The 143603-nt window shown below is 46.0% G+C and overlaps 3 protein-coding genes and 1 non-coding gene across 5 annotated transcripts in view; 2 read left to right on the top strand and 2 right to left on the bottom strand.

Annotated features, from left to right (window-relative positions):
* CIT (citron rho-interacting serine/threonine kinase) overlaps window positions 1-13113 on the bottom strand; it is a 136661-nt gene extending 123548 nt beyond the window's left edge. Inside the window, 6 exon segments of the mRNA XM_087705637.1 lie at window positions 434-527; window positions 1984-2126; window positions 8335-8433; window positions 10320-10495; window positions 11234-11375; window positions 13018-13113. Coding sequence (XP_087561763.1) covers window positions 434-527; window positions 1984-2126; window positions 8335-8433; window positions 10320-10495; window positions 11234-11375; window positions 13018-13113 — 750 coding nt within the window.
* A 23167-nt stretch (window positions 13114-36280) lies between these two features.
* On the top strand, window positions 36281-79311 carry BICDL1 (BICD family like cargo adaptor 1). The gene is made up of 10 exons (XM_087705638.1): window positions 36281-37064; window positions 45158-45373; window positions 54956-55072; window positions 63729-63875; window positions 66895-67074; window positions 68702-68920; window positions 69231-69374; window positions 70778-70908; window positions 73831-73951; window positions 79105-79311. Exons 1-10 carry the CDS (start codon window positions 36564-36566, stop codon window positions 79303-79305), a joined length of 1977 nt encoding a protein of 658 aa, XP_087561764.1. The 5' UTR covers window positions 36281-36563; the 3' UTR covers window positions 79306-79311.
* Window positions 79312-89843: 10532 nt separating this feature from the next.
* Window positions 89844-113872, bottom strand: RAB35 (RAB35, member RAS oncogene family). 2 transcript variants are annotated; one of them, XM_087705640.1, is made up of 6 exons: window positions 113663-113872; window positions 103753-103803; window positions 101681-101804; window positions 94480-94604; window positions 92710-92834; window positions 89844-91966 (listed from the first exon to the last, which is right to left on the bottom strand). In XM_087705640.1, exons 1-6 carry the CDS (start codon window positions 113712-113714, stop codon window positions 91838-91840), a joined length of 606 nt encoding a protein of 201 aa, XP_087561766.1. In that variant the 5' UTR covers window positions 113715-113872; the 3' UTR covers window positions 89844-91837. The 2 variants fall into 2 exon arrangements, with proteins under 2 accessions (XP_087561766.1, XP_087561767.1); XM_087705641.1 differs by lacking the exon at window positions 92710-92834.
* A 5019-nt stretch (window positions 113873-118891) lies between these two features.
* On the top strand, window positions 118892-119032 carry LOC148048843 (U4 spliceosomal RNA). The gene has a single exon (XR_015695747.1). It is a non-coding gene; the product is annotated as a U4 spliceosomal RNA (small nuclear RNA).
* The last annotated feature ends 24571 nt before the right edge of the window (window positions 119033-143603 follow it).

Consider the following 143603-nt stretch of genomic DNA (forward strand, 5'->3'; position numbering starts at 1 on the left):
AATGCCGAAGGCGCGCGGAACGCTGTTCCCTTCCCACCAAAGGTGGTCCCTATTTTTCTACTTGCATTTTTTTACCTGCTTTCGAACTGTTCGGTTGGCAGAAGCTGGGACAAGTCACGGGAGCTCCCTCCGTTACGCGGCGCTAGGGATTCCAATCGCCAAGCTGCCAACCTTTCTAATCGACAAGCTCAGCCCCTTAGCCCCTGAGCCACTGCGTCCTTACAGTTTGGTTGTAGCTACGGCTTAAGCAGAGTATCAGGTAGGTGCTAATTTCAAAAACTTGGCCCTCAATTTAATTTGGCCCCGTTGATTTTCCGAGATCCTCACCCATCATCTGCGTAACTCTTTGTGATACGATTGCAACGGAGGGCACTACCCGAGATTAAATGTCAATCTTTAATTTCCCCATTTCAAAAAAATATATATTTATTACCTTTTTATCCACCGTCATTTTGGCAGCCGAACCAAAATCCACCAACTTGATGTGCCCTGTTCTGTCAATGAGGATATTCTCTGGCTTAACATCTCTGTAAGGCATAAAGAGGGTAGAAAGGAGGAATCAATAAAACTCTCTTTCTGAAATTAAAATTGCTCGCTCCCATCACACTGCTGAAACCATTACAAGGATAAGTAATTTTTTTTTTAAAAAAAAATAGACCTTGCAATTTTCAGAACAAGTTCCTACTATATTTCATCAGAAGCAAGCTGGGTTCATATAACCGTAACCATATTAAAACCTTACCCGTATTTTTCGGACTATAAGACGCACCGGAGTATAAGACGCACCAAGATTTCGAAGAGGTAAACAAGAAAAAAACAGTTTTTGCAAAAAACCGAGGCCTGTTTTTCGCCTCCCAACCCCCCAACACATCATGTTTTTGCCTTCCCCAGCCCCCTAGGAGGACTCTGAAGGCCTCCCAAACTGTCTGCGCCCCCTTTTTGGGTGGAGAACAAGTCTATTTTTGGTGAAAATGAGACATGTGGGGCGGGGTTTCCAGAGGCCAAAAATGGCTGTATTCGGTGTATAAGATGCACCAACGTTTCCACCCTCTTTTAGGGGGGTGAAAAAGTGCATCTTATACTCCAAGAAGTAGGGAAGTTGTATGTGTAAACTACGTCAAAAGTATTTTTACTCTGCCCAGAACCGTTCAACCCGACCTGAAAATTGTAAATAAGGCTCAGAGGGAACCATATCGTCTTCAATAGCTTTTGCATTGCTCATACTTTTCACTCCAACTTTATGCTACATTCTGGGTCTTCCAAAATGAAGGAATGTGTTCTTTTATTGATTTCATATCCCGCCTTATTTTTACAAATAACTCAAGCCGGTGAATGTATCCAACATGCCTTCTTTCATGCCTAACGTGAGACTAGAACTCCCAGACTCCTGGTGATTGGCCTAAAGTCACCAATTGGCTTTCATGCCTAAGGCGGGACTAGAATCCACCATCTCCTGGTGATTGGCCCAAAGACACCAGCTGGCTTTCATGTATAAGGCGGGACTAGAATTCACCATCCCCTGGTGATTGGCCCAAAGTTACCAGCTGGCTTTCATGTATAAGGCGGGACTAGAATCCACCATCTCCTGGTGATTGGCCCAAAGACACCAGCTGGCTTTCATGTATAAGGCGGGACTAGAATTCACCATCTCCTGATGATTGGTCCAAAGACACCAGCTGGCTTTCATGTATAAGGCGGGACTAGAATTCACCATCTCCTGGTGATTGGCCCAACGTCACCAGCTGGCTTTCATGTATAAGGCGGGACTGGAATTCACCATCTCCTGGTGATTGGCCCAAAGTTACCAGCTGGCTTTCATGTATAAGGCGGGACTAGAATTCACCATCTCCTGGTGATTGGCCCAAAGTTACCAGCCGGCTTTCATGTATAAGGCGGGGCTAGAATTCACAGTCTCCCACTTTTTAGCCAAACTGCCCCTTTTACGTTTGATTAGGTATAGAGATGTTGAACTAAAAAACTCACCGATGGACGTAACCCATTTGATGGACGCTGTGAATGGCCAAAACTAATTCTGCCAGATAAAACTCTATAGTGCTTTCATCCAGTTGATCTTCGTATCTGTTTAAGAACGAGAGCAGATCTCCTCCCGGCTCATAATCCATAACCTTCATGTCGTTTTGGAAGTAATCAGGCGCCCATACAGAGGGAAGTAAAATTTTGTGAAGTAGTTGTATTAGAGATGATGCAGCCTCTTGAAAATTAAAAAGTACTTTCTAGTGCTAATATACAAGTATATCTTCAAGAGGGAGATATAAAGGGGAAAAGCATAGTTAGGACAGATCAGCAAAGGAAAGGGAATAAGAAATGAAATGAAATTATATTTGGGTTTGCGGAAATACCATCCCAAGAGAATATAAATTGAGAGCTCAAAGCGACACCTACAACAACAGGGGGAAAAAAGCAAGAGAGGAGGAAAGGAGTTGAGAGGAAGAGGAGGGAAGGAAGAAAGAGGTAAGGAGAGGAAGATTGAAGGGAGAGAAAGAGAAGGAGAGAGGTAGGAAGGGGAAGAGTAGGAGTAGGAGAAAGATAAGGGAAGAAGGAAGGGGAAGGATAGGAGGAAGGAAAAAAGTAGAGAAGGGAGGGAGGGAGAAAAGAAAGGGAAAGGAGAGGAGGATGGAAGGGAGAGAAAGAGAAGGAGAGAAGGTAGGAAGGGGAAGAGGGAGAGCAGGAGAAAGGTCAGGGAAGGAGGAAGGGGAAGGAGAGGAGGAAGGAAGGAAGTAGAGAAGGGAGGGAAGAAGGAAAGGGAAGGAGAGGAGGAAGAAAGTAGAGGAGGGAGGGGAAAAGGAAAGGGAAAGGAGAGGATGATGGAAGGGAGAGAAAGAGAAGGAGAGAAGGTAGGAAGGGGAAGAGGAAGAGCAGGAATAGGAGAAAGGTCGGGGAAGGAGGAAAGGGAAGGAGAGGAGGAAGGAAGAAAGTAGAGGAGGGAGGGGAAAAGGAAAGGGAAAGGAGAGGATGATGGAAGGGAGAGAAAGAGAAGGAGAGAAGGTAGGAAGGGGAAGAGGAAGAGCAGGAGTAGGAGAAAGGTTAGGGAAGGAGGAAGGATAGGAGGAAGGAAGAAAGTAGAGAAGGGAGGGAAAAAGGAAAGGGAAAGGGGAGGAGGATGGAAGGGAGAGAAAGAGAAGGAGAGAGGGTAGGAAGGGGAAGAGGAAGAGGAGGAGAAAGGTAAGGGAAGAAGGAAGAGGAAGGATAGGAGGAAGGAAAAAAGTAGAGAAGGGAGGGAGGGAGAAAAGAAAGGGGAAGGAGAGGAGGATGGAAGGGAGAGAAAGAGAAGGAGAGAGGTAGGAAGGGGAAGAGTAGGAGAAAGATAAGGGAAGAAGGGGAAGGATAGGAGGAATGAAGGAAGTAGAGAAGGGGGAGGGAAGGAAAAAGGAAAGAGAAAGGAGAGGAGGTTGGAAGGGAGGGAAAGAGGAGAGAGGGGTAGGAAGGAGAAGAGGAAGAGTAGGAATAGGGGAGAGGTAAGGGAAGAAGGAAGGGAAAGGAGAGGAGGATGGAAGGGAGAGAAAGAGGAGAGAGGGGAAGAAGGGGAAGAGGAAGAGAGGAATAGGGGAGAGGTAAGGGAAGAAGGAAGGAAAAAGTAGAGAAGGGAGGGAGGGAGAAAAGAAAGGGAAAATAAGGTGGTGTTATGGGATGGTCAACAAAGCAACCCAAACTGTATAGTATAACTTTTTCAATGGAATAATAAATGCACAAGAATGACAAATGTAAAGGAGAAGAAGAACCATGTGAACATATACCTATAATTGTATGTAAGAGAATAAGAGAATATAAACTTTTTCTTTTTTTAAAAAGAAAATTAAAAAAAGTACTTTCTGCATTTTTATTACAATACTCCTCATTTGCCTGCAGTTAAAAAGATCCGGTCAACATCTCTACTTTTTGAAGAACGCCGGCAAACCGAGAGATTTCACATCGGCACGAAGCCTTACGGAAACTACGGCAGGGAGAACCGTGGGCTGGTTGGTCCTCGCTGAGCAACTGCCTTTGGACAACAGACAGTCTGCCGTTACGACGGCGACGGGAAACGTCACTTTGCAAGCCATCCTCGCCTTTGTGACCTTTGCAGGCTTGCAAAGGGAAGGAAAGGTGTGTTTCCTTTGAAAATAGTAGGCAGCCGGACGGTGCTTCCTTTTAACCCTGCCTGTTTTAAGGTTGCAACCGAAGGGAGGAGGAATATGCACACAAATGCACATTTTTTTATGCTTTTGAGGCAGCCTTGGCTCTTAGCAGCTGCCTGGACAGGTCCCTGCAGTTTCCTTGGCAACGTTTTCGGAAATGGTTTGCCCTTGCCGGCTTCCTCCTACGCGGAAAGAGAGAGCCCGAAGTCACGCAGCTGGCTTTGTGCTCAAGGCAGGACTAGAACTCACAGCCTCCTGATTTCCAGCCTTAATCGCTCTATCACCCTTCCTTAAGTTAGGTAGATCGGTGGGTAAGATGAGGTGGACACACATAGGCCTCCATTTTTCCTTCTAACACACTTAAAAGGTTTTCTCCGTTACAGGTAGTCCTTGAGTGGTGGGGTGGCCTAGAGGCGGAGCTCCCGCCTCACACTCAAGAGGCTGTGAGTTCCATCCTAGGTAGAGGCAGATATTTCTCTCTCTGGGCACGATGAGAATATATCTGCTGGGGGGGAAAACTCCGCATTGGCGACAGGGACGGCATCTGGCCAGTAAACACTCCGCTGCACTCAGTTGTCCAGACTCTTCCCCACAAGGGATTTGGGGGGTCATTAAAAGATCATGATGATTACAAGTAGCCCTTGACTTACAACGGTTCATTCAGTGACCGTTCGTGACTTATGACAGCCCCGAAAACAGGGACTTGTGACCCTTTTTCACACGGACAATTGTGGTGGCATCCCCATGGTCTGGGTGATCAACATTCGGAATTAAGAGGAGGAGAGAGGGGAAGGAAGAGGAGAAGGGAAGAGGAGAGGGGAAAGAGAGGGGAAGAAGAAAGGAGGGAGGATGAGGAGGGAAAGGAAGAAAGGGTAAAGGAGAGGGAGTAAGGGAGAGGAAGTAAGAGGAGGAGAGAGGGGAAGGAAGAGGAGAAGGGAGGAAGAGAGGGGAAAAAGAAAGGAGGGAGGATGAGGAGGGAAAGGAAGAAAGAGTAAAGGAGAGGGAGTAAGGGAGGGGAAGGGAGAGGGAGTAAGGGAGGGGAAGGAAGAGGAGGAGAGAGGGGAAGGAAGAGGAGGAGAGGAGTGGGGAAAGAGACGGGAAGAAGAAAAGAGGAAGGAGAGGAGGAAAGAAGAAGGCAGAGAAGGGAAGTTGAGAAGATGGAAGGAGCAAGGTTGTTGCAAAATAAGATTTCTTGCACGGGGTGGCAAGAAAGTGACCCAAACTATATTCTATATATGTGTGTAAAAATGAGCATAAAGACTAATGATGAACAGACAAATGTTAAATAGCAATTATAAGAATGTAAATCTATGAATTAATTCGAAAGGAAAGAATAAAAAAACTTAAAAAAAAAAAACATTAGGACACTTTGGCAACTGGTTCATATTTATGACGGTGGCAGCGCCCCAGAGTCATTTTCCCAATCTTCCGACAAGCCCAGTCAAGAGGGAAGCCTGATTCACTCCCCAACCCTGTGACTCACTTAACAACCACTGGGACACACTTAACAACCGTGAAAGTCGTAAAATGAGGCAAACTCGCTTAACCAACGCCCCCCCTTAGCAACACGAATTGGGGACGAGCGTTACACCTGGTCCTTTTAAAGTGCTGTTTGACTCAATGCTATCGGGATGTCGTCGTTAAATCTAAACAAGGCCCTTCATTGGGCACAGGAGAAACGCTGCAGGTATCACCAACACAGGCCTGAAAGGTTTCAAATAGCCCCTTTTTCCAAAAAAATATAAAATAAAACTAGCACGTAAAAAGATTTAAAGGTGGACACATTTGAAATATGCAGATGATCTGTTCTTCATGCTCCGTAAACTCTCACCTTCCGTTTTAATAGCTATCCTAATTTCCCCTGTTAAAAACTGCAGCACAAAACTGAACTCGGTTTAACATGCTGTGAGGACCAAGAAATATAGCCTATTGATCTATTGGATTCAATCAATCCTAAGGATAAGAGAAGGGTCTAGAATAAAGAGATATAAACCAAGAGTTTTCAGCTAGGATGACTTCAAAATTTACCAGGAATATTTGTAATCCTGCTGAACCGTTGCTAACTGCGAAATAAGAGATAGCTAGATAGCTAGATAGCTAGATAGCTAGATAGCTAGATAGCTAGATAGATAGACAGACAGATATAGATAGATAGATAAATAGATGGATGACATAGATAGATAGATAGATAGATAGATAGATAGATAGATAGATAGATAGATAGATAGATAGATAAATAGATAGACAGATAGATAGATAAATAGATAGATAGATAGGATGGATAGATAGATAGATAGATAGATAGATAGATAGATAGATAGATAGATAGACAGACAGACAGATATAGATAGATAGATAAATAGATGGATGACATAGATAGATAGATAGATAGATAGATAGATAGATAGATAGATAGATAGATAGATAAATAGATAGATAGATAAATAGATAGATAGGATGGATGGATAGATAGATAGATAGATAGATAGATAGATAGATAGATAGATAGATAGATAGATAGATAGATAGATAGATAGATAGATAGATGACATAGATAGATGGATAACATAGATAGATGGATAACATAGAGATAGATAGATAGATAGATAGATGATAGATTTTATATATATATAAATATGTTGTATTTGTGCTGATAAATAAATAAAGGGAGACTAGTATAGATCTATTTCAAGCTATTTAGCTCTCATCAGCTAGCCATACCCTTATTGGGAATCGAACCTGTGCTGTACTGCATCTTAGGCAGATGTGTTAACCACTAAGCCACAGTGTTCGACTCCTTATCAGCCAAGCCAGGGTGAAAGGTATCTATTTAGAGTTATATGTATATATATACATACATACATACATGTATATGTATATATATATATTAGATTTTTACAACCCCTGGTAAGCCCCAATTATGGGAGGAACCTAACTGCTTCCATCATCTGTCAATCGGCTCGTCAGAAGAGTATGTATGTATATGTATGTATGTATGTGTATGTATGTATGTGTGTATATATATATATATATATATATATATATATATATATATATATATATATATATATATATATATATATACACACACATATACACACACACACACAGATACATACATATACATACATACATACATACATACATACATACATACATAGAGATAGATAGATGATATAGATAGAAACATACACACACACACACACATATATTGCAAAATAGCACTTGTAGGGATTTGTTTAAAACAGGAAGAGTGAAACTGTTGGAAATGAGGAATTGAAAGTAAGGTACACAGGTGTTCAGCGATAGTGACAGTTAGTGAAGTTGTGAATCATGTATGTGGTTAGAGGAACAGTATAAAGGATAGGACTCAAGATCAGCTCGGGGCACTTTGATTTATAGCAGTTCCTTGTAGGACTTGCTATATCTCATTGGCCCATTGCAATATTATTATTTCTTTTACATCTATTCATTTCTAAGGGTCTAAATTATTAGAAACAATAAGCCTCCGATCTTAAAAGTAAGAAAGATTGCTTGTGTTTTTGTTGCCTTTGTGGCCCGGCAAGAGCCATTGGAGCTGCCACCAGACTCCGACAGTGAGGGGCCTTATGAGTCGGCCCTGGAGGATGTGGGGGACCCTGGACAGGGTTTCGACTCCAAGCAGAGCGCAGAGACTGGTTGGCCACCGACTCTGAGCAAGGCGCCTGAGCCTTGGATCAGTGGGGAGGAGACAAGGGAGAGTGATCCAGAAACCACCTGTGAGTTGTTCCGGGATGCACGCCGTCGTGTCAAGAACAATTACGTAATTACAGGAGGTAATTACACTCAGCTGATGCTCATTAAGATCCTCTCCAGATTATAAAAGAGACTGCTTGTGCCACGCCCTTCTTGCAGAAGTCAACGTTAGGGCCTAACGAGAAACGAACTTGGCAGGCTGGATTGCTGCCAGAGTTTGCTTGCATTGCTGCCAAGGTTTGTAGGACTTGCTGCCAGAGTGCTTATCTCTTTGTTGATTTGGCTTCCAGCCAACGAGAGTCTGGACTTATTAAAAAACATTCTCATTTACGTTTGTCTCGGCTTTTGTTCCTGGACGGAGGAGGGGGGTGAGAACAGTTTCCTATTGGAATTTTCTTACCAACGACAGACCTAAATCCTACAAAGCGAAAAAATGAATTTGCAAACCCTACATAACACTTACCAAGTAGAGATTCTTTTTATCCTGGAACGCATAGTGAAGGCGTGGAATCCAGGGGCTGCCATTCTGGCATAGTATATTTCTCTCTTCCTCAAAGGATACCTTTTAAAAAAGGGGGATTTTTTTTAAAAAAAATAACAAAATCATTAAATTCATGAAAGGGACCGGGGGAGGGTGGGTGGGGACATGGATATAATTTTGAATTTTGCCGCTGCAAAAGAAATGTGTTGTGGCCCTCCAGACTCAGATAGTGAAAAGGTTGTGGGGGAACCTGGGCCAGTCCTGGAGTCCGGGGAAGGCCCTGATGAGGGCTCTGTGTCGGAGGCAGAGAGGAGGACAGGGCTGTCTGACAGTTATCAGCTGCCTTCAGAGTCAGACATCAGTGAGGCAGAAGAACAGCTGGAGCCTGTTCCCAGTGTGTGCAAGAGCAGAGCTGCCAGGAGAAGGGAATAGCTAAGCAACAAGGTTGACCTGGGAATAAAGCCACAGGTGGATGGTGAATGTCCCCTCCCAGAGGAAATAAAAGAGGAGAGAAAGGAGAGTGGAGTTTGCAGGAGACAATTAGTCCATTCCTGCATTCTTGCCAAGTATTGTGGCATCTGAAAGATCTCGGCCTCTGCAAGCCTGATAAAGGTTGGTAATTGTGAACTCTCTTGAAAGACTCTGGGAGAGGAAAGACGAACAGTTGGAGCCTGTCCCCTAAACAGGAGGGGTCAACTTGGGAGTAAGACCACAGATGGACGGTGAATGGCCCCTCCCAGAGGAAAGAAAAGACGAGCGAAAGGGGAGTGGAGTTTGCAGGAGACAATTAATTAATTAATTAATTAGTATGAAGATTGATGTTCATGACTCCCAGAAACCCCTTGCCAAATATTCCCTTGTACAGCGTGGCATTTGGAAGATATCGGCCTGGCAGCTCTCCAAGCCTGATAAGGTCTGTGGCTGTCAATTCACCCTTGAAAGACTGTTTGCCAGGACTTTGCTGGATGTGAATGTGAGGAATTCCCGTGAGCTTAATAAAAAAGGGGTTTTGTCGGGACAAGGAGTCTGCTTCGTGACTTGGGGAAGCCTCGGTCAGAACAAGTCATGCAGAAAATCCAAGCTATTTTTTTTTAATCTAAAGCTAATATTCCATTTAAGGAACTGTCAATTTTCCAACTTTTTAAAAAACAGGTTTTTAGGCCCCTGCGAAAACAAGAGGTAAACATTTGAGAGTTTGCGACTAACATGGCCAGATATACACTCCTTGGTCTTAACGTAAGGGGTTTGTCCCTTTTGGAAGGGTTTGGTACATCAAGACACATAACAGAGGAGGCTTGGGCTGCAATGACACAACACAACTTTTCCTAGAGTGTCGCAGCTTATCCCGCCCCCCCTCTATCCCCCCTTCTGTCCTAGAAGGACAGAATAGAAGATTTTATATCGAGCCCGTCTGTATTTCTAACAGGTACCCTAAGACAGGAGTCAGCAACTCCGGAGCCGCATGTGGCTTTTTCCTCCCTCTGCTGCGGCTCCCTGTCGCCGATCGGCTCCACAGTTGATAGGGCTTTCGGTTAGGACAGGGAGAGGAAAAAGGATGCCGTGCTAAGAGGAGACTCTATGGTGGGGGGAACTGGAATTCCAGTAGGGAGAGGAAAAAGGACGCCGTGCTAGGAAGAGACTCTATGGTGGGGGAACTGGAATTCAGGCAGGAGAGGAAAAAGGATGCCGCGTTAGGAGCAGACTCTATGGTGGGGAACTGGAATTCCAGTAGGGAGAGGAAAAGGACGCCATGCTAGGAGGAGACTCTATGGTGGGGGGAACCAGAATTCCAGTGGGCTCCAGAATTGAACGGGGGGCTTCCGGTTAGGACCTTTGTGGCTTTTTGGAATGTTTAAGGTTGCAGACCCCTGCCCTAGGGAGAGGCCAAGAGTCGGATTTGCAAATTTCCTGCAAACTGCCGTTAAACCTCTGTGGTTAATAAATCCTCCCACCGAACGGCGGCGTACCTGCTCTTTTGCCAAGAGTGCCTCCTTGCTCATCACCTTCATGGCGAAAATGTCGCCGGTTGCCTTTTCTTTCACCACCTGGACTTCGGCAAAACGACCACATCCTATCCGATTCCGGATTTCAAAATCTTTCAGGCTGGGTTGAAGTTCCCGGAACTCTGTTATTGATTCTGAATCTGCAGAAGATCGGAAAGGCAGGGGAATGGAGGGGAGGGAGGGGAGGAGGAGAGCAAGCTGTCACATAAGTTGTTTCTCGGCTTTTGACAGATGTGTCATTCTGTCATTCCCAGAATTCCCCAGCCAGCAGAGGCTGAGAAAGACTGCAATCGGTGCCTGGCTTGAATTTTACCGAATCAATTCTGTTTTCATCCATAATATCCTGCTTTTATATCCTCTATGTCAGGGGTCCCAGAACTTGGCAAGAAGTCTCAGAGAGTCATGAACCAATTAAGCGAACTAATTGTCTCCTGCAGACTCCACTCCCCTTTCGCTCCAATTTTATTTCCCCTGGGAGGGGGCCATTCATCATCCATCTTTGGCCTTACTCCCAAGTCGACCCCTGTTCCTTAGCTCTTCCCTTCCTCTGGCAGCTCTGCGCATGCACACACTGGGAACAGGCTCCAGCTGTTCTTCTGCCTCACTGATGTCTGACTCTGAAGGCAGCTGATAACTGGGCATATGTCTCTGGCCCCCTCTCTGCCTCCGACATCCTCATCAGAGCCTTCCCCAGACTCCAGGACTGGCCCATGTTCCTCCCCAACCCTCCCCACTGGCCGCTGGAAGGCCACAAGAAAACCAGATGTGAATAGATGGTTATTAGGCCGATGTTTCTGTCTTGGAGAACGAAGCCCGCTCAAAATTTCTTAAGAGAAAAATTGCGTTTGGAAGCCCTAAGAGGAAGTGAGCAAACATACGTTTTTTTAAAAATATGCCCGCGTGTTTGGTTTCCATCCGCAGAGGGCTTCTGCCTTCCTCGTACAGCACCATAAGGGAGTCCAGAATGCCTTCTCTTGAGAATGGAGACATCTGCTGTTGTGCCAGAGACGGGAACTTCCCCTGAAAACAAAGACAGCTCTCAGTGAAACAAGAACAGAAGACTCATATTTATACACAATTCATCAGCGGTCCTATTTTAGGAACCTGTTATAGAAGAGAAGAGAATAGAGAACAGAACCGAATAGAGAATAGAACAGAACAGAATAGAATACAGCAGAGAATAGAATAGAACAGAATAGAGAATAGAATAGAGAATAGAATAGAGAATAGAATAGAGAATAGAATAGAACAGAATAGAGAATAGAATAGAATAGAATGGAGAATAGAAAAGAGAATAGAGAATAGAATAGAATAGAGAATAGAATAGAATGGAGAATGGAGAATAGAGAATAGAAAATAGAATAGGATAGAGAATAGAATAGAATAGAATGGAGAATAGAAAAGAGAATAGAGAATAGAATAGAATAGAGAATAGAATGGAGAATAGAAAATAGAATAGGATAGAGAATAGAATGGAGAATAGAAAAGAGAACAGAATAGGATAGAGAATAGAATAGCGAATAGAAAAGAGAATAGAATATAATAGGGAATAGAAAATAGAAAATAGAATAGGATAGAGAATAGAATAGAATAGAGAATAGAAAAGAGAATAGGAGAGAATAGAATAGAGAATAGAATAGGACAGAGAATAGAATAAGACAGAGAATAGAATAGAATAAGAATGAATAGGGTAGGGTAGGGTAGGTAGAGTAGAGTAGAGTAGAATAGAATAGAACAGAATTCTTTACTGACGGAATTTATCTTTGGTGCATAGGCTCTCAGTATACATAAGGAGAATAAAATACATTCATCAAGAATTAAAAATATACATTCATCAATATTAGAAAGATTAATGATAGTCAAAGTTACTAATAAGCTACCAAATTGTATTAGGAAACAAATTAAAACAATATAGATTGAAAGATAGAAGCAACATGGTTACAGTCATAAGTGGGGAGAGAGAGATACTAGGAAGGAAGAGAAGAAGAATAGTAATACATTCTTTGTAAATTATTGACAACGTTGTGGGAATTAGTTGTTTAGCAGAGTGATGGCATTCAGTAAAAACTGTCCTTGTGTCTAGTTGTTCTGGTGTGCAGTGCTCTATAGCCTCGTTTTGAGGGTAGGAGTTGAAACAATTGATGTCCAGGATGCGAGGGGTCTGTAGATACTTTCACAGCCCTCTTTTTGACTCGTGCAGAGCGCAGGTCCTCAATGGAAGGCAGGTTGGCAGCCATTGTTTCTTTCTGCCGTTCTGATTCTCCTCCGAAGTCTCCGTCTGTCTTGTTGGGTTGCAGAGCCAAAACCAGGCAGTGATGGAGGTGCAGATGAGGGACTCAATCCTTCCTCTGTAGAACAGAATCAGCAGCTCCTTGGGAAGTTTGAGCTTCCTGAGTTGGCGCAGAAAGAACATTCTCGGTTGTGTTTTTCTCATGACGTTTTTGTTGTTAGGTATCCATACCAGTGATACATACCAGTGATCATAGGTCAAAATCCATAGGTTAAAAAAAAAAAAAAGGAACTGTGTTCAGCCTAGAAGTTGGAAAGATGTTCCTGACCGTGTTAACTTGTCAGCCAACGGAACAGCCCGCCACATGAATGCGGTGCGTTGGGCTCAAACAGGGCAGATCGAATGGGGAAACAAATTCACAAGCTAAGTTACCTGGAGAAGAAGGTTAAGTCGAGAAGCCCGGCTGGCGATAGAGTCCATTGTGCCCAGTTCTGCTGGATGGGGGGTTGCGTATTTAAATTTTAGCATCCTTATCAGCACAAAAAAACAGCTCCACTGAGATAGAACCTGTAGTAAAAAAATTTCTATTAGAAGGATTAACAACACACAAAAAAAGATGTTAAGATGTTTGGCTCTTTTAGTTCTGGAAATCTTATTATGTTCTGCTTTTCATCATATTTTTTTAAAGTAATCTTTATTGGTTATACATATTTTTTAAGAGTAAAACATACAAATACAAATACAATTTTAAACATACAAACCACCACCACCACCCCCGCGGTGACAGTCATTCACAGCCCAACTTTTTTTCCCCCTTCCTCATTGTTTAGTCTCTAAGCAGCATCTTCTTGTTTACAAAGTTCAGGGATCTATTACAATACCCATGTTCACTTTTAGTTCCCCTTGTTAACAACTGCTACTAAACTTCCCCGTTTTAAGCCCCTGCTTGTTCTCCTTGTCGCCCACATATACCATAGGTTCCAGCTAAGATAATGTTCCGTTTCTCCTTTGTCTCTCAGCCAACCTGTCATTCTGTCCATTTCTGCACATTCATAGATCTTTTTAATTATGGCATCTTCCGACGGTATGGTAGTAGATTTCCAAAATGGTGCATAAGTTATTCTTGCGGCCACAATTATATGTAGGCTCAAATGCCATATAGATTTACTCATGTTTTCTGGTTTTATGCTTAGTAAAAAATTCTCGGGTTTCCATTCATTAAAAAATTCGGGTTTCCATAAGAGCCAAGGTGGCGCAGTGGTTAAATGCAGCACTGCAGGCTACTGCTAGATCAGCAGGTCAGCGGTTCAAATCTCACCGGCTCAGGGTTGACTCAGCCTTCCATCCTTCCGAGGTGGGTAAAATGAGGACCCAGATTGTTGGGGGCAATATGCTGACTCTCTGTAAACCGCTTAGAGAGGCCTGAAAGGCCTATGAAGCGGTATATAAGTCTACTGCTATTCCATGCTTGCCCCAGTAACCTCTTTTAGCCATTTTTGAATCCTTCTCCAGTATTTCGTGGCCTCAGTACAGGACCACCAAATACGGTAGAATGTGCCATCCCTTCTTCCACGTTTCCAACACAGTGGAAATAACCCAGGAAACATTTTGGCTAACCTCGTTGGGGGGGAAGTGCCATCTATAAACCATCTTGTATATGTTTTCTTTAAATGCTGTAGATATTGTAAGTTTAATAGTCTTACTCCACAGATCCCACCATTTGCCCATTTCAATCTCATAGCCAAAGTTTCTCTCCCATGCTATTAGAAGACTTTTTTTAAAAGCAGTTTGGTCGAATAGTTAAGGACCTAAGAGTACAGACTTAGGAGAGTTCCACCTTAGGCATCGAAGGGGCTAAGTCACTTTGAGCCAGCCATTCCTAGGCACCCCACAGGCTGGTTGTTTTGGGGGGAAACAGTGGAGGAAATTATTGCATGTATTCACCTTGAGTTATTTATAAAAATATCTAGGCGATAACCCGGCCTTGCCCGGGTATATATGTATAGGAGGAAAATGTAACATCATTTCTAATGCTGGATTTTACCCCCTTACCAGAGGGAGCCCCCTTGTGGAGTACTGTGAAGCCGTTACCATGGCAACTCCACTGGGCTGTGCAGTAGAAGCCATTTTACGGCAGTACGGTAGAAGCCATTTTAAGGCACAACCGGCTGTATCCTAACAGAAGACACACCTCGAGGGTTGTTAGGGGTGTCTTACCCCCCCACAGTATTTGTCACCAGAGAGTACGTAATCTGCGTACCTAGTTTGGTTGAAATTGCTTGAGGCGTTCCAGAGTTATGCTGGTACACGCACACAGATTTTTATTTTTTTTAAACAAAACCGAAAAGCAACTCAGCCAGCGTACACTGAAAATTAAAGATTTCATAAACGATATTGTTTGATTGACAAACAAAGAACTCCAAGGAATCTTATCGTGGAATATATCTGTTTATAATCGCTCTTCGCAGGCCCATAAGGAAACCAACAATCCAACAGTAACGCACAACCGCTTAAGGGGGGGGGGGGAAGGATCGCTAAAAAAATAATTTTCCTCCCAGCTATAAAGAGCTCGGTTGAAGAAAAGACATCGCTCGGTTGTCGGGGATGAAGGCAGATTCCTGCTTCCATGGTTTGACGATCCAGAAGGGACCTAAAATGTATTCAACCCTGACTTTAAACCACAAATGGGTTTCCTGGCCCAATTCTTTTTTTTCCCTCCGGTCTGACGGATCAGCCATTAGCAAGATGTCAGAGAGATGGGAGGGAATGATTCTTTTGAAGCGGCTGTTAGCAACGCTGGGACAGTCATTGCCATGAGAATCGGCCTCCCCAGGTTTCTCCCTGCTGGGATGAAGATGGTGCCTTTCTCGTTGCCCAAAGGAGAGGGGGAAGTTATGGGCCTCCTGCCCCATCCCCAAAAAATGGGAATAGAAATAGAAATAAATAGAAATAGGAGGAGTAGAATAGGAGAAGGGAAGGAAGAGGAGAGGAGAGTAGAACAGAGGAGAAGGAGAAGGGAAAGAAGAGTGGGAATGAAATGGAATAGAATAGAACAGAAATAGGAATTAGAATAGAATATACAGGGCGGGGCATAACCTTTTCCTAGGGGGTCACAGCAACACTTGTAATAACAACACAAATAATTCATACACCTGTTTTGTTCCAATTATCAGTAACCCAATCCGGATGACGTTTCAATTTGTTTGCAATCCATTTTCGATTGATAAACGTCGCTCCAGCATCGCGAGCCTCTCGAAAGGCAATGCATTTTATTCTGTCAATGATCCTTTGTTCTTCCGAATCAAATTTTCCAGCCATTCTTAAAGCAAATTTAACATTTAATAGCTCATTCAATTCAGTTTTTTATGGGCTTTAAAATGAGGTGTCGCGGAAGTTGTAAACTGCTGTCGATCTTGCTGTGGCCCCGCCCTGTAGAAAATGAATAGAACAGAACAGGAATAGGAATTAGAATATAGAAAATGAATAGAATAGAATGGAAGAGAATAGAATAAGAATTTAGAATAGAATAAGAATTTAGGGTAGGGAATAAAAGAGGAATTTAGAATAGAATCAGAATAAGACTAGAATAAGAATTTAGGGTAGGGAAGAAAAGAGGAATTTGGAATAGAATAAGAATTTAGGGTAGGGATGAAAAGAGGAATTTAGAAAAGAATAAGAATTTAGAATAAGAATTTAGGGTAGGGAAGAAAAGAGGAATTTAGAATAGAATAAGAATTTAGAATAGAATAAGAATTTAGGGTAGGGAAGAAAAGAGGAATTTAGAATAGAATAAGAATAAGACTAGAATAAGAATTTAGGGTAGGGAAGAAAAGAGGAATTTGGAATAGAATAAGAATTTAGGGTAGGGATGAAAAGAGGAATTTAGAAAAGAATAAGAATTTAGAATAAGAATTTAGGGTAGGGAAGAAAAGAGGAATTTAGAATAGAATAAGAATTTAGAATAGAATAAGAATTTAGGGTAGGGAAGAAAAGAGGAATTTAGAATAGAATAAGAATCTAGAATAGAATAAGAATTTAGGGTAGGTAGGGAAGAGAACAGAAGTCTTCATGGCCAAATGTGATTGGACACATAAGGGATTTGTCTCCCGTGCACAAACTCTCAGTGTACACACTTATAACAGCAAAGGCATTTCATAAATCCTCAGGCAGCATGAATCTGTAATGCAGAGTTATCAGCTGACGCTATCAAAACAGGTTTTTTACTTCCCAATAGGGACCCAACCGTTTATACGGTGTACAACGCTAACACGGATTTATGCAAGTCGTCCTCAACTTACGACCACAAACAGGACCCAATTTAGGTTGCTAAGCGAGACATCCCGTTCAGCGCCCCCATTTCAAAACTTTTCTCGCCACCCTTAAGGGAATCCTTGCCATGGTTTAAGGCAGTATTTCTCAACCTTGGCAACTTGAAGATGTCTGGACTTCAACTCCCAGAATTCCCCAGCCAGCATTCGCTGGCTGGGGAATTCTGGGACTTGAAGTCTAGGCATCTTCAAGTTGCCAAGGTTGAGAAACACTGGTTTAAGGTGAAGAAGAGACTGGGCCCAGCCACTCCTCTGACATCATACAGGGTCTCCTGCTCGAGCAGGGGGGCTGGACTAGATGACCTCTAAGGCCCCTTCCAAACTCTGCTCTTCTGTCCTCGGTTTTGCCTGTTCTGTTGGCTCCTGAACGTCCAAACCCTGGAAACTCGGGTTTTGCATTCTATTGCATTCCAGGTTCGCTTATTCCATTCAGGAGAAGCGGAGAGCAGCACCCCTGAGCATGTGCAGAGAGCCCCTCGGGCTGGGCAGCCCCCCCCGCGCCTCCCGCGCTTTTCTCCCTGGAGGCTTACTCGCTCCCAGCGCCCAGTTCCCAGCGCCCAGCGTCCGCCGCCTCCTGGGAAGCGAGAACGGCGAGCTTCTTCAGCGACCGTCCCTCGCAACGACCCGCCGCGTCGCTCCCGCCATCGGCGTTTGAACGGAGCCAGCCGGGAAGCCACGCCCCCATCTACGCCCAGCCCCTCCCACCCGCCCTTGGCGTCATCCGCGCTCTCCGCCAATCCCCGCCGGGGATGACGTCACTGGGGGAATATGGGCGGGTCCGCCTGCGTGCGTGGGCCGCGCGCTGCCGACGCGTCTCGGGGGCGTGGCCAAGCGAGCCCAACGGTCGTGATCCTCGAAGGGGAGGGGCGGGGGAGGTCACGTGTCCCGCGATGGGAGCTGCGTTCGCACGACGCGTGTTACGTGTTCGGCTGCTCGCTCGTTCTCTCTCCCTTCCCCCCCCCCTTTTCTGAGCTGGTGCCGCCCTTTGGCTGATCCGTGAGCTCACCAAACCCATAGCGGGCAACCACGACGATGGTTTTCCCGCAGGGAGGATAGGGCAGGAGGGGACCTCGAAGGTCATCTAGTCCAACCCCCTGCCTCAAGCAGGAGTGGAAGCGTGCACGCGTTAAGGAAACCGAAGCCAGGCAGTGCAGAGCTGGGCTCCTGCGAAAATGGATCCTGAATGTTGTATCATTATTATTTAGAACTAATGAATGTTATGAACAAATAATATTTATTATTATTATTAAGTGCCTGTCTCACCACGAGGTGACTTTGGCTGCCTTGTAATGTTAAAAAGAGTAAATACATACATACATACATGGATACATTATATATATATACATACACATACACATACACACACACACACACACACACACACACACACACACATACGGTAGGTAGGTAGGTAGGTAGGTAGGTAGGTAGGTAGGTAGGTAGATAGATAGATAGATAGATAGATAGATAGATAGATAGATAGATAGATGATAGATAGATAGATAGATAGATAGATAGATAGAAAGAATAAAGAGGGAGAGAATAGGGAGAGAGAATAGAGACAGAATAGAGAGAGGGAGAGAATAGAGAGAGGTAGGTAGGTAGAGAATAGATAGATAGATAGATAGATAGATAGATAGATAGATAGATAGATAGATAGATGATAGATAGAAAGAGAAAGAATAGAGAGGGAGAGAATAGAGGTAGGTAGAGAATACAGACTAGATAGGTAGGTAGGTAGGTAGATAGAATAGAGAGAGGGAGAGAATAGAGGTTGGTAGACAGACAGACAGACAGACAGAGATAGAATAAAGGGAGAGAATAGAGATAGGGAGAGAGAATAGAGACAGACAGATAGAATAGAGAGAGGGAGAGAATAGAGGTAGGTAGAGAATACAGACTAGGTAGGTAGGTAGAAAGAAAGAATAGAGAGAGGGAGAGAATAGAGGTAGGTAGACAGACAGACAGATAGAATAAAGAGGGAGAGAATAGAGATAGGGAGAGAGAATAGAGACAGACAGATAGAATAGAGAGAGGGAGAGAATAGAGAGAGGTAGGTAGGTAGAGAATACAGACATAGAGAGAGAGAGAGAATAAAGCGAGGGAGAGAATAGAGATAGGGAGAGAGAATAGAGACAAACAGATAGAATAGAGAGAGGGAGAGAATACAGACTAGATAGATAGGTAGGTAGATAGAAAGAATAGAGAGAGGGAGAGAATAGAGGTTGGTAGGTAGACAGACAGACAGACAGAATAAAGAGGGAGAGAATAGAGATAGGGAGAGAGAATAGAGACAGACAGATAGAATAGAGAGAGGTAGGTAGATAGAGAATAGATAGATAGATAGATAGATAGATAGACAGACAGACAGACAGACAGATAATATATATAATAGATAAGAGAGAGGGAGGGAATAGAGATAGGTAGATAGAGAATAGAGAGAGAGAATAGAGACAGAGAGAGAGAGAGAGAGATAAAGAATATAATTTGAATTGTTTTATTCTTAACATTGTAAGTTGCCCAGTCATCTCATGGTGAGACAGGCAGCTAATAATACTAAAAACACACACACACACACACACACACACACAGCAATATGAATTAGCCCGTTTTTAAGCTTTGTATATTGCCTCCCATCCTACTAATCAAACCTGGGTTCCTGCAACACGTTTATTAAGTAAGTTAATGCATTAATATATTTTGATTCATGCCATTTATTGATATTAATGCTTACAGCAGTTCGCTTAATGACCATTCGAAGTTACCACAACATTGAAAAAAGTGACTTACGACTGTTCCTGTTTATGACCAGCAGTCTGCAAAGAATATAAACCCACCCATTCCCCACCATCTGGTCAGAGGTGAAGAAGCTTCTGGGATGAGAAGCGAAACATCTTCAAAGAAAAAGGAAAGAAAGTCACTGGCCCTCCAGTGGAGCTGGCAGCAGAGTCGGACAGTGAGGAGGTTGGGGAGGAACATGGGCCAGTCCTGGAGTCTGGGGAAGGCTCGGACAAGGGCTCTGTGTCGGAGGCAGAGAGGGGGTCGAGGCCGTCTGGCAGTTCTCAGCTGACTTCGGAGCTAAGACAGCAGTGAGGCAGAGGAACAGCTGGAGCCTGTTCCCAGTGTGCCCATGCGCAGAACTGTCAGACGAAGGGAACAGCTAAAGAACAGGGGTCGACTTGGGAATAAGGCCACAGGGGGACGGTGAATGGCCCCTCCCAGAGGGAATAAAAGAGGAGTGAAAGGGGAGGGGGCTTTTGCAAGAAACAATTGGTTCATTCGTTTGTTTCAGGAGTGTGAAGATCTTGTTTGTTTGTTTGTTTATTATATTTATATGCCGCCCTTTTCCCCCAAAGGGGACTCAGGGCGGCTCACAACTCAAACCAGGGAAGGGGGATACAGACAAAAAATTAAAAACGACACATAACAATGCATAATTTAAAAACACACAACAGTCATAGCATTCGAGACGGGGGCAACAGCTCTTTAGCCCCAGGCCTGTCGGAACAGCCAGGTTTTAAGGGCTTTGCGGAAGGCCTGGAGGGTGGTGAGGGTTCGAATCTCCACGGGGAGTTCATTCCAGAGGGTCGGAGCAGCCACAGAGAAGGCCCTCCTCCGGGTAGTCGCCAGTTGATACTGGCCGGCAGATGGAATTCGGAGGAGGCCTAATCTGTGGGATCTGATCGGTCTAGTGGAGGTGATTGGCAGCAGGCGGTCTCTCAAGTACCCAGGTCCAATACCATGAAGGGCTTTATAAGTGACGACTAGCGCCTTGAAGCTTATCCGGAGACCAATAGGCAGCCAGTGCAGCTCGCGGAGGATAGGTGTTACGTGGGTGAACCGAGGTGCACCCACAATCGCTCGCGCGGCTGCATTCTGGACAAGCTGAAGTCTCCGAATGCTCTTCAAGGGCTGCCCCATGTAGAGCACGATTCACCTCTGTCTGTGAATCTCGGAGACTCTGTGCCCAGAGTCTTTCCTTGCACAGCCCTGCGTTTGGAAAAGATTGACATGGCAGCTTTCCAAGATAGATAAGGTCTGTGGTCATAAATACTCCTTTGAAAGGCTGTTTGCTAGGCCTCTTGCTGAATGTGAATGAGAGGAATTCACGTGTGTTTAATAAAAGGGGTTTTGCCAGGACCAGGAATCCACTTTTTGGGGGAGCCTCAGTCAGAACAAATAGCACATTGAACCCCTCCCTCCCTCCATCTCTGCCTGCTCTTCTCCTACAAGCTGTCACCTGTGTATCTCACCTGCTTTATGATGTCACAACACCTGGACCCCTCCTTGCCCTAGCCCAGGGCCCCTTGGCAGCAGAAGAGCATGGGAAGGTGAAGAGGCTGGCACACCAATCTTTCAGTCTTGCAGAATCATGGCCAACCTTCCACACAAAGAATGCCCCAACGCCGAATACATGGTCCCAGTCACCATGATGACGCCGGACATCGACTGGATGAATTGCCCAGCCGGGCTCTGCAAAGTCAGCCTGTTCGATGACAAAGTTCAAACCGACAAGCAAAGGAAGCTGGTTTGTTTCGTCGACGTCTCCAGCCTGAACGCCAAGGATCAAAACCAGGACGCCCTGTCCATCTCCGGGGAGTTTGGCGAGGCCGAGGCCCCCGAGGGAATCGATCTGGGGGAGAGGGAGATCGTGGTCATCCGAGACGAGAAGAAGAGTTTGTCCAACACCGAAGGCTCGGTGTGCTTCTTCAAGCAAAGCTCCTGCGAGAAAGGGAACGTCACCGGCTGGCTCAGCCGAGACCTGCAGAAGTACGCCGTTGGTTTCCAGCATGCCCTCAACCCCACGAAAGGAGCCAGCCCCGGGAAAAGCCAGCCTTGCGAGGCGGAACAGAGGTCGGTCCAGAACGGGCCGGCTCCTTTCGGCTGTTCTGGCGCCTAAAAAGAAGACTCCGGGGACTCATTCCCCTTCCACGAGGAGTTGCATCTTTGGACCTTCAGAAGACATGCAAAGAGATCAAAGAAGATGGTCAATACATTTTTTTTGTAAATGAATGCTGGAGTCAGGCCGTCATTACTGTCCCGTGTTAGGAGAGCCGTTGGTGGCGCAGTGGTCAGAATGCGGTACTGCAGGGTAATTCTGCCGGCTGTCAGCAGTTCGATCCTGACCAGCTCAAGGTTGAATCAGTCTGCCTTCCTTCCTTCCTCTCCTTCCTTCCTTCCTTCCTTCCTTCCTAGTGGTTAAAATGCAGTACTGCAGCTAACTCACTGCCACCAGTTCGATCCTGACTGCAAGATCCTGTCAAGTGAGTGTCTCACTTGACTCAATCTGCCCTTCCTTCCTTCCTTCCTTCCTTCCTTCCTTCCTTCCTTCCTTCCTTCCTTCCTTCTTTCCCTCCCTCCTTCCTTCCTTCCTTCCTTCCTGCAGTACTGCAGCTAACTCACTGCCAGCAGTTCGATCCCGACCGGCTCAAAGTTGACTCAATCTTTCTTTCCTTCCTTCCTTCCTTCCTTCTTTCCTTCCTTCCTTCCTTCCTTCCTTCCCTCCTTCCCTCCCTCCCTCCCTCCCTCCCTCCTTCCCAGCAGTTAGAATGCAGTACTGCAGCTAACTCATTGCCGGCAGTTCGATCCTGACTGGCTCAAGGTTGACTCAGCCTATTCTTTCTTTCTTTCTTTCTTTCTTTCTTTCTTTCTTTCTTTCTTTCTTTCTTTCTTTCTTCCTTCCTTCCTTCCTTCCTTCCTTCCTTCCTTCCTTCCTTCCTTCCTTCCTTCCCTCCCTCCCTCCCTCCCTCCCAGCAGTTAGAATGCAGTACTGCAGCTCATTGCCAGCAGTTCAATCCTGACTGGCTCCAGGTTGACTCAGCCTATTCTTCCTTCCTTCCTTCCTTCCTTCCCTCCCTCCTTCCTTCCTTCCCAGTGGTTAAAATGCAGTATTGCAGGCTAATTCTGCCATCTGTCAGCAGTTCAATCCTGACCAGCTCAAGGCTGATGAGCCTTTCATCCTTACGGGGTCGCTAAAATGACCCATATTAGTGACATATGACCGTTTTTCACACGATCACTGCCACACACCCCTAGTCACGGGATTAAAATTCAGATGCTTGACAATTTGACTCATATTTACGACAGTCGCAGTGTCTCGGGGTCACGTGATCCCCTTTTGCGACCTCCTGCCCGGCGAAGTCCGCGGGGGGAGCTGGGCTCGCTTAACAACCCTCCTACTAGCAGAAGAGGCGCAGGGATTCCACTTCACAGCTGTAGCAAAGAGAGGTCGTACAATGGGAGCAAAATTCATTTGAGCATCTCACTCAGCAGTAGCAATTTTGGGCTCAGTTATCGTCGTAAGCCAAGGATTTAGTTCCGGAGCCAATGCTCCATTGTTAAAAAACCCCGAGCAAAACCAGAGGCCCAAATTTCTTGTGTTTTATTCTGAATTTAAGCGGAATTCAAGGTTTTTGGCTCTGTGCGTCTGTGTGTGTTGCCGCACTTATTTCTATCTTTGGAAAGACTTGGCAATTTCCCTCCTACGCCTTATTTTATTTTCCTTCCCCAAATTAGTAATTGCCTTTGTCTGACTTGGCCCTGAAATCTTTTTCTTTTTTTTAATTGTTTCTGCAAAAATAAATTCTCGGTCTGCGCGTCTCTCTCTCTCTCGTTTCATCCATTGTTCATCTGCTGACACTTGTTTTAAGCTCTCTTCGCAAGAGGGTATATCTGGGGGATGTTTGAAGAGTAATTAATGCCTGGCATGGAATCGAAGCGACGAGAGAGACATGCCATAACGAAACTGCCTTTATATTTGGTCAACGTTGAATGGTTGGGTACTTGGCGCGGACCGAAGCACGCAATGCCGTCAGCGATTAATTTGCTTTTTGGCTTCGTTGATGGTGGGGTTTACGAAACCACAATTGCTCGAGCATCTGAGATTGGGGCCAGCTATAAACTCTGATTTACAAGCCTTTTTTTGGAGGATGCCTTCCCATCGGCCATTGAACTTCAACTCCCAGAATTCTCAGCGACCGAACTGGAAGGCATCATGTGACACCTTCAGAGATTAACAAGAAGCAACGGGTGGAAACTATTAATCAAGGAGAGAAGCAACTTAGAACTAAGGAGAAATTTCCTGACAGTGAGGACAATTAATCAGTGGAACAGAAGTTGCCTCCTGAGGTTATGAATGCTCCAACACTGGAAGATGTTTTGGATAACCATTTGTCTGAAGTGGTGTAGGGTTTCCTGTCTAGGCAGGGGGTTGGACTAGAAGACCTCCAAGGTCCCTTCCAACTCTATTATTCTATTCTATCATTGGCTCCTTTGACAGGTTTTGCAACAGCCTCTGTAGACTATAGACAACGGGAACAATTCCCATTGCTACGCCAAGTGGTCATTAAGCAAATCTCACCCCACTTCATGATCCTTTTTGCCATGGCAGTGACATCAATTGCTGCCCGTTGTTAAGCGAATTGCACAGTCTTTAAGCAAGTCTGCCTCCCCCCCCCTCGACTTTGCTTGCCCAAATCCAGCTTGGGAACCAGATCAAGCGTTTGAATTTTCACCACATGACCATTGAGATGCTGCAATGGTCGTAACTGTGAGGATCAGTCATCAGTCGCTTTTCTTTTCAGGGCCGTTGTGACTTTGAACAATCTTCAAACAGAACATCTCTCCCCTAGTCCTTCTTTTCATTCGGCTAGACATACCCAATTCCTGCCACCGTTTCAAGAAAAGATTGGGCAGCTCTTTCTTCGGAATGGCATCGGGTCTCCTGCTTGAGCAGGGGGGTGGACTAGAAGACCTCCAAGGTCCCTTCCAGCTCTATTCTGATTGAAATGGTATAGGGCCTCCTGCTTGAGCTGGGGGGTGGACTGGAAGACCTCCAAGGTCCCTTCCATGTCTATTCTGATTGAAATGGTATAGGGCCTCCTGCTTGAGCAGGGGGGTGGACTAGAAGACCTCCAAGGTCTCTTCCATCTCTATTCTGATTGAAATGGTATAGGGCCTCCTGCTTGAGTAGAGGGTTGGACTAGAAGACCTCCAAGGTCCCTTCCAGCTCTATTCTGATTGAAATGGTATAGGGCCTCCTGCTTGAGTAGGGGGTTGGACTAGAAGACCTCCAAGGTCCCTTCCAGCTCTACTCTCATTGAAATGGTATAGGGCCTCCTGCTTGAGTAGGGGGTTGGACTAGAAGACCTCCAAGGTCCCTTCCAGCTCTACTCTGATTGAAATGGTATAGGGCCTCCTGCTTGAGTAGGGGGTTGGACTAGAAGACCTCCAAGGTCCCTTCCAGCTCTACTCTCATTGAAATGGTATAGGGCCTCCTGCTTGAGTAGGGGGTTGGACTAGAAGACCTCCAAGGTCCCTTCCAGCTCTACTCTGATTGAAATGGTATAGGGCCTCCTGCTTGAGTAGGGGGTTGGACTAGAAGACCTCCAAGGTCCCTTCCAGCTCTACTCTCATTGAAATGGTATAGGGCCTCCTGCTTGAGTAGGGGGTTGGACTAGAAGACCTCCAAGGTCCCTTCCAGCTCTACTCTGATTGAAATGGTATAGGGTCTCCTGCTTGAGCAGGGGGGTGGACTAGAAGACCTCCAAGGTCCCTTCCAGCTCTACTCTCATTGAAATGGTATAGGGCCTCCTGCTTGAGTAGGGGGTTGACTAGAAGACCTCCAAGGTCCCTTCCAGCTCTATTCTGATTGAAATGGTATAGGGTCTCCTGCTTGAGCAGGGGGTGGACTAGAAGACCTCCAAGGTCCCTTCCAGCTCTATTCTGATTGAAATGGTATAGGGCCTCCTGCTTGAGCTGGGGGGTGGACTAGAAGACCTCCAAGGTCCCTTCCATGTCTATTCTGATTGAAATGGTATAGGGCCTCCTGCTTGAGTAGGGGGCTGGACTAGAAGACCTCCAAGGTCTCTTCCATCTCTATTCTGATTGAAATGGTATAGGGCCTCCTGCTTGAGTAGGGGGTTGGACTAGAAGACCTCCAAGGTCCCTTCCAGCTCTACTCTGAATGAAATGGTATAGGGTCTCCTGCTTGAGCAGGGGGTGGACTAGAAGACCTCCAAGGTCCCTTCCAGCTCTATTCTGATTGAAATGGTATAGGGCCTCCTGCTTGAGCTGGGGGGTGGACTAGAAGACCTCCAAGGTCCCTTCCAGCTCTATTCTCATTGAAATGGTATAGGGCCTCCTGCTTGAGTAGGGGGTTGGACTAGAAGACCTCCAAGGTCCCTTCCAGCTCTATTCTCATTGAAATGGTATAGGGCCTCCTGCTTGAGTAGGGGGTTGGACTAGAAGACCTCCAAGGTCCCTTCCAGCTCTATTCTCATTGAAATGGTATAGGACCTCCTGCTTGAGTATGGGGTTGGACTAGAAGACCTCCAAGGTCCCTTCCAGCTCCTACTCTGATTGAAATGGTATAGGGCCTCCTGCTTGAGTAAAGGGTTGGACTAGAAGGCCTCCAAGATCCCTTCCAGCTCTATTCTGATTGAAATGCTTGAGTAGCGGGTTGGACTAGAAGACCTCCAAGGTCCCTTCCAGCCCTAGGATTCTATATGACTTTCAATAGAGTTAACAAAAGTTACATGACCAGACGTGCATTGTTGCTATCCAGCACAATACTGCCCTCTGCTGGTGATCCCTAGTAGGAAAAAGCATTGGGAATCAAACCTCAATCCTCCTGAAATCTAAAATCGGAACTGCCTTTTTTGAAGCGTTCGGTTAAACGGACCAGGACTCCATAACCTACTGAACCCCAGAACTAACACTTGTCTGTGCAAAACCAACTCACGAGACATGTGCGCCCCATTGTGGCCTTATTCCCTGCAAACAGAAAAGCAGCACCTCAAGATACATCTTTGTATCTTATCTTTTCGTTAGGTTGGCAATAAATAAGACACGGAGGACTTTGGCTGGCTTAGAGCTCAGAGTGTTGTACGAATTGCCTTATGGTGGGACAGGGGCAAATAGATTTAATAAAGAATAATAATGAATAACCAATAAAGGAGAATATTTATAGCTCAGGGTTGAAATGAGGAGGTCTGTTCTGACCGAAGCTTCCCAAGAGCCTGAAGCAAATTCTTTGTGCCGACAAAAAACCCTTTTATTAATTTCCTGTGAATTCTGCTCATTCACATCCAGCAAAGTCCTTCGAGGAAGGGTTTACGGTCACAGACCTTATCTGGCTTGGAGAGCAGCCAGGCCGATCTCTGCAGAACTTGTGATGAAAGAAATGTCCTTCTGGGTTCAGCTCCAAGTGGGGAAAAAGACACTGGAGACATGGAGGCTGCTTGGAAAGATGGTTTTAATGGTGGACAGGACCAACATGGCTTGAGCCCTGAAAAGGGGATCACATGCTTAAAGGTTGGTGGAGAAGAAGAGAAGGGCTGAGAAAGGGGCTTGCTAGGCTTTTTATAACCTGTTTAGCCCCACCTTTCTGTTTCCTGTTCCTGTGTAAGAAATGTATTCTGATTGGTTGTCAGACTCCCATAGGGCCATGCAGGGACTACTCTCTAAGCTGTGTTTTGAATCCAGGTATGGATGAGTTCTCAGATGCCATGTGGTTAGTTGAGTAAAGGGCCAATATTATCATGCCTTTACTCCCATCCCCCCTGGGGCTGCAGTGGAGAAGTCTTTATTATGTAAAGGGGGACTAGCCTGGCCTTCTCAATGGCCCATTAACAGTGGGGATGGGCAAGAAGCTACAGGCAGCTATTCTGTCTTTTAAAACATGTTTCTTTGTTTTCACATCCAGAGAAATATTCTGCCTTTTCAATATTTCCTAGGATATTTCATTTTTCTGGGAGAGGGCTGGATGATAACTTCCCACACTTGGCAAGGGGTCTCAGAGAATCACGAACCAATGAAGCGAACTAATGGTCTCCTGCAAACTCCACTCCCCTTTCGCTCCTCTTTTATTTCCTCTGGGAGGGGCCATTCATCATCCACCTGTGGCCTTACTCCCAAGTCGACCCCTGTTCTTTAGCTGTTCCCTTCGTCTGGCAAATCAAATTATGCGCCTTTTAGCTTCAGGAACCAGCTGTGGAAACAAGTCCGCGTCACCAATTTATGGTTCGTTGTGTCAGACAAACCCAAGAAAATTGGATTAATTGCGGAGGCCATGGGTCTGTTAATCACGCGTAAATATTTACAGCAAATGCAGCTAGGGAATAATTACATGAACTGTGTTTAATTAGTTACATTCATTCATTTAATGTTTATTACGCTTAATATTAAATTGAATTGCATTTGGAATTTCCTTTCCTTGAGAAGCCTTTGGGGGAAAATCCTAAAGAATTTTCCAAATAATCTGCATCTTTTTTTATAATGACCACACCTACAAAGGCAGAAAGTGAAGAGGAACTAAACGGCCTCTTGATGAGGGTGAAGGAGGAGAGTGCAAAAGTTGGCTTGGAACTCAACATTAAGAAAACTAAGATCATGGCATCTGGCCCTCTCAATTCCTGGCAAATAGATGGGGAAGAAATGGTGGTAGTGACAGATTTCATTTTCCTGGGCTCCAAGATCACCGCAGATGGGGATGGCAGCCAAGGAATTAAAAGAGGCTTGATCCTGGGGAGAGGTTATGGCAAATCTAGACAGCAGACTAAAAAGCAGAGACATCCCCCTGCCAACAAAAGTGTGTCTAGTCAAGGCTCTGGTTTTCCCAGTTGCAATGGATGGCTGTGAAGGTTGGACCATAAGGAAGGCTGAGCGCCAAAGAATGGAGGCCTTTGAACTCTGGTGCTGGAGAAGACTCCTGCATTGAGTCCCTTGGACTGCAAGGCCATCCAACCGGTCAGTCCTAGAGGAGATCAACCCTGACTGCTCCTTAGAAGGCCAGGTCCTGAAGAGGAAACTCAAGTACTTTGGCCACCTAAGGAGCTTCAATGGACTCCAGTAAAGGACAGGAAGGCCTGGAGGAATGTGGTCATGGGGTCACGAATAAAATACTGTAAGAAGAAATGTCCATCTGGCTTCAGTTCCAAGTGGGGAAAAAGACCCTGGAAACAGGGAGGCTGCTTGGAAAGATGGTTTAATGGTGGACAGGATCACCTGGATTGAGTTGCTGAGCAGAAAAAAGGGCTGAGAATTTGAGAGATCCTGGGTTTTATGCCCTTTCTGGAGCCCCACCTCTCTGTTTCCTGTTCCTGTGTAAGAAATGTATTCTGATTGGTTCTCAGACTCCCAGGGCCCGGAGGGTCTTAGCTAACTTTGTAGGTTGTGTGCTAAGTTTGGTTGAAACTTGGTGGGTGGTGCAAATGAGATGGGGTAGATCTTGGTTATGTAGAATAGGCTAGCTCAGGCCTTAATGGTCCATTGACAAAAGTGAGGGGGAGCTATTAAGAGTGAGTCTGTTTCCTGCCTAAAACATGTTTCTCTGGCTTAGGCCTTAATGGCCCATTGACAAAGATCGGAGGGGGGGAGCTATTAAGAGTGAGTCTATTTCATGCCTAAAACATGTTTCATTGGATCAGGCCTTAATGGCCCATTGACAAAGGTCGGAGGGGGGGAGCTGTTAAGAGTGAGTCTGTTTCCTGCCTAAAACATGTTTCTCTGGCTCAGGCCTTAATGGCCCATTGACAAAGGTCAGAGGGGGGAGCTATTAAGAGTGAGTCTGTTTCCTGCCTAAAACATGTTTCTCTGGCTCAGGCCTTAATGGCCCATTGACAAAGGTCGGAATGGGGGAGCTGTTAAGAGTGAGTCTGTTTCCTGCCTAAAACATGTTTCTCTGGCTCAGGCCTTAATGACCCATTGACAAAGATGGGGGGGGGGACAGAGTTTATGCCTCTTTGAGTTTCTACTACTCTTTTTAGAGGAAATATTCTGCCTTTTAAATATTTCATAAAATATTTCATTTTCTAGAAGAGGGGTGGGTTTTAACTCCCTACAATACATTCATCAAGAATAAAAGATACCACACTCAGAGATAGTCAAGGTTACTAATAAGCTATCAAATCGTACTAGGAAACAAACAAAAACAATATAAATTGAAAGATACAAGCAACATGGTTATTATAGTCATAAGTGGGGAGAGAGAGAGATACTAGGAAGGAAGAGAAGAAGAATAGTAATGCAGTCTTAGTAAATTGTTGACAGCGTTGTGGGAATTAGTCGTTAAGCAGAGTGATGGCATTCGGGAAATAAATAAAACAAAATAAACAATATGCTATTTTTCCCCCCATCTTTGAGATGCGTGGACTTCAATTCCCAAGATTCCTTTTTTTTTTCTTTTTTCTTTTTCTTTTTTTTTTTGGTCCACGTTGAAAGTCGTGGTTCAAACCGGAGTCGCTATAGCAACTTGACAATGAGATGAGACACGCTTGGTAACGCTTCCCGTATCCCGAAAAATAAAACAATACCCAGTGACTCAAACAAAACGTGATCAAGCATTGCTACCTGCCAATTAAGAAGGCACAGAGAGGAAAAATAAATCACCAGCAGACCTGCTCTTAATGCCAAACACAGCGTGTTCTTACACCCGAGCGGCTCCTTATGTAACAAGGATGCCATTGTTTGAAAGGGAGGGCTGTGAAAAACAAAACAGGCCATGTGGAAAGTATTAGTAAGTCGGGAACAAAACTTTCCGAGGATAGATGACCCCTTCCTCCCCCGGAAGTGATTTGTCTACCACAGAGAGGAGGGGGGTCAAGCTATTCTCCAAAGCACCCAAAGGCCAGAGAAGGAACAATGAACGGAAACTGATCAAGGAGAGATTCAACCTGGAAATAAGGAGGAATTTCTTGACAGGGAGAAAACATAGGATGAACGGTTGCAAGAACTGGGCATGATTGGCCTAGTGATGAGAAGGACCAGGGGAGACAGGAGAGCATCTTCCAATATTTGAAGGGCTGCTACAGAGAGGAGGAAGGGGGTCCAGCTATTCTCCAAAGCATCTTTGAAGGCCAGACAAGGAACAATGGATGGAAACTCAACAAGGAGAGATTCAACCTGGAAACAAGAAGGAATTTCCTGACAGTGAGAACAATCAACCCATGGAACAGAAGTTGTGGGAGCTTCATCCCTGGAGGCTTTCAAGAAGAGATTGGACTGCCATCTGTCAGAATTGGGGTAGGGTCTCCTGCTTGGGTGGAGGGTTGGAATAGATGACCTACAAGGTCCCTTCCAACTCTGTTAATCTGAATCTATCTAAGATGATCAGAGGTCAGGAGATTAAAACATACGATGGATGGTTGCAGGAACTGGGCATGGCTAGTCTAGCGAAGAGAAGGACCAGGGGAGACAGGATAGCAGCCTTCCAATATTTGAGAGGTTGCCACAGAGAGGAACGGGGTCAAGCTATTCTCCAAAGCCCCTAAAGGCCAGACAAGGTATAATGGATAGAAGTTGAACAAGGAGAGATTCAACCTGGAGATAAGGAGGAATTTCCTGACAGTGAGAACAATCAACCCATGGAACAGAAGGTGCCTTCGGAAGTTGTAGGAGCTTCATCCGTGGAAGCTTTCAAGAAGAGACTGGACTTCCATCTGTCAGAAATGGTGTCGGGTCTCCTGCTTGGGCAGGGGGTTGGGCTAGATGACCTACAAGGTCCCTTCCAAATCTGTTATCTGTCTGGAAAGCACCTGAGGGAAGAACAAGAAGCAACGGATGGAAACTAACCAAGGAAAGAAGCCACTTAGAACTCAGGAGAAATTTCCTGACAGTGAGAACCATTAATCAGTGGAACAGAATTTGCCTCCAGAAGTTGTGAATGCTTCAACACTGGAGGTTGTTAAGAAAAGATCGGGCCGTCATTTGTCTGAAACGCAGTAGGGTTTCCTTCCCAAACAGAGGGTTGGACTAGAAGACCGCCCAGGTCCCTTCCAACTCTTGTCATTCTAGTTGTGACCTGCAGTCCTAGATTTTCCTGACTTTTTCTTATCATGCCTCACTCCCTCCAGCTGTTCACGATCAGCCCCAGAGAGTCCGGATTCAGACAAATTCTGGCCACTCAGATTGGCTAGGTCACAGAATACAGCTCAACGGTCTGTTTACCACCACCACCCCCAATTTATTCCCTACATCAGTGTTTCTCAACCTTGGCAACTTGAAGATGTCTGGACTTCAACTCCCAGAATTCCCCAGCCAGCGAATGCTGGCTGGGGAATTCTGGGAGTTGAAGTCCAGACATCTTCAAGTTGCCAAGGTTGAGAAACACTCCCCTACATATCCTCCATTTAAAAAGCCTATGGATTTGGACCCAAGCAATCTTTAGACGCGGTGGCTCAGTGGCTAAGTGCTGAGCCTGTCAATCAGAAAGTTGCGGTTTGAATCCCCAGCGCCGCGTAATGGAGTGAGCTCCCGTGACTTGTCCCAGCTTCTGCCAACCTAGCAGTTCGAAAGCACGTGAAAAAATGCAAGTAGAAAAATAGAGACCACCTTTGGTGGGAAGGGAACAGCGTTCCGTGCGCCTTTGGTGTTGAGTCATACCAGCCACATGACCACGGAGATGTCTTCGGACAGCGCTGGCTCTTCGGCTTTGAAACGGAGATGAGCACCGCCCCCTAGAGTCGGGAACGACTAACACATATGTGCGAGGGGAACCTTTTCCTTTAATCTTTGGCTCCGCTTCTCCCAAGCACAGTGAAGCAAAGCCCCCCAATGCATAAAGGACTTGAAAGCAATCCCTCCATTTTCCCTTGCCCATGGCAATTGGGATAATTACATCCAAAGGACAATGACAGATTGTTTGGGACTGCAGATTAATGGGGAGATTGTGCAGTAAACAAAACATTGGCTTCCCCGGAGCGTGTGTGAAGGGAGCTGCGGGGAGGCCGATGCGTGACCCAGTGCGGGGAGGGTGGGGGGACACTAAGAACTGGCACAGTGGCAGGAGTCGCATTCGTCCCAGCCATCTTCTTTGTGCGAATTGTGCACCCCTTCTCCTGCAGCTCAGGCTGAGGAATCTAGGGCAAAGTTTTGTTGGGGGTGGATTAAAGCTCTCGATCCGTAATCCCTTTGTGTGCTAGGCTCTGGAAGGAGATTTGGAGATAGACTATTCAGTAGATCTGGGTAATCAGGCCAGAAGGATTACAGTGAAATCTTCCAGAATGGGACACTTTCTTTCTATCAGGGATATATATATATATATTTTTAGTGTCACAACCCCTGGTAAGCCCCAATTATGGGAGGAAGCTAACTGCTTCCATCATCTGTCAATCGGCTCGTCACAAGAGTCCATCACGACAGAAACCCAATATTTTTACTGTTGCCTTTGTTATATTTGTGTTTTATTTGTCTTCCTTTATTTATTTATCAGCACAAATAAAACATATGTGTGTGTGTGTGTGTGTGTGTGTGTATTTATGTGTGTGTGTATTTATGTATGTATGTATATAAATAAATAAAGGGAGACTAGTATAGATCTATTTCAAGCTATTTAGCTCTCATCAGCTAGCCATACCCATGTTGGGAATTTATTTATCAGCATAAATATAACAAATGTAACAAAAAGGCAACAGTAAAAAATATTGGGTTTCTGTCTGGATGGTCTCTTGTGACGAGCCGAAGACAGAGAGTGGAAGTGTGACCTTCCTCCCATATTTGGGCATACCAAGGGTTGTGACTTTAAATATATACCTCTCACCCTGGCTGGCTGATAAGGAGTCGAGCTCTGTAGCTCAATGGTTAACACATCTGCCTAAGAGGCAATAGAGCACAGGTTCGATTCCCAACATGGGTATGGCTAGCTGATGAGAGCTAAATAGCTTGAAATAGATCTATACTAGTCTCCCTTTATTTATTTATCAGCATAAATATAACAAATGTAACAAAAAGGCAACAGTAAAATATATATATTTACATTTCACTCCCCCACCCCCAAAAATGCATATGATGAATTGGTCTCAGCTTAGTGCACCTCAACCATGATTATAAAACCCAGTTTATGGCTTGCTACATTGTGGAACCTAGCCTAATTGCAGCTTATTTCATTTCTGCCGGTATTTAGAAAATGTTGGCTTCTGCAGCATACGAAACCAAGTTCTTAAAGCACACTGACTGAGGAATTCTGGGAGTTGAAGTCTACATACCTTAAAGCATGCTGGCTGAGGAATTCTGAGAGTTGGAGTCTATACATCTTAAAGCATGCTGGCTGAGGAATTATGGGAGTTGGAGTCTATACATCTTAAAGCATGCTGGCTGAGGAATTCTGGGAGTTGAAGTCTATACATCTTAAAGCATGCTGGCTGAGGAATTCTGGGAGTTGAAGTCTATACATCTTAAAGCATGCTGGCTGAGGAATTCTGGGAGTTGAAGTCTATACATCTTAAAGCACACTGACTGAGGAATTCTGGGAGTTGGAGTCTATACATCTTAAAGCATGCTGGCTGAGGAATTCTGGGAGTTGAAGTCTATACATCTTAAAGCATGCTGGCTGAGGAATTCTGGGAGTTGAAGTCTATACATCTTAAAGCACACTGACTGAGGAATTCTGGGAGTTGGAGTCTATACATCTTAAAGCATGCTGGCTGAGGAATTCTGGGCGTTGAAGTCTATACATCTTAAAACACACTGATTGAGGAATTCTGGGAATTGAATTTTACATATCTTAAAGCATGCTGGCTGAGAAATTATGGGTGTTGAAGTCTACGCATCTTAAAATATGTTGACTCGGGAATTTTGGGTGTTGGAGTCTATACATCTTAAAACACACTGGTTGAGGAATTCTGGGTGTTGAAGTCTACACCTCTTAAGATATGCTGATTGAGGAATTCTGGGAGTTGAAGTTTACACATCTTAAAACATGCTGACTGAAGAATTCTGGATGTTGAAATCTACCCATCTTAAAACACACTGATTGAGGAATTCTGGGTGTTGAAATCTACACAGCTTAACATATACTGGCTGGGAATTCTGGGAGTTGAAGTCTACACATCTTAAAACACGCTGACTGAAGAATTCTGGGAGTTGGAGACTACACATCTTAAAATATGTTGGCTGGGGAATTGTGGGTGTTGGAGTCTACACATCTTAAAACACACTGATTGAGGAATTCTGGGAGTTGAATTTTACATATCTTAAAGCATGCTGGCTGAGAAATTATGGGTGTTGAAGTCTACGCATCTTAAAATATGTTGACTCGGGAATTGTGGGTGTTGGAGTCTATACATCTTAAAACACACTGGTTGAGGAATTCTGGGTGTTGAAGTCTACACCTCTTAAGATATGCTGATTGAGGAATTCTGGGAGTTGAAGTTTACACATCTTAAAACATGCTGGCTGAGGAATTCTGAGAGTTGGAGTCTATACATCTTAAAGCATGCTGGCTGAGGAATTCTGGGCGTTGAAGTCTATACATCTTAAAACACACTGATTGAGGAATTCTGGGAGTTGAATTTTACATATCTTAAAGCATGCTGGCTGAGAAATTATGGGTGTTGAAGTCTACGCATCTTAAAATATGTTGGCTGGGGAATTGTGGGTGTTGGAGTCTACACATCTTAAAACACACTGATTGAGGAATTCTGGGAGTTGAATTTTACATACCTTAAAGCATGCTAGCTGAGAATCTTGGGAGTTGAATTTTATATATCTTAAAACACGCTGACTGAAGAATTCTGGGAGTTGGAGACTACACATCTTAAAATATGTTGACTGGGGAATTGTGGGTGTTGAAGTCTACACATCTTAAAACACACTGATTGAGGAATTCTGGGAGTTGAATTTTACATACCTTAAAGCATACTGGCAGAGGAATTATGGGTGTTGAAGTCTACGCATCTTAAAATATGTTGACTGGGGAATTGTGGGTGTTGGAGTCTACACATCTTAAAACACACTGATTGAGGAATTCTGGGAGTTGAAGTCTAAAGCCTGCTAGCTGAGAATCTTGGGAGTTGAAGTCTACACATCTAAAAACGCGCTGATTGAGGAATTCTGGGAGTTGAAGTCTACACATCTTAAAATAAGCTGGCTGGGGAGTTCTGGGAGTCGAAGCCCACCCCTCTTAAAGTTGGCCCACCTGGTGAGAAACCCTGGTCTTCCTTCCTTGCCCTTCCATGGCCTTTCCCACCCTGACCCCCCTCCCCGCTTTCCTTCTCGCTCCAAAGAACAGCCGGACCGGGCCAGCCCTCCGCCCCGCAACAGGCGAGGCCAACATTCTGATGCCCAACGGGGAACGGGCGGCGGTGGGGGTGGGAGATTAAGCTGAGTCGCAGCACCTGTGGGCGGGGCCGTGGAGACACCCGTCTCGGCCAATCCGAGCCGCCGGCCGAACAGGTGTTTGCTGGCGTCACGGGGCTGGAAGGGGGAGGGGGGAGGTTGAAGAGGGAGGGGGGGATCCGGCCTCCCCTCCGCCGCCGCCACCGGTGGCTTCGCCAGCCTTCCGCGCGATGCTCGGCCGGGGCGATGGGGCTCGGCGCGCGGGGCTGGCAAGCGGGGCCGCCGGCAGGAGGAGCAGCACCAGCGCCCCCAGACCCACCCCCGGCCCCCGCAGCATCAGCACCAGCGACGCCCCACTCGGCTCCAACGCCGGCCGGGCGCCCGGCTCGCCTTAAGAGCGCCGGGCTGCGGAGGCGGCGGCTCCAGCGGGTGGAGTAAGCGCGGTTCCCACCCTCCCGCTCGCCCTTGCGCGTTTCCTCCCCGCAAGCCGGGGGCCCGAGCCAGGAGCGGGAGGAGAGCGGCCAGAGGGCGTCCCGTGGCGGGCTCCGGGCTCCCTCCTCGGCCGCCGCTGCGCCTGGAGTGGCCCGGGGCCCGGCCATGTCCGCCTCTTGCTTGCCCGCAGCTCTTTCAGCACCATCCGAGCTGGACAGCGCCTGCCGCATGGAGAACGGCCCGAGAACGGCCGGCGCAGCCCAGCCGCCTCCAACGGCGGGGAAAGACGCGGTTTTGGGCTCGGTCGCTTTGCCGGCTCCTCTCCTTCCTCCGGCGGCTGCTGCGGCTCCTTCTCCTTCTTCTCCACCGCCTTCTGCGGCGGCGGCTCCGTCTCCTTCGGCCGTGGGCGGCGAGCTGGCCCTGGCCCTGGAGGAGGAGCTGGCCATGCTGGCTTCGGCCGGGGAAGGCTCCGCGGAGAGCGAGCCGCCCGGAGGCCCCGCGGCGGCGTCCCCCCCAGCCGAGCCGGAGGTGCTGCTGTCGCAGATGAGGCAGAAGGAGAAGGACTTGGTGTTGGCCGCCCGGTTGGGGAAAGCCTTGCTGGAGCGCAACCAGGACATGAGCCGCCAGTACGAGCGGATGTACAAGGAGCTGACCGACAAGCTGGAGGTGAGAGAGAGAGAGAGAGAGAATGGGAGGGAGGGAGGGAGGGAAGGAAGGAGAGAGAGTGTGAGAGAATGAGAGAGGGGGGAGGGAGGGAAGGAAGGAAGGAGAGAGTCTGTGAGAGAATGAGAGAGAGAGAGGGAGGGAGGGAAGGAGAGAGTCTGTGAGAGAATGAGAGAGGGGGGAGGGAGGGAAGGAAGGAAGGAGAGAGTCTGTGAGAGAATGAGAGAGAATGAGAGAGAGGGAGGGAGGGAAGGAAGGAGAGAGGGAGAGAGTGTGTGAGAGAACGAGAGAGAGGGGGAGGGAAGGAGGGGAAGAGAAAGAGAGAGAGGGAGGGCCGTTTTGGGGCAGGGCGAGACTTGAAGGCCAGGGCGGTGACTCAGGATTCAGCTGTTTCGGGAGAATCGGCCGGTTTTTCCCCTTTTGGAGATGTCCCGAGGTGGGTCGACCCCTGACCATGTGCAGAGAGCATCTCTCCCGGGGTTGAGGGCGCCCCTGCCCTGCCTCTCTACCTGGGCCACATTCCATCACACACACACACACACAGTTTTTCTTTCGGCTTTAGAGCAGCCCCTTCCCGTGGGGGTAAGTTGGGGGGAGGATTGGGACTACAGCTCCCAGAATTGTACCCATGTTTCCCAGCTGAGAGGGGACGGGGGGGGGTCATGGGACATGATGTCCAGAGCATCATGGTTGAGGAAAGCTGCAAAAGGGTTGGCACCTTGGAAACCTTGATTTAGGGGAGGGGGCTGGGATTCCCTGGCCGGCAAACCAGGATTGATGGAATGTCACATGCAGGAAAGCAGAAGGGGAGAAAGGAAAATACATTTTGGGAGTAGCCACCGGCCTTTGAAGCTCCAAGTCTCCTCAGGTGTGTTGAGAGCACAGTTCCCCAAGGTCCCAGCTGGTTGAGGATTATGGGAGTTGTAATCATTTCATGGGAAAGGACACCAGACTATTTAAGGTGACAGTGGTTACATAAATAGGCCCAAAGGTTTTATATATACACATACATACATACATACATACATACATACATACATACATACATACACACATATATATGTATACATACATACATACATACATACACATATACACATACACATACACATATACATATACATATACATATACATACATACATACATACATACATAATGTATTGTGTCACAATCCCTGGTATGCCCAACTTAGTGGCTAATATAACTGCCTGATATGTAATACAGCCCAGGTTCGAATCCCAGTAAGGGTATGGCTAGCTGATGAGAGCTAAATAGCTTGAAATAGATCTATACTAGTCTCCCTTTATTTATTTATCAGCACAAATACAACATATAATAGAGATAGAGATAGAGATAGAGATAGAGATAGAGATAGAGATAGAGATAGAGATAGAGATAGAGATAGAGATAGAGATAGAGATAGAGATAGAGATAGAGATAGAGATAGAGATAGAGATAGAGATAGAGATAGAGATAGAGATAGAGATAGATAGATAGATAGATAGATGATAGATAGATAGATAGATAGATAGATAGATAGATGATAGATAGATAGATAGATAGATAGATAGATAGATAGATGATAGATAGATAGATAGATAATAGATGATAGATAGATAGATGATAGATAGATAGATAGATGATAGATAGATAGATAGATAGATAGATAGATAGATAGATAGATGATAGATAGATAGATAGATAGATAGATAGATAGATAGATAGATAGATAGATAGATAGATATAGATAGATAGATAGATAGAGATAGTGATAGGTAGGTAGGTAGGTAGGTAGGTAGGTAGGTAGGTAGGTAGGTAGGTAGGTAGGTAGGTAGGTAGATAGATAGATAGATAGATAGATAGATAGATAGATAGATAGATAGATAGATAGATAGATAGATAGATAGAAAGAGATAGTGGTAGTGATAGAGATAGAGATAAATAGATAGATAGATAGATAGATAGATAGATAGATAGATAGATAGATAGATAGATAGACAGACAGACAGACAGACAGACAGACAGACAGACAGACAGACAGACACCTTATATTTACCCAACTCTTCCAAATCCACTTTCCTGGATTTTTAAAGGATATTGAAACGTGGCTAAAACAAGATTGGGTTGATTTCTGCTTGAACTCCAGGCCTTTTTTCTTAAACCACAAAAGATGGTTTAGCTTGGGGCTCGGGCGGCTCTTCTCACCGATGAAATGAACCCCACCCTAGTGGGTCATTAACCTGGGTGGTTCTCAGCTGAGGGAGTTGTGCGCCTCCACACCCAGCCAACAAACCAACAAACCAAAAAACGCAAAGCCCATTTCAGCCTTGGTTGAGCTTCTTGACTGTGGAATTGTTGAGCTTGCCATGACTGGTTGATTTCTGTCCAGTTAGAAATAGGACTCTCTCTACCCCTTCAGTGGTGGGTCAGTACTGGTTTCTCCTCCCCTCCCACCCCTCGGCATTCACTATTTTGGAGGCTTGATTGGATTTCCTCCTTGGGCTGTTCAAGAGATTGGATCCCAGGTCAAAGTTTGAAACTTTGGGGGCCTGGGACACCCCCTCCCCAAATTAACAGATTAACAGAGTTGGAAGGGACCTTGTAGGTCATCTAGTCCAACCCCCTGCCCAAGCAGACTGTATACCCTTTTTTGACTGACGGCAATCCAGTCTCTTCTTGAAAGCCTCCAGTGATGAAGCTCCCACAACTTCCAAAGGCAACTTCTGTTCCATGGGTTGATTGTTCTCATTGTCAAAAAATTCCTCCTTGTTTCTAGGTTGAATCTCTCCTTGGTCAGTTTCCATCCATTATTCCTTGTCTGGCCTTTGGGTGCTTTGGAAAATAGCTTGACCCCCTTCCTCTCTGGGGCAGCCCCTCAAATATTGAAGTCCTCAATCCATGTGATAGAGACGGACAGTGCTAACCAACAATATTCTTCCATAGTTCAGGCTGGAAACTTCAACAACCCTGTTAAGACAGGCTAAAATTCAAATTTCAACCCTCCTAGAAATAATACTGATTTAACTGATTACCACTTGGTAATCTGGAAAAAAAAATGGTGGCTGAAGATATTTATTTTTAAATTTTATTTTAAGACTAATAAAGCTGCTCAGCTTCAATAGTGCAGCTCTGGGTGGAAAACTGAGCAATGATAGCTGGGTTTGGCTGGATTAAGTAAGGCAGTGGTCTCCAACCTTGGCAATTTTAAGACCTGTGGACTTCAACTCCCAGAGTTCCTCAGCCAGCTGGCTGAGGAACTCTGGGAGTTGAAGTCCACAAGTCTTAAAGTTGCCAAGGTTGGAGACCACTGAAGTAAGGGATTCGATCCACAGCTTTTACTCAGTATGTTGTGTTGTGAGTTAATGTTACGTGTGAACCCAGCCCTAACGACATCTAAGACAGGATACGTGGCTTATCGTAGGCCAGTTTGGGTTCCTCGCGAATCATAAGGTACAACACTTAATGATAGTCATAGGATGCAAATAAGCAATCAGAAAACAATCAATATCAATATAAATCATGAGGATAGCAATAGCAGTTAGACTTATATACCGCTTCATAGGGCTTTCAGCCCTCTCTAAGCGGTTTACAGAGTCAGCATTTTGCCCCCAACAACAATCCGGGTCCTCATTTTACCCACCTCGGAAGGATGGAAGGCTGAGTCAACCCTGAGCCGGTGAGATTTGAACAGCCGAACTGCAGAACTGCAGTCAGCTGAAGTAGCCTGTAGTGCTGCACTCTAACCACTGCGCCACCTCGGCTCTAGGATACAAGCAACCCAGTTAAAATCCTGCAGTCATCAGTGGGAGTAGGTGAGTGATAGGACCGATGAGAAGACTAATAGTAATAGTAATGCAGACTTAGTAAATAGTTTGACAGTGGGGAGGGAATGATTTGTTTAGCAGAGCGATGGCATTTGGGAAAACTCTGTCCTTGTGTTCTGATGTTTAGAGTTTTATTTAGCTTGTATGCCGCCCTTTTCCCGGAAGACTCAGGGTGGCTAACAATAAGAGGGGAAGGGGGGTACAAAAATAAAAACAACAATTAAAAATTCAGCAACAGTCATAACATAGGATGGGGCTGGATAATTCAACAGCCCTCTAGGCCTGCCGGAACAGCCAGGTCTTAGTTGCTTTGCAGAAGGCCGGAAGGGTAGTAAGGGTCCGGATCTCAACAACGGGGAGATCGTTCCATAGGGCCGGAGCAGCTACAGAGAAGGCCCTCCCCCGGGGGGTCGCCAGCCGACATTGGCCGGCAGATGGAATCCGGAGGAGGCCTAGTCTGTGGGATCTAATAGGTCTCTGGGAGGTGACTGGCAGGAGGCAGTCTCTCAGGTAGCCAGGTCCGATACCATGTAGGGCTTTAAAAGTAACGACTAGCACCTTGAAGCGTGTCCGGAGACCAATGGGCAACCAGTGCAGCTCGCGGAGGATAGGTGTAACGTGGGTGTACCTAGGTGCACCCACAATCGCCCGCGCGGCTGCATTCTGGACTAGCTGAAGTCTCCGAACACTCTTCAAGGGCAGCCCCATGTAGAGCGCGTTACAGTGTGCAGTGCCCTATAGTGTCATTTTGAGGGTAGGAGTTGAAACAATTTATGTCCAGGATGCGAGGAGTCTTTAATAGAGGTGTGATAGCTGAGTGGTTAAAGATGCTGAGGTTTTCAGCTGGAAAGCCAGCCACCCAGGTTCGAGACCCAAGCACCACCAGATGGGGTGAGTTCCCATTCCTTGCCCCAGCTCCTGCCCGCGTAGCAGTTCGAAAGCATGCAAATGTGAGTAGATCAATAGGTACCCCTTTGGTGGAAGAGAACAGGGCCACGAGGCTTTGCCAGTCACATGACCACAGAATTATCTTCGGACAATACTGCCCCCTCCCTCGGCTAAGAAACAGAGATGAGCACTAACCTCTAGAGTCGGACATGACTGGACGGGGGAAAATGTTGCCTTTGTTTTATATCTCTTCACAGTTTGGCCCAAGTTATTCTGTTCTAGCCTAGGCTTCCTGAGATAGTAAAAAGCACACGCTTAGTCCCTCTCTTTTTTAATTTCGAGGGCTGTGAATTACGTTCATTCACAGCCCGTAATGAGTCACAAATAGTTTGTGAAGAGTCCGACAGAAGTCTGCCACAGTCCTTCGGGATAAGGCTGATAAGCACCCGCCTTTATCTCCCTTGAAACGCTGCCAGAGACCGAATTGCCAATTAGTTTTGCAAGGCCAAATGGAGCACAGAGTCAAAACGGAGCTTCAGAGTTTAAACCGACCAGAACGAACAAAATTGCTTCCTGCAAAGGCTCACATCCATTTGATCCTCTTTTATGGGAGGGACCAATCATCTCCAAGCCTTACTCCCAAGTCGCCCCTTTTGTCTTAACTGTTCTTGCCTTCTGGCAGCTCTGCGCATACCGGGAACAGGCTCCAGCTGTTCATCTGCCTCACTGATGTCTGACTCTGAAGGCAGCTGATAACTGTCAGATGGCTCTGGCCCCCTCTCTGCCTCCAACACAGAGCCCTCATCAGAGCCTTCCCCAGACTCCAGGACTGGCCCAGGTTCTTCCCCAACCTTCTCACTGGCCGAATCTGCTGCCAGCTCTGCTGGCTGCTGGAGGGCCACTACAATGACATTCAAAAACAACACCTTATCCTTTGTGCAACTTTTAATCCAAGACAGAGAATTTCAGGGATACAATACAATACAATAGCACGGATGGAAGGGACCTTGGAGGTCTTCTAGTCTACCCCCCTGCCCAGGCAGGAAACCCTATACCCTTTCAGACAAATGGCTATCCAACATCTTTTTAAAGACTTCCAGTGTTGGGGCATTCACAACTTCTGGAGGCAAGTTGTTCTACTGATTAATTGTTCTCACTCTCAGAAAATTCCCCCTCAGTTCTAAGTTGCTTCTCTCCTTGATTAGTTTCCACCCATTGCTTCTTGTCCTGCCCTCAGATGCCTTGGAGAATAGTTTGACTCCCTCTTCTTTGTGGCAGCCCCTGAGATATTGGAATACTGCTATCATGTCTCCCCTAGTCCTTCTTTCTATTAAACTAGAGATGTCCAGTTTCTGCAACTGTTCTTCGTATGTTTCAAGTCTCAAGTCCCCTAATCCTCTTTGTTGCTCTTCTCTGCACTCTTTCTAGAGTCTCCACATCTTTTTTACATTGTGGCGACCAAAACTGAATGCAGGAATCCAAGTGTGGCCTTACCAAGGCCTTATAAAGTGGTATTAACACTTCACGTGATCTTGATTCTATCCCTTGGGTCCTTAGAGGCTATCTAGCCCGACACTTTCTTAGCATAGAGATGCCCAAATGTGGGTCCCTCATAGAGGACCCTCCAGCTTTGATACTCCTCCATACCAAACGAGCTTCTTTCCGCAATCGATTGCAGAATCTTCTCTTCAAATTCCAGTTTTCTGTTTTCTATCCGCCTAGCCTGTTCGTTCTGTTGCAAGAGCTCAAAATGTACTTTATTCCCAAGGCTCCATCTGTCCATCTGAAGCTGGGTTCTTCTGCTTCCTCCCACCTCAACCCCCCAATTCGATCCGATTTATATAAACTGGGCTTAATTCCTTTCCTGCCTAGAACCGGTTTTTATTTTTTTATTTTTTGGCTGCACCAAAGGCTCCAGTCCAGCCTCTTTTAACTTCCGGCTGGAATGCTTTTAGGAAAACAGGAAGCCGTTGAGAAAATACATTTTGGCATTCAAAAGCAGCCAAGCGTTTCCATAAAACAGCTTTTTGGCGCTGATCTCTTTGCAAAAGCAGCTAACGGGTTGGGGGGTTTCTCCATTTTTCTAAGCCCAGGAACAAAGCTCCCCAAACAGATTTTCAATTCGGGACCAGGCAACGCAGCAACAGGCCGCAAGGAAAATTCTCTGCCCTTCAAAAGAAAACTGTTTTTTTTTTTAAAGGCAGTTTTAAAAACACGGGTTTCCAGTTTATTTGCCCTTGAGGTTAATAGTCAGCTGTCCCGTTAAAAAATAAATAAATCTAAATATGTTTCTGTATTGGTTTTTATAAATAGCTCATTAGGAGCACACAGATCGTTCTTAAATTTTAATGGCCGGATGCCTTTCCTGTCACCAGAGTTTCGTACAGCAGATATATTCTTAGCGAAAAGAAAGAAATATCTGCCTCTACCTAGGATCGAACTCACAGCCTCCTGATTGTGAGGAGAGAGCTCTGCCTCTAGGCCACCCCACAACAATCCTGATGTCATTTCATAATGATTTCCTGATCATCACCTTCATTTAACGACCCCATAATCCTTTATGGGGTGGTGTCTGGGCAACTGAATGGAGCTACCGGAGTGTTTTACTGGCTGGATGCCTTTCCCTGTCGCCAATGCGGAGTTTTGTTCAGCAGATAAATTCTCAGTGTGCCGAGAGAGAGAAATATCTGCCCCTACCTAGGATCGAACTCACAGCCTCCTGATTGTGAGGAGAGAGCGCTGCCTCTAGGCCACCCCCCCACCACTCCTGATGTCATTTCATAATGACTCCTAATTAATGACCCCAGAATCCTTTATGGGGTGGAGTCTGGGCAACTGAATGGAGCTAGTGGAGTTTTTTACTGGCCGGATGCCTTTTCCTGTCGCCAATGCGGAGTTTTGTTCAGCAGATATACATTCTCAGTGTGCGCAGAGAGAGAAATATCTGCTATACCTAGGATAGAACCCATAGCATCCTGATTGTGAGGCGAGATCACCACCTCTAGGCCACCCCACTACTACTCCTGATGTCGTTTCATATGACTCCTAATATCATCTTTATTTAATGACCCCATAATCCTTTATGAGGTGGAGTCTGGGCAACTGGAGCTAGCGGAGTGTTTTACTGGCCGGATGCCCTACCCTGTTGCCAATGCGGAGTTTTGTTCGGCACATATGTTCTCATTGTGCCTAGAGATAGAAATATCTGCCTCTACCTAGGATTGAACCCACAGCCTCCTGATTGTGAGGCGAGAGCTCCGCCCTTAGGCCACCGCACCACTCATCCTGCAGATGTAATCCTCTTGGGCAGGAGGTTGGCCTCCATTCTTTATCCCATCCGATCCATTCCATTCCTCATCCTATTCTCTCCTTTCCGATGCAGCACCTGGAACAGGAGAAACACGAGCTGAGGAGGCGCTTCGAGAACAAGGAAGGCGAGTGGGAAGGCCGGGTCTCCGAGCTGGAGAGCGACGTCAAGCAGCTGCAGGATGAGCTGGAGAAACAGCAGGCTCACCTGCGGGACGCTGACCGGGAGAAGACGCGGGCGGTCCAGGAACTATCCGAACAGAACCAAAGACTTTTGGACCAGCTCAGCAAGGTGAGGGAGGCTACTTTGGTCATGGGGGAGGGGAAGGACGGTTGCTGTTGACGTGGTGGCCTCCGTTGCAGTTGTTGGGATCTCCGTTGCCCCTTAACGTCATATACAGTGGCGCAGTGGTTAGAATGCGGTACTGCAGCTAATTCTGCTGACTGCCGGCTGCCAGAAATTTGGCAATTCGTGTTGTGGCCCGCCGGCAGCCTGCAGAGCTGGCAGCAGAGTCGGCCAGTGAGGAGGTTGGGGAGGAACATGGGCCAGTCCTGGGGGCTGAGGAAAGCTCAGACGAGGGCTCCGCGTCGGAGGCAGAGAGGGAGTCAGACAGCAGCGAGGCAGAAGAATAGCTGGAGCCTGTTTCCAGTATGCCCATGCACAGAGCTACCAGAAGACAGGAACAACTAAGAAAGTAGGGTCGACTTGGGAGTAAAGCCACACCTTGGAGGTGGTTGGCCCCTCCCATAGGAAACAAAAGAGGAGCGAATGGGGAGGGGGCTTTTGCAGGAAACAATTTGTTCATTCAGGTCTGTTTGTGATTGTTAGAGACTGTGCACCAAGTTTTGCTTTGCCCTGTGTTTGGAAACTAATGATCTGGCAGCACTCTAAATGAGATAAGGTGTGTGTGGATAAACATTCCTATGAAAGACTGTTTGCTAAGCCTGGCTGACTGTGAATGAAAGGAATTCACAGTCGTATAAATAAAAGGGGTTTTGTCGGGACCAAGACTCTGCTTCTTGCTTCCTAAGGAAGCCTGGGTCAGAATGGTTCGGGTCTCGCCGGCTCAAGGTTGACTCAGCCTTCCGTCCTTCCGAGGTGGGTAAAACGAGGACCCGCATTGTTGGGGGCAAAAGGCTGACTCTGTAAACTGCTTAGAGAGGGCTGTAAAAGCACTGTGAAGCGGTATATGTCTACTTCTTATTGCTATTAAGAGCAGGAATTCGATACTGACCGGCTCAAGGTTGATTCAGCCTTTCGTCCTTCCGAGGTCGGTAAAAGGAGGACCCGGATTGTTGGGGGCAAGAGGCTGACTCTGTAAACCACTTAGAGAGGGCTTTAAAGCACTGTGAAGCGGCATATAAGTCTACTTGTTATTGCCTTGCCTTCCTTCCTTCCCGCAACTCTCCCTCCCTTTTATCCTTCCTTCCTTCCAGTGGTTAGAATACAGTATTGCAGGCTAACTCTGCCCACAGCCAAGAGTTCGATCCTGACCAGCTCAAGGTTGACTCAGCCTTCCCTCCTTCCGAGGTGGGTAAAAGGAGGACCCAGATTGTTGGGGGCAAGAGGCTGACTCTGTAAACCGCTTAGAGAGGGCATTAAAAGCACTGTGAAGTGGTATATAAGTCTAATTTCTATTACTATTAAGAGCTGTGGTGGCACAGTGGGTAGAATTAAGAATTGCCGGCTAATTCTGCCAACTGCCAACAGTTCGATCTTGACCGGCTCAAGGTTGACTCAGCCTTCCGTGCTTTCGAGGTCGGTGAAATGAGGACCCAGATTGTTGGGGGACAAGAGGATGACTCTGTAAAACCGCTTAGAGAGGGCTGTGACGTACCACGAAACGGTATATAAGCGCTATTGCTATTATAATCCTAACCACTTTTAGAGAACTCTGATAGGGAAAACTGGTTGGGATGAATTACTGCTACCACGTTACCCCCAAGTCCTTCTTTTCTCTAGATTATCCGTACCCCAAATCCTGCAACCGTTCTTCGTATGCTTTCGCATTCCAGGCCTTTGATCACCTTAGCTGATGATCTTGGCACCTTTTCCAAAGTCTCAACATCTTTTTTGTACCTAATTTCTATTGCTATTAAGAGCTGTGGTGGCGCAGTGGTTAGAATGAAGAACTGCCGGCTAATTCTGCCGGACTGCCAGCAGTTCGATCTTGACCGGCTCAAGGTTGACTCAGCCTTCCGTCCTTCCGAGGTCGGTAAAATGAGGGCCCAGATTGTTGGGGGGCAAGAGGATGACTCTGTAAAGCCGCTTAGAGAGGGCTGTGAAGCCCCACTGTGAAGCGGTATATGTCTAATTTCTATTGCTATTAAGAGCTGTGGTGGCGCAGTTAGAATGAAGAATTGCCGGCTAATTCTGCCGACTGCCAGCAGTTCGATCTTGACCTGCTCAAGCTTGACTCAGCCTTCCGTCCTTCCGAGGTGGGTAAAATGAGGACCCAGATTGTGGGGGCGATATGCTGACTCTGTAAACCGCTTAGAGAGGGCTGAAAGCCCTATGAAGCGGTATATAAGTCTAACTGCTATTGCTATTGCAAAATCCCGCAACCATTCTTCGTATGCTTTCGCATTCCAGGCCTTTGATCACCTTAGCTGATCTTCTTGGCGCCTTTTCCAAAGTCTCAACATCTTTTTTTGTAACGTGGGAACCAAAACTGGACGCCATGTTCCGGATGCGGCCTTACTAAGGCTTTATAAAGCGGTATACCTAACGTGATTTCGGTTCTGTGCCTCTATCGTCGAACCAAGGATCGGCTTACAACGTGTGCTGCTGTTCCCCTCTGCCTCAGTGCTTCCCCCAACGCTGGCTAGATGACGTGCCTCCCGTCCTCCCCCCGCCCCGCTTCCTCCCCTCCCCACATTCGGTGCATCAGAACAGCTCAGATCGTGCCAGGGCACGCCAGAGATGATCAATCCCAGCCAGCGTCAAGAGACCAGCCGCTGCTCAAGAGCCCCCCTCCGTCACCGGTTGCTAGGCAACCGTATATCATTGTCTCCCAGGCAGCTGCTGTTGCCATGGTAACCGACGGTGGTTCCTGATCTTTTGGGGAGGTTTCTTTTTTTTGGGGGGGGGTTTCCGCTGTACCGTTCCGGCGAGCCCCGGGGATAATGAGGGAGACACGACGATGACGCGACAGGGAGTTTTGTGAAAGTGTCTCTTTCCTTATAGCATCTTCCTCGCTAATAAAACGTACCTGGACACTGCTGGAAACGCAGCAGAAAGCTGATCCTCTGGACCCAGGTAGTCCTCGACTTACGACCACGGTTGAGCTGAAATGTATCCCTTGTTGAAGTGAGGCCTTTGTTAAGGGAGTTTTGCTCCATTTTAGGACCTTTTCTGCCAGGGTTGTTAAGTGAGTCACTGCCGTTGATAAGTTAGCAACGTCGTTGTTAAGTAAATCTGGTTTCCCCATCGTCTGAAGGTCGCAAAAGAGGAATCAGGTGACCAAGAGCCAAGGTGGCGCAGTGGTTAAATGCAGCACTGCAGGCTACTGCTAGATCAGCAGTTCAGCGGTTCAAATCTCACCGGCTCAGGGTTGACTCAGCCTTCCATCCTTCCGAGGTGGGTAAAATGAGGACCCAGATTGTTGGGGGCAATATGCTGACTCTCTGTAAACTGCTTAGAGAGGGCTGAAAGCCCTATGAAGCGGTATATAAGTCTACTGCTATTGCTATTGCTAAACCTTGGATCATAAATAAGAGCCTGTTGTTCCACTAGTTAATTGTTCTGACTCTCAGGAAATTCCTCCTCAGTTCTAAGTTGCTTCTCTCCTTGATTAGTTTCCATCTATTGTTTCTTGTTCTGCCCTCAGGTGCTTTGGAGAATAGCTTGACTCCCTCTTCTTTGGGGCAACCCCTGAGATATTGGAAGGCTGCTATCATGTCTCCCCTGGTCCTTCTTTTCATCAAACTAGACATACCCAGTTCCTGCAACCGTTCTTCATATGTTTTAGAATGGTTGGGGACCTTGGAGGTCTTCTAGTCCAACCCCCCAAGACAGGAAGGCCTTATTCCATTCCAGACCAATGGCTCTCCAATTTCTTCTTAAAAACCTCCAACATCAGAGCTTCCACAGCTTCTGAAGGCCAGCCGTTCCACTGAATAATTGTCCTCACTGGGGAGTGGTGTGATGGTCTAGAGGTGGATCTCTCACCTCAACATTCAGTTCGATCCTCGGTGGAGGCAGATATTATTCTCTCTCTGGGCGCAATGAAAATATAGCTGCCGAACAAAACACCACATTGGCAACAGGGAAGGGCATCTGGCCATTAAAACACTCTTGACTGCTCCGTTCAGTTGCTCAGACTCCACCCCACAAAGGGATTATGGGGTCATTAAAAGAAAGAGGACTGCCAGGAAATCTCTCATTTTAAATTAGATCTCCTTTGAGAAGCTCCCATCGGTTACTTCTGGTCCAAACAGCCATGTCGATGCGCCTTCAAGCAGAACATGACGACGGCAGCTCCTTCAACTGCCTTTGTAGAACGGGTTTATTCCTGAGGGCCTCAACCATGGTTGAAGAATGTTCCTCAGCTTCATGAATGGTTCTAGCTTCTTCTTCTAGCTGCTGCTAAATCAAGAGGCTGGTTTGTGCAGCTTTTCACATCCTAGCTGTTGTGATCTGCCGGTGGTCTGCGGAGCTGGCAGTAGAGTCGGACAGTGAGGAGTTTAGAGTTTAGAGTTTTATTTCATTTGTATGCCGCCCTTTTCCCTGAAGGGACTCAGGGCGGCTCACAACTCAAACAAGGGAAGGGGGATACAGACAGTTGACAACAACACAAAAACAATACATGATTTAAAACACACAACAGTCATACCATTCGAGATAGGGGCAGCGAGTCTTTAGCCCCAGGCCTGTCGGAACAGCCAGGTTTTAAGGGCTTTGCGGAAGGCCTGGAGGGTGGTGAGGGTGCGAATCTCCACAGGGAGTTCGTTCCAGAGGGTCGGAGCAGCCACAGAGAAGGCTCTCCTCCGGGTAGTCGCCAGTCGACACTGGCCGGCGGATGGAATTCGGAGGAGGCCTGCTCTGTGCGATCTAATCGGTCTGGTGGAGGTAATTGGCAGCAGGAGATTGGGAAGGAACCTGGGCCAGTCCTGGAGTCTGGGGAGGGCTCGGACGAGGGCTCTGCATCGGAGGCAGAGAGAGAGAGAGAGACAGGGCCATCTGGGAGTTATGTGTTGTCTCCGGAGCCTCCGCAGTCTGACGTCAGCGAGGCAGAAGAACAGGGGGAGCCTGTTCCCAGTGCGTGCATGCGCAGAGTTGCCAGAAGGCAAGAACAGTTAAGACAAAAGGGGCAACTTGGGAGCAAGGCTTGGAGATTATTAGCCCCTCCCGTAAGGCATAAAATAGGAGCAAACGGATGTGAGCCTTTGCAGGAAGCAACTTTGTTCATTCTGGTCGGTTTAAACTCTGAAGCTCCGTTTTGACTCTGTGCTCCATTTGGCCTCGCAAAGCTAATCGCCAATTAGGTCTCTGGCAGCGTTTCAAGGGAGATAAAGGCGGGTGTCAGCACCTCTCCATTAAATAATTAGGAAGGAAAGACCACAAGACTCCATGTGTGGAAATCAAGTGTACTTTTACTAATTAAAAATGATTAAAGGCATAGCGAAGCGAAATCTGAATATTTAGGCGCGAAAGCGATTGATATATAGAATAGCCCATTCCCCTCCCCTTGGCATCACAGTTACAGTCCAATCATAATTCTCCCAAGTGTCAGGTGCGAGATAACTTCAAAAGGCATCACGAAGATGGAATGTCGGTGCCGTTAGTCCTGGCGGGAAACTCCCACGCATGCGTAGTCCGATCAGCCGGTGAACTCCAGAACCTTCCTCCAGCACAATGAGTAACCCCTCCCAAATACCATGCCCTCCCTCCCCGTTTCATGGCAGCCGAAGCAACAGCAAAGCAGAGGCTGACAGCGGGTGCTTATCAGCCTTACCCTGAAAGACTGTGGCAGACTTCTGTCGGACTCTTCACAAACTCTTTGGGGACTCATTACGGGCTGTGAATGAACGTAATTCACAGCCGTCGAAATGAAAAGAGGGTTTGGGGGACTAAGCGTGTGATTTTTACACGGGAAGCCTAGCTCAGCACACTAGTCGAAGGCCAAGTTCCATCAACACGGTGAACCAGTTGAGACCTGCCTGTTTAAGTCCCCGGAGGAGATTGAAGACAAGTTCATCCAATCTCAATCTCATTTTCTTTTCTCTCTTCCGGGAAGTCCCTTGCCCTCAACCGCTTGGTAAACACGAAAGTGTGCAGGAGTCCAAATCCTGAAACCCATATATTTTGACCGATCAGGTTATTCACGGCTGATTAATTCTTGATTAATTGTTGGTGAGATCTAAGCAGGGGGTTGGATTAGAAGACCTCCAAGGTCCCCCCCCCCCCAACTCTGTTATTCTGTTCTCTCCTGCCTTGAGTGGAAAGTTAGGAGTTCGTCTGATCATTTCACATTAGCCTGGTAGAGAGAAATGCATCTGGTGTTTTATTCCCATCCTTTCTGGTTTATTCCTACCCCCTTGAGATATAGATGGATCTTGACAGACTTGAACATTGGGTCCTATCTAACAAAAGGACATTCAGTGTTGAGAAAAGGAACGTTTTACTTTGAAGCAAGAAAAACCAAATGCATAACTGTAAAATAGGTGGTTCCTAGCTCAACAGTAGTAAGTCCCAGTGGATGATCACTTAAATATGAGCCAGTCCTTCTTCCTTCCTTCCTTCCTTCCTTCCTTCCTTCCTTCCTTCCTTATTTCCTTCCTTCCTTATTTCCTTCCTTCCTTATTTCCTGCCTTGGTTCCTTATTTCCTTGGTTCCTTATTTCCTTCCTTCCTTCCTTATTTCCTTCCTTCCTTCCTTATTTTCTTCCTTCCTTCCTTCCTTCCTTCCTTCCCTCCTTCCTTCCTTATTTCCTTCCTTGGTTCCTTCCTTCCTTGGTTCCTTATTTCCTTGGTTCCTTATTTTCTTCCTTCCTTCCTTATTTCCTTCCTTCCTTGGTTCCTTATTTTCTTCCTTGGTTCCTTATTTCCTTCCTTCCTTATTTCCTTCCTTCCTTCCTTCCTTATTTCCTGCCTTGGTTCCTTCCTTCCTTGGTTCCTTATTTCCTTCCTTCCTTATTTCCTTCCTTCCTTCCCTCCTTCCTTCCTTATTTCCTTCCTTGGTTCCTTCCTTCCTTGGTTCCTTATTTCCTTCCTTCCTTATTTCCTTCCTTCCTTCCTTATTTCCTTCCTTCCTTGGTTCCTTATTTTCTTCCTTGGTTCCTTATTTCCTTCCTTCCTTCCTTCCTTCCTTATTTCCTGCCTTGGTTCGTTCCTTCCTTGGTTCCTTATTTCCTTCCTTCCTTCCTTCCTTCCTTATTTCCTGCCTTGGTTCCTTCCTTCCTTGGTTCCTTATTTTCTTCCTTCCTTCCTTCCTTATTTCCTTCCTTCCTTCCTTATTTTCCTCCTTCCTTCCTTCCTTCCTTCCTTATTTCCTTCCTTCCTTCCTTCCTTCCTTATTTCCTTCCTTCCTTCCTTATTTCCTTCCTTCCTTATTTCCTTCCTTCCCTCCTTCCTTCCTTATTTCCTTCCTTCCTTCCTTCCTTGGTTCCTTATTTCCTTCCTTCCTTGGTTCCTTATTTCCTTCCTTCCTTCCTTATTTCCTTCCTTCCTTATTTCCTGCCTTGGTTCCTTCCTTCCTTGGTTCCTTATTTCCTTCCTTCCTTATTTCCTTCCTTCCTTATTTCCTTCCTTCCTTCCTTATTTCCTTCCTTCCTTCCTTATTTCCTTCCTTCCTTATTTCCTTCCTTCTTTCCTTCCTTCTTTCCTTCCTTATTTTCTTCCTTCCTTCCTTCCTTCCTTCCTTCCTTCCTTCCTTCCTTCCTTGGTTCCTTATTTCCTTCCTTCCTTCCTTGGTTCGTTATTTCCTTCCTTGGTTCCTTATTTCCTTCCTTATTTCCTTCCTTCCTTATTTCCTTCCTTCCTTCCTTGGTTCCTTATTTCCTTCCTTCCTTCCTTATTTCCTTCCTTTCTTCCTAAACTCCAGACCATCCTTCCTTCCCTTTTTCCCTTTCCCATCTCCTCCCTCCCTCCCTTCCTCCTTTTCCTAGGCCAGTGATGGCTAACCTGTTTGTCATCGTGTGCCAAAAGCGCCCACCCTGCGTATGCACCTCCCAGGCATGAGCATGTGACCCCCACACACTCTCCACCGCACATGCACCCCACCCCCTTTGCCCATTTTTGGCTTCCAGGTTGGCCCCCAAAATGCATTGCAAGTGCCCCTTGCGCATGTGCAGTAGAGAGCCAAAGACAAGCTGGCCGGCAGGAGGTGTGCACCCATGCGCCGTGGAGCTTGGCTGCGGCAATACTCTCTGGGTTCCCCCGATGATTTCTTGTCCAAATATTAACCCCATCCAGCCCAACTTGGTTTTTCCAACATCAGCCAAAGTTGATTAGTCCTACGAGCCAATGAAAGGGGTGGCTCCCTTAAACGTCAATTAAAATCAAATTTTCATAATGAAAATTTACAAATATTTATTAGAAGTAACATTAGAAGAAGAAAAAGTTAAAGGTTGCATGATAGCGTGGGCCAAAAACTTTGGTTACACCATAGATCTAGTGGATTGGGAAAGAATTTGGAACACAAATTATAAACTAACACGATCAGCAGCACTTAAAGAAAATATATACAAAATGTTTTATCGTTGGCATTTATCACCAACAAGATTGGCTAAAATGTACCCAAACATGAAGCCGACCTGCTGGAAGTGTAAAAAAGTACAAGGGACCTATTATCACATATGGTGGACCTGCCCAGAAACACAAAAATATTGGACAAAAATTTGGAAATGGGTGCAAGAAATTACAGGAGAACAGATAAAATACAAACCCGAAATCTTTCTACTGGGAATAATCAAAGGGAAATATACAAAGAAAATTAAGTACATATTAACACATCTGCTAACTACAGCTAGAATAGCATTTGCCCAATGCTGGAAACAAAATAAATACCCCCTCGGATGAATTAGTGATAAAAAAAACTTTGGATTGTGCAGAGATGGACAAATTAACACTGAAATTAAAAGATAAAGAAGAGTCGGAATATTACGAAATTTTGAACAATTGGTACAAATGGCTGCAAAACAAGAATAAAATTAATTAAGCCAAAAAACTATATATAAATATATATAGAACTGCGTATAAAGGTGTGTATATATAGAAGCGAAATATTATATACATGTACGGGTATGATGACATAATAGTGTTGATGTAATTTTTGCCGCAGATTGAGGTTTGTAATCTACTTACGAAAGACCAGGACTTGAGACCACGAAGGTGAGAGAAACAGGTTTATTTGATGCATCGAGTTCAGCGTGCTCACACACCAAAGTCTGAACTGCCTGGGCTCTGCCCAGGATGCTACTTTTATGCCATGTTCCACACTGCGCATTCTCAAGGCGTTTCCATACACGAGACAAGCATGACATTTCGAAAAGGAGAAGTTCCTATAATGTCTTAAGCTGTCAGCAGTTTTTACCTCTGTTCTATCTCTCACCCACGCCTGGCTTCCTGTGCCCCTCCTTTACAGGGTCTTGCCACACTGTTCAGCCCTATTTTTAATACTTATGAGGAAGTTGGAGAGAAAGTTCACTCCAGCTAAAAGTCAACTTTGGAACTCCAGGGCACTAGAATGAAAAGCCAAGCGAATATGAATTTATAAGGTCCATTCTATTAAGACCACCTAACCTGGCCAGCCACTGGTGGGTTTACCTGTGCACCCCCTCCTGCATCATAATGACTGTAAGGTGTTGTAGAAGGGGAAAAAATCTGCTAATTTTTTTTTAAAAAACCACGGTGTCTTCTTCTTCTGTTGCAGGCGTCGGAAGTGGAACGAAAGCTTTCCACGCAGGTTCATGTCCTCCAAGAGGACTTCAGGGAGAAGAGGTCGTCCACCAACCAGCACATAGTATGTCTTGAGAGCCTTCAAGCAGAGGTGAGTCCTGCGGCGTTGGGCAATCTCGGGCAATCCTACTCTACCGCGATGGGCTCTCAATGGAAGGGAACTTCATCGCCCCCGAATTCCAACCCAGTCCCCAAAAGTTTGGAGACCTCCAGGTGGCAGAAGCTTAGTCTGAAGGTGGCTTTGGAGAGGTGGGTGTAGCTGTGGTGGGTTCTGGCCGGTACGGTAGTAGTCGGGAGACGTAGCCAGTGTAGCGGTACGTTGGCACATTTGGCCCACCCGCCTGCCCGCCTTCCATACCTGTTTTTAAGGCAAACGGGCCAATTGTGCCTGCGTGACCTCCGACGAGCAGCTGGGTGTTGCCAGGGTGGTGGAGTGAGCTTGTGTGTGCAGCGCAGTCAGGCGCATCCATAGGCACGTCCAGTGCGTGCACAAATGGACCACCAGCAGCGTACCAGTAGCGAAGGTAAAAGCAACCCACCACTGGGGTGTAGGACAACTGGTCTTGGCCAACTTGCCGTGGCTAACCCACCATGCAATGTGGTTAACTGTTCTTAGAGCCGAAGTGGCGCAGTGGTTAAATGCAGCATTGCAGGCTACTTCAGCTGACTGCAGTTCTGCAGTTCGGCTGTTCAAATCTCACCGGCTCAGGGTTGACTCAGCCTTCCATCCTTCCGAGGTGGGTAAAATGAGGACCCGAATTGTTGTTGGGGGCAATATGCTGACTCTGTAAACCCCTTAGAGAGGGCTGAAAGCCCTATGAAGCGGTATATAAGTCTAACTGCTATTGCTATTGCTATTGTTCTGACCCCCTCCTCCATCCCATAACGAAAGCCAAGACAAGCTTAACTAGAATGTACTTTAATTAGCAAGACCAGAATCTCGGTGGCTGAAAGCCAAGCAAAACAAACAGATAAGGACCTTGGCAGCAAGGCCGACAAACCTTGGCAGCAATCCAGCCTGCCAAGGTAGATACGTTGTCTTTAGTCAAAGCGTTGACTTCTGCAAGAAGGGCGTGTCACAAGCAGTCTTTTTTATAGTCTGGAGAGGAGCCTAATGACCATCAGCTGAGCGCAATTACCTCCTGTAATTGCTCCTGACGCCGAGTAGCTCTTCGATGGCGTGCATCCAGGAACAACTCACTGCTGGCTTCTGGATCACTCTCCCTTGTCTCCTCCCCATTGGTCCAAGGCTCAGGCACCACCTGATGGCCAACCAGTCTCTCTGCGCCCTGCTCAGAGTCGGAACCTTCTCCAGGGTCCTCCACCTCCTCCAGAGCCGACTCAGAGGGCCCCTCACTGTTTGAGTCTGGTGGCAGCTCCAACAGCACCTGCTGTGCCACAAAAGTTAACTATGAATTGTTAACTGTTTTCATCCCATTCCTGCTCCAAGCACCCCCACAAAAGTTTGGGACGAAAAGCATACGTCAAAATCCTCAAAACTGTTGTGGATTTCCTGTTTCCCTGAAAATAAGACCTCCCCGGATAATAAGCCCAATTGGGCTTTTCAGCACATGCGCTGAAATAAGCCCTCCCCTGAAAATAAGCCCTCCCTGCAAATATTGCAACCAGGCAGTAGCCACGAGGTGACCATGCTCGCCGCCTCCTGCACCTCAAAAATAATAAGACCTCCCTGAAAATAAGGCCAAGCGCTTATTTCAAGGGTCAAAAAATAAGACCCTGTCTTATTTTCGGGGAAACGTGGTATAAGTCAGGGATGTGCAGTCAGGGGAGGCAGAGCCTCACCACTGTCATCATGAAAAGAAAAAAAATGTAGCAATAGCAATAGCAATAGTTAGACTTATATACCGCTTCATAGGGCTTTCAGCCTTCTCTAAGCAGTTTACAGAGTCAGCATATTGCCCCCAACAACAATCCGGGTCCTCATTTTACCCACCTCGGAAGGATGGAAGGCTGAGTCGACCCTGAGCTGGTGAGATTTGAACAGCCGATCTGCAGAACTGCAGTCAGCTGAAGTAGCCTGCAGTGCTGCATTTAACCACTGCGCCACCTTGGCTCTTAGAGGTGTAAAAGGAAAAAGGCAAGAGCTGAGGTCAGGCTGAGCTAGTTGCTGCCAGAGTCACCCTGGATGACTCTGCTTAGTGCTTAACTGTTTAAAAAAGCCTCTAAAAAGCACCCTCTACAGGAGGTGGCAGGAGAATGACGTGCCTCCTCTAGTCTGACTTTTTATGATCACTCGAGCAGAGTTAAGCAAGGGTTAAAAGCTGAAAAATTCCTGACCTAGGTGAGGCACGTCGTTCTCCCACCTCCTCCTGTAGAGGGCGCTTTTTTAGAGGCTTTTTTAAACAGTTAAGCAGAGTCATCCACGGTGACTCTGGCAGCAACTAGCCCAGCCTGACCTCAGCTCTTGCCTTTTTCCTTTTACATTTTTTTCCTTTTCATGATGACAGGCAAGAGCAGAGTTGAAATCCTCTCTGAAACAGCTGGAAAAGGTACATGTGGGTCGGAAGGAGGGGAAGGAATTCAAACTTCATCCTCCTGGTGCAACTTTGTGTGGGTGTGTTTGAGAGAGAGGGGAGGGAGGGAGAGAGGGAGGAAGGAGGGGAAGGGAGAAGAAAAAGGAAAAGAAAGAAGGAAACTTATTTAGCAAAGGAGAAAAACGAATGCTGTCGCTTTAAATTGGAACTGAGCATGCCTGGCTCTGGAATTCTGGGAGTTGAAGTCCACAAGTCTAAAGAAATTGCTGCCTCACCAGCCATAAACCTCACCGCCTGTCACTGGTATAAGTGTTGGAAGAAACTCCCAGTTGCTTAGAAACAAGATCATTTTGGCTAGAACCTGGGAAATTTCTCAGAGCGCCTGCATAATATTTGAGTTGTCCAACTCCATCAGAGTTCTTTCCAGCTAAGAGGAAGACTTTAGAGAAACGTAGTTGAGATGTTTCCCTTCCTTAAGCTTACCAGTTACTTGGTCCCTACCCCACATTTTGTTAACCCTAATTGTCCCGTTTCAACCTTCCTTCCTCCTTTCCCCCGTCTTCCTCTTATCGGAGCAGCAAATCTTGGAAGTAAGTATGAATATTTTCACCGGGTTTGAACTGCATGGTCATCCGATGTGACTTCATCCTCTTCTGTGGCTGTTTGGCTTCTCAAGCTTCTTCATGGCCTTTGTGTCTCACTGGTCTGCACGTGGGGTGCTGGTAGAGTCATTCACGTGTAACATACATGAAATAAACTCACTGTCTCTTTCAAATCTTTAAAAGCTCGGTCATTATGCTCATTCGCAAAACCTCTGCCCAGGGGTCGGCAAACTTAAAGACTAAAAGAGCCATTTGGATCTGGTTTCCCACACCGGGAGCCACAAAACCTAATGGGGTGTGTAAAAAGCTCACTAAATTGCGTGCCGGCAGGTGTCGCACATTGGCGGTTCTGGCACATATTTTGAGCAACAGGGAGCTGCAGCAGAGGTATGAAAGAGCCACATGCAGCTCCGGAGCCGCAGGTTGCTGACCCTTGCCTCTGCCAGTTAGCATGTTTGATCGAGCCAAATGCTCCATCTCATTCGTCATCTTCTGTGGTCAGTGGGGTGCTTTGAGGAATTTCCCATCAGGCTCTGCTGGCGAGAATCCTTCGGAAGTTTCCAAACTTTCTGGAGTTTTAGAATTTTAGGATGGAGAAACGCCTCCATTTGAAATAGCCGGGGAGGGCCTGAGAGTCTTCTTAGAAATCTCTACTGGCAGTCCTTGAGTTATGACCATAAGGGAGCCTATCCACAATGGTCAGTGACCAAGTTGGCGTTATGATTTTCTTGTAGCAGTCGTTAAGTGAATTTGGAGGTCATAAGCCCGAATGTCACAAGTATATTAAACAAACACTTTGTTACGGAAACCTATTGTTCACTTGGGGACGCGATGGCTCGGTGGCTAAGATGTTGAGCTTGTCGATCAGAAAGGTTGGTAGTTCAGTGATTCGAATCCCTAGCATCGCATAATGGAGTGAGCTCCTGTTACTTATCCCAGCTTCTGCCAACCTAGCAGTTCGAAAGCAGGTCAAAAATGCAAGTAGAAAAATAGGAACCACCTTTGGTGGGAAGGGAACAGCGTTCCGTGCGCCTTCGGTGTTGAGTCATGCCGGCCACATGACCATTGATACGTCTCCGGACAGCGCTGGCTCTTCAGCTTTGAAACGGAGATGAGCACCGCCCCCTAGAGTCGGGAAAGACTAGCACATATGTGCGAGAGGAACCTTTATATTTAGCTATCGTTCAGTTGGCGGAGTTTTGCCGAAAACCAGAAGAGAGTGCTAGTTTTTGGCAAAACCCTCATAAAACAGAGTCACGGAATTGTGATCCCAACTCAGAATTTCATCTCTAGGTTATAAGTCCTCTTTTTTCAGGTAGGCCATAACTTGGAACAGTCGCAAATTGGAGGATGAGCTGCGGTTATTAGAATAATTAAAGGTGGGGCAGGATTCCGTTCCGAGATGAGTTCAACTCCCAATCCATGATCTCCAATCGATGCCGGCGAATTCGCCGCGCTTTCTGGATCGAAGGAAATGCTTCCTTTCTGTAATTGAATCAGTCTTGAGTCAATCGATTCGGAAATCCCAAATCGAATCGCGCCGCCGATTCGTTTGCAAAACAGATTTTTCTCTTATTCACCCCCCCCCAAGAGAGTTGCTAATTTAGCCCCCCCCCGAGGGGGCAGCTCCTGCGTAATAGGTAGTGAGAAAGGCGTCTCATTTAATCAAGCCTTGTGAAGGATCGCGGGGGAAATCTTTCTTAAATTCCCAAGGTGCGACGCGAGGGAAATGCAACATGGAAGACAGGGAGAATCTTTAAAAGTTCACGCTGAAATTGGCACACATTTTCGTGCCCACTTCTCCGGCAAAAATGCATTTTTGTGCATCTTTTTAAGTCGGGGGGGGGGGGGAACAACCACAGCCACCAAACTTGTCTTCTTCCAGCGAATAGAATTCAAATCCTTAATGCCATATCAGGTTCTTGAATAAATTCCACCCCTACATTTTTGCAAGTCTTTATCTTTTAGTTTTTTTCTCTGGTGACACAATGGCTCAGTGGCTAAGACGCTGAGCTTATCGATCAGAAAGTTCAGCAGTTCAAATCCCTGGCCCCACGTAACGGAGTGAGCTCCCGTGACTTGTCCCAGCTTCTGCCAACCTAGCCGTTCGAAAGCACGTAAAAAATGCAAGTAGAAAAATAGGAACCATCTTTGGTGGGAAGGGAACAGCGTTCCATGCGCCTTCGGCGTTGAGTCATGCCGGCCACATGACCACAGAGACGTCTTCGGACAGAGCTGGCTCTTCGGCTTTGAAACGGAGATGAGCAGCGCCTCCTAGAGTCGGGAACGACTAGCACATGTGTGTGAGGGTAACCTTTACGTTTTAATTTTTTCTCCCAGATTTTCTTTTCTTGAATTATTTTTTCTTCCTCTCTTCATTTGGAGGACTTTTGACTCCTTATCTCATTCCTGACCTGGGAACAAATATATATCTTTAAAAAAATACTCAAGGAATTACTCACGCTTGCTTAAAGCAGAATTCACAAAATTCGCAGGGGAAGGTAATCCGTCACAAATCACAGCTAGACGTCAGGAAAATCGGGAGGTGGGCTAAGTTTGGGCTACCCCCTTTTCTCCACTTCCCGGGACATTCCTGGTTGCGTTTCTTTCTGGAAATGGTGGTCTGTTATCTTGGCAGAGGGAGAAGGGGAAAATTCTGCTTGCTGGCCAGGCCAAATGTTGTCCAGGTTGTATTTCATATATTGCGAGAGCGGTTAAGCAATCTCAGTGTTGGAAGTTCTGTAATCTAAGAAATGCGCACATGGGTGGGTGAGCACACCTAGGCAGACAGAGGCCTCCTGGGGGAGAGGGAAGAGGGGATTAGGGGGCACCTGGGCAGCTAAGGGCATGGCTCCAGTGTCAGATTAAATGAGAAAGAAGCTGGAACGTGGTTCCAGCAGCCAGCATCTTGAATGATTTGACTCCTGGTGCATGCCTCTGTGCCTACACTCCCTCGCGCACACATGCATGTTATGCGTGTATGTGTGTACATATATGCACGCACACACGCCCATATGCATTTATGTATGCATGCGTATGGATGGGTATGCCCACATGTACATTCAAACAGGCACTTACACTTGTTCATGATATAGCTACATACACATATATACACATTCATATATCTCTATACCTATTGATCTCTCTCTCTCTAGATCTCTACATTATATCTGTCTGTCTATCTAATTCTATCTATCTATCTATCTATCTATCATCTATCTATCTATCTATCTATCTATCTATCTATCTATCTATCTATCTTTCTTTCTTTCTTTCTTTCTATCTACCTATCTAATCTATCTACCATCTATCTATCTCTCTACATTATATCTATTTATCTACATTATATCTATATGTCTATATCTATACTATATTTATTTATCATCTATCATCTATTTATATATCTCTGCATTATATCTATCTATCATCTATCATCTATTTATCTCTACATTATCTATCTACATTATATCTGTTTATCATCTATCATCTATTCTATCATCTATCATCTATCATCTATCATCTATTTATCTATCTCTACATTATCTATCTACATTATATCTATTTATCTACATTATATCTATCTGTCTATATATATACTATATCTATCATCTATCTATCTATCTATCTATCTATCTATCTATCTATCTATCTATCTATCTATCTATCATCTATTTATCTCTACATTATCTATCTACATTATATCTGTTTATCATCTATCATCTATTTATGTATCTCTACATTATCTATCTCTACATTATATCTATCTATCTCTATCTATCTATCTATCTATCTATCTATCTATCTATCTATCTCTACATTATATCTATTTATCTACATTATATCTATCTGTCTATATCTATACTATATCTATTTATCATCTATCATCTATCTATCTATCTATCTATCTATCTATCTATCTATCTATCTATCTATCTATCTATCTATCTATCCTATCCTATCCATTACATATCAGATAATTAGGATATCTATCTATCTATCCACCCATCCATCCACGTATTATCTCTCTATCTCTCTATCTCTCTATCTATCTCTCTATCTATCTATCTATCTATCTATCTCTACATTATATCTATTTATCTACATTATATCTATCTGTCTATATCTATACTATATTTATTTATCATCTATCATCTATTTATATATCTCTGCATTATATCTATCTATCATCTATCATCTATTTATCTCTACATTATCTATCTACATTATATCTGTTTATCATCTATCATCTATTCTATCATCTATCATCTATCATCTATTTATCTATCTCTACATTATCTATCTACATTATATCTATTTATCTACATTATATCTATCTGTCTATATATATACTATATCTATTTATCATCTATCTATCTATCTATCTATCTATCTATCATCTATTTATCTCTACATTATCTATCTACATTATATCTGTTTATCATCTATCATCTATTTATGTATCTCTACATTATCTATCTCTACATTATATCTATCTATCTCTATCTATCTATCTATCTATCTATCTATCTATCTATCTATCTATCTATCTATCTATCTATCTATCTCTACATTATATCTATTTATCTACATTATATCTATCTGTCTATATCTATACTATATCTATTTATCATCTATCATCTATCTATCTATCTATCTATCCTATCCTATCCTATCAATTACATTTCAGATAATTAGGATATCTATCTATCTATCCACCCATCCATCCACGTATTATCTCTCTATCTCTCTATCTCGCTATCTCTCTCTCTCTCTCTCTATCTATCTATCTATCTATCTATCTATCTATCTCTATCTATCTATCTATCTATCCATCCATCCTCCATCCATCCACCCATCCATACACAAACGCACTAAAGCACACACACAACGCATTCCCACATACACATTTATACGCAAACACACAGACAAAACTCTGACAGAGCAGAAGAATTCTCTCCCTCCTTGGAGGGAGATGGGGGGGGGGGAGTGAGGGCTTCTCTTGAGAAAACCTCCCATAGAAATTTCCCCCTTGACCTCATCTGGCGGGCCAGCCTGCTCTTGTGAAGGGCCCCAATGATGTTCATTTCAGAAGTGTTCCTCCCCCCCCCCCCCGCGCTTGTGCAGGCTGAACACAATCACCAAGGAGTTTTCCCAGAGGACAGAAGGCAGTGAACGACTGGCCTTGTTTTTGGGGAGCGATGGTGGAGAGAGGAACCGAGCCAGCGGGGCGAAGATCCCTCTGATCCTGGGTGGGACCCAAGTTCATGCCTTAATCCCTCTGGGAATTCCAGAGCGCGGAGGAGTGACCTCTCGGCCTCCTTCCCTCCCTCCCCTTTGCTTGGCAACGCACATTCCAAGCTCGCCAATTTAAATTCCTCCCACTCTGCAAGGCCAGTTCCATAAGGGAGGGTAGGTAGGTAGGTGGAGACAGGGAAGAGATCCGTCCTGCTTCTGTTCTCTCCCCACATTCCACCGGTCCCGTCATCGTCGTCCAGGCTGTGTCCACAGCGGTGGGGGCTTCTTCGAGTCCTTCTCTTCTGGCTTCTCCAGAGCCCAGGTCCTTCTCTTCTCCAGAACCAGAGAGAGGGAGGACTTGCTTGGTCTTGACATTGAGACAAAGCCTCCCACCCACCCACCCCTGCTTTTTCAGATTAAGATGCTGAGGGATCGGAAGCAGGGCCTGGAACGCCGTCTCAGTGCCATGATGGAGGAGAACCACCTTCTCCAGGGGACGGTGGAGGAGCTTCAAGACCGGGTCTCAATTTTGGAAAGGCAAAGCCATGAAAAAGACACGCAGGTAAGGAACGGGAGCCGAAGAGCCAGAAATGCCCCAGTGGAGAAGACCAAGGTGGGCTTTGTTGCAGGAGTTCTTAGAGATTTGGGAGGTCCATCTTGGAGGTTTCCCCCTGCCTTGGGACCCAAAGATCAAGGGGAAGAGTAGGTTTTGGGGTACTTGCAAGAGTAGGGGTCGTTTTTCCTCCTGTAACACTTAAGCGAAGCTAAAGTAAAGTGAACTAAAATTGTGGGTGCTCCATCACTGGAGGTTTTTAAGAAGAAACTGGACTGCCACTTTTCTGAAACGGTATGGGGCCTCCTGCTTGAGCAGCGGGTTAGACTAGAAGACCTCTAAGGTCCCTTCCTACTATTCTATTCCATTCCATTCCATTCTCCTTCCTTCTTTCCTTATTCTATTCTATTCCATTCCATTCCATTTTCCATTCCATTTTCCATTCCATTTTCCATTCCATTTTCCATTCCATTTTCCATTCCATTTTCCATTCCATTCCATTCTATTCTATTCCATTCTATTCCTTTCCTTTCCATTCCATTCTCCTTCCTTCTTTCTTTATTCTATTCTATTCCATTGCATTCCATTCTATTATCCTCCCTTCTGTTCTGTTCTGTTCTGTTCTATTCTATTCTATTCTATTCTATTCTATTCTATTCTATTCCATTCCATTCCATTCTCCTTCCTTCCTTCTATTCTATTCCTATCCTATCCTATCCCATTCCATTCCATTCTCCTTCCTTCCTTCTTTCTTTATTCTATTCTATTCCATTGCATTCCATTCCATTATCCTCCCTTCTATTCTATTCTATTCTATTCTATTCTATTCTATTCCACTCCATTCCATTCTCCTTCCTTCTTTCTTTATTCTATTCTATTCCATTCTCCTCCCTTCTATTCTATTCTATTCTATTTTATTTTATTTTATTTTATTCTATTCTATTCTACTCTACTCTATTCTACTCTACTCTACTCTACTCCTCAGCCTCCTTCTGCTTCTGTTCTGTTCTGTCATATCTCCCCTCTTCCAACCCTTAGAAACCCACTTGAATTTCTGGATCATCGCAAGTAACGCAAGCCGATCCTTCGAGATCCTGGATCTAAAGTTTTATGGATTTTTCCCAGTTGGATGGCAGAATTTCCTCCAACCCAAGACCACGGGTTTATCACCATCTCCTCCTCAAACCAGTAGGGTCCATTCCAAGACTCCACATTTGCTGCCAATCTAATTTTCCATAGATCGATGGGTGGATGTTGAAATTCACTAGGGAAAAAGCAGCTGGCACAAAAAAGCCAACACATTTCTAGGCTGCATAAACAGAGGGAGAGAATCAAGATCACGTCAAGTGTTGATACCACCTTATAATGCCTTGGTAAGGCCACACTTGGAATATTTGCATCCAGTTTTGGTCGCCACGATGTGGAAAAGATGTGGAGACTCTGGAAAGAGTGCAGAGAAGAGCAACCAAGATGATCAGGGGACTGGAGGCTAAAACATAGGAAGAACGGTTGCAGGAACTGGGTATGTCTAGTTTAATGAAAAGAAGGACTAGGGGAGACATGATAGCATCTTCCAATATCTCAGGGGTTGCCCCAAAGAAGAGGGAGTCAAGCTATTCTCCAAAGCACCTGAGGGCAGGACAAGAAGCAATGGGTGGAAACTAATCAAGGAGAGAAGCAACTTAGAACTATTAGAACAATTGATCAGTGGAACAACTTGCCTCCAGAAGTTGTGAATGCCCCAACACTGGAGGTTTTTAAGAAGATGTGGAGACTCTAGAAAGAGTGCAGAGAAGAGCAACAAGGAGGATTAGGGGACTGGAGACTAAAACATATGACGAACGGTTGCAGGAACTGGGTATGTCTAGTTTAATGAAAAGAAGGATTAGGGGAGACAGGATAGCAGTCTTTCAATATCTCAGGGGTTGCCCCAAAGAAGAGGGAGTCAAACTATCCTCCAAAGCACCTGAGGGCAGGACAAGAAGCAATGGGTGGAAACTAATCAAGGAGAGAAGCAACTTAGAACTATTAGAACAATTGATCAGTGGAACAACTTGCCTCCAGAAGTTGTGAATGCCCCAACACTGGAGGTTTTTAAGAAGATGTGGAGACTCTAGAAAGAGTGCAGAGAAGAGCAACAAAGAGGATTAGGGGACTGGAGGCTAAAATATAGGAAGAACGGTTGCAGGAATTGATATATGTCTAGTTTAATGAAAAGAAGGACTATGGGAGACAGGATAGCAGTCTTCCAATATCTCAGGGGTTGCCACAAAGAAGAGAGAGTCAAACTATTCTCCAAGGCACCTGAAGGCAGGACAAGAAGCAATGGGTGGAAACTAATCAAGGAGAGAAGCAACTTAGGAGGAATTTCCTGACAGTTAAAACAATTTTCCAGTGGAACAGAAGTTGCCTCCAGAAGTTGTGAATGCCCCAACACTGGAAGTCTTTAAGAAGATGCTGGATAGCCATTTGTCTGAAGTGGTGTAGGGTTTCCTGCCTAGGCAGCGGGTTGGACTAGAAGACCTCCAAGGTCCCTTCCAACTCCGCTATTGTATTATAAAATCCTTGGAAATGAATTGAATTCATGTAGTAGTAGTACTCATTCAAGGTAAGACCGCACTAAGGTCCTGGTCCCAGCTGCTACATGGTCCTGGCCCTTCTCCTGAATAGTTCATTGGAGGTGCCCCTCAACAGCTATTCTAGACCATGCTGGGTTGGGTTTCAATCACTGCTGATCTTGAGCCGAGGTGGCGCAGTGGTTAGAGTGCAGCACTGCAGGCTACTTCAGCTGACTGCAGTTCTGCAGTTCGGCTGTTCAAATCTCACCGGCTCAAGGTTGACTCAGCCTTCCATCCTTCCGAGGTGGGTAAAATGAGGACCCGGATTGTTGTTGGGGGCGATATGCTGACTCTGTAAACCTCTTAGAGAGGGCTGAAAGCCCTATGAAGCGGTATATAAGTCTAACTGCTATTGCTATTGATCTTGGTTAGTTCTCTCTCTCTCTTGGCTAACTTTCCACTCCCATCAGTTGCAGCAGAGCCAGCTGGAGCTTCAAGAGGTGAGACTATCCTATCGGCAGCTGCAGGTCAAGATGGAGGAGCTGAACGAGGAACGGAGCCTCCAAGACTTCAACTCCACCAGAATGTCGTTGCTGTCGGAGATCGAACAGAGCATGGAAGCAGAGGAACTGGAACAAGAGCGAGAACAGGTACGGCGCGCTGGAAGCTGCGCCAAAGTAGGACAATTCCTTCTACCTTCTAGGTACGGCATGCCAGCCATCGCCCCAGCCCAGCCCATGTGGGCGCGCCTCCAGCCAGCCAGCAAGTCTTTGGGTTTCTGCCGCGCATGTGCGGGGGCGGAGCCTTCCCCGATCTCTACAGTTCCCCCCCCCCCAGTGTGCCCTAGCTTTGTCCTGCATTTCTGCTGCCCGTGCCTTCCCTCATCTCCGCAGGTTCCACCCTCCACAGGCACCTCTCTGGGTTCACCGACAAAAGGGCGAACGACAAAACCGCGCCCGACTAAACCGCGGTGACAAAACCGCGTGTTCTAAAGCGCTCCGATGAATGAGCGCTGAATCGCGCCGACAACAGCGCGGCAACAGAAGCGCGCTGTAAAACTAAACCTAACCCTAAACCTAAACCTAACCCTAAACATAATGCTAAACGTAACGCTAACCCTAACCCTAACCCCTAACCCCTAAACCTAACCCTAACCCTAAACCTAACCCTAAACCTAACCCGAAACCTAACCCTAACACTAACCCTAAACCTAACCCTAAACCTAACCCTAAACCTAACCCTAACACTAACCCTAAACCTAACCCTAACCCTAACCCTAACCCTAAACCCTAAACCTAACCCTTACCTTAAGTTAAAGCGTCCTTCTGTCTCCGCGCTGTTGTCGCCGCACTGATGACGTCGCGGTTTTAGCGACGCGGTTTAGTCGGGCGCAGTTTTGACATTTGCCCTTTTCTCAGGTCACGCTCTCCATGGCAGGAATGCAGGAGGAAGCTAGGGCAAGCTAGGGGGGAGAAACTGCAAAGATTGGGGAAGGCATGGGAGGCAGGAATGCAGGAGGAAGCTAGGATGAGCTGGGGGGGGGGAGAAATTGTGGAGATTGCGAGCCCCCCCATCCCGTGCCCCGTTTTTGGGCTTGAAAAGCCTCCTGCACCAACCTAAAAGCCAAAACGGGGGGCGTGGGGCATGCAACTGAATGGAGCTGAGTATTTATTGGCCGGATGCTCTTCCTGTCGCCAGAGCAGAGTTTTGTTCAGCAGATAAATTCCCATTGTGCCCAGAAATATCAGCCTCTACCTGGGATTGAACTCACAGCTTCCTGATTGTGAGACGAGAGCTCCACCTCCTGATGTCATTTCATAATGACTACTGATCATCATCCTCTTCTTTTAACGACCCCATAATCCCTTGCAGGGGTGGAGTTTGGGCAACTGAATGGAGCTAGCAGAGTGTTTGAATGGCCGGATGCCCTTCCCTCTCGTCAGTATGGAGTTTTGTTCAGCAGATAAATTCTCATTGTGCCCAGATATCTGCCTCTACCTAGGATCGAACCCACAGCCTCCTGATTGTGAGGCGAGAGCGCCACCTCTAGGCCACCGCACCACTCCACCATTTAGGCTTATATATCGCCCCCAAACTCAAGCTATGAGAACCTTCTAGAATTCATCACTGAGGTCACATAATATAGCATGTCCAACAGAGGAGGACTCTAGTGTCTCATCCTGCAGATGTCATCCTGGGTTTGAAATCTGTCAGATGGGTGTCGTGATATTTCAACCCTTCCATTGTACATTTTTTTTAAAAATTCTGTTACCACAGTTGAGGCTGCAGCTTTGGGAGGCCTATTGCCAAGTCCGTTACTTGTGTACGCACCTCAGAGGGAACGACAGCGCGGATTCTGCCGTCTCCACCGACTCTTCCATGGACGAGTCCTCGGAAACCTCCTCAGCCAAAGACGTTCCAGCCGGCAGCTTGAGGGCTGCACTCAGCGAATTGAAAAGACTGATCCAAAGCGTGATTGATGGCACGGATAGCCCGGTAAGTGGGGTTTTGGGGGGTTACCGCTGTCACCCAATTAATAACAGTAGCATTTCAGCTTGTGTCTTCTTTTAATCACCCCATAATCCCTTGCAGGGTGGAGTCTTGAGCAGCTGAATGGAGCTGAGTGGGAGGGAGGAATATTGCACATATTACTTCATGGTGCTTTCCAGCCCCCTCTAAGTGGTTTACAGAGTCAGCAGCATCTTATCCTCCCCCCCAACTATCTGGGTCCTCATTTTACCCACCTGGGAAGGATGGGAGGCTGAGTCAACCTTGAACCACTAATCTCCCTGTGTGTCTTTTTCAGGGCTCTCGGAGAAGTGATGACGATGCTTTGGAAGAACAGATCAAGCAAACGAGTGAAGATTCAAGAACCCTGAGGGAGTTAATGGAAGGTGAACGGGGGAAACTGAGGCAGAGCCTGGAAGAGCTGCAGCAGCTTCACAGCCAGGTAGGTAGGCAGGGATGGATTTGTTTTTCATCTCCCCCTCCTCTCTCTCTTTCTCTCTCCCTCCCTCCCTCTCTCTCTCTCTCTCTCTCTTGAATTATGGATGGATGGGTGCGTGGATGGGTAGGCAAACAGGTGAGCAGGCAGGTAGGCAGATAGATATAGATAAATAGATAATAGATAAATAGATAGATAAACAGATAGATATAGCCAACACAACACAATGCAGGCAACCCACACCACCTCAACCAAAGCCAACACAACACAATGCAGGCAATCCACACCATCTCAACCAAAGGCAACCCACATGACCTCAACCAAAGCCAACACAACACGGCCAACTCACACAACCTCAACCAAAGCCAACAAAACACAACACAATGCAGCCAACCCACATGACCTCAACCAAAGTCAACACAACACAATGCAGCCAACCCACACGACCTCAACCAAAGCCAACACAATGCAGCCAACCCACACGATCTCAACCAAAGCCAACGCAACACAACGCAATGCAGCCAACCCACATGATTTCAACCAAAGCCAACACAACACAATGCAGCCAACCCACACGAACTCAACCAAAGCCAACACAACACAATGCAGCCAACCCACAGGACCTCAACCAAAGCCAACACAACTCAGTGCAGCCAACCCACACGAACTCAACCAAAGCCAACACAACACAATGCAGCCAACCCACATGACTTCAACAAAGTCAACACAACGCAGCCAACCCACACGACGTCAACCAAAGCCAACACAACACAATGCAGCCAACCCACACGAACTCAACCAAAGCCAACACAACACAATGCAGCCAACCCACACGAACTCAACCAAAGCCAACACAACACAATGCAGCCAACCCACATGACTTCAACCAAAGTCAACACAACGCAGCCAACCCACACGACTTCAACCAAAGTCAACACAACACAATGCAGCCAACCCACACAACTTCAACCAAAGCAACACAACACAACGCAGCCAACCCACACGACCTCAACCAAAGCCGACACAACACAACGCAGCCAACCCACACGACCTCAACCAAAGCAACACAACACAATGCAGCCAACCCACATGACCTCAACCAAAGTCAATGCAACACAACACAATGCAGCCAACCCACACGACCTCAACCAAAGTCAACGCAACACAACGCAGCCAACCCACACGACCTCAACCAAAGCCAACACAACACAACATCACAGTATCTAAGGAAGCAGATGCTTTCTGAACATAACTTCTCCGCTTGCAAAGATTTTTTCTAGAGTTCAGCTGGTCTTCCTTGATTCGTGAACTTCTACTCTAGATGGAATGGACCTGTTCTTTTTGCCTCGTTATGAAACCCACAACATCGCGACATTGATTCTTCTCCCCCCCTCCTTTGTCTTTGTCAGGTGACACTGCTGAGCGTAGAAATGACCTCGCTGAAGGAGGAAAGAGACCGACTTCGGGGATCGGCCGAAGATAAGGAGATGAGTGAGCAGCTCTTGAAGGCCATCCGTGACCGAGATGAAGCCATTTCTAAGTAAGCTGAGAAAAGGTTTGGTGGGGTGGCAAGTCCGATAGAAACCTAAATAAAATGTAAGATCCATCGGGCAGGAATTCCAGCAAGGTGACTTATGGGGAGATGTTGACCCTGGTTGCATGGTGAGCCCCCTGCACCAAATCGGATGAACGGCTGCAAATGCAAATTCTGTTCTGGCAAAGGCTGGAAAAATAGAAGTGGCTGGAGTAGAAGACCTCAGAAGTTGCTTCTGGCCATATGAGTCAATGTTCTCTCTCCCTCCCTCCCTTTCCCTCCATCTCTCCCTCCCTCCCTCTCTCCTTTTCCCTCCTTCTCTCTCTCCTCCTTTATTTCTCCCTCTCTCCTTTCTCTCCTTCTCTCCCTCACTAATTCTCTTTCCCTTCCCCTCCTTCTTTTGGTCCCTTTCTCCTTCTCTTCACTCCCCATCTCACTTTCCCTCCCTTGCCCTCTCTCTCTTGCCATCCCTCTTTCCCTCCTCTCTCCATTCCTCCCTCTCTCTCCATTCCTCCCTCTCTCCTTCTCTCCCTTTCCTACCTTCCCTCATTCCCTCCCCCTCTCTCTTTCCCTTCTTCTCTCTCCCTCTCCCCCTTTCCTATCTTCCCTCATTCCCTCCCCCTTTCCCTCCTTCTCTCTCTCTCTGTCCCTTTCTCTCCTCTCTCTTCCCTTCTCTCCCCATTTCCCTTTCCACCCTTCCTCCATCTCCCTCTCTCCTTCTCTCTCCCTTTCTCCCTTTCCCTCATTCCCTCCTCCTCGCCCTTTCCCTTCTTCTCTCTCCTTTTCCTACTCTCTTTGTTTCCTTTTTCTCTCCCTCCTTCCTTTTAACTCCTTCTCCCTCCCTCTCTCCCCTTCCTTCCCTCTTTTATTCATTTTCTGTTCCTTTGATGATGGACCCATAACACAGGTGTGATTGTCATTAGCTAAAACTGTCTGCTTGGGGGGGGGAACCCCCAAAAGACCAAATAGCCCCTTCGTTGCTGCCCCTGTTGCCGGAGCAGAGAATATTGTTTGTCTATTGAGTTTCAATGCCGGAAATCCAGGAAGCTTCTGGTATTTTAGTCTCTGTGTAGGTTACTGACTCTCCTGTATCCATGGAAACTGGCTTCTTAGGAAGTCCGATATTCATTCAGCAAAGGGATTTTTTAAAATGATCTTTTTTCTCTTTTACAACACAGAGATATTTGCAATGGGGACTGTGCTCCATCAGCCATGGCTGCATAGGCATCTATCTATCTATCAGCGTGACCCTGCAGGCCCTAGTGTGAACTAGGCCATGGAGGACACACACCTACACAAGGAACTATATTACAACATCTATCTATCTATCTATCTATCTATCTATCTATCTATCTATCTATCTATCTATCTATCTATCTATCTATCTATCTATCATCTATCTATCTATCTATCTATCTATCTATCTATCTAAACTATGTATATCTATATCTATATCTATCTATCTATCTATCGATACATATACATATACATATACATATACATATACATATACATATACATATACATATACATATACATATACACGATTGTGTTGTATTTGTGCTGTTGTAAAATGTAACAAAAAGGCAACAGTAAAAAATATTGGGTTTCTGCCTGGATGGTCTCTTGTGACGAGCCGAAGGACAGAGAATGGAAGTAGTGATCTTCCTCCCATATTTGGGCATACCAGGGGTTGTAAATCTATCTATCTATCTATCTATCTATCTATCTCTCTCTCTCTCTCTCTCTCTCTCTCTCTCTCTCTCTCTCTCTATCTCTATCTCTATCTCTATCTCTATCTCTATCTCTATCTCTATCTCTATCTCTATCTATCTATCTATCTATCTATCTATCTATCTAAACTATGTATATCTATATCTATATCTATCTATCTATCGATACATATACATATACATATACATATACATATACATATACATATACATCATATACATATACATATACATATACATATACATATACATATACATATACATATACATATACATATACATATACATATACATATACATATACATATACATATACATATACATATACATATACATATACATATACATATACATATACATATACACGATTGTGTTGTATTTGTGCTGTTGTAAAATGTAACAAAAAGGCAACAGTAAAAAATATTGGGTTTCTGTCTGGATGGTCTCTTGTGACGAGCTGAAGGACAGAGAATGGAAGTAGTGATCTTCCTCCCATATTTGGGCATACCGGGGGTTGTAAAAAAAAAAAAAACTAAATATATATATATGAATATATATATATATATATATATATATAATATATATATATATATATATATATATATATATATATATATATATACACACACACACACACACACACACACACACACACACACACACACACACACATATATATGATATAGATGATAGATAGATAGATAGATAGATAGATAGATAGATAGATAGATAGATAGACAGACACAGACACAGACACAGACACAGACACAGACACAGACACAGACACAGACACAGACACAGACACAGACACAGACACAGATACAGATACATGTATTGTGTCACAACCCCTGGTATGCCCAAATATGGGAGGGAGGATACTGCTTCCCTTTTCTGTCTATCGGCTCACTCTGGGAACCATCCAGGCAGACAGCCATTTTTTAAATGTTGCCTTGTTACAGCACAAATGCAACACACACACACACACACACACACACACACACACACACACACACACATATGAACTTCCATCTGGATCAGCTTCCCCAAGCCTGGTCCTCATGGGATGGGTTGAGACTGCGGATCGCATATTCCCCAGCCAGCTCCACCTGTTGGGAAGCGATGAAAAGAGGACCGGAAACCAAATGGCTTTTTTAAAAAAAAAACATTTTGTTGTGATGGTTATTTTGCTTTCCAGGAAGAATGCTGTTGAGATGGAGTTGGCCAAATGCAGAATGGATATGATGTCGTTAAACAGCCAGCTGTTGGACGCCATCCAACAGAAGCTTAATCTTTCGCAGCAGCTGGAAGCCTGGCAGGTAAGGAGGAAGAGGGAGGCAGGGCCTGGTCCACCTAGCAACCCATAGATGTTTTTTTTCCCCTGGGCAGTGCCACATGGGCTCAATAACGAAAAGGCCTCCTTCCCTGAAGACTGGAAGTAGAGGGAACCTGGGGTGAACTTCTCAAAAAAACATGTCTTCTTCTGCACCGTTTTTTTGCCTTCTCTGGTTTCTTCTCTTTGACCCAATCAGACGATAAGTTGCGGAAATTAAAAATGGTTCCAGGGCTGAAGAGGAAAAAAGGGGCCTGGCTCCATTTAATGTCCACTATTTTTGTTAGCTCCGTTGTAAACTGGGTTTGATGACACTTTGGGGACTCTCGGGTGGAGGACAAATGGTCTTTGATGGAACTCAGCTTGGGACGCTTGGGGAGAAAGCCCGTAAGAAGCATCTTCTGAAGGAGCAAAAGTCAGTTTGGATCATGGCTTGACATCCCTCCAAATATCTTGGCTGCCAACTGTCAGACATCCAGGCCTGGAAGAACCAGGCCAGGTTTCTACAGGGTTACTTATGTAGTAGATGAATTTGTGGAGGATACACGTTATTTGCTCCCTTGTGGTGGGAGGAGGAGGAGGAGAAAAGGAGCAGAGCAGGAGAAAAAGTGCAGGAGGAGCAGGAGGAGGAAAGGAGGAGGAGGAGGAAGAGGAGGAGAAATTGTAGCAGGAGGAGAAAAGGAGGAGGAGGAAAAGAGGAGGAGAAAAGGAGGAGAAACAGGAGGAGGAGAGGAGGAAGTGGCGGGGGAGAAGGGGAAAAGGAGGAGAAAGGGGAGCAGGAGAAGAAGAGGAGGAGAGGAGGAGGATGAGAAAAGGAGGAGGACAAAAAGAGGAGAAACAGGAGCAGGAGAAAAGGAGGAGCAGGAGGAGAAGAGGAGGAAAGGATGAGGAAAGGAGGAAGAGGAGGAAAGGAGAAGGAAAGGAGGAGGAGAAAAGGAGGAGCAGGAAGAGAAGAAAAGGAGGAGCAGGAGGAAGAGGAGTAGTAGAGGAGGAGCAGGAGGAAAAAGGAGGAGAAAGGAAGGAGGAATAAGGAGGAGAAACAGGAGGAGGAAAGGAGGAGAAGGAAAAGAGGAGGGGGAAAGGAGGAGTAAAGGAGGAGCAGGAGGAAAAAGGAGGAGAAAGGAAGAATAAGGATGAGAAACAGGAGGAGGAAAGGAGGAGGAGAGGAGGAGTAAAGTAGGAGCAGGAGGAGAAAGGAGGAGAAAGGAAGGAGGAATAAGGATGAGAAACAGGAGGAGGAAAGGAGGAGGAGGAAAAGAGAAGGAGGAGAGGAGGAATAAAGGAGGAGCAGGAGGAAAAAGGAGGAGAAAGGAACGAGGAGTAGGAGAGGAGGAGAGGAGGAGGAGCAGGAAAAGTAGGAGGAGGAGGAAAGGACAAGGAGGAGAGGAGGAGGAGAGATGGTTCAGTAGAGCTGGACTCTTCTTGAGGTCCTTCTTCATGGGGTTGATGACCCTCAGAACTGACCTTCAAAGGGGCCCCACCCTTTGGATCCCAACACCCTGCTTCCTCCTCTTCCTCGCGTCCAACCTGCAGATCCCTGAAACACATCCTCCCCCCTTCCAAGTTTTCAAGTCCAGCCCTCTGGTGGACTGGTGGCCAACATCCTCCCCCCTTCCAAGTTTTCAAGTCCAGCCCTCTGGTGGACTGGTGGCCACCTTCTATCTAGAGACTCCGAGGTGGCCACTCCAACTCTACTTGGCCTTGTGCAAATTCCCCCTTGATCCACAAGGGGGAGCATCACAAGTGGACGTTCCTCTGCCCGCATCCCGCAGCTCTCCTGGTTGAATTTGTCCTCCCTTTCTCCTTGTGGTCATTTCTTTCTTTCTCTCTCTTTCTTTCTCTCTCTCTCTTTCTTTTCCCAGTTTGCTTCTTCAGGCCTTTTCACTATTTGGCTCCTTTGGTTTCTGATCTAGTGGCCTTTATCACTTCCCGTAACAACAGCTTTAGTCGTACACCCCTCCTGCCTTTAAGGTGAGCGCCTACACCCCCACCCCGCTTCTTCCCTTCCCCCCATGGCATCCTCTCGTGTCCCATCCCGCCTGGGTACCGCTTCATCCTTTGGGGCAGAGACTGGCAAGGCTTAGGGCTGGGTAACCATGGCAACTTGACAACCTGAGGACTTCAACTCCCAGAATTCATGCTGGCCCAGGAATTGTGGTTGTAGAGCCAAGGATTCCCCGGAATTACCGTATTTTTCAGAGTATAAGACACACTACCCTAAAAGATGGTGGAAATTTGGGTGTGTCTTATACAATAAATGGGTTCCACCACAAAACCGCGCTCGACTAAACCGCGCCTGACTAAACCGCGTCGCTGACGTCATCAACAGGGCGACAACAGCATGGAGACAGAAGCACGCTGTAAACCCTAAACCTAAAATTAATCCCTAAACCTAAACCTAACCCCCCTAAACCTAATCCTAAACCTAATCCTAAACCTAACCCTTAACCTAACCCTAACCCTAACCCTAACCCTTAACCTAACCCTAACCCTAACCCTTAACCTAACCCTAACCCTTAACCTAACCCTAAAGCTAACCCTAAACCTAATCCTAAACCTAACCCTTAACCTAACCCTAAACCTAACCCTTAACCTAACCCTAACCCTAACCCTTAACCTAACCCTAAAGCTAACCCTAAAGCTAACCCTTACCTTAAGTTGAATCAGCTTGCTTTCAAAGCGCTATTTAAAGCGCCCTTCTTTCTCCGCACTGGCTGTTGTCGCCCTGTTGATGACGTCAGCAATGCGGTTTAATCGGGCGCGGCTTAGTCGAGCGCGGTTTTGACGGGTCACGCAATAAATGTAGTCCCTCCCACCCACCGGTCCCCACCCTTTGGCCTCTGCCTGCCAGCAATTTGCCTCCTTGCAGCAAACATGGTGGTGGCAATAGGCTATGCCAATCCCTGCAGCCTGAAACAGCTGGTGGTCGGGAGGCCAATCCAACCGACAATAGCAATAGCAGTAGACTTATATACCGCTTCATAGGCCTTTCAGGCCTCTCTAAGCGGTTTACAGAGAGTCAGCATATTGCCCCCAACAACAATCTGGGTCCTCATTTTACCCACCTCGGAAGGATGGAAGGCTGAGTCAACCCTGAGCCGGTGAGATTTGAACCGCTGACCTGCTGATCTAGCAGTAGCCTGCAGTGCTGCATTTAACCACTGCGCCACCTTGGCTCTTGACAATCAGCTGCTTGTGCTAATCAAGCTGGGCTGAAATGGAAACACGCTGTTTGCTGCAAGGAGGCAAATTGCTGGGAGGCAGGGGCAGATTTTTTCTCTCCTTGTGCTAATCAGGCTAAACTGAAAGTGAAACTGGCTGTTTGCTGTTTTGCTGCAAGGAGGCAAATTGCTGGGAGGCAGGGGCAGATTTTTTTCTTGTTGTTGTTTTCCTCCCTAAAAGCTAGGTGCGTCTTATACTTCGGAGCATCTTATACTCTGAAAAATACGCTAGTTTATTCCATTCTACCAACTCTTCGAGGCCCATTGTGAAAATAGCTGGTAATCACGTAATCTGAATTTTTATTTGGATCTCCTTTTGCTCAGTGATGTCAGGTTGAGTCCAATAACCGTGAATACTGATGACTTGCTCCCAAAAGTGCAAAATCGTGAGCGTTCCATCCCTGGATGGTTTTTAAGAAGGGGGGTGGACTAGAAGACCTCCAAGGTCCCTTCCATGTCTATTCTGATTGAAATGGTATAGGGCCTCCTGCTTGAGTAGGGGGTTGGACTAGAAGACCTCCAAGGTCCCTTCCAGCTCTACTCTGATTGAAATGGTATAGGTTCTCCTACTTGAACAGGGGGCTGGATTAGAAGACCTCCAAGGTCCCTTCCAGCTCATTCATTCTATTCTACTCTATTCTATTCTAAGCAAAATCTCCAAATTCTCACCAAATCACAATTATCCTTTGGATGGCCGATTTCAAATTCCTAACCGCAGGAGACAATTTGGAAATAAATGTTCGCAACCAATCTCCTTAAGTTAGATTGATTGTCAAAAGGACTTCAACACTCAGAATCCATGTTGGGTGAGGAATTCTGGGAGTTGAAGTCCACAGGTCGTAATGTTGCATAGTTGCCCACCCATATTTTGGCTTCTCAAGTGATGCAAACCCAATCTTTGGGCCACAGGTCATAGTTCAGGGTCTAGTAAGCAGAGACTGAAGCTTGCTCATTCTGGCTTGTTCAAGACACCATGCGATCAAAGATTGCGGATTACGGAACCCAGTTTCCACCAGTAGACATTCTTCTTTTTAGTCCTCAGATCTGAGATGGGGTCAGTTCTGAAATGAGGAAGCATGCGAAACCGCAGGGAAGGGTGTCTACTAGGTAGGGTCCAAAGATGGCGGCCACCCTGGTGCAAAAGAATGTATACAACAATTGACAACGACTTGTCAATTACCATAAAACAGTGTGATTGACTTGTCAATACCTATAAAATGGTACCATTGACTTCATTTGTCAATGCCCATAAAACAATGCAATTGACTTCTCTTATCAATGCCCATAAAACAATGCAATTGACCTCTTATCAATGCCCATAAAACAATGCAATTGACTCCTTTTGTCAATGCCCATAAAACAATGCAATTGACTTCTCTTATCAATGCCCATAAAGCAATGCAATTGACTCCTTTTGTCAATGCCCATAAAACAAATGACTCCTTTTGTCAATGCCCATAAAACAATGCAATTGACTTCTCTTATCAATCCCCATAAAACAATGCAATTGACACCTTTTGTCAATATCCCCATAAAACAATGCAATTGACTCCTTTTGTCAATGCCCATAAATCAGTGCCATCCATTTTTATGTCAACACCCGTAAAAAGTGGCAGTGCTGGGATTGGTGGCCGCCATCTTGATATTTTTGATCATACGCCATGGACATCCCTGAACCTGTGGGTCTAATATGGGCCTCTCCAACCACTCTTGGGTCAACATCAGTGGTCCCCAAGCTGGCTCGGGGGTGGGGAGATGGGAACTGGGCCGCATGAGCAATGAGCTGGCATGCACAGCTGCACGTGCCCCCCAGCCTGGTTGCAAATAGACCACGGTAGTGGGGACCCCCTGCTCTACGTCACTTCCCTTCCCATCATCACTGGCTTCTCCTGAACATTTCTCCTCTTCCTGGACGTAGGATGACATGCAGAGGCTCATCAACCAGCAGCTGATGGACAGGCATCCTAAGGAATGGAGCCAGACGATGATGTACACCACCAGCAGCCACGGAGCCAAGCGGCGTGCCCGGCCTTCGCCAATGCTGAAGCTCCAGCAGCAGGGCTCTGAGCCGGTTGGAGCCGAAGGGAGCCGCCTATTTTCTTTTTTCAAGAAAAATTAATTGGAAGGGAGCGGTTGATTGTTTGCCCCCGTATTCGCGTTGGGTTGGTGACGGGGAAGAGGGGAAGGTGGGGGGCGGGGAAGGAGGTCAGGAAGGAAGGTGGAAAAAACTGGTGGCAGATGGTCCCTAAACCCTAATCCTCGTGCAAGCTACTGCCAAAAGGCCATTCAGCATTTAAGTGCATCACACACACACACACGCACGCAGGCACACAAACACACAGTCTGTGAGGTCCGTTTCACGTTTACAGACACCCTCGTCCGTCTCTTCGCGTTAATGGTGCAACAGGGAAGAAGGGTTTCCTGGGCCGCTTAACCATCCATTTTGCTTAGACCTCAATCTGGGTTTCCTCCTATAGGTAGTCCTCGATTTACATCCGTCCCGTTTAGGGGCCGTGTCCGAAGTTACGATGGCACCGAACAAATCGGGCTCAGCGACCGCTTTTCTCACCTTGTGAGCGTTGCGGCGGCCCCAATTTGGTCGCTTGGCAACTGGCATTGGACTTAACGAACGGCTGTGCGGTTGTGTGATTTCCCCCATTTGTCATCTTCCCCTCTGGGCTTCTGGTGTGCATGGTCAACGGGGGAAGTTGGATGCGCTTAATGACGCAATGGTTGACGTCACAATGGTGGCGAGAAAGGTTATAACAGGAGGCAAAGCTCCCTTAACGCACGCCTTGCGGTGGAAGTGTTGCACTCCGCTGCAGTCGTAAATCGAGGACTACCTGTAATGGACACAGGGCCAGGATGGGAAGATTACTGATTTCTGGCAGAGCGCCAACGCCGAAAGAGACATTCAGGTGTAGAAAGACAGAGAGAAAAATTGGGGCAGCTTAAAAGAAAGAAGCAGGATAAGACCTAAAGATCTTATCAGCTTGCCATATTGTCATCAGATGGAGATGACAATATTTGGGGATCTCCCAAAATATCTCCAGAAGGTGTTTGTGGGGGGACAGAACATCAACTGAGAAGCCATTTTAGCACCTCCTCAGTTATCAAGGTCTTCCAACTGCCGTCACGGGGGTGTTTGCCTAAGATCTCATGAACTTGGGGGACAACCAGGACCTGTGAGTCAGAAAACCCAACTCCTTCGAAATCTAGACCGGGTTTAATGTCCGTGCAGCCCCCAAGAGCAAAGGAAACCTAGTTAATAGCTAGCCTTAGAGTTGACGGAGGAGTCAACAATCAAAGGGTGAAGCACCTTATCGCTAGATCTGTTTTGCTTCTGGTGACGACTGAAGAGCGTGGAGGTTAGGGACTTGAACTCTTATTCCTTTGCCTTCTTTCCAAAACGCCACCGTTCCGATGGGAAAGCATTTCAGGAAAACCTCTTCAATTCAAGAGAGCAGGTGTCCTAAGTCCTAATCCAAAATATGATGTTCCAGAAGCAGATCTCCAGATCTTTTTGGAGACCAGCTAAGCATTAGGCAAAATCTGGGAAGGATACTTCTTTATTGTCCAAATCCATAGCCCTTGTTTTCCCATCCTTAACTGGTCTATGTCCTGGTCCCCTACTTGGCCTCATACACTACGACAGAGGAGGGATTTTCATCCTCCCCAGGGTCCAGAGGCTCACCTTGAGGCTCCGGGAGGGTGAAAATGGCCTCTCCCAGACTCCAGAGGCTCATTTCCGGACTTCTAGGAGGCCTCTGTATGGGCCCTGCACTTACTGGCATCCAAAACGAGCTACGAGGAGACTCATTCGGGGCCAGACAGTCCTCGCAAGTACCAGTTCAGTGAACCAGATGTAAAATTAGCATCAGGTTCGCCTGAACCGGTCCGAATTGACTGAATCCCACCTCATCCTACTACCTCCAGGAGAAACCTTCAAAAGACTCCAGGTTTTTCTCCCTCAATCTTGCCTCTCATGCTTCCTTCCATCATGAGCCACCAGACCAGACTACCTGAGCCCTACCTCTCCGGAAAAAAAAAGGAGAAGGGGGACATTTGGGGGTAAAACAGCCCATTCGATCCGAGATCGCTCACCCTTGCGACAACTCGGTGAGAAGTAGGCCTCTCGGTTCTAGAACCACTTTCTTGAAGTTGATGTCTTCCAGAAATGTTGGACCCCTGTCCTGTACAGGTTGACAAGGAAGGGAGCCTGGGTCGACACATCTGGAAAACACCAGCCCTGAGAAAGAGGTGTTGGTTAGATCAGAAATCCAGTCTTCCTGTCTAAAAACCCAGAGTTAATATTTCATTATTATTATTTTTTTAATGAGGTAGCTGGGCTGGAAACAACTTGACTGGCCCAAAACCACACAGGGAGCTTCCATGGTTGAGGTTGGATTGGACCTCCGAGCTTCTAGATCAGGCTCTTCATGTCTACACCACTCTGGTTTCAGGGTTGAGAGGGAATAGTCCAATGTCTACTTCTGTGACCAAATAATGGGAAGACTAGGACGTGGATTCAGGCCCTCACTCTACCACACCAGCTCTGGGTGGTTTCTCCTAAAATTAGGAATAGCTCCAGCAGAGCCAAGATCACCGCTAGTGAGGACCTTTTGAGCGGTTCAAGTTATAGCAGTCAGAAACGCAACTCTGCAGATCTTTAAAACTAACATCGCGTGGAGCTAACTTCTCACAGCTTCCTAATTTAAAGTTGCAAAAGAAGGTAGAATGAAGTTGTTCCAAGGACTGGTAGTTTTGAGAGGGACGCGCGGTGGCTTAGTAGCTAAGACGCTGAGCTTGTTGATCAGAAAGGTGACCGGCAGTTCGGCGGTTTGAATCCCTAGCGCTGCGTCACGGAGGGAGCTCCCGTGACTTGTCCCAGCTTCTGCCAACCTAGCCGTTCGGAAGCATGTTTAAAAAATGCAAGTAGAAAAATAAGGACCACCTTTGGTGGGAAGGGAGCAGCGTTCCGTGCGCCTTCGGCGTTGAGTCATGCCGGCCACATGACCACAGAGACGTCTTCGGATAGCGCTGGCTCTTTGGCTTTGAAATGGAGATGAGCACTGCCCCCTAGAGTCAAGAATGACTAGTACGCATGGGTGAGGGGAACCTTTACCTTAAGTTCTCTGGAGGAAAGTCACCAAGAAGTGTCCCCCCTCCCTCCCTCCCCCAGTTGCTTTAGAACAGAGCTTCTCCACCCTGGCATGGTTGGGGAACTCTGGGAGTTGGAAGTCCCAACATCTTCAAAGTTGCCATGGGGGGGAGAGAGAGGGAGAGAGAGAGAGAGAGAGAGAGAGAGAGAGAGAGAGAGAGAGAGAGACAGAGAGAGAGAGATTGCCCTAGGTTGTGGGACCACGGGTTCTTTCTAAGCGAGGAGATCTTGCCTCAATGCTGGCCCTTTCTCAAGCTTTCCATGGGTATTAGGACTAGAAGTCCCAACCAGGGTGAAGGAGGGCGCCTAAGCCAGTGGAGAATGCTAGATGCTGGAGAGCATCTCCAAGTCACTTTTGAATGGCTCGATTCACAGCATTTGCATTAATTGGGGCCATGTCCTCCTCCAGCGATGGCTAAACTTTTTGCCATCGCGTGCCTAAAGCAGGAGAATGCAGGGGCGTCATGCGCGGGCATGCCCATACCCATAATTCTATGCACGCACCCCCCTCCCGTGCATGCGCGCATGGTCCCCCCCCTCTGCCTGCTTTTGGCACAGGATGGCACGGTGGAGCTGTTCTTCACCCTCCCCAGGCTCCAGAGGCTTTCTAGGAGCCTGGGGAGGGTGAAAACGGTCTCCCGCACTGCCCCAAACTTTCGGGTTGCCCGTAGGGCCATTTTTCGCCCTCCAGAGGCTTCAGGGAAGCCTCAGGAGGGCAAAAAAACGGCCAAAAATGAAGGCTGAAAGGAGCTGATACAGCAACGCCTCATGTTGTCGTAAGTTAGACATCACGGTTCTCCTCTCTCAAGTGGACATGGATACAATTTTCATGGTTATCGTTAAGGTTAATTAAGCCAACAATACTTAGAAGGCGGCCCTGGGGAGAACCAGGTTGGGTTAGCACAGTAACATGCGCCATGGTTTACATTGGGAGCATTATAGCAATAGCAGTTAGACTTATATACCGCTTCATAGGGCTTTCAGCCCTCTCTAAGCGGTTTACAGAGTCAGCATATCGCCCCCACAGTCTGGGTCCTCATTTCACCCACCTCAGAAGGATGGAAGGCTGAGTCGACCTTGAGCCGGTGAGATTTGAACCGCTGAACTGCAGATAACAGTCAGCTGAAGTGGCCTGCAGTACTGCACCCTAACCACTGCGCCACCTCGGCTCTAGCATTGCAACCATTTTCCCAGTGGCATCTCTAACCATGCCTGAAAAAGACCAAAAGTGACTTATTTTGGGGGGGGAGGCAGAAGGGGGAATTAGGATCAGGAATTATTAAAAAAAATAAAATCAGCTGATAATATCAAGATTGGATCTGGGGGTTTTCCCAACCTGATAACTTTCTGGAACCCCATTTCTCAACCTTGGGTAAACCAAAGATGGGTGAGCTTCCAACTCCCAGAATTCCCCAGCCCAGCATCGCTGGCGACAAACCTTCAAAGTTGCCAAGATGAAGAAATTCTAGGGCCGTTGTGGTGGCCCAGCAGTGGCCGGCTGAGCTGTCGGTGGAATCTGACAGCGATGAATACTATGGGACTGCCCTGGAGGCTGAGGACGGCTCTCTGGGGGGTGTTTGGAGTCAGAGCAGGGACTAGAGAGGCCTGTTGGCCACCAGGTGGCGTCTGAGTCAGGGAGCAGTGAGGAGGAACAGAGGGAGGCTGTCCCTGATGTACGTAGACGTAGGGCTGCGAGGAGGAGGGAGCAGCTTTGGAAAAAGAGTCACAGAAGGAAATAGGAAACAGGTGGCTACTGAGTGGCCCCCTCCAAGAGAGCTTATAGGTGGGGTGATGGGAGGGGAATTTTGCAGGAAACAATAGTTATTTATCCAGGCGTAGTGAACGTTTGAAGAAATCCGTGAGTTCAGGCCTTGTTTTCCTAAGAGATAGTTTTCTGGGTTCCCAGCCAAGGGGTTGCCTACCTCCCTCCTTAGTCGTGGCAGAAAGCCAAGCCGGCGTCAGTATAAGTTAGAGGCTTGGGACAGAACAGCCACAATGGCGAACCTATGGTATGCGTGCCACAAGTGGTACGCAGAGCCATATTTGCTGACACGCCAGCCGTCAGCTCCGGAGCACATGAGCAGGCCGGCAAGCTGATTTTCAGCCTTCCGGAGGGGCCGGGGGTGTCCGTTTTCACCCTCCCCAGGCTTCAGGAAAGCCTCCGTAGCCTGGGGAGGGGTCGTGCACGCACGCGTGGGAGGGTGGGGATCGCGCACGCATGTGCAAGTGGGCGGGGAGGATTGCATTGGTGTGGGCCCACGTGCATGCGCAATAGCGTACACACACACACACACACACAATTTTGCCATGCCATAAGAAAAAAGTTCGCCATCCCTGTGCTAAGGAGTTGTAGAATTTCAAGGCCAGGAGTTTCTAAGTATTATGCAAAACATGGTGGTCGGTAAGAGATTCTGGAAATTGGGGTGGGGAAATATTTCCTGAAATTAAAACACATTGGGTGCCAAATCGAGCAAAATTGGGAGAGAACGTGGGTTAAATTATCCCCCCACCCCCAATTTCCAGTTGCATCTTTGAGCACCTTAAAATTGCCCTTCGGGTATCTGATTTGTATTTACAAGCTAGATTCTGTATTTGTCTTTGACAACTTTTATATACGGTCTTCCCTAAAAGTGTTACTCCCCTGAATTCAGAGGACGGCTTCCATCATCCACAGCTAACATGGGTTAATTGAGACTAGGTTTAGGTTTAGTTTTAGGTTTTAGGTTTTATTGACATTTGTAGGCCGCCCTTTTCCCTGAGGGGACTCAGGGCGGCTCACAGAAACCAAGGGAGGGGGAATACAACATTAAGACGACAACATATAATAAAATCAACACCATACATTCAATATTCGGGCGGGGTAACGGTCCTTATCCCCAGGCCTGACGGGCGAGCCAGTTCTTCAAGGCTGTGCGGAAGGCTTGGACGGTGGAGAGGGTACGAATCTCCACGGGGAGCTCGTTCCAAAGGGTCGGGGCGACTGCTGAAAAGGCCCTCCTCCTTGTAGTTGCCAGCCGACACTGGCTGGCCGATGGAATGCGGAGGAGGCCCAGTCTATGCGATCTTATAGGTCGTAGGGAGGTAATCGGCAGAAGGCGGTCTCTCAAGTAGCCTTGATCTAATTTGGTGCTTCCTGAGCTGCTGATCTTCTTCTACTAAGAGTGGTCTTGGAGGTGTTGGATGGGTGTGGGCAATAGAGACCCAACATATATGGCCAATAAAACCGGGGGTGAAATCCAGCAGCTTCTGACAGGTGCTGGAGAACCGGTAGCTGAAATTTTGAGTAATTTGGAGAACCGGTAGCCGAACTTTTGAGTAGTTGGGAGAACCGGTAGCAGAAATTTTGAGTAATTTGGAGAACCGGTAGCGGAACTTTTGAGTAGTTGGGAGAACCGGTAGCAGAAATTTTGAGTAGTTGGGAGAACCGGTAGCAGAAGTTTTGAGTAGTTCTGACAACTGGTAGCGGACATTTTGAGTAGTCCGAGAACCGGTAGCAGAAATTTTGAGTAGTTGGGAGAACCGGTAGCAGAAATTTTGAGTAGTTCAGAGAACCGGTAGCGGGAATTTTGAGTAGTCCGGAGAACCGGCAAATGCCACCTCTGGCTGGCCCCAGAGTGGAGTAGGAATGGAGATTTTAGTGTCTCCTTCCACTGCCACGCCCAACAAGCCACACTACACCCCCAAGGCATGCCCACAGACCGGTAGTAAGAAAATTTGAATTTCACCACTGAATAAAACATAACTCATCCATGTACGCTCAGTAGTAAGCCATCTGAAATGATGGCTGTGTTCAGTCAGACAATCTTCCTGACCTGGGGTTAATGGAACATGGCTTTACTCCTTAACCCAAGTTTAGGAGTTGACGCCACATGCTGAACTACAGTGGGATTGGCTTGGTTTGGGAGACACGTAGGATACACACGAGCGACGGGATTCACTTACCTTTCCTACCGGTTCGCAAATGTGAGCGTGTGCTCGCTTCACTCCCACGCTCGCGCATTACATCGGGGCGGGTGGGCAGAGCCTCCCGCAGCTGCCGCTACACCTGAATTGGCTGACTACCACCTCTGTTACACACGGTCTCTAGGAGAGATGCCTTTGAGTAGATGCAGTAGTACAATCAGAGATGGCACTAGGAAAATTGAGAGGAGGAAGGCGGTTTTTAAAAAAAGAAAAGAAAATAATAATTGGATATCAGTGAAGGAAGCTGTGATCTTATGCCGTATTGGATGATTTGAGGAGGGGGCTTCAGACTCTTCCAATATTACTGATACCCCTCTCCCGCAATGACGGCTACCATCTTTTGAGGTGGGAATAGTGTCATGAAAGCAATCACTGGGGGGGGAGGGGAATGGAATTTGGGATTTATCGGTTGTTCATTTGTTACTTTCCGATAAAGCGGGGAGGTGAACCAGGGGGTAGAAATAGGTGGCACAAGCAGCAGTTGCCAGTGACCGTCGATCCCCTTCAGGTAAGCAAAGTCAAGAGGGGAAAAGCCGGATTCGCTTCACGTCCGAACGAATCACATCACCACACGGATGGGTTGGCTTAACGACAGTGGCAAATGCTCATCCCGCGAAGCGAAACTCGCTACGTGGCGGCCTTGCTTGGCAGCGGAAAATTTCGGGAGTCGGAAATCTAGGGCTCTCCGTCAAGAAGTAACTTTGAAGGCAAGGTTGTGCGAACGGCAATCACAGTTAAGAGAGGGCGTTAAGCCCGCACACCAACTTCCTTCGCTACGCAGGGCTAAAGGGGATTCGCTTAACGACAATGGCAAACGCTGTTAGCGTGGCGCGAAACTCGCTTAGTGGGCGGCCTTGCTTAGCAATGGAAAAATTGGAGTTGGGGAGTCGAGGACTCTCCGTAAAGAAATAAGTTTTAAGGTGAGGTTGTGCGAACCGCAATCACGGTTAGACACGGAGTTAAGCGAACTTCCTGCGCTAAAGGAGAGGAAAAACAGAATACACAGGGGGAAAACGCACCCAGATCCAGGGACTGTCATGAAGGCAGAGAAACGAGAGAAATCCCATCCTCAAAAGAAAGGAAATCCCTGCACAGAAAAACACTTTTGCTCCTCTCTTCTCTTATTTTATTTTGTTTTGGGAAGGAGGGAAGGTTTCAATTTTTCCGGCCTGATACGGAGAAAATGTTCCCGATTTGCCACGATTGGCGGCTTATATCCTCTGCAATAGTTGGAACAAGGTTATCAGGCAGCCCTTAAAACTGTGCCCCTGGGAAGATGTAGAGGACTACATTTCCCGCCCCCTCCCCCCCTTTGCCCTGCCTGCATGGATGTTGTTGGAATGCTTGGGAATGATGGGACGTGTAGCCCAAGAGGACACTGCCGGGGAAGAGGGCTGGGAACCGAAGGCGGCTTGGCGGCTGGCAAAGACGTCCCGAGCGAAATCCCTTGGTTAGTAGCCTGACTGGCACCTTCCCCTCTGCCAGAGAAAACTGGTTTGATTGGTCAGTGGGGAAGGGGTGGGGTGGGGTTTTACTGGGTGGTGGTGGTGGCGGCGTGTGGGTGGAGGGAAGGAGGGGTGAAACAAGCACATCGCTGGAGCGGGCAGACAGAATGTATTTATATAGGTCTGTGTACATACCAAAACCATATCGTAATTTTTGTACGTAGCAGTCCTGTATATAAACTGTACGGTTTTTATAAGATATTCTATAAAGGCATTATTTTAGTAGAAAACAACAACAACACCCGGGTCTCCTGGTTCTTTGGGGGAAAATGGGGGTCTCGGGGAAATTAATCTGGATGTGGTCAGGGTTGATTAGTGGCCCCCAAACTTTACGGGCAGCAGGGACCGGTTCCGTGGAGAGAGCAGAGGTGCCGTGGTTTCATGCGCAGCCTGTATCCCACGGATGGGGCTTTGATTATTCGCGTGGCCCAGTGCCGCTCCACGGATCAGGGGTTGGGGCCCCCTGTTGTAGATGGAAAGACTGGGGTTCAGCCACGCGGTAGCTCAGTGGTTAAGACATTGAGCTCGTCGATCAGAAAGATGATCAGCGGTTCGAATCCCTAGCACCGAGTAAAGGAGTGAGCACCCGCGACTTGTCCCAGCTTCTGCCAACCTAGCAGTTCGAAAGGATGTAAAAAACGCAAGGAGAAAAATAGGGGCCACCTTTGGTGGGAAGGGAACGGCGTTCCGTGCGCCTTCAGTATTGAGTCATGCCGGCCAAATGACCACAGAGGTATCTTCGGACAGCGCTGGCTCTTCGGCTTTGAAACGGAGATGAGCATTGCCGTTAGTCGGGAATGACTAGCACAGATGTGCAAGGGGAACCTTTAACTTATATTTGAATCAGTCTGACTGGGCTACTGAAGCGTCCAGGTGTTCTGACCCAGCTCCCCAAACCCTCGGAAGTGAACTCAAAGATTCCTTTATTAGGAGTGCCAACAGCCCCGGCAAAAAATTTCTCTTGCAGGCTAACAAGTCCGTCTGGTCATAAGATGAACAGTTGTCTGCCACGTCGATTCATCTCCGCCCCCTGCCTTTTATCCCCAGAGCTAGAGTGGGCCTTTTCTAGCAGCGGCGGCTCTTTCGGCCCCAGGACCGGCCCATAGATTTCCACTGCTCTCCTCTCCTCTGCACATCCGTACATTAGGCACTGGGCCGAGTTGGTTGTGGCGAGTTGACCCATTTTGTGTACGCACATATACACGCAACACACACACACACAAAAGGTATTTTTCAGTTTCAAGGGTTGGTTTTTTAAAATTTATTTATTTAAACAGTTCAACACTCTCTTGGAATTGTTACTGTAAGAAAAGAAAAGAAAAGAAAAAATCTGTGTTCCCTGCTACCTGAGGATCCGATTGCTACTTGTTGCCACATCAACTTAGCACGGGGAAAACTCACCATCGCACATAGGCGAGTGCAACGTGTTACCTACATACCCCCTCCGTTTACGTCCACCCAAAAAGACAAAAACAGATTGGGCCAACTAAGCTTGGAAATTAAACCGTGACCCGTCAAAACCGCGGTAGACAAAACCGCGCTCGACGAAAGCGCGTACCTGACGTCATCAGCAGCGCGACGGAAAAAATTAAAAATAAATTAAATTGAAATTAAAATAAAATTAAAGCAAGCCGATTCACAAAAAGGTAAGGGTTAGGTTTAGGTTTAGGGTTAGGTTAAGGGTTAGGGTTACGTTAAGCGTTAGGGTTAGGTTTAGGTTTAGCGTTAGGTTAAGGGTTAGCGTTAGGTTTAGCGTTAGGTTAAGGGTTAGGTTTAAGGTTAGCTTTGGGGGGGTTAGGGTAAGGTTTTCGCTTTAATTTTAAATTTACCGCTCACAGCGCGATGTTTTCGTCGCGCTGTGATGACGTCACGTACGCGCTTTCGTCGAGCGCGCTTTTGTCTACCGCGGTTTTGTGGTGGAACCAAATTAAACACCCGTGGCCTGCTTTTTGGGCAGGAAACCATAGTGGACAAACAAACTCCTTCCGGAAAGGAGCTCCCACTTCCCAAGTGCCAGATTTTTTTGGGGGGGGGGGGGGAATGGGGGTCCTGCCAGTGGTTTCGACCGCCGGAGGCGAGGAGAAGCAAAAACCGGAGCCCGGGAGGAAACTGTGGAAGCTTGGCACCTTTATTTTTAGTTGTTTTTTTTTCCTTCTTAATTATTTAAAAAGCGTTAATTAGAAAGTTCCCATATACAGAAATCATCTAAAGCAAACCAGTTAAGACATTTCACTTTCGACATTAGCACTGCTAAGGTGCGGCCCCTTCCCCTTTCCCTCCCCCAACCCTGTGCACCGTCCACCGCACTCACAACATCTGGAGGTTACGTAGCAGCCCACCCCCCACCCCCCCGGGCGGACAGGCCCGGAGGGGATGTTGCCTTGGGAAGCCCACCACCCTTCCGAGGCAGAACGTGGGGTTCCCAGGCTTAGCAAATAGCCCTCCGTGCCCTTGCTTGTTCACTACACACAGCTGCATTGTTGAGAAAATGCCCGCCGGCGAGAATTGCCCCCGATGCTTCTAGCCGCCACTGCCCAGCCGACGTCCAAACCCCCCCACCCCCTTCTCGTTCCTCTTGACGGGCTTCTGTCGTTGCTGGTGTTCCTACCTAAATCAAGAGTTGCTCAGGGCCCGAACTGTCTCCGAGGAGGCCGGAAGTATCTTAAAAGTCCACGGCGAACCAGGCTCTTGCTACTTCCTGTCCAAAGAACAGCCGGACGATAAATACCCGGGTTTTTGCTGAGCCTTTCCGGCATATATTTTAAGTCCAAGGATCGACACCGAACATGATCCTGGTCATCGTCAGGACCGTAACAGGGGAGACGCCCCAGTGATTTGAGGACCGGGTGGCTTTTTTGCCCTCTTGATATGCTCTTGTCGGGCATCAAATTAAAAGCTGGTGATTATATGGTGGGTAGAAGCTCCTATTATATACCTTGTTTTAACCTAATCAGAACAACTATTCGGCTCTTCGGCAGCTAGAATCGGAATCGAGACGCAGGTTTTGTTCGAACTGACAAAAACCATCCAGCTATTCGTTCCCAAATTCTCCAGCTTTTGAATTGGGGGGGGGGGAAATTAAGGGGAGGGCAAAAGGAAGAAGAATTGATCCCATCAGAAGCACATTTCTCTGTTCACACTTCATACCTGATACAAAACGAGACACTTATTAAAAAAAAAAAAAGGTGATTTTCGTTCTTGAAGTCTTAGAATAAAGACAGGAATACTATCAGAAGGGCAATGTTGAGTTTTGATCCTAATTTTTTCCCCCCCTCTGCCACGGAGGTTTGAAAGCGGGATCGTTATCCTTCTCTGGAAAGGAGGGAATTGATGGGCGGAGAAACGCAAAACAACTCCCGGGGGGAATGTCCAATGATTCCAGAGTTTAGGGAGGGGGAAAAAAAAAAGGGATTTCAAAAGATGGATCGCCAAGGATCCATCCTCGTTTAAAAGGCTCATGAAGACTGAAGAATAATGGTCTGCCAACGAGAGCCCCGAGTTTGTAAGGTTATTTTTGGACTGTGTTTCTGGAGAGGGAGAGAGAGAGAAAAAAAGCAAGTAAACAAAAACAGACAAACGACAAAAAAAAAGAAGAGTTCTGAACAATTCATGATTGGCGGAGTCAGAAAAGGCAGAAGCCCGAAGCGAGGGGGTGCAGCTGGTTCAAAGCCCATATACATTATGTACAAAACGTTGAAGTCCCCTCTGTAGGCCAAGTCTTCCTTGTCTACTATATGCTCTTCAAGAGGAGGGGGTGGAGGCAGGAAGAAAAACAAACTTTTAGGATGGGCAGAGTCCGGGCGTAACCTTCGTCCGTCCGGTCCCCGTTCTTGGCACGGTTGAGGTTTAAGGTGCCTCCTGATCAAGAAGACGGCGGGAGCTCCTTTAAATAACGGCACGCGGGGAGGGAGGAGGAGAAGGAGGGGGGAAGAGTCCTGGGGCACCGCTTGCGCCAGGCTGCGAGGGCGGGGCTGCCCGAAGGCCCAGTCTCTGCCGCCCCCGGAGGAGGAGGAGGAAGGCCATTAACAGCAACGCTTCTTCCGTTTACTGTTCTTTGTGAGTTTCACCACGTCGTTCTGTTGCTGCTGCTGCTGCTTGGCGAGGTTGTCTTTCTTCGCCCGAAGGACCAACTCCGTGATGCAGTTGAACATCTGGGGAGGAAAGGAGATTAAAAAAAAGGAGGGGGGAGGAAATTAGGAATGGGGCTACGGAGGCCTTGATTTCAGGCACTTGGAAGTGGTTGCTGAACTACATCTCATCGTCCCCCTGTGGCCTTATTCCCGAGTCGACCCTTGTTCCTTAGCTGTTCCCTTCGTCTGGCAACTCTGCGCAGGCGCACACTGGGAACAGGCTCCAGCCGTTCTTCTGCCCCACTGATGTCCGAAGGCAGCTGATAACTGTCAAACAGCCCTGGCCTCATCTCTGCCTCCGACGCAGAGCCCTCGTCAGAGCCTTCCCCAGACTCCAGGACTGGCCCATCTTCCTCCCCAACCTCCTCACTGTCCGAATCTGCTGCCAGCTCCACTGGCCGGCCACAACAGCTGGCTGGGGAATTCTGAGAGTTGAAGTCCACCGCTTTTAAAGTTGCCACATTGGACACTCCTGCCGTAAAGAGTTAGCGCCTCATCCTGTTGAATTTAGGAAGAAGCCACCCTTGCTGTGTGCTGCCTCCAAAGTCCTGAGGAGCTGGATTAGGTCTAATCCCACCTCGCTTGCCCTTATGGCATAGCCCCAGGGAGCCTGTTACGTGACCAGGGACTGGAAGGAGCCCCAACTGTTAGGGGGAATCGTGAGTGGAATAGGACAGAAAGATTGGGAAAAGTCTTGGCCGCCCCTTATGAGGCCGAGCTCTTGAAGCAAGACTGGTACTTTCCCCACCGCCTTCCCCAATTACCTCTTCCACATTAATGTTCTCTTTGGCACTGGTCTCAAACAGCTGGATGCCCATCTGGCCAGCAAATTTATAGGCGTCTTCCGTCTCTACCACTTTCCGTTCGGGATCATCGTTCTTATTGCCAACTGGGAGAGCAATGGAAACCAAAAGTCAGATTAGCAGAGTTGGAAGGGACCTTGGAGGTCTTCCAGTCCAACCCACCCCCCCCTGTTCAAGAGGGAGAACCCATAGCTAACGTTATGGCCGGTTCGGAGAACCTCCAAATCCCAGCGTTGGCAGCGGCACCCTGGCCCTGCAGAGAGAGCTGGGCCAGGGCATGGTGAGGCTGGGAGGCACGCGAGCTGGCGCCACACAGCTTAGCGCCTTTGGGATATTATTGGGTCGGTGAGTGGCACTCTGCCTGGCTGGAGAGGGGGGTTGCCGGGCGGCTACTCGTGAGTGTGGTCACCTCATGGCTACTGGGTTGCGCTGATGCGACAGCACAACACAGCTGTTTGACCCCGAGGCTGTTTGCTCTTTGAGTGCCCGCTCGCAAGAGAGCAGCCACTGGCAAGCCCAAACCAATAAGCCCCCCCCCCCGATAATAAGGCCCAAGCAACATTTGTGAGGTCAAAATAAGACCCTGTCTTATTTTCAGGGAAACACAATACAGAGGGGGAGCGGATCATCGGAATTTCAGATCTGGATTGTAATTCCCCCTTTATTGGGGGCGGGGCAGAGGTGGGTTCCTACCAGTTCGCACCAGATCGGTAGAACCGGTTCGTCAAATCTACTGAACCGGTTATAAGAGGTTCCACCAGAAAGCAGGCCACACCTACAGAAGAGGTTCCAAAAAATTTTGAAACCCACCACTGACACACACAGACACACACAGAGAAAGAGAAAGAGAAAGAAAGGAAGAAAAAAAGAAAGGAAAAGTGAGAGATGAAAGAAAAAAAGGAAAAAGGGACAGAGGGACAAAAGAAAGGAGAGAGACAAAGAGAGAGAGAGAGAGAGAGAGAGAGAGAGAGAGAGAGAGAGAGAAAGAGAGAGAGAACACATGGCTGGCAAGCCACTCCCACCAGGTCACATGGCCGGCAAGCCACTTCCACAAAGGAGGCCACACCCACACAGTAGGTTCGAAATTTTTTTGAAACCCACCACTGGGGTGGGGGTAGTTCTTTGTAATTGCTAAGCAACCAGTCATAAGTTGAGGACTCCTGGCTGCCGTTCGGAAAAGGGCGAGCTTACTGATCTCTGGGTGCATTCTTTTCTTCCATCCACGATTAGATTGGAATTGTTATTTTAATACTAGAGATTTTTTTGGGGGGGGGGGTGAGTTAATGGCGGGACAAATAGTGACCAAGACCCAGGTTTATTTAAAACTACGTATTAAGTTCATGGTAAAATAAATGGAGAGTGAGAAATTAAAATAGTTCCCAATTTAAGTACCGTGTTTCCCCAAAAATAAGACAGGGTCTTATTTTCTTTTGACCCCCCCGAAATAAGCACTGGGCCTTATTTTTGGGGAGGTCTTATTATTTTTGAGGTGCAGGAGGCGGTGAGTGGGGTCACCTCATGGCTGCTGCTGTGTTGCAATATTTTCGGGGAGGGCTTATTTTAGCGCATGCGCTCAAAAGCCGCAATTGGGCTTCTTATCCAGGGAGGCCTTGTTTCCAGGGAAACAGGGTACTTCTTCTATATTGCAGTCGCATATTATGGGATAAAGGCTTCCCAATAGGGTGGCCCTTCCTTCTTCTATCAAAACCTTCCCCAAACCAGAGAGTTTACCTAATATCCGGCACACATCGTCGCAGTTCTGGTTTATTTCATGCAACCACCGCTTGACATTCACGAAAGACTCGGCGCTGGTGACGTCGTAAACCACGATAACCCCATGGGTCCCTCGGTAATACCTGAGGGCAAAGATGAGCATTATTAAGGCATGACCCCAAAGTCATTGACTCAGAGTTGACTGTTTAGAATAGAACAGAGCTGGAAGGTGCCTTGGAGGTCTTCTAGTCCAACCCCCTGCTCAAGCAGGAGACCCGATATCATTCCAGACAAATGGTTTGCCAGTCTCTTCTTCTCTAGTGATGAAGCACCCACTACTTTTGTTGTTCTACTGGTTAATTGTCCTCACCCCCCCTCCCTTCCTTCCCTTCCTCAATCTATCAATCAATCAATCATCTATCTATCTATCTATCTATCTATCTATCTATCTATCTATCTATCTATCTATCTATCTATCTATCTATCTATCTATCTATCTATCTATCTCTATCTATGTATCATCTCTCTCTCTCTCTCTCTCTCTCTCTATGTATCATCTATCTATCTATCTATCTATCTATCTATCTATCTATCTATCACTATCTATCATCTATCTATCTCATCTATCTATCTAGCTCTATCTATCATCCATCATCTATCTATCATCTATCTATCTATCATCTATCTATCATCTATCTAATCTATCTATCTATCTATCTATCTATCTATCTATCTATCTATCTATCTATCTATCTATCTATCTATCTATCTGGGGTGACAGATTCTGGAGAACTGGTAGCAGAAACATTGAGTAATTTGGAGAACCGGCAAATGTCACATATACAGTATATGGTAACTTCTATATATCTATCTATATGGCTTAGGGAAACGATAGCTGCAGAGAGCCCTCTTAAATTCTCAGATGAAGCAAATAAAACCGTTGGGCAGAGGAGCAGAATCCGGAGCTTGGAAAGTGGTGGTGGGGAAGAGAGAGAAACAGATTGATCAGTTGGCTGGCTCTTCTTTCAGTGCATTAACGCTACGGGGGAAGCGCATGGCATGGAAACGCTGAAAGAGATCTGTAGGAAGCAGAATTGGCAGGTTTGGAAATATCAGACTGCGTGGAGAGGACTTTGTGAGCTGGGGGCCAACTGCTGTCCCGAGAAGCCTCCCTCAAGCGGATGAGAAATTGAGGAGAGGAGCAGCAGGCGGGGAAGAATAGCGTCGCTAACCAAACCATGGCAGTGATTCATGCAAGGAAGGTCGTCAAAGGGGAGGCAAACACACTTGACAAGGGCTTCACTTAGCAACGTAGATTTTGGGCTCAGTTGAGGTTGCACTTCGGGGACCAGCTGTATTGCTTGGTATGTATTGCCACATAAAGCTGTTGGATGTTGGGAAAGAAATATAGATATATGGGGGAAACTCACACGTAACTTCAAATATCTATATATGTAAAAATGTATTCGTGTGTGTGTGTGTATTTTCCACCATAACTCTGAAATGTCTTGAGCAATTTCAACCAAACTTGGTACGCAGATGCCTTACTCCCTGGAAACAAATACTGTGGGGGTAAGACACCCCTAAAACCCCTCAGGATGTGTGTTCTGTTGGTTCCACCACAAAATCGCGGAAGACAAAATCGTGCTCAACGAAAGCGCGCATTTGACGTCATCACAGCGCGACGAAAACATCGCGCTATGATCGAAAAATGTAAAAATAAAGCTAAAACCTTACCCTAACCCCCCCAAACCTAACCCTAAACCTAACCCTAAACCTAACCCTTAACCTAACCCTAAATCTAACCCTAAACCTAACCGTTAACGTAACGAAAAACCTAACGCTAACCCTTAACCTAACGCTAAACCTAACGCTAACGCTCTAAACCTGACCCTAACCCTTAACCTAACCCTAACCCTTAACCTAACCCTTACCTTTATGTGAATCGGCTTGCTTTAATTTTAATTTTATTTCAATTTTTAATTTTTTTCGTCGCGCTGTGATGACGTCACATGCGCGCTTTCGTCGAGCGCGATTTTGTCCTCCGCGCTTTTGACGGGTCACGTGTTCTGTTAAGATACAGCCTATTGTGCCTTAAAATGGCTTCTACTGTACTGCAGTAAAATGGCTTCTAGTGTACAGTACAGTAGAATTGCCATGGTAACGGCTTCACAGTACCCCACAAGGGGGCTCCCTCTGGTATGGGGGAAAATCCAACATTAGAAATGACATTTGGTTCGGACACTTCCCCCCTATAAATAAATATCCGGGCAACGCCGGATTACCAGCTAGTTTAGAATAGAACAGAATAACGGAAGTAGGAAAGGACACGTGGAAGTCTTCTTTTACTACTAGTGGTTCTTTGCTTTGCCTCAGTTTGAGTTATTTTGGGATGGTTTGGGTTTGATCTCCTGCTCTTCGGGCCAGTTGTATTTTTAGAGGCAGGTTTTTCGGTTGGAGTCGCTTGGGAGATGAGCAGCTGCCAATCCAGCAATCCAGACCATTTCCTGGGAGGTCCCTGGGCAGAGCAGAGGGGCTGCTTGGCAAGAGTTCGGTCACCACAAGGACGAAGAAGTAGGGCTGCCTTTGGAAGGCGATCGGCTTACCACGGATTAAGCTTAACTAAGTGCCTCAACCTGAAATCCACCTGATATCCACCCAGCACCTGTTCTGCTCGAACAAAACAATCACTTATTGCATTTCTGTGTTTCCCTGAAAATAAGACCAGGTCTTATATTAATTTTTGCTCCAAAAGATGCATTAGGGCTTATTTTATGATTAGGGCTTATTTTGGGGGGGACGGTACTGAATGCATCCGCCTGGCTGACAATCCTAACTGGGTCCTATTTTGGGGGTAGGGCTTATACTACGAGCATCCTGAAGGATCATGCTAGGACTGATTTTCTAGTTAGGTCCTTATTTTCGGGGAAACAGGGTGGATTTATACTACGTCGAACTTGGAGACACGGGGCACTGGTCGTGTACAAGAAAAAAAACGACTAAAAGATCCTGATCCTGATAATCAAACATTAACAAGAATAATTACAATATTCATACTAGGCACAAGGAAGACATACGCAATTTTGGCTTAAAAATTAACCTGAAAAAGAGCCAGGTTATGTCTAATAAATTCATCAAAGAAAGATTTTTTAAAAAGTATCTGGGGAGAAAGAACTAGATGTAGTAAACCACTATATACCGTATTTTTCGGAGTATAAGACGCACCCTTTTCCCTCCCAAAAAGAGGCTGAAAATCTGGGTGTATCTCATACGCTGAATACAGCATTTTTTTGCCTCCTGAAACTCCGCCCCCTTCACAAGGAAAGGAAGTTCTTCTGTTGAAACTCTTCTGCCTGGTGTGGATTGCTTAAGCAATCTTCACGCCAGCAGAAGTCAGAAAGAGATTTTAAAATCTAACTTTCTCTTTCTCTCTTCTGAAAAACCGAGATCCTCGGCAAACTCGACACCATATGGTCACTTTTGAGGAACTTCCAGACACGCTCAGCCCTTAGGCCTCGCCCTGCACGGAGAGAAAGTAATTTCTCCTTAATTCTAGGTTGAATATCCACCATCCATCCATCCATCCATCCATCCATAACCATCCATCCATCCATCCATCCATCTATCTATCATTTATCTATCTATCTATCATCTATCTATCATCTATCTATCTATCTATCTATCTATCTATCTATCTATCTATCTATCTATCTATCTATCTATCTATCTATCTATCTATCTATCTTTCCTGTAACATTTATTGGCCGCCCATCTTGTTGTTGTTAGTTGAGAAGTCGTGTCCGACCCATCGCGACCCCATGGACAACGTTCCTCCAGGACTTCCTGTCCTCTACCATCCTCTGGAGTCCATTGAAGCTCACACAGGCTGCTTCGGTGACTCCATCCAGCCACCTCATTCTCTGTCGTCTCTTTCTGCTTTTGCCCTCCATTGTTCCCAGCATGAGGCTCTTCTCCAGGGAGTCCTTCTTCCTTCTCATCAGGTGGCCAAAGTCTTTTGAGTTTCCTCTTCAGGATCTGGCCTTCTAAAGAGCAGCCAGGGTTGATCTCCCCTAAGACTGACCAGTTGGATGGCCTTGCAGTCCAAGGGATTCGCAGGAGTCTTCTCCAGCAGAGCTCAAAGACCTCCATTCTTTGGCTTCCTTCCTTTTCATTAGGTGGCCAAAGTATTTGAGTTCCCTCTTCAGGATCTGGCCTTCTAAAGAGCAGTCAGGGTTGATCTCCCCTAGGACTGACCGGTTGGATCCCCTTGCAGTCCAAGGGACTTGCCCATCTTACTATAGGATAACTCCTTAATAATCTATTTATAATGTAAACATTTTCCATCTATTACTTCTTGTCCTGCCCTCAGGTGCTTTGGAGAAGAGGTTGACCCCCCCCCCCAATCCTCTCTGTGACAGTCCCAGAGATATTGGAAGCCTGCTATCATATCACCCCTAGTCCTTCTCTTTCTTGGACTAGACACACCCAGTTCCAACCCTTCATCTTTCTAGAATCACAACATATATTTTTTTTCCATTGTGGTGACCAGAATTGGGAAGTGCCATTTCAAGTATGGTGTCACCAGTGCCACGATATCTCAGTGAATTCTGGGGAATCTGAGTCATCCTTCAATCTTACTGGCCAAACTAATCTAACATCACAAGTATCAATTCCTTTTTTCGGTCCTGCGAAAAGCGGCACCCTTCGGATTGATGTCTCAAGGACAAATTTGAATTTTTCTTCCTTTGCTTAGCTTCCATTCTCGTTCCTGCCTTCCTGAGCCTGGGGCAAAGCTAACAATAATGATAATAATAATAATAACCGTTGCATTTGGCATTTTAAACATCGCCTGCTCTAAATCAAGTCCTGCCCTTTTACATACAGGGCCCGTGGTGAAGGCATTATGTATAGGGCGGAGATATTTTAAGGCCGCTCAAGAATTCTTCCAAAGCAGCCTTGCAATGTCTATTTAAAGGAATGGAAATACTACGCTGGAAATACCTTTGCCTTCCTCGCAAGAGACAATTCTCAGATTTCTTTGGGGGGAAAAAAAATCAACAACAGACCATTGAGCCAGTGAAAATATTATACTGTCAATTCCGCATTTTTCCCTAGCAAAAAAAAAAACCCGCTTGAATGAAAAGAGAGAGAATGAAACGGATAGAACCGGCTGGACGAATCATCCCTGCTAGGATAAGGCGTCAAAGCATCTGAATGATTGCTGTACCCCCCCAATTTTCAAGCAGGCTATGAATCACAGCTAGTTTCGTCGTTTCTTTCCCTGAACTTGCTCTGCCAGGATTCTATGACAACGTCCGGTATAGAAAAGAAAACCTCAGCGGTATTCAGGGCGTCTGTTGGGGGTGAAAGCCTCCTGTCGAGCTTAGTTCCCACTCTGAGTTGTAACACCGTCTCATGCGGAACGGAGGGCCTACTCAGACTAAGCCAGGGATTTTTAGCCAGACTTCTTCATTAAATCGGGAGCAAATCGAACTACGGTTCTGGCGAGAGATGAAGGCTAAGCAAGGCCCTTCAAGGAAGCCTCCATCCTCAATGCTGGGCCAGGCAAAGTATAAAGATTGCCCCAATCAGTCAATGAATGCTAGGCATATTATTTGGGGGGGGGAGGGGGGGGAGGGTGGAAGAAGGAGGGAGAGAGAGAGAGAAAGTGGGAGAGAGATGATAGATACAGATAGATAGATGGATGGATGGATGGATGGATAGATGGATGGATGGATGGATGGTTGGATGGATAGATAATAGAGATATAGATAGATAGATGGATGGATGGATAGATAATAGAGATATAGAGATATAGAGATGTAGAGACATATAGATAGATGGATGGATAGATGGATAGATAGATAGATAGATGGATAGATGGATGGATGGATGGATGGATGGATGGATGGATGGATAGATAATAGAGATATAGAGACATATAGATAGATAGATAGATAGATAGATAGATAGATAGATGGATGGATGGATGGATGGATGGATGGATGGATGGATGGATGGATGGATGGATGGATGGATGGATGGATGGATGGATGGATGGATGGATGAGTGGGTGGGAGGATGGATGTATAGATAATATAGATATAGCTATACATAGATAGGGGATAGGCAGACAGATAGAGACCCAAGCAAAGCTTTCTAGCATTCCAAAGATGTTTGGCTAAGAGAGAGAGAAAGAGGAGGATGGAGAGAGAGAGGGGGGGGGGGAGAGGGAGAGAGAGAGAGAGGGATCTCCTCTTCTTCTCCAACATCCTTGTGAGGTAGGCTGGGCTGAGTAAGTGTGACTGATCCAAAGTCACTCAATAGACTCTCGTGCCTAAGGTAGGACTAGAACTCAGTCTCCTGGCGATTGGCCCAAAGTCACCCAGCTGCCTTTCATGGCTAAAGCAGGACTAGAACTCACACTCTCCTGGTGATTGGCCATTCAGCTGGCTTTCATGGCTAAGGCGAGACTAGAACTCACATTCTCCTGGTGATTGGCCACCCAGCTGACTTTCATGGTTAAGGCGAGACTAGAACTCACTCTCTCCTGGTGATTGGCCATTCAGCTGGCTTTCATGGCTAAAGCGGGACTAGAACTCACACTCTCCTGGTGATTGGCCATTCAGCTGGCTTTCATGGCTAAGGCGGGACTAGAACTCACACTCTCCTGGTGATTGTCCACCCAACTGACTTTCATGGCTAAGGCGGGACTCACACTCTCCTGCTGATTGGCCATTCAGCTGGCTTTCATGGCTAAGGCGGGAATAGAACTCACTCTCCTGGTGATTGGCCCAAAGTCACCCAATTGGCTTTCATACCTACGCAGGACTAGAACTCCAGTCTCCTGGTGCTTGCTAGAATTTATCCGCCTAGTGACTCGCTACATCATTCTTTCTGGGGGGAAATTTGTTTGGTACTCATTTTTGGTACTCATAGCGCCTCCCGGAACCAGTTAACCAGGAGTGCCGAGATGCCTCTGTATTGTATGAAGACAAAAACCCGCAAACGCTTCCCACGCGTTTTTAACATCTTGTACCTTCCGCGGATGACAATCTGGCTCATCGGGGCCAACGGGGCAGAGGAAAAGTTTGAAACAACAGCTAGGAAGGAGAAATCACCGTCTTACCGTCATCTTATCAGAAGAAAGCCGTGATGAAACCCAGTTATCAGATTGGGGTTTTTAAAAAATAAATAAATATAAAAACCTCAGACTCACGTTGATGTGATCGTCCGGAATCGCTCCTGTCCTGCCGTGTCCCAGATCTGTAGCTTGACTTTTTCCCCGTTGATTTCAACTGTCCGGATTTTGAAGTCGACCCCAATTGTGGTGATGTAGCTGCCTGCGTGGGGAGGGGAAAAACAACAGCACGGAAATTGCGGGGGGTCTCTGAGGGTGCTAACAAACCCAATTATAGACAGTTGGCTGCTCCTGAATGCGGCACCGTTGACTGGGAATCCTTTTTTCGGCGGCTGACAAATGATCTAAGGGGAAACTATTCTTGGCCTCTCACTGTTTCCACTCAGCCATCCTGTTGAAATTAAATTTTTAAATCCCCAAGAACTCTCATTATTATTATTTTTTAAATAAGGGGAGGGGGGAAATGTCTCCATTGTCAAGCTATAAAAGCATTTTTAACAGGGAAGGAAGGACGATGCTTAACTTACCCTGATCATAAAAATAAACAGCAGCCCCCCCCACCCCAAAGATGAAATGACAATTAAAAGGCAAGTAGTGAAGGGCCCACCCAAAGCTACCATTGTGTCGTGCAAGGCGACATCATGCATTCATGTATGTATGTATGTATGTATGTATGTATGTATGTATGTATGTATGTATGTATGTATTTAGAGTCACAACCCCTGGTATGCCCAAATATGGGAGGAAGTTTACTGCTTCCATTCTCTGTCTATCGGCTCGTCACAAGAGACCATCCAGACAGAAACCCAATATTTTTACTATTGCCTTTGTTACATTTGTGTTGTATTTATACACACACACACACACACACACACACACACAGACAGAGACATACATTCATACATACATACATACATATATATAGTGTTATATTTGTGCTGATAAATAAAGGGAGACTAGTATAGATCTATTTCAAGCTACTTAGCTCTCATCAGCTAGCCATACCCTTACTGGGATTCGAACCTGGTAAGGGTATGGCTAGCTGATGAGAGCTAAATAGCTTGAAATAGATCTATACTAGTCTCCCTTTATTTATTTATCAGCACAAATATAACACAAAATGTGTAACAAAGGCAACAGTAAAAATTTGGGTTTCTGTCGTGATGGTCTCTTGTGATGAGCCGATTGACAGATAATGGAAGCTGTTAGCTTCCTCCCATAATTGGGGCTTACCAGGGGTTGTGACACTATATATATGTGTGTGTGTGTGTGTGTGTGTGTGTGTGTGTGTGTATAAAAATCTTATATATATATATATATAAATAAATATAAAAATCTTATACACACACACACACACACACACACACACACACACACACACACACACACACACACACACACTAACTAGCCTATAATCCTGTGTTGCCCATGTATTTATCTAATGGGGGGAAATGTCCGGACTAAACGTAATTTCTAATGCTGGATTTCCCCCCTTACTTGTGGAGTACTGTGAAACCATTACCATGGCAACTCCATTGCGCTGTACAGTAGAAGCCATTCTACGGTAGTACAATGGCTTCTACTGTACGGCAGAAGCAATTTTAAGGCACAACAGGCTGTATCTTAACAGAACACTCCCGCCGAGGCTTTTTAGGGGAGTCTTAACATACACACACCCAGTATTGCTTCCAGAGAGTAAGTCATTTGTGTTCTAAGTTTGACTGAAATTGCTCAAGGCATTCCAGAGTTATGCTGGAACACACACACACAGTCATTTTTATATATATACATTTTTTCCAATACAAGCCTTTTTTTGAAAAAAAAAAAAAAACTTTTTAAAAGGCTTCAAAACATGACTCGGATAAATCAAGAGTTAGAAAAGCAGACGGCTTGCAAGGCACTGCAGGCAATCCTCAGCTTACGACCACAATTGAGCCCAACATTTATGTTACTAAGTGAGAAATTGGTTAAGTGAGCTTTGTGGCTTTTATTTTATGATTTCTTGTCGCCGCTGCTGCTAAGCGAATCACGGCAGTTGTTACATTAGGAACGTGGCTGTTAAGTCAACCTGGTTTCCCCGCTGACTTTGCGCGTCAGGAGGCCGCAAAAAGGGGATCCCGGGACGCTGGCGGTGCCAATGCCCACCTTACCTGAGAAAGTGTTGTCTGCAAAACGTAGCAGCAAACTGCTCTTGCCAACACCTGCAGGAGAAAAGGAAAGGAGGAAAAGCTCAGTTCTTTCTGCCAGTCATTGCTGGAGCAACAGAGAGCACCGTTTTATTTTCATGCTGTTTACTGTGCCATGCCTGCTTGAATATTTATAGGGTGCGTGGCTGCATACTGCCTGGAGCTGGTAGGTGCTTTGCACATCTGCTCTGCCAGGAAGAAGTGCATCATGAAATCATAGGGCTGAAAGGGACCTTGGAGGTCTTCTAGTCCAACCCCCTGCTCAGACGACCCTATATCCGTGATGGCGAACCTATACCACACGTGCCACAGATGACACGTGGACCCATTTGTTAGAGCATGCGAGGCGTTGCCCTGTCAGCTCCAGTGCGCACACGCGCACTGGACAGCTGACTTCGGCCGTTTTTTGCCAGGGAAGCATCCTGAAGGCAAAAAATGGCCCTACGGGCAAACCGGAAATCACCGTTTCCAAACTTCCAGATTGCCTGTAGGACGTTTTTTTGCCCTCCAGAGGCTTCAGGGAAGCCTCCTGAAGGCCCCTGGGGGGACGAGGGAGGCTGTTTTCGCCCTCCCCAGGTTCCTAGAAAGCCTCTGGAGCCCGGGGAGGGTGAAAAAAGTGTGCCAAAAGAGGGGGGGGAGGACAGGGGCGCGCGCTCACGTGCGGGACACACACACACACACACACACACAGAATTATGGATGTGGGCACGCCTGTGCACGACCCCCTGCGTCCCCCCGATTTTGACACGCAATACAAAAAAGGTTAGCCATGGCTGCCCTATATCTTCTCAATCAAATGGCTGTCCGGCTTATTTTTTTTTGAAAACCTCCTGGGGATGGAGCACCCACACCTCTATTGGTTAATTGTTCTCACCGACAAGCAAGTGAGCTCCCGTGACTTGTCCCAGCTTCTGCCAACCTAGCAGTTTGAAAGCACGTAAAAAATGCAAGTAGAAAAATAAGAACCACCTTTGGTGGGAAGGGAGCAGCGTTCCGTGCACCTTCGGCATTGAGTCATGCCGGCCACATGACCACGGAGACGTCTTCGGACAGCGCTGGCTCTTCGGCTTTGAAACGGAGATGAGCACCGCCTCCTAGAGTCAGGAACGACTAGCACAGATGTGCGAGGGGAATCTTTACCTTTAACTTACCGAAATACATCCATCTGGCTGACAATCTGAATTAGGTCTTATTTTGGGGGTAGGGCTTATATTATGAGCATCCTGAAAAATCGTGCTAGGGCTTATTTTCAGGGAAATACGGTAGGGATAGCATGGCAAGTTGGTACACAGAATATGAGGCATCTTTCGTGCCATTTGATTGTCGTGGGCTTCCCTCTGGAGATGTCTCTGCCCCTTGTACAAGGGGAAAAATGCATTTATTTTATTTATTACATTGATACCCTGCTCCAATCCCAGAGGACTCATGGCAGTTCACAGTAACAGAAAAATCGATATAAAATTAAGACGCATAAAGAGACTGTAAATCTCCAGTATGGTGCAATATTTAATCCAGCAGCAATCAATATTTAGTACAACAAAGTCATCTGGAAGAGTTAATATTTAGTTGAGTTTTGGAAGCAGCCAAAATGGGACTCCACCCATCTCTAATTTCTATCAGGAGACCCTTCCGACGCCCTGCTCAAGCAGGAGAACCTATACTAAAGGTACAGGTTCCCCTTGCACATATGTATAAATGACTAAGTGCTAGTCGTTCCCAACTCTAGGGGGCGGTGCTCATCTCCATTTCTAAGCCAAAAAGCCAGCATTGTCCAAAGACGTCTCGGTGGTCATGTGGCCAGCATGACTCAATGCTGAAGGCGCACGGAACGCTGTTCCCTTCCCACCAATGGTGGTTCTTATTTTTCTACTCGCATTTTTTATGTGCTTTTGAGCTGCTAGGTTGGCAGAAGCTCGGATAAGTCAGGGGAGCTCACTCCGTTATGCAGCGTTAGGGATTCGAACCACCAAACTTTCTGATCGACCTCAGCATCTTAGCCACTGAGCCACCGTGTCCCTCCATACTAATTTTATACAAATAAATTTATTGTGATCATTAACCAGCGGAAAGAAAAAAGAAACGTTTCCAAATATCCAGAACATTCAATTCAAAATAAGGAGAAGCGATACATGAGAAAGAAATGAAAAAGCATCATTCTTTTTAGTTAAACTGACCTAAAATCTAGAATTGTAGAGCGCTTGACAAAACTGTATTGTACTAATTCTAATTTGTCTGAAGTGGTGTAGGGCTTCCTGCCTGAGCAGGGGACTGGACTAGAAGACCTCCAAGTTCCCTTCCAGCTATTCTATTCTATTCCTATTTCTATTTTTTAATTCTATTCTGTTCTATTATTTCTATTAATTCTATTCATTCTGTTCTATGTACTGGACTGCCACTTGTCTGAAATGGTATGGGGCCTTCTGCTTGAGCAGTGGGTTGGACTAGAAGACCTCTAAGGTCCATTCTATTCTATTCCATTCCAATTTTCTATTCTATTCTATTCCATTCCATTCCAATTCTAATATTCTATTCTATTCTTTTCTATTCTATTCCATTCTAATTTTCTATTCTATTCTATTCCATTCCAATTCATTCCTTTCCATTCCAATTCTAATATTCTATTCTATTCCATTCTAATTTTCTATTCTATTCCATTCCAATTCATTCCATTCCATTCCAATTCTAATATTCTATTCTATTCCATTCCATTCTAATTTTCTATTCTAGTCTATTCCATTCCAATTCCATTCTAATATTCTATTCTATTCTATTCCATTCTAATTTTCTATTCTATTCTATTCTATTCCATTCCAATTCATTCCATTCCAATTCTAATATTCTATTCTATTCCATTCCATTCTAATTTTCTATTCTATCTATTCCATTCCAATTCCATTCTAATATTCTATTCTATTCTATCCCATTCTAATTTTCTATTCTATTCTATTCCATTCCATTCCAATTCATTCCATTCCAATTCTAATATTCTATTCTATTCCGTTCCATTCTAATTTTCTATTCTATTCCATTCCAAATCCATTCTAATATTCTATTCTATTCTATTCTATTCTATTCTATTCTATTCTACTCTACTATTATTATGTTGGTGATTTCTGAAGTGTTTTACATATGATGGAAGAAGCCCCAGGAGCAGAATTTCAAGGCCAGGAGGGATGCTTTTCCTTGGTGTCTTAGAGACAAAGACTTCTACAGAACAGGATGTAGCTACCACTTCCTCTTCCGTCTCCTTCAAGGGCCTCTGTTTCACGCCGAAACACAAGTTGCAGTCCTCCTTTCCAGCATGGCGATGAGAGGCATCAAAGATGCAAGAAAGCTCTGGCTGTGATAGAGGAGAGTTGTACCTTTACAAACACCAAGGACGAAATCCAATTGCGTTCAACCTCACACACAACCTTCAGCCGCAACGGCTTACAAACCACACAGACACTGGCTTGACACAAAAATAAACATCACACGCTTATTGACATCGGCAAGCTTCAACTCCCAGAATTCCCCCGCCAGCATGCGGCCGTAAAACGGGCCAAAACTCGCTGAACAACCGTCTCACACGATGATACAAGGTTGTCGTTAAGTTGAGGGCTACCTGTGCACATCTCCACCTGCCAACTCTCACTACGTAGCTCCATCTTGAGCCAGAGGAACAATCCCAGCATCCTGCCTGGGCTACAAGCAGGATTCGTGAGATTGCTGCTGGCAAGCGGTTGACATCCATCAGCCCATCTGACGTGACTCAATGCGAAGATTGACAGGGACCAAGAGAAAAAGGGACTTTCCATTCAGACTGCAGAGGACAGCTCTTTCGCCTGCACGCTTATGTTCTTCCCGAGAGCCTGAAGCCAACTCCTGGTCCCGACAAAAACCCCTTTTATTAATTTGCTGTGAATTCTGCTCATTCACATCCAGCAAAGTCTTTCAAGGGAGGATTTACAGTCACCGACCTTATCTGGCTTGGAGAGCTGCCAGGCCGATCTCTGCAAAACTTGCCAAGGAGTCTCGGAGAGTCACAAACCAATTACTGTATTTTTTGGAGTGTAAGACGCACCAAGATTTTGAAGTGGCAAATTAAAAAAAAAGTTTTTGCACTCTGCAGAACTCCCCAAAAACGGCCCGTTTTTTTGTCAAAAAAAAAGAGGCATGCATACCCTTTAGGAAGCTTATACAGTGCTCCTTGGGGGGTGGGGGGCAAAAACAAGCAAAAAATGACCCATTTTTTCAATCATTTTTGCCCTCCCCAGCCCCCAGGAGCACTCTGGAAACCTCCTAAAGGCTATGCATGCCTGTTGTTGCAAAGGGGACGGGGTTTCGGGAGGCCAGAAATAGTGTAGTCAGTGAATAAGACGCACCCAGATTTTCACCCTTTTTTTGGGGGGGGGGGGAAGGTGCGTCTTATACTCTGAAAAATACGGTAAGCAAACTAACAGTCTCCTGCAAACTCCACTCCCTTTTTTGCTCCTCTTTTATTTCCTCTGGGAGGGGCCGTTCATGGTCCACCTGTGGCCTTCCTCCCAATTCAACCCTTGTTCTTTATATTTCAACAGCCTTATCATAATCTTATAAGACAGGCCATATTACAGAGAAGACCAGTAATGAGGAAATGATAATATTCCTTATGCAATTAAATAAAAACTGTAGGCAAAGTGAGAACCAATGTTTCGGTATCTAGCTCACACCTCTGTAAACATGAAACTCTTGTTTTGCTTTCTAGAAACTTTTGTGAAGCACACGCAGTAAAAAAAAAGAAAGAAAGAGGCTGAGATCTTGGGTCTATAACTAAGTTAAATATGAAAGGGAAGGAAGAAGAGAGTGAATCATTCTTCACAAGAGTCAGATGTGGGAACGGAAAAGGGCTTTTAATTAACACGAAATTAAGTCTACACTCTTGCAGTGTGATCTACTAATCTAAACATTTAGATTTCAAGGTTTGCCTCATATCCCTGAAACTGTCCTTCGATCAAACCATTCAAGCTGTCCATCAAGCAGGGGAATTCAAAGTGGACTGAAACTTGTTACGGACTGCACTGTGTTTATAAACCTCCCTTTCACCAAATCTCTAGGCTCCTATAATCCAAAGTCTGTGTAAGACTTGGCTGCTCCTTAGATGAATGCGATTAGGTTGGGAGATCAAAACTCAATCCCTATTCGGTTTTTCCTTTTCGCTAGGACGTTGCTGCTATTCAGAGGGAGTAAAGGTAGAAATTATTCCACATGAACCCCAATTATAAGTAAGTCTGTATGCATTTCAGGTTATTGTTGCCATTAAATAAAAGGATGGCTCTTAAAACAAAAATTAAATTACAAGCTATCTGTGCTGCAGGTATAATGAGGTATACCTAAAAATCTAACCTGTGGATAGGTGTTTGGTGGCTGGGTGATTAAAAGAAACGTATTTCTTTTCTCTTTCTCTTTTATCCAGCCTCTAAGAATTATCTCTGAAATACTTTACAACAATTTTTCATTAATCCACTGCCACTTATGACATACACCTCCTACTCTTTCCTCCTCGGACTTTAAGGCAATGTGCATCTAAGTCTTTCTCTTTTTTTCCATAGCTTTTTATTGTTTTGTCCATGTGTAACATCCAAAGAAAAAGAAAAATAGGAAATTAAGGGAAGAAGAAAAAAAGGGGAAAGGACATATGAGCTACAAGGGAAGAAAGAAAAAGGCGTTGTCTCCAGGCTCTCTGCAGCACAGTGCAAGATAACAACATTACAACCTCAACTTACTTTTACACATTAGTACACAACTAGCCGTTTCTATAACAACAAATCTGTCTAATCGGCAAAACTAAAGCCATTGGTTTTAGCCCACTGATGCAATCCATGACAGCAAATGCAAACATAGAAATATGTATTTCTATGTGCACTTCATCATCTTAATAAACGACCACCATTTATATTGACAAAATTCCCTGTAATATTTCAGATTCTTTAACCTTAAAAGGAAATATTTTTTAATTTAAGCCTTTCTTCATTCGGTTCTCCCTACAGTCCAAACAATGCATTGATCTACTGAAGGCTGGATTTCCACATATCAGACAGAGATGGGCCTGAATCACACCAGCTATGAAACTAGAGGTAGCCCTCGACTTACAACCGTTCCGTTTAGTGACTGTTTGAAGCTATAACAGCACTGAAGAAAATAACTTATAACCTTTTTTCAATGGGCACCTTTGGCGACCTTCTGATGGGCAAAGTCAATGGACAAGCCAGAATCACTTAACAAGCATGTTACTAACTCAACTGGAGGGATTCACTTAACAACGATGGGAAGAAAGGTTGTAAATGGGACAAAACCCATTCAACAAGTTTTAACAACAGAAATTTTGGGCTCATTTGTGATATATGTCGAGGGCTATACCTATATTCCTGTTTACCAGCTCCCACCCCAGGGTCTGGAAGTGAAATCACTAGCACAAGAGATAAGGAAGGGAAATGGTGGATATAATTGAGTTGAAGAAATAATCCAGCATTTAAGTGACCTCAAAGAGTGCCTTATGCTATGTCACCTCTTTCCAGATATCATCGTCCATGTTGGGCCACCATAAATGGACGTGAAGATCCATAATTTCATCTAGTCAAAGTTGGAGAGCAGAAGAGTGATCTAACATAGCGTGACATTTAAAAAACAGACAGCCCAGTGCTAAACAGATCCCAGAAACAAGTCACAATATGTTCAACGGAATTTCACTAGAAGGTGGATACGCATACGACTGAAGTGCAAGTTATGAATAAAAGAATCCTCAATTCAAAATTTAGTCTTAGGCAAGTCTCTTCCCTGCCAGGTCTCAAACACGGGATAAATAATAGGATCTTTCTTATCAATTTAAGCAAAATTTAAGTTTAAGCAAGAATTAAAGCATAAGAAGGGCACGAGGCAATTAAAATCTACAGGTAGACCTCTACTTATGATCATTTGCTTAGCAACCGTTCAAAGACATTTTTTAAAAAGTGACTTATTACCGGTCCTCGCACTTACAACTTCCCTCCATGCAGTTATGTAATCGTGATTCAGGCATTTGGCAACTGTCGCACACTTACGACGGCTGCAGCATCTGTCAAGTGAGCATCCCAGCTGGCTTCCAACAAACAAAGTCAATGGGGGAAGCCAGCAAGTTGTTATCTGTCTCACTTAATGACCAGGACAGTGGTTCACTTAACGACCAGGGCAAAAAAGGATGGTAAAAATCACATGATGCCTCTTTTGATGACTGGACCACTTTACTAATGGATTTTATGGCACCTGTGGTGGGCATAACTCGAGGACTACCTGTCAGTGTGCTTAGACTACATAAAACCATAAAGAGCAAGGTTCAAATCAACCTGATTCCTATAGATCTCACTGAATGACCTATGAACTTATTAACAGACTGTATAAGTCTAATCTACCTTTGAAGGAAGTTGCAAGAATATTATAATCATGGCCACAAGATGTCCATGAACATCACTGCTCTCTATGGAGAAAGCCTGGGATAAATTGAATAAGTAAGTACTAAGCAAAGTGATTCAGTAATCAGAAGTGCTATATAAAAGTCTCGCTCATCCATTCAGATTACCCGGTGGCCTTGGATAAGTCACAAACACGTCTGTTGGGGGGGGGGGGGGACCTAGGCAGAAAATAGCCAGCCAGTTCAGGAACATATCAAGTCAAACCACAAACTCTAGAACTGCAGTTCACACTGGCTACAGTCATATGACTAACTGAACCAAAACTAGCAAGCCAAGTTTATCTTAGATCATTCCTCCCTCTGCTATGGCTCCATCACCGGTCGGTGCCACAATTTTGAGAGGAGCTTCCGGGGGGAGGGGGGGGAGAGAAGCACAGTGTGCCTGGAGAGGACTCTATGGCAAGGGGAGGGTTTTCCAATTGTCTCCACAATTGATAGGGCTTTCGGTTATGACAGATAGGGGAAAAAGGACGCCGCGCTAGGAGGAGACTCTATGGTGGGGGAACTGAACTTCCGGTCAGCTCCAGAATTGAACAGGGGGCTTCCGGTTAGGACCTTTGTGGCTCCTGGTGTTTTCTTTCCTGTGGGAAACGGGTCCAAATGGCTCTTTGAGGGTTTAAGTTTGCCGACCCCTGGTTTAGCCCATCACATGTATGAAGTCAGAAATTACATGAACTGAGCAAAATCACAGTTAAGCGGGATATTATCGTGCAAACTGAAAACCAGTGACTGGCAGTTGGCTCTCCAGGCTTCCAAACAATTTTATCCCTGCTCAAAGATGCAACAACCTGGATTCTTCTTGCTCCCTTCCCATTTGACCACTTTGCAAAATAGAATGAAATAAAAAGACGTTGATGCCGATTGCATCAACGTGCCATGTCAAATCCTGGCCTTATTATTATTGACACACGGATCACAACCCAACCAGATTCTTTATCGAGGAAACCCCTGGAGGGAACTAGACTTTCTGGGTTTTTTGCTTGAAGACGTTTTGCTTCTCATCGGAGAAGCTTCCTCGGGTCTCCTTCTGCAGGTCAGCTCCCGAAGAAGCTTCTTGGATGAGAAGCGAAACGTCTTCAAGGAAAAAAACCCAAGAAAGTCCAGTTGCTTTTTTGGGGGGGAAAAAAACCCCACTTTTGTGACTTGGATGACGGAGAATCTCCATAAACATTTCTCCAGGAAGGGAAAATCTGTACATTCCCACTCCCCGTTCTACCTGCTCCCCCCACAAACCCACCAGAAGACCAAGAAAACAGACTGAAAAGGAAAACCACCATCAGTTTCTCCAGGCCAGAGACCTGCTCTCCCAGAATGGAGCAGATCTATCTTGGATCCCCCTCCCGGGGTCTCCTTCTCATCCACCTCTTATCCTTCTGGGATCTCTGCCCCTTAACTCCCTTTTGGGTCTTTCAAATATTCAGGGGACCTCTGCCCCCACCCCACCCCGCCTTATGGTACTGCTCTTCCTTCCTATCAGTACACCCCCCATACAATCCTCCCGCTCCCCCTCCTCCTATTCTGAGGCCCCTGCCTTATCTCAAGTGCTTCTAGGAGGGGGTCTTCCCCTCTTCCACCTCCTAGAGGTCCTGCTCCCCTCTTCCTAGGAGGACCATCCCATTACAATCATCCTAGCTGTCCCTCCTGCTCTGAAAGCCCCCCCCCTTATGGTCCTTCTAGGGGGGGGGTCTCTCCCTGCTTCCCTCCCCCCTAGGGGTGTTGCTCCCCCTTTCCTATCAGGACCCTCCCAAGACAATCCTCCCCCTCCTCCTCCTCCTATAGGGCCCCTCCCTTATCTCAAGTCCTTCTTGGGGGAGGGGTCTCCCCCTGCTTCCTCCCTCCCTCCTAGAGGCCTTGCTCCCCCTTCCTATGAGGACCCCCCATACAATCCTCCCCCTCCTCCTATTCTGAAGCCCCTGCCTTAGTTCAAGTCCTTCTTGGGGGGGGTCTCCCCCTGCTCCCCCTCCTATTTAACCCCCTCCTAGGGGGTCCTCCCCCCCTTTCCTATCAGAACCCCCCCATACAATCCTCCTGCTCCCCCTCCTCCTATTCTGAAGCCCCTGCCTTACGTCAAGTCTTTCTTGGGGGGGTCTCCCCCTGTTCCCCCCTCCTAGGGGGTCCTCCCCCCTTTCCTATCAGGACCCCCCATACAATCCTCCTGCTCCCCCTCCTCCTATTCTGAAGCCCCTGCCTTACCTCAAGTCCTTCTTGGGGGGGGTCTCTCCCTCCTCCCCACACACCCTCCTAAGGGTCTCACCCCAAAAAACCCCTCAGCGCCTCCCCCCACTCATTGCCCCCCCCCCCAGGGCCATTCTCTCCCTCCTTCCCCAGGCCGCCCATCCGCCTTCCCCGCCCTCAGAAAGGCCGAGTTGGGTGGGAGCCACCCCGGCCGGGACAGGCCTCCGCCCTCACCGCTGTCGCCGATGATGAGGAGCTTGAAGAGGTGGTCGTAGTCCCGGGCCATGGCCGCTGGGGGGAGGGGGCGGGCTCCGTCGTGGCGCGAAGGCCGAGTCTCCTCAGGCGGCGCCGAAGCCGGATCGGCTCCTCGACCTGCAGCCGGAACTGACAGCGGCAGCGGCGGCGGCAGCGACGGCGACAGCCCCCGCCCCGCCGCTCGTCGCTTCCCCTCCCAGGCGCATGCGCAACTCCTCCGCCCAGGCGGCTGGAAAAAAAAACCGCCAGTGGCTCGAGCGGGCTGCTCCGCGCACGCGCGGCGCCGCCCTTTTGCGTCGTTTCCTTTCCTCCCCAACTCTGACTCGACATAGCGCCTCGGAGCTCCTCTGCCAGTACTTCTTCTCTTCCGTTTTACTCCACCACCACCACCACCCGTCGGCGGAGAGGCCCAAAGCGCAGGCGCAAAAGGAATTTTGCTCAGACAGCGGCTGGCTGGTCAGGCGGGGAGAGAGAGGGGGGATCTGCGCATGCGCCTTATTGTTATTTATGAGTTCTTCCGCCCACCTGGGACAGATTTACCTGGCTGGAACGGGCGGGGGTAGATTTCTCCAGGACTGTTTTTTTTTTAATCAACCCAAAAAAAGGTAGCACAGGATGCTGACTTTACATCGTTTGCAACCTTTTTTTAAAAAAAAAATATTTTATTTAAAAAATTTTAATTTTATTTTTTTAAAGATATTTTATTTAAAAAAATTTAATTTTATTTTTTTAAAAAAATATTTTATTTAAAAAATTTTAATTTTATTTTTTAATTATTTTATTTAAAAATGTTATTTTTTAAAAAATTATTTAAAAATATTTTATTTTTTTAAAAAATATTTTATTTTTCAAAAATATTTTATTTTTAAAAAATATTTTATTTTTTAAAAAATATTTTTTTTTTAAAAAAATTTTAAAAAATTATTTTAAATTTTTTTTTATTTTTCAAAAATATTTTTAAGTGTTACATTTTATTTTTTAAAAAATGTTTTATTTTAAATTTTTAAATTTTATTTTTTTAAAAACATAATTTATTTTAAATTTTTTAATTTTAAAAGTCCACCCGCCTTAAAGTTGCCAAAGTGGAGAAAAGTGGACAAAGAAGATTTACAGCAATGAAAAACTCAGCCACCTGCAGCTTTCCAGGCTGTTTGCTAGCTCTGCTCTAGAGGATGCCCCGGCAAGAATACCTCTGAGAATGTGCAGAGTGCATCTACTTGACTACATCCCTGAGTCAATCTGTCTTGTTGGATGAGTGAACCATTGAAACAAGTTTTATATGATTACCTGCTGGAAGGTTGCGCCTTGCATTGCGGGCTGGTTAGAATCCACACTGCAAAAGAATGAGAAAGAAAGAAAGAAAGAAAGAAAGAAAGAAAGAAAGAAAGAAAGAAAGAAAGAAAAGAGAAAGAAAGAAAGAAGGAAAGAAGGAAAGAAGGAAAGAAGGAAAAAGAAAGAAAGGAAAAGAGAAAGAAAAAAGTGAGAAAAGAGCTCCTCTAGGCTGTAAGTTTTAGATGTGGTACAGGGTCCCCTAAAGAAGGATTAAGGTAGCTATTTTGCCCCATAACATACCGGCAATCCTTGAACTGTGACCACAATTGAGCCCAAAACCTATGTTGCTAAGTGAAACAAGTGAATTTGCCCGATTTTATGACTTTCCTTGCCTCCGCCGTTAAGCGAATCGTGGCTTTTGCTAGGTTACTAACGTGGTTGTGAAGGGACTCTGGCTTCCCCATCGATTTTAGTCGTCAGGAGGTTGCAAAATGGGATCCCATGACCCTGCAACCGTCATAAGTACGAACCAGTTGCCAAGCGTCTGAATTTTAATTGTGTAACCACAGGGATCCTGCAACGGTCATAAGTGTGAAAAAGTCCCTTTTTTCTGTGCCCTTTGTTAACTTCCAGTGGTCACTAAATGGGACAGTTGTAAGTTGAGGACTACCTGTACATAAAAGAGCCAGCTTTTTGGGTGTGTCAGCTGTGCTGGAAACCCCGAAGTTTTAAAAATGAAGGTGAATTTGTCTGCTTTCAATCCCTAGCTTGCAGATCTTTAAGCAATGGGTCCTTAACTTGACCCATTATTTATTTGCGTAATTCAGGGTAGTTTAATTAGATTTCAATCCTAACCTTATAAACAAGGTTATAAATCCGGGAGCCTTGCGACCCAGAGAAAGTAGCTTCAATATATTGCTGTTGCAAAGCTGAAACGGGGATGTAAAACGAAGAAAACTGTATAATAAAAATACTGAAAACAAAAAGAAAGTAGTTTCAATGTTTTCCTGAATACCTCAACAAGCATTCTGTGAATGGTTTCTTTTTTTAAGGTTTAAAGTTTGCTACTTTCTATTCCCCACCCTTATTTTTCTATCTTGAGGATGGTAAGTTTCACAAAGTTCAATGGAATTTACTTCCTTATAAATGGGCATAAGATTAATTACCCTGTCTGGCAAGTTTTGTGTAGCACTCCTTTTTTTTTTTAAAGAAATGTTACTGTTGTATAAATAAGACTTAAAGCAATCATAATGCATTGATTTGGGGGAAGGAATCTAATATTTATTGTGGGTTCATTGCATAGCCAACTAGATGTTTAGTCTTAAAATTAGAATAGAATAGAGTGGAATAGAATAAGGAATAGAATAGAATAAGGAATAGAATAGAATAAGGAATAGAATAGAATAAGGAATAGAATAGAATAAAATAAGGAATAGAATAAGGAATAGAATAGAATAAGGAATAGAATAGAATAAGGAATAGAATAAAACAAGGAATAGAATAGAATAAGGATTAAAATAAAATAAGGAATAGAATAGAATAAGGAATAGAATAGAATAAGGAATAGAATAGAATAAGGAATAGAATAAAACAAGGAATAGAATAGAATAAGGATTAAAATAAAATAAGGGATAGAATAGAATAAGGAATAGAATAAGGATTAAAATAAAATTGTAATGTTCCCGTGGTTCGTCCATGAGGCCAATGTGGAGAAAAGACAGGACACGACCTTTCTCGGGATGGAGCGACCCAGATTGGGGGTCTGGTAGCCCCTTTTATTGAGATAGGACAAAGGCAGGAGGAGCAATAGCATGTGATTAAAAACAGCCTGTAAAAGTACAATTTCTAATCTACTGCTCAGAGAAGTTCTGTCTATATATGGTCAAATCCTGGACGTCATTGATAGGGCACATCTCAGAATGTTATGTTATGCACTATCAGGATGTTATGGAGTTTTAGGAGTTTGTTTTCTCCTGTGTGATTCAGTGTGGCTCTGCATGCCCGGGATGAACTGGGCCATGGGGGACACACACCTACACAAGGAACTATATTACAACATCAAATAAGGAATAGAATAGAATAAGGAATAGAATAGAATAAAATAAGGAATAGAATAAAACAAAATAAGGAATAGAATAAAATAAGATGTAGAAAAGAATAAGGAATAGAATAGAATAAGGAGTAAAATAAAATAAGGAATAGAATAGAATAACGAGTAATAGATGATAGATAGATAGATGATAGATAGATAGATAGATAGATAGATAGACAGACAGACAGATGATAGATAGATAAATAGACAGGGAGACAGATGATAGGTAGATAGATAGATAGACAGAATGAAAGATAAAAAGACAATAGATTGATAGCTAATAGATAGAGAGCTAGATGATAGATGATACATCGATAGATCGATAGGTAGGCAGGAAGACAGACATGATAGATAGAAAAATTAAAAATAAAATAAAATTAATAATAAAAAAGAATAAGGAGTAAAATAAAATAAGGAATGGAATAGAATAGAATAAGGAGTAGAATAGAATAAGAACAGAATAAAATAAGGAATAGAATAGAATAGATGATGGAGAATCTTTTTGCTACCAAGTACCAGGGGTGAGTTCCTGCCAGTTCTAACCTCTTCTACAGAAGAGGTTCCACAAATTTACTGTGCCATTTAGAACCAGTTCCAGCTCCCTCCCCCCGCCCGTTCACACATCATCAAGATGAAGAGCGAGAGGAGGAATTCTGGGAGTTGAAGTCCACAAGTCTTAAAGCTGTCAAGTTTGAACACCCCCGGGTTTTTTTTTTCCTAAAGGGTTAGGGGTGCAAGGATCTTGTAACTTGACAGCTTTAAGACTTGCACACTTCAACGCCAGAGTTCCTGAGCCAACATGACCTGAGGAGGAATTCTGGGAGTTGAAGTCCACAAGTCTTAAAGCTGTCAACTTTGAACACCCCTGGGTTTTTTTTTTCTAGAGGGTTAGGGGTGCAAGGGTCTTGTAACTGGACAGCTTAAAGACTTGCGTGCTTCAAATGCCAGAGTTTCTGAGCCAACATTTTGGTTGCTAAGCAAGAGCGTTGTTAAGTGAGTTTCACCACATTTTACAAGTTGGCCATGCCCACCCAGTCACATGGCCGGCAAGCCATTCACACCCAGTCACATGGCCAGGAAGCCACTCCCACAAAGCAGGCCACACCTACAGAAGAGGTTCTAAAAAATTTTGAAACCCACCACACCCAACTCGGAATGCGCGTGCGTGCACGATCATGCACGATCATGTGCACACCGAGCACCAGAAACCTGAAGGCCACCTCGGTTGGACTGAGAGGGAGGAACTGGTTCAAAATGAGACTTGAAATATAGTAGACTAAAACCTCCACTAAAACCTCCACATTTTGTTCCTTTGGAGAACTGTTATGGCTTTGAATTCTTCCTTGCAATATTCCCAATGGCCACGAGATGGCCCCAGAGAGAGACGGAGCATTTACTGCTCTCTAGTGATGGCCTGGTTTATTGCAGCCCAGCTCTGCTGGTAGTCAGGCACCTATTATACATTGCTAACGTTGCAATGGAGAGATCTAGTCCTAATTTTTCCCCACTGATGTTTCTATGCATTCCTTTCCATGCAACGCTTTGAATCACAGGTAAGCCCCGCCCACTTCCCTCCCACCGTTTCCACCCAGCTTGTACTTCCGAGCGTGACGTCGGCCCTCATTAACATACAGTTCCCAGCAGCCTTTGCAGCACCGGATCCGCTTGGGGGTGGGGAAATCGGGGCGCCGTTTCGTGTGCAACATGCAAAACTGAGTTGCACAATGCATCGGTTTACAGGCTACAAGATAGGCGATCGCTCCGATAAGATTGCATTTGGGGATCACCGTGGCTTGATTCGTGGTCGCGTGGTTCGGCCTCGAAACGATTGGCAAGGTCTCGTTAGCTTTGCGCAGTGGCAGTATCGTAGCCAATGAGGTTTATCCGAGGCGCGATTATTGCTAATTGAAAACTTTTCCCAATACCCCGCCATGACGACTTGAAATATAGTCGGCATTGGCAATTTTTGACAGTCTCTACGGAGACTGAAAATGGTGGTTTTAAAAATAGATTTGGAAACAAAATGAGGGCTAGCTCCTTGAAAAAGCCGTCGGGGTGCGCTTGCTTTTGAACGGCGCGTTTTGTGCGAGTTTCGTCATTGACCTTGGAAACCTTTTAAGCTGGGGCGGGGAGACTTCGAACCAGGTTTTGTCCACCAAGCATATTAGCTAGGGAATTCTGGGAGTTGAAGTCCCCCGTCTTAAAGAAGTTGAGAAAGTGGCCAAGGTTGGGAAACACTGCTCTAGCGACCCTGTTTGGGAACGACAAAGGGGGCGGGGGACGGGAAGCCTCACGCCCACCCACCCCCAGATGGGGATTAGGGGAAACTTCTTCAATCAATCCCGTTGTTGCTTGGATGCGTTGCTCTCAACTATCTACGGCAGGGGAAGCCTCCAACTTTGTGGACTTCAACTCCCAGAATCCCTCAGCTGGCTGTGGAATTCTGGGAATTGAAGTCCACCTGTCTTAAGGTTGAGAAAGAATGATCTGGGATGGGGGGAGTCTCCAATCTTTGGCAATGTAAAACTTCTGGACTCCCAGAATCCCTCAGCTAGCCATGCTGGCTGGGGGATTCTGGGAGTTGAAGTCCACCTGTCTTAAAGTGAGAAAGACTGATCTAGAGCAGGGGTGAGTCTCCAACCATGGCAATTTTGAGACTTGTGGACTTCGACTCCCAGAATCCTTCAGCTAGCTATACTGGCTGGGGGATTCTGGGAGATGAAGTCCACCCCATTTAAAGTGAGAAAGACATATCTACGGCAGCGGAAGTCTCCAACCTTGTGGACTTCCAGAATCCCTCAGCTAGCCATGCTGGCTGGGGGATTATGGGAGTTGAAGTCCATCCCTCTTTTAAAGTTGAGAAAAACGGATTTGTGGACTTCAATCCTGTGGACTTCAACTCCCAGAATCCCTCAGCTAGCCACGCTGGCTGGGGGATTATGGGAATTGAAGTCCATCCCTCTTAAAGTTGAGAAAAACGGATTTGTGGACTTCAATCCTGTGGACTTCAACTCCCAGAATCCCTCAGCTAGCCATGTTGGCTGGGGGATTATGGGAGTTGAAGTCCATCCCTCTTAAAGTTGAGGAAACCGGATTTGTGGACTTCAATCCTGTGGACTTCACTCCCAGAATCCCTCAGCTAGCCATGTTGGCTGGGGGATTATGGGAGTTGAAGTCCATCCGTCTTAAAGTTGAGAAAAACGGATTTGTGGACTTCCTTGTGGACTTCAATCCTGTGGACTTCAACTCCCAGAATCCCTCAGCTAGCCATGCTGGCTGGGGGATTATGGGAGTTGAAGTCCATCCTTCTTAAAGTTGAGAAAAACGGATTTGTGGACTCCAATCCTGTGGACTTCAACGCTCAGAATCCCTCAGCTAGCCACGCTGGCTGGGGGATTCTGGGCGTTGAAGTCCACCCGTCTTAAAAGTTCCCCAAAGTTGAGAAACTTTTGCCCTTAAAGAGAGCAACGCATCCAAGCAACAACGGGATTGATTGAAGAAGTTTCCCCTAATCCCCATCTGGGGGTGGGTGGGCGTGAGGCTTCCCGTCCCCCGCCCCCTTTGTCGTTCCCAAACAGGGTCGCTAGAGCAGTGTTTCTCAACCTTGGCCACTTGAAGATGTCTGGACTTCAACTCCCAGAATTCCCCAGCCAGCATTCGCTGGCTGGGGAATTCTGGGAGTTGAAGTCCAGACATCTTCAAGTGGCCAAGGTTGAGAAACACTGCGCTAGGGGACGCTAGCGCCGCAGAGACGCCGCGAGGCCTCCTTTCCCCCCCTCCTCTCTCCCCCCCCCGCCCTCTCCGCCCTCCAGCTGGCGCCCGCGCGGCGGGGGCGGGCCTGGGTGGGCTCTCGGCCACGCGCCCTGGCGCGCTCCCGGGACAGCAGCGGCAGCCAGCGGCAGCACCAGCGCCTCCACTCGGGGCGGCGGCGGCGGCGGCAACATGGACGATCTGGGTGAGCCACGCGCCAACGGGGCTACCCCCCCTCCCCTTAATTCCTTTTCTTTCTTTTCTCTTTTGGGTAGGGGGTCTTTTGCTGCTATTGGTCTCTCTTCCCACGACCTCCCTCCCTTCGCCTCCCTTCCTTTACTTTGTTCTCTTTTTTTGGGGGGGGTCCCCCTCTCTTCACCCCCCACTCCCTTTGCTGCCTTAAATTGGGGAGGGTCTCTCTCTCTCTCTCTCTTTCTCTTTCTCTCTCCCTTTGGGTCGCTTCTAGTCCTCCCCTCCCTCCTTTCTCCCTTTGTGCTGCGCTTCCTTGACTTTCCCCAAGTGGGTTTATTTTCCCCTTTCCCCGGGGTGGGTGGTCGTGGTTGGGTGGGGGGGGGGCGTGCGATCGGCTGGGTTGCTCTCTTATTCCCCCCCCCCTCGCGATCCCTTCCGCGGGCAGGCGTCCGCCTCGTTTAACAACTCCCCCCCCTACAAAACTCCCTTTAAAGTGTTGGGAGAAACTTCCGTCCCGTTTTGGGACATTCCCCGATCTCTCTGTCTCTCGCCCCCCCCCTTTATAAATCTCTAAATGGACTTCTTTTAATGGGGGGGGGGTCCCTTGTGTCGTTGCGTCTCCTGCTTTGCTTCTGGGGAGGGAGCCTCCTTGGGGGTACCCAAACTTTTCTTTCTTTCTTTCTTTCTTTCTTTCTTTCTTTCTTTCTTTCTTTCTTTCTTTCTTTCTTTCTTTCTTTCTTTCTTTCTTTCTTTCTTCTTTCTTTCCTTCCTTCCTTCCTCCTCCCCTTCCCTTCCCTCCCTCCCTCCCCTTCCTTCCTCCTTCCTTCCTTCCTTCCTTCTTTCTTTCTTTCTTTCTTCTTTCTTTCCTTCCTTTCTTCCTTCCTTCCTTCCTTCCTTCCTCCTCCCTTCCCTCCCCTCCCCTTCCTTTCTCCTTCCTTCTTTCTTTCTTTCTTTCTTTCTTTCTTCTTTCTTTCCTTCCTTCCTTTCTTCCTTCCTTCCTTCCTCCTCCCCTTCCCCTTCCTTCCTTCCTTCCTTCCTTCCTTCTTTCCTTCCTTCCCTCCTTCCTCCCTCCCTCCCTCTTTCTTTCTTTCTTTCTTCCTTCCTTCCTTCCTTCCTTCCTTCCTTCCTTCCTCCTCCCCTTCCCTCCCTTCCTTCCTTCCTTCCTTCCTTCCTTCTTTCTTTCTTTCTTTCTGGCCAGTTTTCTTCGGAGTTGAGTTTAAACTGGATCAGAAAAAAAAACCGGGGGTTCCTCCCCCTCCCGTCCACCTGCCATGCGGGAAGCCCCCTCCCCAATCCTCTCTCTCTCTCTGAATTCAGCCCCCACCCACCCCGCCCCTTGGCTTCAAGTTCACATATTTTTGCCCTCCAGCCTGGGATTGATCTCCCTCTTTCAGCCCCTTCCCCTTCTTTTTTAAAAATCATTTTTAATTCAGCTTTTAAAAAACGTTTAGAATTACACGTTTACAGCTCTCCGTTATCGGTATTCTTTTTCCTAAAGAATATTGTTTTATACATATGCCTCCTTGTTTCATGTTTAGTCGTTTTTACAATATATATATATATATATATATATATATATATATATATATATATATATATATATATATATATATATATATATATATATATATATATATATATATATATATATATATATATACAATGTTTACATCTGTTACTTTCTGAATGTGTACCATTTTGTTATATTTTCTATGTATTCCTTAGGCATTAATTTTACATCTCTTTTCAAGCCAATTACACCACCTAGTCCAAGTCTTATAGTAGCCCAGTTTCCGCTCAGTCTCTTAGTTCCATCGGCAATTTATCCATTTCCGCGCATTCTAGCACCTTTTTTATAATCTCTGCGTTTGAGGGAAGGGTTTTTTGTTTCCAATTTGGGGCAAATGAGATTCTGGCTTCTTTTCGTTTTTTGCTTGAATCGGATTCACACAACGGAAGCTAAACTCCAGACGTGGGTTAGGCGTTCATACTCTCTTTTTATCATGCTGTTCCCCTCGCATGTACGTGCTAGTCGTTCCCGACTCTAGGGGGCGGTGCTCATCTCCGTTTCAAAGCCGAAGAGCCAGCGCTGTCCAAAGACGTCTCCGTGGTCATGTGGCCGGCATGATTTAATGCCAAAGGTGCACGGAACGCCGTTCCCTTCCCACCAAAGGTGGTCCCTATTTTTCCACTTGCATTTTTTAAACATGCTTTCGAACTGCTAGGTTGGCAGAAGCTGGGACAAGTCACGGGAGCTCACTCCGTTACACGGTGCTAGGGATTCGAACCGCCAAACTGCCGATCCCCTTTCTGATCTTTAGCCACTGAGCCTCCATGTCCCTTTATCGTGAAGTGTATTCCACCCTCAAATCAATATATATATATAATATTCACACCAGTTTTGAGGGCTGTCAGCAGTTTCCAAAGAGTCCTTAAATCCATTTTAGGCTTATGGAAAATCTTACTGAATCATAGGGCTGGAAGGGACCTCGGAAGGTCATCTAGCCCAACCCCCTGCTCAAGCTGCCGCATGTGCCCAAAGAGAGAGTTCCCACAACTTCGGGAAGGCAAAGCCTTTCCACCGATGAATTGTTCTCACTTCCAGTTGTGTAAAATCCCCTCCGCCAACAAGGAGTACCTTTAACCTGTTCTTCCTCCAGACCTGATGGCTTGGATCACAACACCCATCATCCCCCATCCAGCAAAGTTCCTCCACCCCCCACCCCCCCAGGCTGATGGGGCCTTCCCCCCCCCCCCCAAATGCCTTCAAAGTATCTTCCCCAGTCATAATATTTAGGCATGACTTAAGCTGGCTTTGATATACATTGCATTTCCCCCCTCCCTGTTGTTTATATATCCCCGAGGAATACAAAGCAAAGGAAGCGACATTCAAAAGGGATTAAAAGCAGAATTTGGTTAGAATATAAAACTGCCAACAAAAGTTTGGAGTTTCCCCTGATTGTTTTTTTAATATCCATCTTAGAAAAAACAGCATTTTTGTTTGTGAAAAAGTAGTTCTTCCTTTGAATGATTCTCTCTAATTCTTTTCTTTTTACGGAAAGGAACTTTCCCATGAAATTCGGGCGTGAAACCTGTGATTTATAGCCCTCTCCTATCAATATACCTTATTATGTGGGGTTCTCATTCCAGAACCAACAGGAACGGGACCAAGATCCATAAAATTGGGGGTGTAATTCCTGATTGGATTCACTGGGTTTTGGGGAAGGTGAATGTTGCATTATTAAGTCGAGCATTGGATGCAGAATTTCGGGTCCAATCTGATCAAAACTGAACCGGAGTTTAATGATTTCGCTTTCTCCGAGCACAAGACAGACAATAAACAATTTAGTGACTGCCCAAAATTATCCTAGCCCTGGAAAAAAGGCAACTTATGACCGTTTTTCACACTTACGACTGTTGCAACCTCCCCGTTGTCACGTGATCAGAATTCAGGCACTTTCCAATTGATTCATACTTACGACAGTCACTGTGCCCCGGGGACACTTTTGCAACTGTCTCACCAGTGAGGTCCATGCGGAAGCCCGATGCTACTCAACAACAGTTGAGGGGTCCTAACTTCACTGCATTTAACCACTGAGCCGAGGTGGTGCAGTGGTTAAATGCAGCACTGCAGGCTACTTCAGCTGACTGCAGTTCTGCAGTTCGGCTGTTCAAATCTCACCGGCTCAGGGTTGACTCAGCCTTCCATCCTTCCGAGGTGGGTAAAATGAGGACCCAGATTGTTGTTGGGGGCAATATGCTGACTCTGTAAACCGCTTAGAGAGGGCTGAAAGCCCTATGAAGCGGTATATAAGTCTAACTGCTATTGCTATTCACAACTCTGGTGTGTTTCACTTAACAGTGGTCTTAAAAGTGGAGCCAACTCACTTAACAACGGTCTCACTTAGCAACGGAACTTTTGGGGCTGCGTTGTCCCTCGAGGGATACCTGTGCGTTGTTGGTTTGGCAGATGTATCTCAGGGTTTTCTCAGACTTAACTTGTTACCTGCCAGGACATACACAATCCTGTTTTAAATGCTCAGATAGTCCTCTGTTTTACAACTGTAATCCGATCGTAAGCGGTAATGGCCATAAAACAAGGCATCACTTGGCTAATTTAACAAGATTTTTTGTTTGTTCGCTTGTGGTGGGTTTTTTTTTTTTTTTGGTAAAAAGTTTTTTTTATTTTCAAAACAAACAAATCCTCCTTCTTTACATACTGTAGAAAGTGTATCAGCTGGTTACAAAAGGCTTTTGTGCATCTCTTCCACCGTCATCAAATATAGTTCATATTAACTCTAATATCTTAACTCGGATATTTATTATATTACCATCATCATGCCTGCACTTTTATTTGACTATAGTAATTTAAACGTCCTTCATCCTAAAATATACCAATATTTAATACATAACCACATGCTGGCATTTCATTTACTTATTTATAAAATCCTCCATTAACATTAAATCCTCATATCCTGTTTTAGCTAAACATCCATAATATTTAATACCAAAATTTTTCTAATCCCCCATGTATATAATTTATTATCATTATCCTTTCTTTATTTAACTATATCCTATATCATAACATTACATTATCCCCCTATTAGTTAAAATTTAACTGACTAATTTTGTTTTTTTATTATTATTGTTATTAATAAACTTTATATATAGTCCAAAAATATTTCTAACCTTCCCTTCTCATATCCAGTTATTACTTATCATAACAACTCAAGATTGTATACATTACTATCATTATCAATTTTTATTTAACTATACCTATTAGTTAAAATTTAACTGTGACTAATTTTGTTTTTTTATTATTATTGTTATTAATAATCTTTATATATAGTCCAAAAATATTTCTAACCTTCCCTTCTCATATCCAATTATTACTTATCATAACAACTCAACATTGTATACATTACTATCATTATCAATTTTTATTTAACTATACCTATTATCACTGAATTTAAGTAAGTTTAGCTAATTTTTGAATTATACTCTTCCATCTATCAACCTGTATCAACCTGTGGTGGGTTGTTTTATTTTATGTGCCGAGGTGGCGCAGTGGTTAAATGCAGCACTGCAGGCTACTTCAGCTGACTGCAGTTCTGCAGTTCGGCTGTTCAAATCTCACCGACTCAGGGTTGACTCAGCCTTCCATCCTTCCGAGGTGGGTAAAATGAGGACCCGGATTGTTGTTGGGGGCAATATGCTGACTCTGTAAACCGCTTAGAGAGGGCTGAAAGCTCTATGAAGCGGTATATAAGTCTAACTGCTATTGCTATTGCTATTGTTAAATGAAACCACCTAAGTATTATTATTTTTTAAAGCAACATCTGCTTTATCTCCGGATTCTCTACTTCTTCCCTTTATTCTTGCTCAGACTTGAACAGGGATGCACCCAATTGCAAACTGGCCAACTCCTTCTTGATGATGGTCTTACAAAGGGTTTGATGTTGCGTGCCTTCCAGGAAACTTGAGTCAAGGGAATCATGATTGAATGCTAGACCTTGCATTGGGCTGGTGGAACGTAGAGGGAGCCGCTTTTAACTGTTTTATTTATTAAGAGGCATACGCTGAATTGCAATTAAAAGCCCAACAGTTTCCGGAGAACCGAGTAGGGAAAACCTCCTCCAGGAGAGTCTTCGTTTTATTCCTGGGGTATGAAATGGCAGCGCTAATTTAAAATCTGCCGTAACGCCTACAAAAAAGGAGACTCTAAAAACAATCCAGAGATAAATCCATCCGACAGTTGTTCTGGCATCTTGGGACTCGGTTCTGCCCTTTTAATTAATCATCTTCCATTTTTACGGGAGGAATAAACACGGAAGGCTCATGAAGTTGTAAAAGGACTGTGGATTTAAGAAAAGGTCTGTCGAAGCTTGGAGAGCCAGCGTCGCCTAGTGATTAAGGCAGCAGGTCAAAAAAAAAAAACCTGGGAGATTGGGAGTTCTAGTTTCCTCCTTAGACGTAAAAGCCGGCTGGGTGTCTTTGGGCCAGTCGACAGGAGACTGGGAGTTCTAGTCCCACCTTAGGCATGAAAACCAGCTGGGTGACTTTAAGCCAATCACCAGAAGACTGGGAGTTCTAATCCCACCTTAGGCATGAAAGCCAGTTGGGCGACTTTAAGCCAATCACCAGGAGACTGGGAGTTCTAGTTCCACCTTAGGCATGAAAGCCAGTTGGGCGACTTTAAACCAATCACCAGAAGACTGGGAGTTCTAGTCCCACCATAGGCATGAAAGCCACCTGGGTGACTGTGGGCCCATAACCAGAAGACTGGGAGTTCTAGTCCCACCTTAGGCATGAAAGCCACCTGGGTGACTTTGGGCCCATTACCAGAAGACTGGGAGTTCTAGTCCCACCTTAGGCATGAGAGCCAGCTGAGTGACTTTGGGCCCATAACCAGGAGACTGGGAGTTCTAGTCCCACTTTAAGCATGAAAACAAGCAGGATGACTTCACCCCAGTTCCTCTCCAGCCCAATCCACCTCCAAAGGGTTGTTGTTATGGGGGCAGGTATGTTGAATATATTTGACCCTTGGTTTATTTGTAAATAGAATCAAAGGGGGAGGGGGCTGCAAGTAAATAAATAATGTCTGCGTTCCCTTGTATCATAACAGCAGTCATTTAAAAAAATGAGATATTTCAGAATACATGCGGATTATCTGAGGATTTCAGACCTCTCCTATCTTCCTAGCACGGTTTTTGATTTCCACCAACGGTTTTCCCAGTAGCCGCGACCACTGCTTTGCTTAAGGACAAACACTTCGACGTCATGTGCGAACCCACCAAAGAGACACACTCCCACTTGCTCCAGACCCCCCTGGTACTCAAACGCACGAGCTACAGCTGTTGGCATTCCATAAAATTGAAATATTCATTTCAAACTCCGGCCACCAGCCGCTCAATTATCCAAATGAGGCTTCCCCCAGCGACTTTTCTTTCTTTTTTAAAAAAAGAAACGAATTCTGTGATTATTATTATTGTTATTTTGGACACCGGTTCGGTGGCTCAAAAGGGACGCGGCGGCTCAGGGGCCAAGACGCTGAGCTTGTCGGTCTGGAAGGTCGGCAGTTTGGCGGTTCGAATCCCTAGCGCCACGTAACGGAGTGAGCTCCCGTTACTCATCCCAGCTTCTGCCAACCTAGCAGTTCGGAAGCATGTAAAAAATGCAAGTAGAAAAATAAGAACCGCCTTTGCTGGGAAGGGAACAGCGTTCCGTGCGCCTTCGGCGTTGAGTCATGCCAACCACATGACCACGGAGGCGTCTTCGGACAGTGCTGGCTCTTCGGCTTTGAAACGGAGATGAGCACCGCCCCCGAGAGTCGGGAACGACTAGCACATAGGTGCGAGGGGAACCTTTACCTTACCCATAATAACTGCTTTGCTTAGCAAGGTAGATTTTGGTTCCAATGGTGGCTGTAAATCCAGAACAGCCTGTAGTTGGTATTTACAAAGCATTTAACGTTGAATTGATGGCCCAGTGTGTTAATTTGAGAAACTGTCGGTACCAATACGTCCCTAGAATCAATCTGGTATTAGTGTATCTCAGACAGACAGACAGACAGACGGGAAGGAACTCGGTCTGTTTCCAAACTAAGCTTTTTTACCCTTGCTTTTGAAAGAATTCTTATTTATCCCACGTCAACTGAGATCTGCCTCAATCCAAGGAATGCCGTATGTGGATTCACATATGGCAATTCCACACGGTTTATTTTTGGAATGCGTTCATCAAGTTGTATATTTTATGACACATCTTTTATCGATTATGCTGGTTTTGATTGATTGCATCAACTCCCTGATTTTGGACTGGCCCCATCACAATGGATCCCAGATTTTGAATAAATTGACTTCAGCTCGCTCCTCTTCGCCCTACTTCTCTCCCACCCCAAAATTCCCTGTACACAGTGGTGTTCTGGGCCAATTTTGTTTTTCAACCTTGGCAGGTTTAAGGGCCGTGTTGTTAAGTGAAGCGCTGCAGTTGTTCAGTTAGTCCCGCGGCCGTTAAGCGAATACAGAGATTCCCCATTGACTTGGCTTGTCAGAAGGCCGGAAATGGGGAATCGCACGACCTCAGGACACTGTGACCGTTGTAAGTACGAACCAGTTGACAAGAGTCTGAATAGAATTCTTCATTGGCCAAGTGTGAATTTGTCTTCGGTTCGTAAGCTCTCAGTGTACATCTGAGATATAAATGATAAATCATCATAGCCATGATGATTTATTTATAGACCCCTCACATCCTGGACATAAATTGTTTCACGGGCATTGCACAACTAGACACAAGGACAGTTTACCCCCTGAATGCCATCGCTCTGCTTAACAACTAATTCACACAACGCTGTCAATAATTTACTAAGAATGTATTACTATTATTCTTCTCTTCCTTCCTAGTATCTCTCTCTCCCCACTTATGACTGTAACCATGTTGCTTCTACCTTTTAATTTATTTTGTTTTTATTTGTTTCCTAGATTTGATAGCTTATTAGTAACTACGAGTATCGCTAAGTGTTGTGTCTATTTATTCTTGATGAATGTATTTTATTCTCTTTAGGTACACTGAGAGCATATGCACCAAAGACAAATTCCTTGTGTATCCAATCATACTTGGCCATAAATAAAGAATTCTGTTTTAGCCATCATTAAATGCATTCATCCTGAATCATAAGATACAGCACTTAGTGATAAGTCACCATTTTTTAAAAAGTTTTTTATTTTATTTTATTATTTTCTTATGTTTTTTTTAAATTTTTTATTTTATTTTTTTTTTTATTTTTTTTACACTTTGGTATATTTTATTTTTCATTTTCATACACTCACATGTATACCCCATACAGTATTAAACAGTAATTGCATCAATTCCTCTTGTCGACAATGCCCCAGAAAATAAAAGCCCAATATACCTCTTCCATTCTCCATACACCTCTTTCTTCCACCACCCTCCAACTTTCTATCTTCCCTCCATCATCCCCCTCTACCCATCTTCCCCTCGCCCTCTACCACTCCTCTCTCCAGATTCGCTCCCCCCCTTCCCTTTCGCCTTCCCCCCCCCTCTCTCCCATCCCTCTCTACCCATCTTTCTTCTTTCCTCCTCCTCCTCCCCTCGGTCTATTTCCACTATACGTTAATGTGTTTGCCTTATCCTATTTTTAAAGAAAAATTAGAGAAAAACAGTATACATGTGAAGTCACATTGCATTGAGATCTAACACATCGTGTCTAGCCAAATGTATATCCCTCCCTCCCTCCAACCGACCCCCAACCCCCCTCCTCCTCCCCCCCCCCCGACTTCCCAGAACCCGTACACTGTATAGAAAGTTTTTTATTAGCTAAACATTAAAAAACATTGGACATAGTGCGACATTTTTGGCATAAACATTTCCATGATGATGATTGGATCTTACAACAATTACATTTTATATAAATTACGTAGGTGTATGTAGTCCAGTCAGATTACCTGTCCGTTGATTCTTTCTTTTATATAATTACTAATCATATAAATACATATCCAATTCCCTACCTATCTTCCCTACACATTCTTAATACCCTATTTTCCCATTCTTAACTTGTCTGTGTTTTTCTGTCCCTCATTTCTAACCATCGGTACCATTTGTCCCAGATTTTGGATAGTCACCAATTTTGATCACGTGGCCATGGGGATGTTCATAGGTGTGGGGGGGAAAATGTCACAAGTCTAATTAATTTAGATGAAGATCTAGGATTCAGCTAAACTCTTGAATGGTTTCCACCCGAGTTTAAAACAGAGCGGAGCAAAGATTTAGCAAGATGATGATTGCTGGCCATTCGGTGAAAAACACCTTGGCAGGAAAGTTTTAATTTTTTGCAAAGGCCGGAAGGCTTTGAATCCCACCTGCCGTTAATAACCTGGCCCTGATCTCATCTTGAAGACTGGTCCCTGGGACTTCAACCTCCCCATCACGCGGAGGGATTTTGCTCTGCTCTGCAATGATTCGATTCTCATGTCAAAAAGACAGAGCAGGTTTTGTCTTGCTAGCCTTGGACTGAAGCCTGATGCTCAAAGCGAAGGCCATTTTTGGCACTTCCTCAAGACAGTTTCGCTTTCACAAAGATAAGTTTAACTCCTTGGAGTCTCGGTTAGAAAAACGGGGATCTATCCCCGCGAGCCTGTCGCTGGTGCAACCCCCTGCTTTCTGCACAGCCAGTCCTTGCTTAGCGACCATTCATTAACAGGTAGCCCTCGACGTAGCCCTAGCTTTCCGTCCTCAATTGAAACGTCGGTTCAGTGAATATTGCCCCCTTTTACGACTTTCCTGGCCACCGTTGTTAAATGAACCACGGCAGTTCTTAACTTAGGAACGCAGTTATTAAGTGAGCCCAACTGCCCCCTTGGGCAGAGGGTCGCAAAAGGGGATCGTGTGACTCCGGGACGCAGCAACGGTCGTAAGTATGAACCCCGTTGCCAAGCATTTGAATTTTGATCTCAACGATCCAAGGTTGGTAACTGTGAAAAATGGTCGCAAGTCGCTTTTTGCATTGCTGGCGTAACTTTGAAATGGTTCCCCAAATGAACCGTTGTAAGTCGGGGACTATCTATGTCTTCAGAAATGGCTTAGATGAGGGACTAGAAGGGGAACTCATCAAATTTGCAGGTGGCACCAAGGTGGTAGCCAACACCCCAGAAAGCAAGCTAAAGAGACATTGGCAAACTTGAACACTGGGCCCTGTTGTGACTCAGCAGACGTCTTCTGTGAGTCTTTCCTGGATGCAAGATTACCAATGCAACTGGGGCTCCTTAGTGGCGTATTCTGGTGATAAAAGGACGGATGGCCCTGGTTGCAGGAGTCAACGTTCCTTGGTTCGTTCAACATTCATTGATCATCGGTCGTGGTTTATTTGAGATACACTTGGAGAAGTGATTTGCTTTCTGTAACCCTGATTCAAGGAGACACTTGGAGAAGTGCATTGCTTTGTTTGGTATTCTGTTATCTCGTCAGAGACTTTATTTATGTTTATTTTTGGGCTCGCAGCCAGTCTGAGCCAAGAACTGATAAAGAGAGTTCCTTTTAAGTTTGTCTGCCTGTCGTCTGTTAACGAGCGGAGAAGGGGGGACAGAACAGGGCCCTAGCCAATAAAATGAAATTTAATGTGGGGGAAAAGCAAAGTTTTACAGCTGGGCAGGAAAAACCAAAGGGACACAAGCACAAATTAGGCGAAACCTGCCTCAAAAACAGTAACTGCCAGAAGGCGTCCTAGTGGGCGATTAATATGAGCCAGCGGTGTGGAATTAGTGGAATATAATCCAGGAGAGAAGCAACTTGGAATTGAGGAGAAACTTCCTAACATTCCTCCTGAGGAGGAATGATGATGTCCTTGGTGCTCTCTGAGCTTGGTTGCTTTCTTGTAGACGTCTCATTACTGCCTTGAGTAACATCATCAGGACTAGCAGGGGTGTGGGGTTTGCAAGGAAGAGGAAGAGCACCGTGGAGTCATTGGCTTTAGGGATGACATGATAACCGTCAGGGTTCCAGATGGCACCCAAAATTAAATCAGAGTCCGAGGCAAAGTATTGCTCAAAGTTCCAGTTGATTAAGAGAGCCATGTTGGCACAACTGGGAAAACCCGAATCTGAAAGCTTCCCGGTTTTCCCCACCCCGTTGAAAGTTCAAGATCTTGCTCCCACACCCACAAGTCCATCCCATGGTCCAATCTCCCCCCGCCATGATGGCAATTGCTCCCATGTCAGGTGCAGAGGTGCAAAGACAAAGGATGACCTTGGCTTTCTCGAAAGAATGTTGTTATGGCTACATAGCATCTAATCCCGTACAATCCCATTTTCCCACAATAGAAAATGCCTAGGAGAATAATAGCAAGTGTGGCAGGCCGAAGACCCAAAAGAAAAGATGGCTGCAGGCCTGACAACAGCAGTGTTCCAATATTTGAGGGGCTGCCACAAAGAAGAGGGGGTTCAAACTATTCCCCAAAGCACCTGAAGGCAGGACAAGAAGCCATGGATGGAAACTAATCAAGGAGAGAAGCAACTTAGAGCTGAGGAGAAATTTTCCTGACAGTGAGAACAATTAACCAGTGGAACAGAAGTTGCCTCCAGAAGTTGTGGTTGCTCCCTCCCTGGAGGTTTTCAAGAGAAGACTGGACAGGCTCTTGACTTAAAATGGTTTTGAGTCTCCTGCTTGAGCAGGGGATGGACTAGAAGACCTCCAAGGTCTCTTGCAACTCGATTATTCTCCAAAGCACCTGAAGGCAGGGCAAGGAACAATGGATGGGAACTCATCCAGGAGAGAAACAATTATTGGAATTAAGGAGAAACTTCCTAACGGTGAGGACAATTAACGGTTCCACCACAAATCCGCGAAGCCCTTATCCGCGGAGACATTAGCGCGAAGACTAATTCGCGCCGTTCTAAGCGCTAAGGAAAAACGCGACCCTACCGCGATGACATAATCGCGGAGGGCAAATCCGCGCATTCCCAAGCACTCAGTACCCTAAACCTAACCCTAAACCTAACCCTAAACCTAACCCTAAACCTAACCCTAAACCTAACCCTAAACCTAACCCTAAACCTAACCCTAAACCTAACCCTAAACCTAACCCTAAACCTAACCCTAAAACAAACCCTAACCCTTAATTGAAATCGGCTTTCTGCCATGGCGCCGTTTTAAAGCGCCCTTCTGTTGCCGCGCTGTTGCCGCGGCGGTGATGACGCGCGGTGATGACGTCGCGGCTTTAGCACCGCGATTTTATCACCGCGATTTTGACAAGCGCGGTTTTGTCGTGCCACGCAATTAACCAGTTGAAGGACTTGCCACCAGAAGTTGTGGGTGCTCCTCCCTCTCTGGAGGTTTTCAAGAAAAGACTGGACAAGTATTTGTCTGAAACGGTATTGGGGCCTCCTGCGTGGGCAGGGGATGGACTAGAAGACCTCCAAGGATCCCTTCCGGCTCTATTCTGTTCCACCTGAAGACAAAGAGCCTTGATTGCAATTCAGAAATCTTGCTTTTCCAAGGTCATCCCCGCATTCCAGTAAGGAGTGGGAGCTCCGCGCGTGGTACGAATAGCATTTTTGAGAAATTGCATGAACTATATATGTGGGTGGAGGTGAAGGGAAGGAGTTGGTGGTGCAAAAGAGGAAGTTTGATGTAATCCTTGGCTGTTTTCTGGTCATTGTTTTCAATCGAGTGGAATGCAGGCCGGGCCAAGACTCCCTTGGCAGAAACCGCCACGTTTTTCTTTTTTTTCCAACCCTTTCTCCAAACTGTTGGATCTGGATGAAATCCTCCCGTTGCTTTCCAAACGGTGAAAAATTTGGACGTGGGTTTTCGGGGTGGGTGGGGAGAGCGAAGAATGTGTCAAAACTGCAGGGAAGAAAGTCATGGAGTCAAGCTTGAAGACTGAAATTAAAATCTCTCGAGGGCGCCTGAGCTGTCGGCTGCAGCTCAGCTCCATCACGCATGTGTGTGCGCGCCAGTTGATTTTCGGGTCTCAGCCGTGCATAAGGGAGATGCGCGCACGTGCAGAAAGGAGGAAGGGTCGTGCGTGCATGCATTGGGGGGGGATGGGGTGGTGGCCCCACCATGCCCCGTTTTTGGACCCAGGAGGCTTCAGGGAGGTCTGCCAGGCCCAATAACGCTCACAGGGGTATGTGGCGCCTCCCTGCACCCCGTTTTTGGACCCAGGAGGCTTCATAGAGGCCTGCTAGGCCCAATAAAGCTCACAGGTATGTGGTGTCTCCCCGCACCCCGTTTTTTGGTCCCAGGAGGTTTCAGAGAGGCCTGCTAGGCCCAATAAAGCTCACAGGGGTATGTGGCGCCTACCCGCACCCGGTTTTTGGACCCAGGAGACTTCAGAGAGGCCTGCTAGGCCCAATAACGCTCACATGGATATGTGGTACCTCTCCGCACCCCATTTTTGGTCCCAGGAGACTTCAGAGAGGCCTGCTAGGCCCAATAAAGCTCACAGGAATATGGGGTGCCTCCCCGCACCCCGTTTTTGGTCCCAGGAGGCTTCAGGGACGTCTGCTAGGCCCAATAAAGCTCACAGGAGTATGGGGTGCATCCCTGCACCCCATTTTTGGACCTAGGAGGCTTCAGGGAGGTCTGCTAGGCCCAATAATGCTCACAGGGGTATGTGGTGCCTCCCTGGCCCCTGTTTTGGGATCCAGGAGGCTTCAGGGAGGCCTGCAAGGCCCAATAACGCTCACAGAGGTATGTGGTGCCTCCCCGCACCCCGTTTTTGGTCCTAGGAGGCTTCAGAGAGACCTGCTAGGCCCAAAACACCCCATGTGAAGGGGAAACTATGGCACACGTGCCACAAGTGACGCATGGCATCCTCTCTGCGGGCCCTCGCCCAAGCTCAGCTCCACCGCGCATGTGCGCGCCTCCTGTCGGCCAGCTGATTTTCGGGTCTCTGCTGCGCATGTGGGAGATGTGTGCACATGTGCAGACGGGCAGAACGGTCTCATGCACATGTGCAGTGCCGGGCGCGGGGGTGGTGCATCTTCTGCGTCCCGTTTTTGGTTCCAGGAGGCTTTGGGGAGGCCTGCTAGGCCCCAAACACCCCACGTGGGTGTGTGGCGTGCCCCTCCACGCCCCGTTTTTGGTCCCAGGAGGCTTTGGGGAGGCCTGCTAGGCCCAAAATGGGGTAGGGGGAACGGCATGTGCGGGGGGGGGGCATATGGGGAGCATGCAGGGGGTCACGCACGCATTGCATTCTAGGTGTGGCCATGCGAGGACAAAACGATTAGCCATCGGTGCTATAGGCAGTTCCTCAGCTTACGACTTCAGTTGAGCCCTGAATTGCTGTGGCTAAGTGAGACCGTGACGTTAGGCGTGTTTTGCCTCGTTTTACGACCTTCCTGGCCACCGTTGTTAAAAGTGAATCGACGCAGGTCAGTAGCGCGGTGGTTAACTCAATCTGCCTTTCCCCGTTGACTTTGCTCATCCGGAGGTGGCATAATATTTTTGTGTTAATAAACAAGATATTTTGGAAGTAGAGTTATCTTAGTAACCAACTTCCAGTTTCAGCGGAAGGCAGGGCAAGAAGCAATGGGTGGAAACTAATCAAGGAGAGAAGCAACTTAGACCTAAGGAGAAATTTCCTGACAGTGAGAACAATTAATCAGTGGAACAGAACTTGCCTCCAGACGTTGTGAATGCCCCAACACTGGAAGCCTTTAAGATGTTGGATTGCCATTTGTCTGAAATGGTATGGGGTTTCCTGCCTAGGCAGGGGGTTGGACTAGAAGACCTCCAAGGTCCCTTCCCAACTCTTTTGTTCTGTATTTAACTAGCCTTTTATTATTGCAGTTTTAATATTTTTGAAATAATTAGGAATCTAATAACACCCTTTCCGGCTAATTTATTCCTTCTAATAAGATGTCAATGTTTTCATCACAAAAAACCAGGGGGGCTCTAATAGCGCCTTTTCCTAGTTGTCAATTTTGCTTCCGACTAAAGTTTTAAATATTTTTACAATAAAAATCAGAAGGCGTTTGGTAGCACCTGTTCCAATGAATGTCAAAATGTTTCCCATAGTTCTAAAAAGAGGATATTGGATGCCTTCTGATTTAAAAAAAAAACCCCAAATACAGCCACTTGGTGTTAACTAGCAGAAGAAACTTTTAACTGTGTGGTTAAAGTTTCCTTTCTATTTTTTAACATATGAGAAATGTTGCTTATTTCCAGAATGGTTCATTGTTATTTTAGTCCCCTGGTATTCTGTTTCTGTTTCCTCCATCTCCAGCGCAGTGCCTCTAACCGCTTTTAACTATTTCTGTTTTAATTTCTCTTTCCGCTAATTTAAATACCAGCCTGCAAGTCGGTTCCTGAATGAATTCATTTCCTACGTTTAGGCAATAGGCTCACTCATCTTCTGATTGAGCAGGCTTGTTTAGCTGCTAAACTATTAAAAAAAGAAACACTTTAATGAGCGTTGCAAATAATTAAACGTTTTGGCTGGTGTGTGTGTGTGTATGTGTGTGTTTGATGGTTTTGTGGTTATCCACTCTGACCTTGCTTAATACAGATGGTCCTTGACTCACAACACATCGCTTAGGGACCGAAGATACAAGTGGCTTATGACCGTTTTTCACACTTACGACCATTGAAAACATCCCCATCGAAATTCAGATGTTAGGCAGCTGGCTCGTTTTTATGACGGTTGCAGTGTCCCAGGGTCACACGATTCCCCTTTTGCCTCCAGACGTTGTGGAGGTTTTTAAGAAGAGGTTCGACCTGCGCTTGTCTGAAATGCTAGCGGGCTTCCTGCCTGAGCAGGGGGTTGGACTAGAAGACCTCCAAGGTCCCTTCAAACTCTGGTTATTCCGTTCTGTTCTGTTCTTGTTGATGCTTGGGTAAGGAATTGGGCCTTGGAGAAAACCCAGGCCAGAACTGGGCTTGTTTAGGTGCAAACTGAAGTCCTCCAACTACCGTTTGTCTGAAGCGATAGAGGGCTTCCTGCCTGAACAGGAACAAGTTTGGATTAGAACAGGGGTCACCAAGATTTCGGACCTCGGGGACCGAGGTGGTGCAGTGGTTAAATGCAGCACTGCAGGCTACTTCAGCTGACTGCAGTTCTGCAGCTCAGCTGTTCAAATCTCAACGGCTCAAGGTTGACTCAGCCTTCCATCCTTCCGAGGTGGGTGAAATGAGGACCCAGACTGTGGGGGCGATATGCTGACTCTGTAAACCACTTAGAGAGGGCTGAAAGCCCTTTGAAGCGGTATATAAGTCTAACTGCTATTGCTATTCACAACTCTGGTGTGTTTCACTTAACAGTGGTCTTAAAAGTGGAGCCAAACTCACTTAACAATGATCTCACTTAGCAACGGAACTTTTGGGGCTGCGTTGTCCCTCAAGGGATACCTGTGCGTTGTTGGTTTGGCAGATGTATCTCAGGGTTTTCTCACACTTAACTTGTTACCTGCCAAGACGCACACAACTGTTTTAAATGCTCAGATAGTCCTCTGTTTTACAACTGTAATCCGATCGTAAGCGGTAATGGCCATAAAACAAGGCATCGCTTGGCTAATTTAACAAGACTTTTTGTTTATTCGCTTGTGGTGGGTTGTTTTTTTTTTTTGTAAAAAGTTTTTTTTATTTTCAAAACAAACATACAAATCCTCCTTCTTTACATACTGTAGAAAGTGTATCAGCTGGTTACAAAAGGCTTTTGTGCATCTCTTCCACCGTCTGCTATTGCTATTAAATTCATAATTTTAAATCCCGCAGACCACTAATATGACCTGCCTAATGACTGGCTGGCTGGGCGTGGCTAGGTGGTCATGTGACTGGGTGGGTGTGGCCAACTCGCTGTCACTCACATCGAGGGGTGCCTTGCCAGCCTCTACTGGCCCCTCCCCTCCCAGCCACTCCTCGCCTGCCCACCCAGGGTCCTTAGGGCCCCAACAGGGAGCAGTTGCTGGAGCGAAGCAACCCCCAGGAGAAAGAGTTGGCAAAACAGCTCAGTTCAAATTGGATCCGACCGAGAAGGAGACTCAGCAGAAGCACCTCACTGAGGACTAGGAGCATAGGCTTTCCAAGCAGAGGGAAGACCTGCGGGAGGGCAAGGCCAGGTGCCGACGCCTGGAGGCTCAGCGGGCTGAGATGGTCAGCCAGTTCCAGGCCGTGATGCCGTCCCACTGGAACGAGGCCCTCCGGCTCTTCCCCACCAGCGGTGCTTCCCTCCAGCCTTTGCCCAAAGCCCCCCACCAGGAGGCTGAAGCAGACCCCAAGTGGGAATTTCTCCCCCCCCCCAAAAAAAGACCCTGAAGGGGGAGACTCCCTGCAGCAACACAAGCGTTCATTGCACGTATCAGTTTGAGGACCCCTGATTTAGTGCAATATAAAAAACGCAAATAATTTTTCTGCAGGCCACCAAAATTTTCTCACGGACCACCCGTTGGTGACAACTGGACTAGAAGACCTCCAAGGTCCCTCCTTCTTCTTCTGTTCTCTTTGAGGCATCTTAACCGGCCTGCTTCTTGGTTTTTGCGGTCAATTGGAAAACATTCTGCCTCCATCTCGTTCTCCCAACCCAGGCAAGGGAGAAAGCTGTTCCTTTTTTCGATGCTGCCTCCGAAAAAATATCTCTTGTTGGCGGTACACTCTGGCACGCAGAGGAGACCTTGTGGTGGCCTTGATATCTGCTGTCCCGAAGCCAGCTTCTCAAGGAGGAGACACGGGAAGGGTGAGGCATGGCTGCTTTCCATGCTCTGCTGTCCTCTGCAGGAATTTCTCTCAAGTTTATTCCCTATTAAAAAAAAAAAAGAGGTGTAGAAAAAAGATTGTAGCTGAGTCCCGTTGCTTTTATCCCCATTTGGAAGTTGGTACTTCAGCCTGCAGGTCTTGGCAAGACCACGCTTGGAATGTTGCCTCCAGTTTTGGTTGCCATGATTAGAGAATAGAATAGTGTATATTATATTGTAGTATAGGAATAGGAATAAAGAAAGAAGGACAGAGTATGGAATGGAATGGAATAAATAGAATAGAATAGTATAGTATAGTATAGTGTAGTATATTGTAGTATATTGTATATTATAGTATATTGTAGTATATTGTAGTATATTATAGTATATTATAGTATATTATTGTAATAGAATTGGAATTGGAATAAGGAAAGAAGGAAGGGGTATAGAATGGGATGGGATGGGATAGGATAGGATAGGAATATGAATAAGGAAAGAAGGAAGAAATAGGATAGGATGGAATAGGAATAAGGAATAAGGAAAGAAGGAAGGAAGGGGTATAGAATGGGATGGGATAGGATAGGAATAGCAATAAGGAAAGAAGGAAGGATAGGATAGGATGGAATAGGAATAAGGAATAAAGAAAGAAGGAAGGAAGGGGTATAGAATGGGATAGGATAGGAATAGGAATAAGGAAAGAAGGAAGGATAGGATAGGCTAGGATGGAATAGGAATAAGGAATAAGGAAAGAAGGAAGGAATATAGAATGGAATAGGATAGGAATAGGAATTGGAATAAGGAAAGAAGGAAGGGGTATAGGATGGGATGGGATAGGAATAGGAATGAGGAAAGAAGGAAGGGGTATAGGATGGGATGGGATGGGATAGGAATAGGAATGAGGAAAGAAGGAAGAATAGGATAGGATAGGATGGAATAGAAATAAGGAAAGAAGGAAGGAAGGAATATAGAATGGAACGGATAGGAATTGGAATAAGGAAAGAAGGAAGGGGTATAGAATGGGATGGGATGGGATGGGATAGGATAGGATAGGATAGGAATAGGAATAAGGCAAGAAGGAAGGAATATAGAATGGAAGAGGATAGGAATAGGAGTAGGAATTGGAATAAGGAAGGAAGGAAGGAGAATGGAACGGAACAGAACAGAATAGAAAAATAGAAATAATAGAACAGAACAATAGAATTAAAAAAATTGAAATAGAATAGAATAGGATCTTGGAGGTCTTCTAGTCCAACCCCCTGCTTAGGCAGGAAACCCTATACCATTTCAGACAAATGGTTATCCAACATCATCTTGGATTGGATAACCATTTGTCAAATAGACATTGTGACTCTAGAAAGAGCAGAGAAGAGCAACAAAGAGGATTAAGGGACTGGCAACTAAAACATATGAAGAACGGTTGCAGGAACTGGGCATGTCTAGTTTAATGAAAAGAAGGACTAGGGGAGACAGGATAGCAGTCTTCCAATATCTCAAGGGGCTGCCCCAAAGAAGAGGGAGTCAAACTATTCTCCAAAGCACCTGAAGGCAGGACAAGACACAATGGGTGGAAATTAATCCAAGAGAGAAGCAACTTAGAACTCAGGAGAAAATTCCTGACAGTGAGGGCAATTAATCAGTGGAACAACTGGCCTCCAGAGGTTGTGAATGCTCCAACACTGGAAGTTTTTAAAAAGAGATTGGACAACTATTTGTCAGGAATAGTCTAGGGTCTCCTGCTCGAGGAGGGGGTTGGACTAGAAGACCTCCAAGGTCCCTTCCAACTCTTCTGTTAATCCCGCTCTCTTCATTTTTTAACACCAAAGAGAGAAAGACGGTTGCGAGAGATTCTAAGAACTCTTTTGATGTGTTAGAATCTTACTTTCCACTCTTGTCGTTTCTGTTTTTTAATCCTGGGGGGGTCGGGGGGGGGAGAGAGAGCAGTTTGCGTTCAGTTTTATACAGATTTCTGGCCTGTTGCTGAAGAGAATCCTGTATTTCTCTGCCGAGTTTCCTCTTTTAGCTTCCTTTCTGAACGCATGTCCGAGGGATAAATTTACACCGGCATTCTCCATTCCTCAGCAGTTGCTCACCCCGTAAAATAGTCCTGCTGTGGATTGAGTTACGAGAGGTTTTGTCATCTCGGCTAATGATGGCTGGACGCGGGCTTTTTTTAAACATGGGTGTCTGTTTCTCTGTAAAAGGTTTTCTAAGTTGGCCCTTCAGGAGGTTACTCCAGAATCCATCCACATTGTTGTTGTTAGTTGTGAAGTTGTGTCTGACCCATCGCGACCCCATGGACAACGTTCCTCCAGGCCTTCCTATCCTCTAACATACTCCGGAATCCATTCAAAGTCACGCCGACTGCTTTGGTGACTCCATCCAGCCACCTCCTTCTCTGCCGTCCCCTTCTTCTTTTGCCCTCCATCGTTCCCAGCATGAGTCCTGGGAGTCCTTCCTTCTCCTTAGGTGGCCAAAGTCTTTGAGTTTCCTCTTCAGGATCTGGTCTTCTAAAGAGCAGTCAGGGTGGATCTCCTCTAGGACTGACTGGTTGGATGGCCTTGCAGTCCAAGGGACTCAATGCAGGAGTCTTCTCCAGCACGACAGCAAAAAGGCCTCCATTCTTTGGCTTGCTTCCTTCTCACTAGGTGGCCAAAGTCTTTGAGTTTCCTCTTCAGGATCTGGCCTTCTAAGGAGCAGTCAGGGTTGATCTCCTCTAGGACTGACCACTTGGATGGCCTTGCAGTCCAAGGGACTCAATGCAGGAGTCTTCTCCAGCACCAGAGTTCAAAGGCCTCCATTCTTTGGCTTCCTTCCTTCTCATCAGGTGGCCAAAGTCTTTGAGTTTCCTCTTTAGGATCTGGCCTTCTAAAGAGCAGTCAGGGTTGATCTCCTCTAGAACTGACCGGTTGGATGGCCTTGCAGTCCAAGGGACTCAATGCAGGAGTCTTCTCCAGCACCAGAGTTCAAAGGTCTCCATTCTTTGGCTTCCTTCCTTCTCATCAGGTAGCCAAAGGATTTGAGTTTCCTCTTCAGGATCTGGCCTTCTAAAGAGCAGTCAGGGTTGATCTCCTCTAGGACTGACCGGTTGGATGGCCTTGCAGTCCAAGGGACTCAATGCAGGAGTCTTCTACAGCAAAAAAATCTTGCGCACACCGAACTGGCAGTAATGCCAGCAGAAACCCACACTGGGTTTGCTGCCCATTTATATTCTAGTGGCTTGTCCTGGGTCGGTTTTAGAAATTCTTTGCTTGCGCTGTTTACTGTTTCTTGATTGGGGTATTGTTTACTTCTGGATTGTTGGTCTGATGAAGTCCATCTCTACTAATTTGGGTGCTGGTTGCTGGTGAAGAGGTGCTGGGGTCTTTTTTGGGGTTGGGTGACAATCCCTTTTGCATATTCTACCAATGTTTATGTCTTTGCGCCTGTTGACAGCTGATTCGTCACAGTGCCAGGCTTCGGAAATTCCCTGGCGTTTTTTGGACTTGGCTCAGTCTAAGATGCTCACCTTTTCCCAATTGAAAGTGTGGTTAAATCCGTCAGCAGGTTGTGAAATGAAAGAACCCTCATCGTGCCTTCGGACTGCTTTGACTAGTCTTGACTAGTGTAGACTAGTCCTTACACTAGTGTTTGACTAGTGTGTAAGGTGTTATTTCTCAAGGTGGGAAATTCTGGGAATTAAAACCCATACATGCGGGTCTAGGTTGAGAAAACGTGGTCTATTCTATTCCGTTCTGTTCCATTCTCCTTCCTTCTTTCCTTCTTCCAATTCCTATTCCATCCTATCCTATTCTTCCTTCTTTCCTTATTCCTATCCTATCCCATCCCATCCCATTCTATACCCCTTCCTTCTTTCCTTATTCCTCTTCCTATCCTATTCTATCCCATCCCATTCTATACCCCTTCCTTCTTTCCTTATTCCTATTCCTATCCCATCCCATCTCATCCCATTCCTCTTCCTTCTTTCCTTATTCCTTATTCCTATTTCTATTCCATCCTATCCTATTCTTCCTTCTTTTCTTATTCCTATTCCTATCCTATCCTATCCTATCCTATCTATATTCCTCCTTCTTCCCTTCTTCCTATTCCTATTCCATCCTATCCTATTCTTCCTTCTTTTCTTATTCCTATTCCTATCCTATCCTACCCTATCCTATCCTATCCTATCCCATCTCATTCTATACCCCTTCCTTCTTTCCTTATTCCAATTCCTATTCCTATCCTATTCCATTCTATATTCCTCCTTCTTCCCTTATTCCTATTCCTATTCCATCCTATCCTATTCTTCCTTCTTTCCTTATTCCTATTCCTATTCCATCCTATCCTATTCTTCCTTCTTTCCTTATTCCTATTCCTATCCTATCCCATCCCATCCCATTCTATACCCCTTCCTTCTTTCCTTATTCCTATTCCATCCTATCCTATCCTGTGC

Source organism: Thamnophis sirtalis, unplaced genomic scaffold, assembly GCF_051295495.1.
Source record: "Thamnophis sirtalis isolate CommonGarterSnake01/CBP01778 unplaced genomic scaffold, rThaSir2_p1.2 scaffold_2, whole genome shotgun sequence".
In the NCBI taxonomy this organism is placed as follows: domain Eukaryota; kingdom Metazoa; phylum Chordata; class Lepidosauria; order Squamata; family Natricidae; genus Thamnophis; species Thamnophis sirtalis.

What these genes read in the sequence shown, in the direction of transcription:
- BICDL1 (XM_087705638.1), top strand. Translation starts at nt 36,564, where the DNA reads ATGTCCGCCTCTTGCTTGCCCGCAGCTCTTTCAGCACCATCCGAGCTG. An exon ending in TTGAGAGCCTTCAAGCAGAG is followed by an intron (nt 55,073 to 63,728) that starts GTGAGTCCTGCG and finishes CTGCTTTTTCAG; the next exon opens with ATTAAGATGCTGAGGGATCG. An exon ending in AGCAGCTGGAAGCCTGGCAG is followed by an intron (nt 73,952 to 79,104) that starts GTAAGGAGGAAG and finishes TCCTGGACGTAG; the next exon opens with GATGACATGCAGAGGCTCAT.
- RAB35 (XM_087705640.1), bottom strand. Translation starts at nt 113,714, where the DNA reads ATGGCCCGGGACTACGACCACCTCTTCAAGCTCCTCATCATCGGCGAC. An exon ending in CCTCATCATCGGCGACAGCG is followed by an intron (nt 103,804 to 113,662) that starts GTGAGGGCGGAG and finishes TTTCTCCTGCAG; the next exon opens with GTGTTGGCAAGAGCAGTTTG. An exon ending in TTCCGGACGATCACATCAAC is followed by an intron (nt 94,605 to 101,680) that starts GTGAGTCTGAGG and finishes CTTTGCCCTCAG; the next exon opens with GTATTACCGAGGGACCCATG.